The following is a 142,682-nucleotide window of genomic DNA, read 5'->3' on the forward strand; positions in this document are numbered from 1 at the left end:
CTCCCTCCGCCCCTGCCTCGTGTCTCAGCCCAGGTCCAGCCGCTGCAGGTTCGAGTGAGGCAGGTGGGAGGGGGAAGGGGGAAGGGAGCCCGGGAGGGGGAGGGGAACCTGAGGATGGAGAGGTTTGGGGGGGGGTGAGGATGGAGGAAGGTCCCCGCCCCTGCGCATTCGGAGCCGGGGAGCCTGAGCCCGCCTCCTCTTTGGACGAGCGCTCCGGCCCCGCCCCTGCAGCGTCGGGACCCCGCCCCCTGACGAGATTCAGCCAATGAGCGGCCTCGCCCGTAGCCCTTTAAGAGGCGCTCACTCCGGGCGCCGCAGCCTGGCTCTCGCCGGCCTTGCGCGCCAGAGGAGGTTTCCATGGAGACCGAGGCTGGGCCCGGGAGGCCTGCCGGCGTTGCCATGGAGACAGCTCCCGGGCTGGGGCTCTGCAGCCCCGGCGCGCGGTTGGTTCAGAGCCCCGGGGAGGCGCCGCGCGAGGCAGGGGTGGCGGCCGCACGCTGGGACCCGCAGAGGCACTCCTTGCTCATCGTGATCGGAGACATCGGCACCGAGAGCCAGCTTCGGGCCGTCCGGGTCCACCTGGAGCAAGGTGAGAAGCAGGGCCCCAGCGCTCCCGGGGCATCTTCCTCCGGGCGCCGTTTCTTTCCGGCCACATCCCCCGCAGCCCGTGCATCCCGGTCAGCGAGGGCAGCTGCCCTCTCCAGCCCATTCCATACTCTCCCCACTCCCCCCGTGCCCTAACACCCCCCACCCAGCTTCCCCTGCCCTCCCCGCACTCCCTACTGCTGTCCCGCAGTCCCCCGGGCTCCACCCCCCGGGGCCCGCAGTGTCTCAGGACCGCGAATCTCCCCAACCTGGGGAGATTTTAACCTGCCGCAGCTCCCAGATACCACATCAGCCCCTCGTCATGGCCCCTGGCAGGTTGGGGCTCTTCTCAGTTGCCCCAGACAGGTCTCTGAACCCCTGGGAGCTGAGGTGCCAGCTAGAGACCACGATAGGACTTCGGGGGCCTATGGCGCAGCACTGCAGAGACACCACCTGCGGGGGACTCCTCAGCCTGCTGTGGGGTGGAGAGGAGGGGGCAGAGAAGGAGAGTCTAGAATCTCAAAAAGCTAAAAGGTTTGAAGCAGGAATGACAGCAAAGTGGGTCCAGAGAACTGGTTTTTTGGCCTCTGTGGCATTAAGAAAACTTTATAGAAAATTCTTAGATAAAAACTCATTCTTTACAAAGTTTATACCACCCTGAAATAGCCTGAAGAAGGTGAAAGTGAGGACAGGCAGGAGAAATTTTTCCTAGCTTTGCAGCAGTGAAGCAGATCTCTTACCCCTTCTGCATGTCTTGAGGCTCTTTTTTCTTCCTGCACCTGCTCCTTCTCAAACCTTGACCGTTTTGACCCCGTTCCTCTCTCTCTTTTTGTCTCTCAGGGATTCTTTCATGGAACATTGACTTATCGGTCTGCAACCTGAATCAGCAGCTGAGACTCTTCATCACCCGGCACTTGGCCCACTTCTCCTCAGAGGTCAAAGGTCAGATCCATCTGCAATTGTCTATATATCCTTTGGGTGTGGGTTGGACAGATGGGCAGGACATGGGTCTGGCTACTGGGACTTCAGACTAGAAAAGACTGAGCCTTCTGGGAATTCCAGGATCCTTTAAACTGATGGGGAGATGCCCAGGGGTTTATAGGGTGGGGGAAGAAGGAGAGGACAATAGAGATTTGGCTCAGTCAGAAGACAGGGATAATTTGATGACTAACGTTAGAACGACATTCATTAGTCCTATATGTAGGAAGTGGCTACTTCTCCCATTAAAAAAAAAAAATGACCAAAAAGAACCTGCTCTTTACCTTCCTCTTCTTGTTTTCCCACCTTTCTTCTTCAGAGCTTGAATAATCTCTCCCCAGCCCTTTGCTCAGTACTGGTTACTCAAGGCCTACCTATTAGTCAGTCATCAATATGCATTTATTAAGCACCTACTATATACCAGTCACTGTGCTAAGCACTGGGGATACAAAGAAAGGCAAAAATGTTCCTGCCTTCAATCAATTTCCTTGGTCCTCCTGTTTGGACTTTGTTGGCTCAACTCCTGTCAGTGCTGTGTCCTAGGAACCAAAAAGTGAGGAAGATCTCACTGGTCTGGAGTGAATCAGAGGTTCTTAAGTCTGTTATGATAGAGCCAGTCAAATCCCGAGAGAAAAGTTAACCCGTAGAAAAAAAGTCAAAGGCTCCAAATTCCTGTTGGAGTGAGATTTAGAAACTGCAGAAAGGAACTCTGATCCTTAGGAATTCTGATTCTTGGTTGCAAAAGCATTTTCATATATTCCTTGGAGGCTCCTAGGTTTAGGCTCTGAGGAGACTGGGAAATAGTGTTGCAATTCCAATATAAAAGCACAAAGAGTCACTGCTCAAAAGAAGCATGGGTAGACACATTATTGGCAAATTATTGGCATATTGAATTCAAAAAGCTCTAGCTTCATAGGAATAAAACATTAGTTGCACAATCCCCTCATCTGATTATGTTCATACTCTGAATAGTCAGCTTCTAAATTATCTAGTGTGTAGATTATCCAAAATAACTCCCCCTCCCCTTCTTCCTTTTCCTATTCTTCCCCTCTATTACCTGCTCACTGACACCTCTAGAAATAGTGCTTTTTCCTCCCCCTCTTCTTTTTCCTAATCTTAACCTCCTACTACCTGTTCAGTGATACCTCCAGAGATGGTGCTGGAGAAGGAAGAAAAGAAGGTTAATATAGTCAATTCCTCATTATTTCCATATGGATTGTATATTTGGTAGATTATATGCAGTAATTTTTTTTTAATCCCAGACTGATGTCCCTTGGATACCAGCATACTTTTGGGCCACATATTCCCTGTGCTATCAGATGTTGCATGCTTGAGGAGTGTCAACTAATTTTAATATCAGGCTAAGTAAGTGTAACATAACTAGGTAAATTTGTCTTCTAAAATAAATACAACAAATATAACAATTCTAAAAATAAAAATAAAACAATGTATTATGAAATCAAATATAAATGGTTTTTGGACAACCCTCTGAGTTAAATTATCTACATCATCACTTCCTCCATTAGTATTGATAAGAAAAAGAAAGTGATTTACCACTTATTGCTACTGGATGTTCTGACAAACACTGGATGAATGGGAAGAAGAGTAAAACTAACACCTAAATTGAGATTTGGGGTTCTCTCTTCATCTCAATGATCCATGATAAACTATCGTTCTCTTATGATCATGGAACCACAATAACAATAATGTCATAATGATTTCTGTTAACTTTTTGCTTTGAATTTCATAGAGTGTTTCTTTTTAACTTTTCCACAGCCCAATGGAATAGGAGGCATTACAATCCCCATTTTACAAATGAGGAAACTTGAAATTCAGTTTCCTGATTTCTAGTTATCCAAGGTCACAAAACTAAGGATTAGAACTCTGGTCTTCTGAATCGATAGTAGGCTATGTTGTCGAAAGATAGCAAAAGAAATGCAAATCAGAATTTAAACCAAGCAACTGAATCATACTTTTGAGTCAGGGTAAAGAAGAACACAAAGAATATCATATAGTAACTCTCACATATTCTCAGGCAAAAATGCAGATACTCAGTCCAGCCCAGGTTTCTTCAATCACAGACCTTGTCATGGGAACTGGGCTCATATATCCTAGGATCAAAGCAGTTTCTCTCTCTCTTCCCCCTCATACAAACATATATATAATATATATATATATATATATATATATATATTATATATATATACACACACACACACACACAGACAGACACACAGACACTCACATAGACACACACAGAGTGCCAGTGTACTGGTCCTATTTTAGACATCAGCATTTGTTGGTGTCAGATCGATGTCCATGAGGATAGGGGTGGGGTGTCCTGGAGAATTTCCAGGAAAATAAAAGGCACTCGAAGACAGTCCCAGACTCACCCTGCTCTATTTCCCCTCCTCTCTCCTCTAAGCCAAACACTTTCAAATACCAAGAGAGATACATACTACATCCTTACCAGCTGTCTCAGAGATACCAGCCAGGCCAGAGCAGCTGTAAACACTTCTGGAATGTTTGTGGGAAAGCAAGGTACGGATAGTCATAGAAATAGAAGAAACCCTGTTAATCATCTAATCCAGTCTCCTTTTTTAGATAAGGAAAAGAGAGGTCTAGAATGGACCTTACGCTTACTCAAGGTCACACAGTGAGAGTTATTGGTCCAACACAATCTAATACCTTGACTTTTATGTGTTGCTTTAAGTTTACAAATCACTTTATATTATCTCATTTGAACCTCACAGTAAGCCCATGAGGTAGGTATTTTTTATTTATTTCATTGTTGAAGGAACTAAGACTCAGAGATGTTAAGGGATTGACCCAAGATGACACAGCTAAATGTGAAAGGAAAGGATTCACACCCAGATCTTCTTGAAACCAAGGCAAGATCTCTCCATGGCACCACGTGATCCTTCAACACTGCTGTGTGTGATTCTTTGTGCTTATCCCACAGACATCCTGGTTCTTTTCTCTGCCCTCCTCTCCCCACAAGGTCATGGCACAACCCTATTCCAAGAAGCTGCTGAAAAGGGAATAACACTGCCTCACCCCTACTACCCCTGAGAAGAGTGGTCTTCCCTAAAAAGGAAACAACCACTACCTGCCTAATACTAAATACTTAGTAGTCAGAGAATGTCATTGTTGTCTCAGAAGATAGGAATTGCTTTGCAGAACAATGAGCCATAAATGGCACCTGTGCTTTCCGAGCCTTGATGAATGATAGTTCATAAGATCATAGCTTTAGAACTGGAAGAGACCCTAGAGGTCATCCAGTCCAAGACCCTAATTTTATGGAAGAGAAAACAGAGACCCAGTGACTTTCCCAGGGTTACATAGGATAGCAAGACGAGGGTTCAAATCTTGATCTTTTGACCACAAATCCAAGCATCCTTTCCATTGCACAGCAATAGTTGTTTTTTTTTCTCTTATTCTTATTAACACAAGAATTGTGGGTTAGGATGACCCTTCTACTACTGAGAATTTGCAGAAGTTTGGGGGATACAGGGGTGTGAGGGGAAAGAATATAACTCCAAGCAAGGTTGATTATCTGCAATGAGGGTGCTGGTCTACTCATTTTAAAGGGCATAGAGATGGACCTTATAGCCTGAGAGGCCTAGGAAAGCTTCTAGAGTCTCTCCAGAAAGCCATTAGCAGACAGATTTATCTATTCTTCAGACACCACAACCAGGGGCCACAGGGTCTAAGCTGTTGTTGACAAAGTGGAGGGACAAACAGTACTGACCTGCCCCTTTGGAATCACAGTACTCTCACCACAGGCCTTTCTGGACCCCTCAGTAGTATTCTCTCCTTCCCTTTATAGGAAAGTAGAATAATGTGCTTTTTAAAAAGTGTGCTTAAAAAGGCATATGTCTTCATCAGTTTATGGGTTTTTGCTCTGCTCGCTTCAAAATGTCACTCCTCAAACAAGCCGGGGCTCAGTAGGTGGGTAAAACAGAGGGAGAACTATAGGAAAACTATTGTCAGAACTGAAACTGTGTCCCCAGAGTATCCCCCTCACTCATTTCTCAATACAAGGTCTCTAGAGATATGTATGAGTAGAGCAGAGAGTGGGTAGAAAATGCCTTTTAAACACCAATAGAGAACAGGAATAGAGGATTGGTGGAGAGGGTGTTTCTTGCTATTATTTCTTGGTGGTGGTAAAGAACCCAGTCTGGGCAGCTTTTTGCCTTACCTTACAATGTCTTACCTTCCTGACCCCACCCTTCCCCACCCTTTCTGGATCCTTCTCCTCCTCAGTACTCCTGGGGGGAAGGAGAGTATGCTTCACCTCACCTGGTACTATGGCTATTTTACATCCCTGGATCTGAACAGTCACCCCTCCTCCTTACTAGGGTACTCCATGACTCAGCTCCTCCTCTTACTGCATAGCTGAGAGGGGGATGGGAGATGCTGGCTGTCCAGGACCAGGGACCAATTTGCTTTCTCTGACCTTCTGGTGCTTGCTCTCTGAGGTCTGGGTGAGGAGATTTTTGGAATGAAATGACACAGTAGAGTGGAAGGCAGCAAAGAGGGTGGGGAATGATGTGGGGGAAATGGGTACAGTTACCGGAATAGACTGGGAAGGAGGAAGGATGGTCAGAAAGAAAGGAGGAAGAGCCTGAGGACTTTGCAAATGGAATGAAAGTATTAAAGTTCAATAGGCTTTCACCTTGCTTACTTAGAATGTTTCACTAAAGGTGAGAAAGAGAAAGTATCACAAAGATACAGAGACTTTAGGGAGAAAGACATCAAGAAGACAGAGACAGATCTAGAGGAAGAAAGATAGGGAGTGATCCACCCCCACCCCACCCCCCATTTCTTATTAACATGAGAAAACGCGTGTCATCTTTAAGTGGATGGAAAGAATACATCTTAATGCATAACTTCTATGAATCATCGACTTAAGGTAAAAGAAGCTTGAGAAGTGAGTGGGGGAGTGGGTAGAGAGCTGATTTGAAGTTAGCATGTCTTGGGGTCCAAGTCCCTCCTCTGGTGAGGTGCTGGGGCAAATCACCTGACTATTCAGTGCTCTCAGACAACTCTCTAAAACTGTTGTCGCAGATGAGTGCATTAGTGGAGAAAGTTTCCAGACTGGGCAAATTAAACTTCCTTGGGCCTCAGTTTCCCCATTTATAAAATGAGGGGATTTTTCTAGGTGGTCTTGAGATCCCTTCCAGCTCTAGGTCCTTAACCTTGTGATTAAATCCCAGGCCCAGGCCTCCAAAAAATTGAGTCTTGGGTTTGACTTCCCCAGGAATTCTCACAGGGGGTACAGATGGAAGATCAAAGGCTCCCTTCTTCACATTCAAAATAAAGGCCCTGGAGGAACTCTAGAACATTTCTAGAACTTGTCTGAGACTTCACAGAATGTCCTTATGCCCCATCAAATGACAAACCTTGAGCCCCTGTTTTAAGATGGGCCTTATTTCATTTCACCCTTTACTTAGTTCAGCTGCTAAACTTCATGAAGCTTTGCATATGGTTCCCCTCTGCACTGCCTCCGCACTCCCCAGTGTTCCCTTGCTTCTGTCTCTCTTCTTCCCCTCCAGCCTCTTACTCCTCCTGGGACATGGGGAATTCTGCCTTGAACCCACCAAGGTACAGCAGATGGTACTCGCCAGAATGGGGGAAGGGATGGTCATCTCCTGTATCCTCTTTGTATCCTATCCCCCACCCCTTCCATGTCTAATGGAAAGTCCTGGGCATATTAAAGTTCATTAAATCTGTCTTAATTGACAGCATTGAAGAGAAGCACATGCTGGGAGGGTTGGGGTGGGAGAAAAAAGATTGTATCTCCTAATTCTTTATGGCTCCTAGGCTTCCCGCCCCTCCCCACCTCCAGACTTCTTTCCCTCAGTTACTTCCCAAAGGACTCCCAAAGAGATGTGGAGATGGAAGAGTAGCTCTAAAAGAGTGGAATACAGTGAGGGTGAGGAAAGAGTTAAGACTCCAGTGCCTCGTCATGGATCCAGCCCCCCATCCCCGCCCTGATCCCGCCTACCTCCCCCCAACCAGCCGAACCCTCCCCCCCCCCCAAGTGCTGCAGACTCTTCCCCATCGCTGCGGGTTGGGGCCGAAGCCACCCGCCTCCATGAGGGCCCCCCTCCCACACCCCAGGGTAGGAGCTGGACTAAAGGAGGGGAGGGCTGGGGAAGTCTAAGGATGGGGGAATGGTGGGCACCGGAGGAAAGGCAAAAGAGGAACTGGGGAGTGGGCGAGGGGAGGATGAGGTGGGGGTTTATAATTTGGGACTCTGGAGCCTAGGGGTGGGGTAGAAGACAGGCCCAAGGATGGTCAGAAGAGGGAGGAATTCAAGGGTGGGAGGCAGGAGGACCAGGACCGGGACCCGGGAAGGAGCTCAGTTTGTGTCTGTGACAGTCCTGATACAGACGGGGTGGAGCTCTGAGGCTCCTAACACCTAAGCCAGGACCCTCACTCCCTGAGCCTCCCCTCCATCCCATCTCTTAGCAGACACGTAGGGCAGAATCTCTGGTCTAAAGGGAGGGGTGGGGGGCAAAGGCTGGTACAGGGAGTGTGCCTTAGTGGGAAGGTCCCTGAGCCTCAGCTGCCAGACTTCCCAGCTGCTTGGGGTGGGGGTGGGGATGGGGTGGGGGGCAAGGAGGGAGTGGAGATGGCCTTGTAATGTGCTTCTGCATGGGAGGGAATACTGTGGGGATATTGGGGGGGGGGACTGGGGAGGGGTCATTGAAACGTGGCAGGAATGTCCTCCAGGACTAGCTAGTTTGTAGCCGTTATCCTTTACTGTCAGTGAATGTCAGTTCCAGGCTTCTAGAGCCCCCTTTTAGTCGCGTCCCCCCCTTCCCGAGGCCTTGCCTTTGGACTGGCTGGAACCGTGGAGCCTCACCCTCCCCATCAGCCATCCTTACCCTCCCAGACTGAGTCCTTGAGGTTTCCAGACCAATCCTTTCCTACGATGTCCCTGCAGCCCCCTCCTCATCTTTGCTTTTCATTCCTAAAGTGAGGGTCCATGCTTTGAGGGGCACACTCTGTTCCTGCTTCTCCCACACACTCCTACCCCTCACCCCACCCCACCCCCTTGCAGAGACAGCCAAGAAAATGACTTGTCATGGTGTGGGGGGGAGGGAGGGAGGAGAGAGAGGAGGAGCTGGAGCTGAACACACACCACACACACACACACACACACACACACACACACACACACACACACACACACACAGACACTGCGGCACACTGCAGCTGCTGGAGCCATCCCCCACACGCACCCGGCCTTACTGCGGAGCCACCTGCCTCCTCCACTGCCCTGGCTCACACCCCACCCCCACTTCCCACCCAGGAAAAGGGCCCCTAGTTCCCTGAGGAAGGGAAGCTGTTAGGGAAGAGGAAGATTGGGGTAAGATCCTATACCCTAGGTTCCTCACTCTAGGGAAAAGAGTTAAGTGGAAAGGGGTCAGAGATCAGGATGCTGTAGGAGTATGGGGACAACGAGAGAGAAAAACCATGTGTTTAGTACTAACTGGTGCTTTGGGTGTGATGGGGATGGAATTGGGAGGAAGGGGATACAGAGGGCTGAACTGGACTCAGAAGACCATCCAGATAAAAGGGAGGGGTTCAAACTGATTTCTTAGGGCCAAATAGGAAGCCTTAAGTGTGATATCAATCAGACTATTCGGTTTTTACTTTTTTGGTTGAAATGTATGACCTTTGGGGTGTGGGGGGATGGGGGACCTCAGGCTCTTTGCTCCAAAATAACCTCATTCCACCCTTTTACTCCCCATTAGCTTAACAGATGCCTCCAAAGTCCCCTTTCTCCTTTTAGGATTCTTTATTCCTAAATCATATTTGGTTTTTTTACTCCTTCCATATCTCTGGATTCCCTACCCCTCCCTTCATTCAGTTTGGTCCTGATAGCTATTTCTCTTCCATATTCTTTCCAAATTATATTTTACAATTTTGAGTCAGGTGTATCTTTCTCAGAAATCCCCTTATTCCAAATCACCCTAGCTTGGGCAACTACATGGGGAGGGCAAGAGGGACTTAGAACTAAGAATTATCAGGCAGTGTTTAGAAATCCACCTTTATGTCCCCTCTCAACTAAGACCCATAATAACTCCTCTGCCACCTTGACATATATGATTCAAAGACTAAGGGTAAGTAAAGGGGTGCTGACTTTTTATTTGTTTGCCTAACTCACCACCTGATTTCTTGCTAAGATTCCAAGAAATGAGATAGGATGTGAATGTGGAAATGGGGATGGGAGGGAGGGTTTGGAGCATTTCCTTACTCTCAATATTTCCTCTTCAAACCCTCTGTGCATAATCTGCTTTCTGGGCCCAGACATGGGGAACATAGCTAAGGTCAGAGGTGGGAAAAGGGAATCACAGAATCATAGAATTTTGGAACTAAAAAAGTCTTTAGAGATCATCTAGTTCCTGTCCCCTCATTTTGCAGGTGAGTAGACTGCATCCAGAGGCTAAATGACTTTTCCAAGGTCACACTGCTCTTTAATGGCACAACAGCACTTTTCCTAATTCCTAGCCTGGAGAATGTTTATATTTACCACACTGTCTTTTTAGATTACTCCCTGTTAGGATTCTGAGAAAGATTTTTATTAAACTGGGACTCTTAGGGGCTTCAGAAAGCATTATGAGACAGGAAAGTTCAGAGCCTCTGCTTGGTGTTTAGGGGAACTGTTTGAATTGGAATTTGGGGTGTCTAGTAGGCCCACAGAATAGAGTAAGGGAGAGGAGTCATCTTTCTATTTCTGAACTATCAAACTTAGGAATATAGATACCATGGATTTTTCTGACTCTTTCTAGAAAGAATACTGTAAATGAAATGGAGGGTGGGGAGAGAGGAAGGAAGATGCTTAGCAGATACTGCTGTTCCATTCCTAGCCCCATTGAAGGAAGGAAAGTCCACAGGAGAGTGCAACTGACAGGAGGGAAGCTGAGCAAGGATCATAGTCTTGGGGGACCTCCCAGCTGGGCCCCCTTCCCCCAGGCAGCACCAGGAGCATAGGGCTCGAGTTGGACAAAGCCTCCTTGTCAACCAGGAAGGCAGAGGCAGAAGTCTCAGCAGACAAAGCATTGGGGTGGGAGGGGAAAGGGGGAGGACTGGGAATATGCCTGGGAGACTAGAGGAGAAAGCTGATAACCAGTTTGGAGGGGGGGAGCTGGAGGAGAGGGAGGGTAGCAATCTCTGAAAAGAATAAGAGTGAATGAATAATAATAATAATAATAATAGTGATCATGATGATAAAAATAGCTAGCATTTAAATAATACCTATCATGTGTTGAATAGCTCTGTAATGAATAGCTCCCTCAGTTTCTTCATCTGTAAAATGGGAATGATCACAGTACCTGCCTCCCAGGGTGGTTGTGGGGATCAAATGAGATAATAATTGTAAAACCCTTAACAAAGTGCCTGCAAGTAAGTATAGTAAGCTCTATATAAATGCTAAGTTGTTTTGTTTTTTTAATGTGTGTCAAATATGTTTAGCACTTTATAAATATTATCTCATTTAAGCCTCACAACAACCCTAGGAGATAGATGCTATTATTATCTTTAATTAACAGAGAAACTGAGTGAGTATTTAATAAATTTCTGAGGCTGGATTTTTTTTTTTTTTTTTGGTGCGGCAATAGGGTTAAGTGATTTGCCTAAGGTCACACAGCTAGTTAATATCAAGTGCTTGGCAAAGGACTCAGGTCTTCCTGACTCCAGACCTAGTGCTCCATCCACCACACACCTTGCTGCTTCTAGGAGAGGCTTCGAAGGGCTAGCTAGTTACAGAAGCCCAAAGCGCTCTACTCGTAACCTAATCAACCTCTTTTCCTCCCCAGATTCTCATGTTCCTATCCCACTTCTTCTAGCCCTACCCTCCCAACTTCCATCATGCTTCCATCAAATCAATTATCTTTTCACATAATCAGTCTTATATCACCTTTTTCCTCCTTACTCTGCCCTTCGCCATTTAAAAAAATTCTTTTTTTTTTTCCTATCACAGGCCAACGGACTCTCTGTCATCAAAGTGAGACCCTTGAGACAGTCATCTTGGTAAACCCCAATGCAGGGAGCATCAACTCTGAGGTGAGCCAGAGGCCTAGTGCTTTTTCTTCTTAATACAGAGACATCCTCTTCCCCCCGCCATCACATGGCTAAGAAACATGCATTTGATCCCCAATTCTCCCTTTCCCACCATCTCTGAGTCCTTCCCCCAGAGGTATGATGCCATTCCAAAATATATGTATATAAAGGCAACCAGGGACTCATCTCACAGGACTGAATAAGGAAAAGAGAAAAGTACAAGTTGTCTTTTTGTGCATTTCTTACCTCTTTCTAGGTTTATTCCCTCCTTACCAGCCCATCAGCTCACAAATTGCTAATCTTGAGTGGACAGAGTTCAGAGCCTGGTGGGGACCTCATTCTTCAGAGTGGCACCTACTCCTACCAAAATTTTGCCCAGGTCCTTCACAATCCAGAGGTGAGTTTCACTTTGGAGTTTTGAATAAAGGAAACTAAAAGCAGGTAATCACTAGGGAACTTGGGATTGAAAAGGAAGTAGGGCCATGGAAGACATTAAAAGGGTCTTAAGTTAGAGACCTCAACCTTGGGAAGGATGGGGATGGGGACCCTGGTCAGAGGTGGAACACAACACCAGGTGAGAGGGAGATCAAGTCCAATGACCTTGACTGGGTTCTTATCCCATTCCTTCAGGTTGCACAGCTGCTCAGCAACAGAGACCCCAGTATTCAGGCCTCCCTCACAGTGTCGTGCTTGGGTGAGGGTGATTGGAGCCACCTGGGCCAATATAGCTCCCAGGAAACCTTGCATCTTCGGCTAAACCCAGAGCCCACATTGCCCACCATGGATGGTGTGACTGAGTTTGCAGAATATGTCTCTGAGACTGTGGATGTGCCATCTCCCTTTGACCTGCTGGAGCCCCCCACTTCTGGAGGCTTCCTCAAGCTTTCTAAGCCCTGTTGCTATATCTTTCCTGGTGGACGAGGGGACTCCGCTCTTTTTGCAGTCAATGGTTTCAACATCCTAGTGGATGGTGGTTCGGACAGAAAGTCCTGCTTCTGGAAGCTGGTAAGGCACCTTGACCGCATTGACTCAGTCCTGCTCACTCACATAGGTGCAGATAACCTGCCAGGCATCAATGGGCTCCTGCAGCGCAAAGTGGCAGAGCAGGAGGAGGAGCAGTCCCAAGGTTCCAGCAGCTACAGTGACTGGGTTAAGAATCTCATCTCCCCTGAGCTTGGCGTGGTCTTCTTCAATGTTCCCGACAAGCTGCGCCTGCCTGATGCTGCCCGAAAAGCCAAGCGGAGCATAGAGGAGGCCTGCCTGACCCTGCAGCACCTGAATCGTTTGGGCATCCAAGCAGAGCCACTATATCGGGTGGTCAGCAACACCATCGAGCCACTGACCCTGTTCCATAAGATGGGTGTGGGCCGGCTGGATATGTATGTCCTCAATCCTGTCAAGGACAGCAAGGAAATGCAATTCCTCATGCAAAAGTGGGCAGGCAACAGCAAGGCCAAGACAGGTATTGTGCTGGCCAACGGGAAAGAGGGTGAGATTTCCGTGCCCTACCTCACTTCTATCACTGCCCTGGTGGTCTGGCTACCAGCCAGTCCCACTGAGAAGATTGTACGGGTGCTTTTCCCTGGGAATGCCCCCCAGAACAAGATCCTGGAGGGGCTGGAGAAGCTTCGTCACTTGGACTTCCTCCGCTATCCTGTGGCCACACAGAAAGACCTGGCTTCTGGGTCTGTGCCGGCTAACCTGAAACCCAGTAAGATCAAACAGAGGGCTGACAGCAAAGAGAGCCTCAAAGCATCTGCCAAGCCTGCTGTGGGTAAGCTGGCCAAACGGGAGGAAGTGCCTGAAGAAGGGGCAAAGGAGGCCCGGTCAGAGCTGGCCAAGGAGCTGGCCAAGAGTGAAAAGAGGGCAAAGGAACCCCCAGAGAAACCTCCAGAGAAAGCAGCCAAGACTGAGAGGGTACGAACTGAGTCTAGTGAAGCACTGAAGGCTGAGAAGAGGAAGCTGATCAAAGATAAGACTGGAAAGAAGCACCTGAAAGAGAAGGTATCAAAACTAGAAGAGAAAAAGGACAAGGAGAAGAAAGAGATCAAAAAGGAGAGGAAGGAAATCAAGAAGGAAGAGGGGAAGAGGGAAGAGAAAAAGGATGCTAAGAAGGAAGATAAGAAGAAAGATGTTAAACCAGAACCCAAGAAATTTTCTAAGCCAGACCTGAAACCCTTTACTCCTGAGGTACGAAAGACACTGTACAAAGCTAAGGTCCCAGGCAGGGTCAAGGCAGAAAAGAGTCGGGCAGTCCGTGAGAAGGAAGTCTCCCTTGAACCCCGGACTCCTCCAGCCCAGAAAGAGCTGGCACCACCTCCAGCAGTCACTGCGCCAAGAGAGCTGGTCTTATCCTCACCAGAAGACCTCACCCGGGACTTTGAGGAGATGAAGCGTGAAGAGAGAGTTTTGCTCGAGCAAAAGGACAGTGACCTGGAGGTGAGGACACATCCTCCTGAAACTAGGCAAGAAGCACTCCCCAGCACAGCTGGTTTGGATTCTATGCCTTCTGGCCCAGGCCTGGAGCAGGACGAGGTGGTGAAGAGAGAGAAAGAGGTTTCTCCAGAAACCCCCGAAGAACCCACCAGCAAAGTCAGGAGCCCTGGTTCTGATGCCAAAAAAGAGGAGGGAAAAGATGTGGGGGAGGTCCAAGATGGGAAGCAAAGGGAAGCTGAGAAGTTTCCAGAAGTAACAGAAGCCAGGGAAGAGAGTGAACCAGAGACAAAGGAAGATGTGATTGAAAAAGCTGAGCTGGAAGAGATGGAAGAAGTACATCCATCTGATGGAGAGGAGGAGGAAGAAGAGCAGACAAAGGCTGAGGGTTTCTACCCAAAGCACCACATGCAAGAATCACTTAGGGTCACCTCACAGGACAGAGAGGCCCTTGGGGGTCGGGAAGTGGGACCACAGGGCAAAGCCCCTGAGAAGGAGACATCATCATTCCTCAGCAGCCTAGCTACTCCTGCAGGAACCACAGAGCACGTCTCATATATACAGGATGAAACCATCCCTGGCTACTCAGAAACAGAACAGACCATCTCGGATGAAGAGATTCATGATGAGCCTGAGGAGCGCCCTGCCCCACCCAGGTTTCCTCCAAGTACCTATGACCTCTCAGGACCTGATGCTCCCAGCTCCTTTGAGACTAGCCAGCCCATTGACAGCACTGTACCCTCTACCCCTGCCAAGGGTTTTGGGGCCCCAGAGGCAGAACTGCTTACTTACCCTCCTAACATGGTGGCTGCCCCCTTGGCTGAGGAAGAACATGTGTCCTCAGCTACCTCTATCACTGAGTGTGACAAGCTGTCTTCCTTTGCCACATCGGTGGCTGAGGACCAGTCAGTAGCCTCCCTTACTGCTCCCCAAACTGAAGAGACTGGCAAGAGTTCCTTGTTGCTGGACACCGTCACCAGCATCCCTTCATCTCGCACTGAAGCTACTCAGGGTCTGGACTATGTACCATCTGCTGGTACCATATCTCCAACCTCCTCCCTGGAGGAAGACAAAGGCTTCAAGTCTCCACCATGTGAGGATTTCCCAGTGCCTGTTGAGACGGAGAGGAAAGCAGAGGTCCCAGGAAGAGGCCTCAGGGGAGAAGGAGCTGCAGAAGAGGAGGGGGGAGATGAGATTCCCAAGGTGGAACTATCAGGGAAACTGCAGGATCATTATGGGTCCCCATTCTTTGACACTTCAGGACCGACTCTCCATGCAGGGGAAGCAATCCCTGGGGAACCAGAGGAGCGCTGCTTCAGCCCTGATGACAGCACAGTCAAGATGGCATCACCACCCCCCTCAGGTCCACCAAGTGTTGCCCATACACCATTCCACCAGTCTCCAGTGGAGGACAAGTCTGAGCCTCAGGACTTTGATGAAGCAGTTTCTTGGGGAGAGACTGGACGGACACCAGGAGTTGGCAGGGAAGACAGTTCTAAGGAAAAGCCCAAATCAGAAACAGAGGAAAAAGAATCAGGAAAAGAGGAGGAGCACATACCAGTCCTCAAGAGCCCTCACACCCAAGAAACAGCTGTGAGTCAAATCTCAGAGATGCCAGAACAGAACAAAACTGCCGTCTTAGAAACTGTGTTGGCGCCAAAGAGTCCAGCCCTGATTCCTACTGCAGAGATCCTTCCTGAAGATCTGGGGGTTTCCCTCCAAAAGGAAGATAGGATCCAAAGAGATGAGCCACCCCAGATTTCTAGCAGGATCCCCTCACCAGAAGATGCTGAGCCCCTTTCAATTCACAAGGCAGTTTCCCCAGATTCTGCCAGCAAAGGACTTGTATCACCGTATCCCCAAGGCTTAGCAGAACATGACTTTGCTGAGCCCCTCTCAATACACAAGGCAGTTTCCCCAGATTCTGCCACCAAAGGACCTGTATCACAGTATCCCCAAGGCTTAGCAGAACATGACTTACCCAAGGGTCACTGGCCAGAAGTCTCCCCTGAGGATACCAGGTCACTTTCTCTCTCAGAAGAGAGTCCTAGCAAGGAGACCTCTCTAGATATCTCCTCTAAGCAACTGTCACCAGACAGTCTAGGTACTCTCCAGTTTGGGGATCTGGTTCAAGAAAAGGAAGAGAGAGTGCCTCAAGCCCTGGCTGAAGATGCTGCCCATCCCCTGATCCCTGCATCTGACCATCTAGCCAAAGGGCTTTCTCTCATGGAAACATCTCCTACACACATTGCTCAGACCCATGTCACAGACAGCAGCTCCTTTGGAGAGACATCTGCCAGTCACTCCTCTTACACTGAGCTACTGAGAGACTCAAAACTTTCTCCTGGAGTGACCCCAGGCATTGAGCAGGACAATAAGTCCCTCCAGCAGAAAGGAGAATCCTCAGATGGGGATGAGGCTCTGGAGCAGTATAAGGCCTTTGAAGAGAAGGGCAAGTTATTGGAGGAAAAGGATGGGACCCTGATAGGAAAGAGCAGGGACCTGGAGAAGGACAAGGTATTAGAGGAATGTAAGGTCCAGGAGAAGGACAAATCCCAGGCAGAGGCCCTGAAAGAGGATAGAGGGGAGGACAAAGTCTTGGAAGGGGACAGGAACTTAGAGCAAAAGATCCCAATGGGAGAGGATAAAGCCCTAAAAGAAAAGGACAAGGTCCTAGAAGACAAAGTCCTAAAGCAGGGGGATGAAGCCCTAGAGCAGGTCAAAACACAAGAAGAAAGTAGGGTCCAAGTAGAAAAAGACAAGGCCCTGGAGCAGAAAGAGAAGACCTCAGAAGACAAAACCCTAGACAAGAACAAGGTCTCCATCTGGGAGTATAAGTCCCAAGAGCAGGAAGAGAAATGCTGGAGGGAAGAGGAAGATGTGAGGAGAGAATGGCAAGATACAGCCCCAACCAGGGAAGCTCCAGCTGGAGAACCAAAAGAGACTGCTCCCAAGTGGGAAGACACAGCCCATGAGCAAGACAGGTACTGGCAAGACCCAGAGGACAGAGCAGCAGAAGAGGAGACATACTGGAGGGAATTGAGTTGTGAGAGAAAGGTCTGGTTCCCACATGAACTGGACAGGGCCCCAGGCCAAGGGGCCCGACCACGGTACAGCGAGGAACGGGAAAGCACCTTCCTAGATGAGGGACCAGATGATGACCAAGAAGTGCTCCCTCTGGATCATACTCCCAGGAGCCCCTGGATCCCAGATTATAAGAGTTTCCAGGAGACGTTACCACAGGGTGAACTGGAAATGGAACGTTGGCTCTCAGAGTCCCCTACTGGACTTCCACCAAAGGAGGAGAGGGTAACTCGTTCCCCCTTTGAGATCATTTCCCCTCCAGCTTCTCCACCTGAACTGGCTGGGCAGATGGGTTGCTCAGGTCTGGATCATGCTGCTGCTCCTTCAGTCCTACAAGAGACCCCCACCCCAGAACCTAAATCTATGCCAACTACTCAGAAAGAACCTACTACACCTTCATGGCTGGCTGAGATCCCCCCATGGGTCCCCAAAGACAGGCCACTCCCCCCAGCACCTCATTCCCCTGCTCCAGTACCCCCCACACCTGCTCCAGAGCCTCTCCCTCCAGCCTCTTTCTCTTGGGGAATGGCTGAATATGATAGTGTGGTGGCTGCAGTGCAGGAGGGAGCAGCTGAGTTGGAAGGAGGGCCATATTCACCCCTAGGAAAAGACTACCTGAAGGCCGAAGGAGAGAGAGAAAGTGGAAAGGAGGATGGGACTTTGGACAGAGGCCCTCAAAGTTCACAGGTCTCTGAGGCTAGGGAGTGCTCTCCAGTCAAGGAGCCTGAACAGACAGAGCCTGAGCAGAGGGAGCCCACACCGTACCCTGAGGAGAGGAGCTTTCAGTATGCAGATATCTATGAGCAGGTGCTTCTCTCTGGCTTCAGTTCTGCTTGTCCAACCAGGGAGCCCCCATTGGGTGCAGTGGGGGACTGGCCCCCTCGAATCTCAGCCAAGGAAGAGGCAGCTGGTCGGCACACCCCTGCAGAAAAGGAGCTGTCATCTCCAGTCTCCCCTAAGGACCGGAGTTCAGACATAGCCTTCCACTATGCAACGTTTCCTGGACAGGGTGCCCTGAGGCAGGAAACAGAGCAAGAACAGGGTCTGGAGTCCAGTCCCATCCCTCCAGCTGTGCCTCCTCGTGCTGCTGCTCCAAGCAAAGTCCTCAGTCCCCTTCCTGATGGAAACATCCTGAGCTGCAGACCAGAAGGGGCGACCCTATCCCCAAAGGAAGCAGGGAGTGGGCAGGCAGAATGCTGGGATGAACACACCAGTGACTCTGAACTGGAGAAGGGGGCTCGAGAGCCATCAGAGAAGGAAGCCCGGCCTCTAAGTCCCCCGTCCTCTCCCCTTGCTGGATCTTCATTCCCCAAGGCTGGCTCCGAAGTTCCTACTAGCACTTCTTCCTCTGGCTCCTCACCCTCTGCCCCGACTAGGCCTAGCCTGGACTTCCCCGCGTCAGCCTTTGGTTTCTCCTCACTGCAACCATCTGCCCCGCAGTTGCCCTCCCCGGCCGAGCCTCGATCTGCACCCTGTGGCTCCCTTGCCTTTTCTGGGGATCGTGCATTAGCTCTAACCCCAGGACCCCCAACAAGGGCCCGGCATGATGAGTATTTGGAGGTGACCAAGGCACCTAGTCTAGACTCCTCACTTCCCCAACTTCCATCCCCCACCTCTCCTGGGGCTCCTCTCCTGTCCAATCTGCCCCGGCCTGCCTCGCCGGCCATTTCAGAGGGCTCCTCATCTGAGGCTACCACTCCTGTCATCACCAGTGTGGCTGAGAACTTCCCTTTAAGCTTGGCAGCTGGGGAAATGGAAGCAGGAGCAGCAGCAGAACTAGAAGGAAGAAGCCTCTGGGACCTCACAGCACTTAGCCCGGCGCCTCCAGCCACCCTGAGCCCTGCCCCTGCCCCTGCCCCTAGCCTCCCTGGGGACCTGGATGAAGGCACCCTGCCCTGCCGCCTGGAGTGCTCTGGAGCAGTCTCCAAGGCACTGGAATCCTGCTCAAGCCCATCCAGGGATTGTGCAGCCAATGGCCCTACTGAGGCCAGCCCCAGTCCCCCTGGGCTCCCCACAACCAAAGACGCTGAAGAGAAAGCTGAGCTTCGCCCAGACTGGGAGTGTGGAGGCTGGCCTGAAGGAGCAGAGAAGTGCACTCGGCCGGCCACACTTTTATCTCCCGAGCGGCCCTTGTGTCCAGGAGGCTCCACGGGGATCGGGCCCGGCGGTACTTCCCCTGAGCCAGAACCTGGGCCTCAAGGATGTGCTGCTGAGTCCTGGTCCCGCTGTGGAGAGCTGTCACCATCTTTCCTCAACCCTTCCCTGCCCAGGTCCGTCGATGATAGTGATCTTTCCACAGAAGAGGCACGGTTAGTTGGGCGAGGGGGACGGCGTAGGGCGGGGGGCCCAGGAGGTGTTGGGGGACCAGGTCCCGTGGCTGATGAGACACCTCCCACTTCTGCTAGTGACTCGGGCTCCTCACAGTCAGACTCAGATGTCCCCCCCGAGACTGAGGAGTGTCCCTCCATCACAGCTGAGGCAGCACTGGACTCAGACGAAGATGGTGACTTCCTCCCCGTGGACAAGGCCGGGGGAGTCAGTGGGGCACACCATCCCCGGCCTGCCCATGACCCACCCCCAGTTCCCCAACCTGACCCCCGCCCACCCCCTCCACGCCCTGATGTGTGCATGGCTGACCCCGAGGGTCTAAGTACAGAGGCAGGGCGGGCTGAACGGCTTCGGGAAAAGGAGAAAGGGCGGAGTGGGCGAAGGGCCCTAGGCAAGGCCAAGCCAGCCTCACCTGCCAGGCGTCTGGATCTTCGGGGCAAGCGCTCTCCCACTCCTGGGAAGGGCCCTAGCGAACGTACCTCCCGAGTCCCACCCCGGCCCCGAGCTACCACAGGCCAAGTACCACCTTCTGAAGAAAAGGACGGACACAATATTCTGACCAGGGGACTGGCAAATGGACTCAAGACTGGTTCAAGTAAGTAGCAAAAAACAAAAGGAAGAGAATTTGATCTAGGATGGGATATGGAAGGCTGGTACCTGAAAGAAGGTGATGGTACAAGAGAAGCAGAGTTAGTGGGAAACAGGGAGAGGGAGGTCCTGTTTTTGCTCCTCTATCATAACCAGAAATTTTGACATTTCTGTAACTCTAGCTGCCCCAGGCCAGAAGGGTGGTTCTGGCCCTCCAGTGTATGTGGACCTTGCTTACATCCCAAATCACTGCAGTGGCAAAACTGCTGACCTCGACTTCTTTCGCCGTGTTCGGGCAGCCTATTATGTGGTCAGTGGTAATGACCCCGCCAATGGAGAGCCAAGCAGGGCCGTCCTGGATGCACTGCTAGAAGGCAAGGCACAGTGGGGAGAGAATCTACAGGTGAGTGGAAGCAGGAGCTGGCAAAGAGGGAGAAAGCTTCTTTGTGACCAACTGAAGCAGAGAGAGAACAAAATCTGATCTTTTAGAGGATTTGGGAGGAGATAAAGACCCCTAAGACTTGGAGCTTCCCTTATCCTTTCACCCTTCTCCATTCTTAGAAATGATCCTATCATACTCTTATTTCTCCTTGGCATGTTTCTCCCCAATCCCTAACCCATCTAGGTAACTCTGATCCCTACCCATGACACGGAAGTGACCCGTGAATGGTACCAGCAGACACATGAGCAGCAGCAACAGCTGAATGTCCTCGTTCTGGCCAGCAGCAGCACTGTGGTCATGCAGGATGAGTCCTTCCCGGCCTGCAAGATCGAATTCTGAAGGGACTACTTTCCCCTCCCTTTCATACCCCTTTCCCCAGCTTTCCCAGAGAATGGCTGAGGCTGAGTCCTTTGGGAGTGGGGGGAGCTGTGGAGGCTGAACGAGGCAAGATGTTTGGGTTCTGGGGCTGCGTTGAGTGGGAGGTATCATTCCTCTCCCCCTTTCCCAATACACATCTCCTTCCCCTTTATCCATAGGCCTGAGAGAGGTCTCAGAACCAAAGGATTTCCCCAGAACCAAAGGGGAGCAGGGAGGTGGGGTAGGCACAAAATGGAGACAGGGGAAGATGGCTTGCTGCCTGGGGACCTTGGAATAACTCACTTTCTTCCAGTACTGTCAAAAGCTGGAGTATGGGTGGGAATAAGTACAGGACCCAGGGGTTCTCATGGAGAGCTCTGTCTTCCAGCATGGAGGAAGATCCCTCCCCACTCTTGGGGGAAACACCCTTTCTCAAAAGTATTTATTTTGCACCCCAGGATTTCCAATTATAATTTATGATATGACCTGGGGACATGTCTATTAAATATCCTGAGCTACAACCCTGTCTCTACCCCCTCCTACCCTCCCAGTTCTGGCAGGAGTTGGGGGTGTCTTGCTGCTACCCTGCCCCCAGGATTCCTTCACATTTGAATGTCTCAATCCAAAACTTGAAGCTCCTTGGACCAATGGGCCGACCTGCGGAAGGAGGTTCTACTTTCCCCTATCAGCCTCTGCTCATCAGGAGTCAGAAAAGGCAGGGATCTTGCCTCTAATCCAAGTCATATGCCAGGGGCCTAATGCCCAGGCCAGGACTGTTGGGCAGCAGAGGGGATGAGGGAGGAACCAGACTAGCCCAGTCCCAGAGCTTTCCCAAGCCCCCAGACTCCATGGCATATTCCCTCCCATGCTACTGTCCAAACCTTTCCTGCTTGGCTTCTATGCATGTGGCCATCTATGCTGGCCTGGTGTGTAATGGGTGAAAATAAGCCACTACCTGAACCCTGACATTTGACACCCCAACATTGTGCAATACCCCCAACATTTCCAATGCCCTTCCATCCTGTAGCTGAGATGGGGATGCTACTTCCTCCCTAGCCCAGAGTTCTCAGAAATTAGAGCTAGGAAGTGGAAGCCATAGCAGAGAAAGAGTGGGATGGGGGAGGCAGGGAGTGCAGGGGAGGAGGTGGACCTAAACTACAACTCATCCCTGCAGATGAGCACCTTAGACAAGGGGACCTCCCCTCTTCCCCCAGAAAGTTCATGTGTTGCCCTGCCAGTCTGCTGCCGATTGTGAGGCCCAGACCCTGACAAGTTGGGCTCAGCTCCTATCCTGAAGGGAAGAAACCAAAATAAGTTATTTTCCTTGCTCTCTCCCCTTGCTGCTCTGCTCTTCATCCCTGCCCAAGCTTCCTCTCCTGGCCCCCCCCCCCCACACTCATCTTCCCACTGTTGTAAAGGAGCCACCTTGAACATTAACAATAAACCAACTTTGTGGCAGTTACCCCCGGACTGGCCAGGTTCTTGTTGACTTCGCATATTGCTTAGTTCATGGACCCCAGTTTCTCTCTGCTCCTCCTCCTCCATCTCATATGATTCATCATAGCTTCAAAGAAGGTAGCCAGAAGCCTCCAAAACATGTAACATGTATGTGTTAGTGGAGAAATGGGATATCCCTATGCCCCACTGTGCTAGTTTCTGAGGACAGGTAGAAAAGCTTAAATGCAGAAAAGAACTTGTGGTGGGAAAAACAAGTCAATGACAACTTGGGGAGGATACCTGAGCAAGGGATTTAGAGTCCAAGGAAGCAGGAACTTATGGTTAAAAATGAATTAGGATTATAGACTAATTGTAGGGTCCTTCACTGTCTACAAGATCCAGAATTTCCTCGGGTTCAGATCCCATCATGAAAATTCATGACTATAAAGCAGCCTACAGTTAAGTGGGGATTTGGGTAGGGTTTCTAGAAATGGTCAGGTTCCAAGGGGGTACAGAGAGAAGAGCTGCAACTATAAGAACTCTCACTATCCTGGTTATAGTTTCTACCCTTGGATTGAAGGAAGTGGCAAAAAATGAAGTGTCTCCCCAAAATGTTCTTCTAAGACTCACAATCAAGTTCAGTAATGGTGATCTAGAGTGGATTGACTCCACAAATCTCATAAGAAACTGTGTAAGAAAACCAGAGCTCTCATGACTCAGATGGCTACACCCTCCTTCCTTGACCCCAACCCCACTGCTTAAACTCCTCAAGGCTTCCCCAAGTCAGCTGGTCTACAGGAATCTCCTAGAATAACTTGGCCTCCATTTCCTTTCTATTGTATTTCTATGCAATAGCATTAGTTATCAACAACACAAATACCTATCACCCACCCAGATACACAGTCACATGCTCACACTTAGACCACCACTGAAGTCATTATTTTATATTTATTGAGCACTCACAATGTTCCTGCCCTCACCCAACCCAAATGACTGTATCTCCCTTCCCACCCTCCCTCCCCCCACCATCTTTGGGAAAAGCTTCACAATCACATCTGGCCCTAAGGACACAAGAGAAGCAAGGACAAACCTCACTGGGACCCTGGAGTGCTTGATTCCTTGGTGGGTCCAGCCCTGGCCTCACTACAGCAATACCCACTCATACATACATACATACACACACACACACACACACACACACACACACAAACACACACACACATATATATTAAATCTTTGCTCCTGTCTGTACAATAGTGATCTCTTCTAATTACTTAAAATAAAACCTAATTCTCTCTCCACTATAGACTCTCTCCCCACATTAAACCAAGATACCCCTCAGCAGTTGGCCAAGGGTCCCCTGAAGGCAAGATACCCCTAGAGCAGCTTTAAGTGATTACTCTTAATTCTTTAGAGCACTTTGATACCCATCCTATGCCAGCTCTGTAGTCCAGGTGGATAGGAGGGGGGGGCACTTGGGGATAATATGGGAATATCTATAGCCCAATTTCAGTATCAGTGGCCATCCAGGATGGTTAATTGGGGAATGGGATCCTCTCCCTCTCCCAATTTACTAGGTCATCCTAAATATGCCCAAAGAACACTGGATAGACCTCTTGAATGCCCATGGGGCCCAAGGGAGCTTGGGAGGTTACTCACCCTTTGCTAAGGCATTAGCCAGAATCCAGGGCCCTCACCTGGGATCCCATCTCTTATCTGTGCTGATCCTCAATTATCTTTAACAGCAAAAGAGCATTTCATTCAACTCCCAGTTACCTGGAACCCTCTGACCTATTCTGAGGAGTTGAGGACACTAATTCGGCAACTAGATACAAGGGACCCTTAGTAGAGGGCTCCATTCCAGCCCAGCTCTTGCCTCAATAATACATCTCTTCATGAGGGGAGAGGTTATTTCCTCAGAGCCCTCTGATTGGAGCCAAAGCCTGTAACTGACAGGTGAGGTGGCCAGCATAATTGCTGCTGGTTCAAATGACTGGTACAATATGACCACTAATGGTAGAGTCCTTAGTCATGTGGCGCTGGTGGGAAGGGAGGCTGCTGGTTGAAGGTCAGAGATTGGTCTAAAGGGTCTGGGTCACTAGACAGGTAGTGGTCTTGAAGAATATTCTTTCCAAATAGTTGATCAATCTCCTTAGTGTCTTCCTGAGTTGGCTGGTCAACCTCTTCAAGAATGCCTTGAGATGGCAAGTCAACTTTCTCAGGAGCCTCTTGGTACAGATGATCAACCTCCTTACTACCCTCTTGGGTTGGCTGGTCAACCTCCTCATCGGCTTCCTGGGTGTACTTGTCAGCCTCCTTACCAGCTGTGTGAGTTAACTGGTCAACCTCCTCACCAGCCTCCTGACTTGGCTGGTCAATCTCTTCAAGAATCTTCTGGGAATTGAAGTCAATTTCCGGGGCTTCCTTTGGAAGTGGGTCAATGTCCTCATTAACCTCTTGAGAGAGCTGATCAACTTCAGTAGGGCCCTCCTGAGCTAGCTGGTTGACCTCTGAGGTTCCCTGAGTCAGTTTCTCAACTTTCACCAGAATCTCTTGGGATGCCTGGTCTACCTCTTCAAGGGCTTCCTTTAACAGCTGGTCACGCTCAGGCATGTCCTGAGATGGCTGGATGATTGCAGAAGGCTCTTTTCCCATCTTTGTTGTCTCCTTGCCCCCATCCTCAGGGATCTCTTGAGGCTGCCCATGGCTTTGATGCTCCTCACTCACTTGAGAACTCAGGTTTGGATGATAAGTGAAGCCAAAATGGGAGCCACCATCTACTGAAGTAGGGGAAGAGGGGCCAGCACTAGACACAGTGCTGGAGGGACCACTGCTATCTGTAAAGCAAAGCAAAGGGACAGAGTTAGGACAGCAAGAGTACTATGTACCATCCTCTACATGCAGCTAGAATATACAGACTGGGATGGGCCAGAGCCAGTCTTGCTCTTGGGGAAGAATGGACCCTAAAGCTCAGGGATCTGATCTCTAACTTATCAGAGATAACATAGGGTACATAAAATCCTATTAAACTATAAACTTAGTGAGAGCAAGAACCATGTTTTATTCAAACTCTACAGCTCTCCTTAGGGCCTAGCATAGTGCACTCAACACAGCAGGCACCACAGAAATATCTTGATGAAGGAATGAAATGAGTCAGAGATGAGTTAAGAATATATAATTTTCAGCTTGGCACCATAGAAACTTTCAAAAAAATCTTCAAAGCAGGTATAATATCATCTTTTTTAAAAAAATCTATTTAAGGTAATGGCGTTAAGTGACTTGCCCAAGGTCACACAGCTAGGCAATTATTTAGTGTCTGAGGCTGAATCTGAACTCAGGTCTTCCTGACTCCAGGGCTGGTGCTCTATCCACCGCACCACCTAGCTGCCCCATAATATCATCTTGTTTGTATTGTTTTGTTTTTTAGGTTTTTGCAAGGCAGATGGGGTTAAGTGGTTTGCCCACGGCCACACAGCTAGGTAATTACTAAGTGTATGAGGCCGGATTTGAACCCAGGTACTCCTGACTCCAAGGCCAGTGCTTTATCCACTATGCCACCTAGCCGCCCCTCCATAATATCATCTTGAGACACCTTAAGGCATACAGCAAAGTGCCTTCAAATGAGATCATATTTGTAAAACCCTTAGCAAAGTGCACAGCACATAAGCCCTTCGTAAACGTTTGTTTCCTTTCTCCCCCTACCCCCAAACCTCCTCCCCAACCTTGGATGAATTTGCGAAACCCAGGGCAGCTGCAGAATGAAAATGTGCCATAAGTAAGGAATGGAAATGGGGACTAGCGGTCTCCATGCAGGCATAACAATGTGTATACATAAACACACATGTGTATACATAATTTAATCTAGAAATATTTACACAAAGGTACATGTGTTTATGATCATATATAACACATATATGAAATCATACATATCAGAGAGAAATAACAACTTAAGGTTAAAAAATACTTTCCTCACAACACTTGTAGAATAAAAAACATGTTTTAGGGGAGACTTCCCACTTTCCCAAACCTGGGAGCACTACCAACCCAAATCTGCTCTGAATTTGGATTCTAAGGAGTTTGTTCAAGCAGCCACTTTCTCATACCAGAATAAGGAGGAACTGAGCCTGGAAATCAGAAAGATGCTCCACCAGTCATGTCAATCTGTGATTAGATGTTATCATTCTGGGCTAAGAAATCTACATTCAGTTGAAAAGAAAGGGATTAAAAAAAAATAAAATTTGGGCCTGTGCAGTTTGAACTCATTTTTTTGAGATGATGGAAATACTGTAACTGTTTTGGATTCCTTTGAATTTCCCTTGATGAGAGGATGGGAAAGTTAGCTAAAGTAAAATACGTGAACTACAGTCTAATGTATCATCAGGAATCTTCCAGATTGACTGAGAATAAGACAGATGCCCCAAACTGGTCAAATAGTTTAACTAGTCAGGTCAAACTAATATCATTTCCATTTATTAGGGTTGTGAGTCAGGAGAATGCTAAAAATGGTATACCTGGATTTCAGCAAATTTTTTGAGAAAGCCATTTACTCTCCTTCTGGACAAGACTGAAAGATATGTACATAGGCAAATTCATAACTAGCTGAGTTATTAGTAGATAATGGCTTAGTATTAATTCATGTCCTAATGCCAACTTTGGAAGCTAATCTTAAGTGGAGTGTCCCATTACTCTACTCACAATTTTTTAACTGATGACTTGGATGAAGGCATGCTTTATCAGATTTATAGATAACACCAAGCTGGAGGTGGGAGGACAGTAAACACATTGAATGACTGAGCCTAGCTCCAAAAAAGATCATAACAGGCTAGAATATTTGGGCAAGATCTAAGAAGATGAAAAGTAACTGAGAGCACTCCATGTCAGCAGAATGGAGAAGTTGGTGGGCTTAGGAACTATTTGTCCCTTTACCAGTAGAACTGGATGACCTAGCCCATATCAAGGACTGGGATTGGAAGCCCATCTCCTAGAGGAATCTATTAGACAGCAACCTGTTACTCTATTCTGAGTCACTGCAACAATGAGAAAGTCTTCCATTAACATGAAGTCGGAGGGGAGCTGCTATGATTTAACTAAGCATAAAGGTCCTACTTGGGGTTGGATTTAGAGGCCTCTTCTCCTTCATGGCATTGAGGTCTTACAACAATACCTTGAGTCATTACAATACTAAGTTCTCCATTACCATCAAACACTCAGTCAAGGGGAGGCTAGGTGGCGCAGTGGATAAAGCACCGGCCCTGGAGTCAGGAGTACCTGGGTTCAAATCTGGTCTCAGACACTTAATAATTAACTAGCTGTGTGGCCTTGGGCAAGCTACTTAACCTCATTTGCCTTGCAACCCCCCCCCCAAAAAAAAACAGTCAAATCAGGGCTTCCATTAAAAAGAAAGTTTCTGCCCTAACCTCCATTCCTCCTTAAACTCTTTATTGTTGGATACCACAACACCCAGATTGGTTTGGGGGTCTTCTTGCCCTTGACCAAAGCCCCACTAGGAAGCTGACTCTACTGGATCATGTTTCATCTCAGCAAAACTACATCCCTTCATTCAGCATCAAGGGAGGTTGGAGTCTCCCATTAACAGCAAAACTTTGTTCTAACACTTACTCTTCCTTTCCCTATCAGTAATTCTGAGAGTATAAGGGTAGAATTCCTGTGCTTCTCAGGAATTGGAATTGGAAACCACCTCATTCCAGCATTTTGTGGAGGCTGTTGTCCTGTATCAACATAACCCTTATCAATATATGCCTAGAAAACAAAATCAACAATGCCTTTGTCCTATTTTCCCCCCTACAGTTCTCAATAACAACCAAGTCAAACTTGGTTGTTTGTCAGACCAGGATGAACTCCCTGAGAAGGCCATCTATAACAGGAGCCTCAAATTCCTCTCCTTTCATCTCTTTTTTTTTGTTTTGTTTTTGCAAGGCAATGGGGTTAAGTGACTTGCTCAAGGTCACACTACTAGGTAATTATTAAATGTCTGAGGCCTAATTTGAACTCAAATCCTGGACCCCAGAGCTGTTTCAGAAACCTGAATTCATATTTGATCTTACTTACTAGCTGTGTGACTCTAAGCAAGACACCTAATCTCTGTCTGCCTCAGTTTCCTGACCCACAAAGGAATAGCATTACCTTTGACCTCACCTGTAACTCATTATTACAGAACTTTGAAATTCCTTTCTTGGACCACAACTAATTCTTTTAGTTTCTCTTCTAGATGAAGTCTCTGGCCTCACCACAGACTGCAGTCCCATCAATCCCTCTTTGTTCTCTCAGAATATCACTCCTGCTCTGGCCTTCTTTACCTCCCTTTGCAGCTTTAATCCAGGAGTAAACCAGTTCAATTATATGCTGCCCCCTACCCTGCAATGCCTCACCCTTTTGTCCTGTCTCATGCCTTGCTAAGTCTTACACTCTATTTTCCACCATGTATTTGCCTTGTTCTTATTTGTGGCCCCTGGATGAAGTCACACAATTGTGCCAACTGTGTCTACCATAAATTTGTTACCTAATTTCAACTGAGACGCCACTCTTGGATTGTAATTCTTCTACTCTGTGTGTGTGGACACAGAAACATATGAAAAGCTTTGAATACCAGAGGATTTTGTGGGAGTTATTATGTGTTTGTGACACAGTTAGACCTTTATTTTAGTAAAACGACTTTGACAGTCCTTGCTCTTCAACCCCAGCCTCTCACTTGAGAATATTCTTATGTTTTACTGGAATAATTGAGGCCATTTGCTGATAGTTCCCTCTTTTCTTTTCTTCCTTACTTTACCTAGGTGCTTTTGCCTTCATACAATCTCATATGAAGAGGTGGCCTTTTTCCCTATATGCACAAGTGATCCCATTCCATCCCACTTTCTCCAACATTTTGCCCTCTCTACCATCACCACTCTCTCGCTCTCTTACCTTCAATCTTTGTCTATTGGCTATTTCCCTATTGCTTACAGACACAATCACATCGCCACATCCTCAAAAAACCCCTTGCTTGATCATTTCATCATAGATTGTTATTACCCTAGATCTCCTGCCTTTCATGGCCAAACTCCTTGAGAAGACATCTATAACAGGAGTCTCAACTTCCACTCATTTTTTTTTTGCTTTTTTCAAAGTTAAGTAACTTGCCCAAGGTCACACAGCTGGGTAATTATTAAGTGTCTAAGGTCGAATTTGTACTCAGGTCCTCCTGACTCCAGGGCCAGTGCTCTATCCACTTAGCCATCTAGCTGCCCCCATCACCTAGCTGCCCCTCCTTTCATTCTTCTTAATTTTCTACCATCTGGCTTTCAGTCTCATCATTTAACCAAAATTGCTCTCTCCAAAGTGACTAATCTTTTATTTTTTTTGTACTGAATATGGAGTCTTTCTTGATGGTACACAACAAAGAACTTTAGGCTTTTCCTAGGATGCTTCAGAACAAGGATGTGAATGGGACATGGGATCCCCAGTATAGGAACACGGGTTATGGAGTGATGGAACTTCTTTTTTGGTTGGGGATGAAGATCCATTCATTGCTTTCCACTTTACTCCTTGGAGGCCATGTAGACCACAAGAGGTCTATTACATGGTTTCTATAACTATACTCATCATCATAACAAGAAATGAGTTGGACAAAATGGTTATTGAAGGCAATACTAGCATCAACTTCAAATGTACAGGAGTGGATATTGCTATTAAAATTACAGGAAACAACCTGGTCCTCTATGTAGCCCAAGATGTCCCTTCAGGGACCCCTCTGCTGCTTGCTTCACCACTCTCTTGATATTTGATGGGTTTCTCCAGGTAGCAGGTCAGATACTTTGGGAGTAAGAACATGGAAGGTCATGCCTTTCCATTCAGCTCAGGTATGACCTTCTCTACAGCACCAATGGAAGCAGGCATGTTTTGGGCAGCTCATCACACCACAGCTTGTCAGTGGGAACTGTCTGCTGGGTAGCAGTAATGGCATGAACTGTAGTCATGAATCCTTCAAGTTATCATGAATGATCTTGGCCAAGGGAACTAACCAGTAGGTAGTGCAGGAGGCATTACTGAAAATCTTAAGGGAATTATCATATTTCTCATGTTCACTCCCATCACAAACACTGGAACATTAGCAGAAGGGGCAGATATAATGAACCACTTGGTTCCACCCTTCTTTTCCGTGGTGTTAAAATGCCAGTGGATATACAATATACTTGGCACCAACATCTCCCCATTTAACATTGACAGGATTCCACTCCTGGCTCTCCTACTGATCACCGGCTTTCCATTTTCAGCTTTGATAGTGCCCTTGAACTTATCATGGGGGGGAATCATTTTGAAACATAAAAACCACGTAATTGAGGTTAATGAAAAGGGTCACTGATGGCCACAATGTCCACTCCACCTGAGTTGAATGCAGCTCTGGTCACCAGGTGTCCATTACAGCCAAATTCATTGACTCAGACCTTCACCATCTTGTTCAGGAATGTGACTGACTGAAGCAGTGGATCCTGGTGGTGAGCTTGGGAGAAGAGTTAAGAGCCATGATCTCCTAATCTAATGACTTTTTTTCACTCATCCTTCTTGACCTCCCTGCAGCTTTTGAAACTGCTGATCAATCTCTTCTCAATACTCTATTTTTCCTCTAGATTTTGAGGGACATTATTCCCACCTGGTTCTCCTCTTAAAATATCTGAGAACTCCTTTTCAGTCTCCTTTGCTAGACTTTCATCCAGATCATGCCATTAACAATAGATGTCCCCACAGGACTCTATTCTGGTCTCTCTTCTCTCTCCCTTATACTGTTTCAACTGGCACTCTCATCATCTCCCATAGTTTAAATTTATCTCTATGCTAATGATCCTCAAATTAACTTATTCAGCTCTTAACTTCTCTGCTGATCTCCAGTTTTACATTTCCAATTGCCTACTGAACATCTCAAACTGGACGTCCTTAAGGTATCTTAACCTGAACATGTCCAAAACTGAAGTCAATCTTTTCACTAAAATCTTTCCCTCTTCCAAACTTCCCTTTTACTGTTTAGGGTACCACCATCCTCCCAGTACCCCAGGCTCACATCCTCAATTCTCTCTCAGCCCTCATAATCCATCTGTTGCCAAGGTCTATTGATTTTATCTGCATGATATCTCCTTTGCATGATCCCTTCTCTTCTTTGACACTACCACCATTCTGGTGCTGACCCTAATCACCTCATGCACAGACTATTGCAATCGTACGATGGTTGATCTCATTGTCACATGTCTCTCTCCATTTTAATTTATCCTTCATTCAGCTGTCAACATGACCTTCCTTAAAAGCAGGTCTAATCAGATCACTGCCTACCCCACTCAATAAATTCCAGGGTCTCTATTACCTCTAGGATCAAATATAAAATCCTCTATTTAGTGTTGAAAGCCCTCCTACTTTTCTAGTCTTCTTACATTTTATATCCCACCACATACTCTGTGATCCACTCATACTTCTGCTCCTCAAACAAAACATGCCATCTCCCTGTTGTAAGCATTTTCATTGGCTGTCCCCCATGGAACCTGGAATATTCTCTCCCTCATCTCTGCCTCTTGGCTTCTCTTTTTTTCTTCGAAGTTTCAGGTGAAATTTCCAAGAAGCCTTTCCTAATCCCTCTTCAATCTAGTGTCTTCTCTTTGTGGATGATTTCCACTTTATCCTATAGATATCTTGTCTGTACATAATTATCAGTACATAAAATTGTTGTAACCCCCATTAGACTGTGAGCTCCTGGAGGGACTGGCTTTTACCTTTCTTTGGATCTATAACACCTGGAACATAGTAGGGCTTACTAAATTTGTACTGAATATATGTCTATGTGTATATAGTTGATAGACATTTTAGCAGAGCAAATACCAAACTAACTTCAAGGTCAGGAAGACAAAGATTCAGATACTACCTTTGACACATGTTGTTTGTGTGATTTTAAGCAAATGTCACACAGTGACAAAATCACAGGTCTGGTCATATAGACAGGACATCCCAAAGCCTTAGGGTACTTTTAAACTACTAAGCTTAAAAGCTGCACTAGAACTTCTGGGATGCCCTTTCTGCATTTGCATATGGTATAGCAGTAATCCTCATTTCTTGATGGCTATAATAAGGAAGAACAAGCACCGACATGTTCTACTAAGATGGAAAGGCCTTGAATATGTGCCCCATGACATTCGGCCTACTTTTTTTATTTTTATCTTAGCTAAATAGGGAGAAGCTCATCATCACTAGACTGGCTGCTAGGTGAAGAATTTTCAGGCCATGGCAACCCAAGAAACAAAGAAAATACAAAATGGCTTTCAATCTTGAATGCCTCACCCCACCAGGCCCAACCTTAGATGCTTCTGCTTTGAGAGCAGCAAAATGGGAAAAGAATAGGAAAGAGGTGCTAGGAATAACACAAGTTTTAAACTGTTAACATTAACTTAGCTATTGATACACCAAATGTGAAATCCTTGTTCAATAGCCAAAGAATAGATTTTTACTTGAGGAAATGAACTATATAGAATAGAAGTTGACATTCTTTCTCTAAATAAAACCAGAAAATAGAAGAAAGCCACAGTGAACTAGAAGGAAAGAATAAGATTTCTTTGAAGAGACAAACAAAAGAGTTTGCAAATTTTACTTCATTCTGAGCCTAGAGACAATAAGATATTTGGTGAACATAAGCAAAGAAATTAACATAAAGATAATTACAGATTATGCATCAATATCTATTGCAGAGCATGGAGTAAAAAAAAAATTCTCTGAATAATTCAACAAGATCTTCCAAACCAAGTCAATATATGGATAGATGCTCTGTGACAACAATGCAAAAGCAGATATGGGAGAGAATGGCTAAAAATGCTAGAGAATATGATTCAGAAGAAAGAACAAAAGATGCCAAAGGCTTAACTACTCAGGAGCCTTTTGCCAATATCAATCTATCTATGCGTATATATAGATAGATATAGCTATATCGTAATCACATATATATTCAATATTTTCTTCTAGATGAGAATCAAATAGACAAGATGAGCCTGAGTGTTATTAATGCTTTTTCATTCCAGTCATGTCTGACTCTGTGACCCCATTACACTGGGGTTTTCTTGGCAAAGATACTGGAGTGGTTTATCACTTCCTTTCCAGCTCATTTTACAGAAAAGGAAATTGAGGCAAAGGGGGTGAAGTGACTTGCCCAAGGTTACAGATCTAGTAAGTGTTTGAGGCCAGATTTGAACTCAGGAAGATGAGTTTCTCTGACTATCCATTGTCCTTCCTAGATGTCTTAGAAGCTTGAATAACATCACAAAAATGAAACTACTGAATAACTGACACTTTATATAATGACTTTCTATTTTGCAAAATATTTTACATTATCACATTTAAGTCTTATAAAAATTCTCTATGATAGGTATATAGGTATTATTATCCTCATATTACAGATGAGAAAATTAAGGTTTAAAAAACTGATTTCCTTCTCTTAGCCACAGAGTCATTAAAAGAGGTGAGGTATACCTTGACATAAAATGACTGATTAGTGATGTTGGAAGTCAATTCTGGATGATGGGTCTGGATGCTGTCAGATAATCAACCAGTTGGATGAAAGATTAAAAACACCAAACTAAAATAGGATGACTCAGATGACACTGTAGTTAAATACAACTCCAACCTAACTTATTCAGACAAACTACTGATGTCACAAATTGGAAAATGGACAATTGAAAAACACTGATGATCATCATTTCCTAAAGAAGTTTAGTTGCTATAAAAAAATAAGGAAGTTAAAAGAACTTTGAAACAACCACAGTCATTAAACATAATCTCTGCCAAGTAAAGAGACACACAGAAGCTAGAAATAACACCAGTTTAGAATATAAAATCATTTGAAAATCAATACTGAGAAAGAAAGAATAGAGGAAGCTTAAAAATAGTTTTTAGTTTTGGGGGTTTTTCCTACAGCATTTCTTTCATAATAGAGCAAAAAGTAGTAGACAGGGTAATGGATCTGTAGAAGGTAGAAAATGAGTCTTTCAGAAAGCTTGGTCTAAGACCTATCTGAGACAGATCATCAAACAATGTTCATATATGAAATTAGGAAAACAACAAGTAAATGAAAAATGAAATCAGATTTACTTGTGTTTAAATCATGTATAACAGCTGGAACCACCACACTGGAACTAACTTCTCAACTTCTGATGGTCCACATTGCTCAGCAACCCATCTGTAACTTACAAAGTTTCTAACAGTCCCTAACAACTTAAGGAGTTGCCTAGTGCAATGAGGTGTAAAATGACCTGTCCAAGGTCACTCAGTATGAGTAAGAAGTAAACCTTAGAAACTCCTAATTTTAAAGACTGGCTCTCTTACAACACTGCTTCTTCATGTTGGGAAATTTTTTCTAAAAATCAGCTGTTCAACAGTGGAATGAGTTGCCTTAGGAGAGGCAGAGGCTGGATGATAAAATTAAAGCAGAGATTTCTTTCAACTTTGGACTGAACTGGAGGGCCACTAAGGTCACTTCCTATCTAGGATTTTAAAGATAAGCAATTCACAGGATTGGTACATCCACAACACTCATATAAGGACTGTAAATGGAACATTAGATGGGTCAGAAATGGCAAAGAAGGGAGCAACCTGCATTGTATTTTGGATATTACACAATTGTTTGTCTCCTCAACAGGTGGGGTGGGGCTGGAGGGAGAAAATATGAAGTTCAAATGTTTAAAAAAGGAATGTTAAAAATTAAAGAGATATTGCACAGATGTTGCTTTTAATGATCCCAAGCTTCAACCAGCCATAAAATCCAACTTTATACCAAAAATATATCCTCAGTATCAAAATAAATATTCTTTTAAAAATTCTGTGTGGCCATAAATTGAAAAACACCATCATCATTGAAGAATCAAAGCCAGGAGTAACCTGGAGAGTTGTGTTGTAACATAATACCAACAATGAATTGTACCCAAAAAATGGAATAAAAGTAATCATCCAGGAAATGTATTATCAAAAAAGCAGATAGGCAAGTTGCTAATATGACAAAAAAGAAAAATGTGGAATGTTGGAGATGTGGGAAAATTGAGACACTAATTTTTTGGTAGTTATAAACTGATTCAACCATTTTGCAGAGCAATCTGAAACTATGCCCAAAGGGTTATAAAATTCTGCAAACCCTTTGATCCAGTAATACCACTGCTAGGTCTATAATCCCAAAGACATCCAAAAAAAGGGGGGAAAGGACCTATTTGTAAAAAATATTTATAGCAGCTCTTTTATGATGGTTAAGAATCGGGAAATCAGGGGCAACTAGGTGGTGCAGTGGATAGAGCACCGGCCCTGGAGTCAGGAGTAGCTGAGTTCAAATCCAGCCTCAGACACTTAATAATTACCTAGCTGTGTGGCCGTGGGCAAGCCACTTAACCCCCATGTGCCTTGAAAAAAACCTAAAAAAAAACCCAACGAATCGGGAAATCAAAGAGATATCCATCAATTAGGAAATGACTAAACAAGCTATAGGTAAGATTGAAATGGAATACTACTGTACTCTAAGAAATGACTAGAAAAACTTAGAACAGATACATAGTAAAGTGAACAGAACCAGGGAATGTTGTACATGGTAACAGCAATGTTACAGTTCGATGAAGTATTATGAAAAACTATATATATATAACTTAGCTTTTCTCAACAATACAGTGACAATCGCAAAGGATTAATGATGAAGTATACTATCCACCTCTAGAGAAAGAATTGATATTGACTGATAAAGACTGCTATTTTCACTTTCTTTCTCTCATTTTTCCCTTTTATTCAAATCTTTTTGTATAAAATGACTAATATGGAAATGTTTCATATAAATACACATATATAATCTATATATGATTGCTTGCTGTTTCAGAGAGGGGAGAGGAGGATGATAGAATTTGGAACTCAAAACTTCCATAAAAAATGTTAAAATAAATTTTAAAAAGCAGTTATGCTAGTCATGTGACAAGAGTAGAGGATAAGAAAAAGAATGACTAGATGCAGCACTAGTACCTCTTGAATGCTAAAAAAATCTAGTGGAACAACCCATCCTCTATAGAGGATATAAGAGAAGACACAGGCAAGAATCAAACAGAGTGAGAAGATATGAATGAATTACAACCTATTTATCACTGGAGGGAATATCTATAAGCAAGAAGATCATGAGCTTCTTGCAATATTAAATTGAGAATAAGAGTCAATACACTGGATGACAGAATCAAGATCCAAAAAGATGCTGACAGGCTGTAACAATGAGCTAATCTAATAGGATGAAACTTATGAGTTATAAAGTTTTACATTTAATTAAAAAAAACAACTGTAGGTTTAGAATGAGGAAAGCATGACTAGACAATAGTTTGTATTGAAGAGATCTGGGGGTTTTAGTAAACATTAAGTTCAATATAAGTCAATAATAATAAATCATATCTATTGAGTGCTTTCAAGTTAAAAGATTTTTCTGACAACTATTTCAGTTTAATAGGTAGAAAACTTCCTATTAGAACTATCTGAAAATTGAATAAGCTACCTTGAAGGTAGTGAGTCCCCCATCAAAGGACACATTCAAGCAAAGTCTGGATTATCACTTCTGGGTCATGTTGTAGAAGAGTTATGTGTTTAGGTACTGGTTGAACTAGATGATCTTTAAGATCACACTAAAGCCTAACCTCATCATTTCATATGGGAAGTACTGCTCCACAACCCTGGTCACTATAAAACCTGAATCTCTCCCTCAATTCTACCTCTAATGTAATCCAAGCAAAATAATAAAAGCAAGTCACATCTGATTTCAACTGTTAGACAAAAGATAAGTATTCAGAGGAAGGTCTCTCTAATATCATTATCTACAATCCAAAATCTTTCTACCCAGTGTCATTCCTCCCTCTCTCACTGCCATGACAAAAGAACATCTTGTGACCTACACACAAGGAAACAAATGCTGAGACAATCAAGATGACCTACATACTATTTCCAAAGACTGAAAGTGGGATAAGGAATTGGGATAGGCAGGGTGTTTCCTCTTCTTCCCCATATCCTTCAAGTTCCCTGAAGAACTGGTACTACTTGAGCCAAGAAAGCTGGACATGGATCAATCAGTAGTAGGCTTTGATATACTATTCCTGTCTGATCTCCTTCCTAGACATATGTTACTAGAAGGAGATAAATAGTCTAACTAAAGATATAAAGGGAATCAGGTTTCTATTCTTTTCTCCTCAGAGTGCTCTTCTCCCTCTACAACCTCTGATTTGGTGGCCTTCCTCCTCATTTTCTCCAAGGCTCACCTCTGGTAAGGAGGAATGATAAGGCAAATGGGCCAGGAAGACAGAAGTGAAGAGGGAGCAGCCATCTTCCCCACATTCCAACTTTGTAGTCTCAATTATAGTGGATGGGGATACTTCACCCTATAAGATACCTATTTTTCTCTTTCTAGTTCTATCTTTTATCCACCTACTTCTCATCCCACAACCCTCCTGCTCCCTTCCCCATACATCTATTTGCCCATCCCTTTATCCCCTACCCCTTATGCCCCTATTCCCTCCCCCCAAGAGCACTCACACCATGGGGGCTTCTCAGAGCGCTGCCGGAGCTGCAAAGGGGGTGAGTGAAGGGTCTGGGGTGGAGCAAATGGGCCCCCAGGAGCCTGGTTGCTGTGCATGGAATCAAACAGAGCTGGAGAGGGAAGAAAGAATACATGTGAGTGGGAGTCTGAGTGTGGAGGGGGAGGGTCCAAGGCCATTCCTCAAAGGTATCAGCTACTGTACCCCTTCTCAGCCCTCTCATATTGAAAAATTGGGAAGGAACCATTTCCAGAGGTGCTAGGAGTCAGCAAATGTCTATGTGTGGTCAGATGTTCCTTCCTAGCCTTGCCCAGCCCTATTCTGACATAGTCCTTCATTTGAGACAATACCTTGGAGAAAGAGAGGGAAGAGTCTGAGGGAATATCCATACCTGCAGAAACCTGGGCATCTGTGTGTCGTTGGCAGACTGAACTCAGGAATTCATTCACTTGGCGAAGAGAGAGAGCGTTGTGCAGAGTCTCCAGTGGGTAGATGGTGGGCACCATGGAACAACCTTCAAACCCTGCCAGGGTTAAGATTTTAATTGAACAAAGTAAATAAAAATTCCAGCAACAGACACCTGATCAGTCCTAAAGGAAGCTGGGAAAGTGAGTTTCTAAGGCACTAGGACAATGAGCTATTTCTCAAAAGCTAGTACCACTGAGCCCTTGGAAAAGTGAGATTTCCAGAATTACTAGGAGAGGAAATTCTGCATATCCTCTGTTTACGCTTACCTTTCTTTTCTTCAGTCTCTATGGACAGCCAAGTCTCCCAAAAAACTTGCCTCTAAAGACTCACATTGTCCTACTCAGGAAACCCTAATCTACAAATGCCTAATTTAGAAGGTTATTGTAATTCTACTGGCATCAAACCCTAAAGTCTTCTGGAAGAAAAAAAATGTGAATGTAGAGTAAAATATAGTATCTGACATGAGGTGAGGCAACAGGATTGAAAGGAAGTAGAGGATTTTAGAATAAAAAGGCAATGGGACCATATGGAGGGTAATATTCAGGGTCTTTAATAGCAGATGAAGTTGGAGGTGGGAGGATAGGTGGAACATGCAGATTCAGGAAGTGGGTAGAGGAGGTGGAATCTTTAGAAGTTGCAAGAACATGCAGTACACACAGGGTTCAGTCCAGCAAAACCACATGCATGAACAGGCTGGAGGGTGAGAGTTCTTCCTTGGTTAATTTTTTTTTAAAAGGCAAGCTCTCCTTGGGGGGGGGGGGGGCGCTCAACACCTATGGACAGCAGTTTGTCAATCAGAAGAAAGGATCAGGTTCCTCCAAAGAAAACCACTTTCTTCCCAATAATAATGTCAGTCTTCCCACCCACTTCTCAGGGTAGTGACAAGACCAAAGCTAGATTCATTTTTGACTTTAACATCAAGGGCTATTGAGGGACAAAATCTCCCTCTTGGAATATTAGATATCCCCCTTGAAAAACTATTTAATATAGTCCTTCTCATATGTCCTCTATATATCCCTGAGGTATTGGAGGGAGAGTAGGACTGAAAGGCTCTCACAACTCCAACTCCCATTCCATAAATTGGACCAACTCAGGTCCTTTTCCTGCAACTCCACTTTACCTTCTCCCTGCCTCTAGCTTTGCTCTTACCCCAGGCTAAGGGAAACAAGGAAGGCACTTTGCAACAACTCAGGGCCTCCCTATTTTTTCCCTACCATGCAACAGTAATGATGTAGTCTCTTTGACCTTGGGTAATGTGCTTTGGCTTCTCAGATAAAGGGAACAAGTAGCCAAAGGGAATTTTCTTTTTTCAATGAGGAGTCAGAGAGAGGACAGTTTCTATCCTTTCTAGCATAGAGGATGGTAATAGGGGGAGAAGGAATTTATGGTAACACAGGAAAAGAAATTCCCCTATGCTGAATAGATTTGGGTACCTGGGAAACAATGGCCTGAAGATCAGTTCTAAGGAGTAAGGACTGTAAGAAGACAGAAAAGGAGGCAGGAAGAAGCAGCAGGGTTAAGGGAAGGGGGAAAAAGAGCAGCCAATGCTACAGTTACCAGACAGCCTGGCCCCAGCACCATCTAAGCTGCTCACTGAACCATCACAGTCTCAGGAAAGGAATAGGTAAATAGGAAGCCTCTCCTGCTAGAATAGCAACAAGCAAAGCAGCCAGCTGGGTGGAGAGGGTACCGTAGAGGCACTCGGGATCATCCTGGCCTGAGCGTAGCCAGTTCCGGAAGAGGCGAAGGTGGTAGGAGCACTGGTGCAGGTGATGCGCCAGCGTGGCATCCAGAGAGATTGGCCAGCCCCCTGGGCAGTCGGAGGAGAAACTGCGCAGTAGCTGGACCACAGGGTGCTGGTCATCCAGCAGCTCTGCAGGAGGACAGTGCCGTAAAGGAAAGCAGAGACAGAAACAAGAGGGAAAATGAGGGGGGCACTGGCTAACAGAAGTATAAGAAGGAGGTTGTGACCCCAATGTATGGAGGCTACCTAGCTCCAAATATGGGCTAAAAGAGAAGAAAAGATGGAGGTCACAAAATATCTCCATCAAGAAAGAAAAGAAGTGGAGAGAAACACAAAATGAAGCCTGAGGGGAAAGTGAAGACTTGAGCCCCTGCCACACGAGCCTTCCTTAGTCCAGCTCTGTGAAATTTTTTAAAGATATCTGCAGACTTTGCTCTCAGCAGAGATGAGCAGGCATTCTGGCTGAACACCTCTGCCCTTGATCTCTTGATCTATACTGGACAGCACAGACTGCTACCAAGATCAGGGGTTTCTTGAGAATAAGATGGGAGGTCATGAGAACCAAGGGCATACAGAGACAAGAATGGGATAGAGAGGAGCATCATCAAGACTGAAGCTGAAGTTTGAATTGTTTCCAAGGGTTCATGACTGGCCTCTTAGAGCCACACTCTAGGAGTACCATAGCTAGGTCCAGAAGATTAGGCAAAAGGCCAGATTCAATACATACAAATATCAGTATCAACTGGTTTTGCTGTTATATGACATGATAACCACAAAACTCTCTATTTGCCAACCCCGATACCAGTAAGAGAAATTGAAAAGCAGTTCTGCAGAATCCCAGGAGCACTGCAGAGAAAGGGAGTCAGTCAGCCCTGAAGTCATTACATGGGCCAGACTTTGGACTATTTTTCATTTTTTTTCACTATGGCTATTAAGTCTGAGTGCATTTTCTTTAGCTAGTGGGTGGATGTTTCAATTTAATTCCATTCATTTACTGGTTGAATATTGATTCTTTTTTTGATGAATTGCTCCTTGCGGTTTGCTGATCTCTGGAAATGAAGCTGCAAAGAACGGCAGTTATGAAAAGGCCCAGAAGGTGCAGGGCAGAAGAAGGGACAGATTCTTAAAGAAGATCATAGGTTTAAAGGGTCTGACCCAAGGGATGGGCAAAGATGGTTGGGTGGAGGCTGAGCATAGGGCCAGAAAGCAAAGCAAATGTGTGAGTTAAGCATGTGTGCTTACATAACTTTGAGAATTTATATAGACAGGATATGTGCACTACTAGTACTCATACTCATGATTCTCAGACTTGGTCTTGCTCCGGAGACCTCCTCAGTTCCTCCTCAGGAACTTTTCAGCATATCTTGACCACAATTTATGTCCATTTCACACAGTATTGGTTTCTTCTCTCATGATACCTTGGTTTCTTCAAACTGGTTCAGTTTGGTGTCTGATAACTGATCACATGCATTGTCAGATTTACTTCAATCCTGTGATGTATTCACATGATGTGACTGTCCCCACAAAGGACAAAGAATTCAGGACTAAAATCTTCAGGGGCAGAGCTGGATCATATACTAGTCTCATAGCTTAGGGAGGAAAGAAAGTAGTTCTGCCTTTCCTTCAAATCTAAGTTTTCCAGACATTATTTTGAAGCCAGAAATTTTGATAAGATGATGTATGGTGCCAGACACACACATACATGTTGAATGTGATGCCATGAGCAACCCAAAGACATGTCACTTCTGTGGCCATGCTATCAGTCATACAAAGTCTTGACCTTACCAGAGCCTCAGGGACATCCTGAAGGTCAGAAGTGGAAACTAGACTGTCTATTCCAACATGGCAACTCCTAGCTTCCCTTAGGAGGTATCCTCCCTGTTACCTAGGAAATACCACATTCTAAAGCTTCTCAGCCAGTACAACTCCCAAGCTCAAAGGTGGGAAGGTGCCATAACAGCTCTGAGGAGTCAGGCAAAATGGAACATGACAGCAGTCCTTTTCTGTTCATCTCTTGAACTCTCCAACCTGACCTTCTTTTCAGATACTGAAACATTAGATACTAGATTTCATTTTCTGGATTTGGAGGATTGTTTTGTTTACAACTTCTAAGCTCCATACTCTGAAATTAATACCCCAAGAATGTGGGTTCTAGGCTTTGCTCTAGAAATGACCATGATTCATTAAATCTGGGAAAGCTTAGAATCAGCTCTCTTCAGTCACAAATGCTGGCCTGTCTTCCACTTTCACACTGAATGAGAGAACTTCTGTCACAAATTCTCAGGGAGGCTGGAGCAGTTTATGACTAGGAAAATAGGGTTTCTCAAGCCCAGAGAAGACAACAAGTCCTACTGCAGTCAGGATAGAGAACAGAAAGTTCCAGCACAAAGGTCTGATTATGCCTGGGTCAAAATGGCAGATGGAGTGGGATTAGATTGGCAGCAAGGTTTCAGAATCAAGAGATCACTCCAGGTAGCTAGGCTTGATCCTGATTCCTTTGGAGGAACTTAGCCCTTGGAAAGAAAGAGGTTGTAGCTAGAAAACTTAATTTACCTTAAACATAGATCCAGAGGATAAAAATAAGCATACAAAGAATTGAATAAACTCCACTGTGGAGATGCCACTCCTTTCCCAACCTCCCCTCCCCATCCAGGATCCCACAAAGAACTCACAGTTCGACCGTCCTTGGATTGGTCCCCCAAAGCCCTTCAGTTCTGGTACCTGCAGTCCTAGCTCTGCAACTCCCTTGGATATTCTGACTTAGTCCCTTTACTTCCATATTTTTGAGACAAGTATGCCCCAGGTAAGCTTAGGTTCTACAGAAAGGATGCTGATAAATGAGGGCTTAATATGGCTCTCAGTCTGACACTGAAATTGATTCTCTTCCTTCCCCCGCCTCTACCACAGTCACCCCTCACAAACCACTTTGGGTTTCCTGCCTTCCAGGCCCAGATGCCAGGTTAGTAGCAACATGAAGCATATGGCAAGAGCACAGAACCACATAGCACATCACAATGGTAGGGAGTAAGAAGATGAGAAGGAAACTCTGTATCCCATGATGGTGAGGAGAATGGGAATGAGCCAGGAGGGGTGGGGTGGGGAGGGGTTCCCACAGTCTTCAAACAGGAAGGAATTAGTCTTTTCTTCTATACACAAAAGGTAGGGAGAACATTAAAAGATTCAAGTTACATGAGTTTCAGAGGAGAAGGAGAAGGGTGAGAGTATTTAGGCAATAAACAGTATTCTCCCTGAGGATGGGAATCATTTTTCATATTCATACAAGGAACCAAATTGGGAATGTTGTGAAAAGAACTTAATCAGAGTTTTAATGATGACAGTGACAAAGATGGCAATGATGGTGATGGAAGACTGAGACAAGTCAAGATAGGACCAATGTAGGGTATATACAGCCAAAGTGGTCATGGTCAAAACAAGAGAATATTCAAGCAAGGTGTCAACACATAGGAAAAGAGGAGAGAGGTCAGTGCCAGGGGTCAGATGTAAGTATCTGAGTCATTAAAGGTGAAATAATGAGGTATGACATCAAGTCAGAAGCAAACGTACCGTTAGTCGGATGCTTTGCAAACGACACAGAAAATCGCTTTACAGCCGGGACAGACAAGAACTCTGAGGAGAGAAGACATCGTGGGGATTATAGCTACAACTGTCCCTTCCCCCTACACTAGACTCTACCTGCAATATACTCTTTGTACTCTACATCCAAACCTGACTTTTTCCCAACTATCATAAAACACTTCTCTGATGGTTACATAAATCTTTCTCTCTGTATAACGTCTCTGAGAAATCACATCCCATTGCTATTCTAAGCCTACTCCATATATCCTTCTCTTCACCACTTCCTGGGTTTGTTCTTATCTGAAAATCAAGTTCCAGGACGACCTCTGGTCCCTATCCCAGGTGCTACCTCAGCTGGAACTCATGGAGCTCTAGATATAACCCTCCCTACTACTTGTTATCCACCCATATTGCCTAGAGTGCAGGAAAGAAAGGGTACAAGGTAGAAGTCGAATGACTGTAATGCACTTGGATAGCTAAATGGAGTGACATGTACCAAAAATTAGCAGAGGAGTACTTCTCTTGCTACTTCTGCTGCAGTGTCATCTCAGAAGGGAGATGAAGGGGCTCTGGGGTGGGTAAGGAAAGGGACTACTGTCCCCAACCCACATACCATCTCGGTGCATCAGGCTGGCAGGTGGGAGTTTTTTGCCATGGCTGCGAGCGTAGTCCTGAAGATTCGGGGCACTGGATGAGCCCCCCAGCACTGTGGTGCTGAACAGCCCTGTACACTGCGAGCCTGCAAAGCCGGAAGCATGTTAGCAGCCAAACAAAGCTGCAACTACATCACACATAACAAAAAAAACCACACAAGGCAAGGCCATTCCTAGCTGCCACACCACCACACAGAGCCTTCACTGCCACTTGCTATTGGACTTGGCAAGTTAATGAAGGAGAGGGGCCTTGTACACAGGCCCATGGCAAGGGGGAAAGTTTCTGTTCCATGCAGTTTAGTCATTTTAGGGGAGTCAAAGCTGCTTGGAGAGAGAAGTTCTACTTTGTCCTCCTCCAGTTGATTCTTTAAAAGGCCAGGGAAGAGAGCTTCTCCTGGAGTCTCCATACCTATTTGATGTTCCCCCATCCTGAGAACAGAGCTTGAGGCACCCAGGCCCTTAGGGGCAGAGAGAAGAAGAACTTTGGGTGAAGCCAGAGACCAGATCCTGGGAATTTAATGGCTTACTTCCACTTTCCTCATGGACTTTCACTTCCTCTCCCTCCCCAACCAAGTATTAAGGGCCTTAAGTTTTCTTCAAGAAAGGAATAGTAGAACTCAAATCATTTCAGAGCTGTAAGGAACATTGGAGATCAACATACACAGTACCTACACAGTACCTTTCTGATATAAAAGAGAAAACTAAAACCCTGAAAACTTACAGGTCTCCTGACAGTTCAATTCTACCAATCAGCAAAGAGAAAGTTCACTCCTTGAAATAGTGTAGTGTCCTCTGCTTAAACTGGTACATTCCTCTCACCCCCACCCCACCCCACACTAAAAAGAGAAGGGCACTCCAAAGTCAGTGAACATGATATTAAATACCAACTATGTGAACAATAATACTTTCTAGACATGAGATACACAGGAATACATAGGATATACAGGAAAAGATAATGAAAATAAAATTTACAATTATTGACAAAAAAAGGGCTTACTATAAATCAGTACATCTTTACTAAAGCGCAATATTGAAAGTGAGATATCCAACAGTAGGGACACACATAACCTAAAAATAATGATTTTAAAGTTGAAGAGATCTTTAGACAGCAACCATGCCAACCATTTCATTTTATAAATGAGAATTCTGAAGGCCAAAGAGGCAAAATTAATTCCCCAAGATTAGAGAGCAAAAGTGGTAAATATGGCAGAGGCCAAGGTCTCAGATTCTAAACTCATGGATCTTTCCTTTACAATATTTTTCTTCTAAGGGAAAACTTAAGGGGTGGGCTCTTCAGAATCATAATGCCAAACCAGAGGAAAGAGCTCGATGAGGTCCATCATGTACAGGACCCCCAAAGGAAAGAAAAGACAAGAAGGATTGGTACTCCTAAGATCTTTCTGACCCACAATGGAAACAAGATAGATCCAGATAGACCTAGATAGAACAAGATAGCCCAAGACAGACCTGCCTTCTGCTCTGAATGGCTTTTTTGCCCTGTAAATAACCTGAGTGAGAGAATGAATTCAAGTTGCTGCCTCAGCATTCTGTGACTAGCAGCTCCCACTATTATACTTTGTCAAGACTGAACTTGTATTTACAGAAGAGATTATTTTATTTTATTATTTTTAGGTTTTTGCAAGGCAAATGGGGTTAAGTGGCTTGCCCAAGGCCACACAGCTAGGTAATTATTAAGTGTCTGAGACCAGACCTGAACCCAGGCACTCCTGACTCCAGGGCCGGTGCCCTATCCACTGCGCCACCTAGCTGCCCTACAGGAGAGATTATAACAGATCCATTGAGGAGTCCTTGAGTTTCTCTTGAGTCTGTAGGGAGGGGACCAGGATCACAGGGGTAAAGGGTCTAGCTAGATCAAGGAATAAAAGAAAGTAGTTCAGATGATAGATTCTGTTCTCATCATCAGAACCAAATGAAGAATTTTTAATCATCATTATATTCCTGCTATAGTCCGTTCACATTCCTAAAATAGGCTTTAAGATAAAGGCTCTAGGGGCGGCTAGGTGGCGTAGTGGATAAAGCACCGGCCCTGGAGTCAGGAGTACCTGGGTTCAAATCTTAATAATTCAAAACTTAATAATTACCTAGCTGTGTGGCCTTGGGCAAGCCACTTAACCCCATTTGCCTTGCAAAAAACCTAAAAAAAAAAAAAAAAAAAGATAAAGGCTCTAAAGAGAAATGGATCTGCTCTTTCTCAAAAAAATTAACTCTATTTCCAGGCCTCAATGCTCTGTTCTCCCATTAGTCAGACCCACCCTATTGGTAGTAAAGACTATAATCCTTTTCTGCTCAGCCTTGAAATAGTAACCTCTGGCAAGTTTTTTCTGGGTGCCACAATTTCTATCAAAATCTTGTTTCCCTTTTCCTATTTATTTGGTGCTATTATCACCATTTAGCAGGTATTCCCATCTACTATTCTGGGACAGTAGTCCCAGAAAAGTACCCAAACCCCAGATCTACACCCCACCTTTAAGGGATTTTAGAGGCATTCTTCTCAGCAAAGGATGATAGAGGAGTGAACAAATGGTGTTCTAATCAAATTCTAACTTGTTTGGGGGCCAGGACAGATTCCATGGAAAAAGACGTGAGACCACAGGAAAAGCTAGGTAAATAAGACTAAGCAGGGGTCAGAAGAACCAGTTTAGAAATCACAATTATATGTTCCTGGTCCCAATTTCAAGCCACTTATCTGATATAGAGATACTGAGATAAAGGTGATAGTCCATGGATAGACATCTCCTTTCTACTAATACTCCTTCCTCCTCATCTCCCAAACACTAAGATTCTTTCTAAGTATCCTTTGGTCTAAGGTATCTTTAAGAAACATTCAATGTTTCTTCCTCACTCCCTTCTTCCCTGCAACACAAACTCGAGATATCTGTATCAAAGAAGTTCCACCCCCTTGCAATTTTATCGAGGCTTCGTCCTCTACTTTTAAAAAGAAGAAAGGAATAGGGGAGAGGACAGAGGAAAAAGGCATGGGAGTTGGGAAAGAAAAAACAAGATTAGGATTAAGAAAGATGGCCTGAGCTCTCCAAAAAATGTATGGGATAGCTCTAGGGTTCCGGGTGTTCTTGCTCAGAGTTCTATCTCTGCTGACTGTGGTGGCTGCAGAGTCTCCTAGTTCCCTTAAGGTCCAGATTGGACTGGAAGGACTGAGGAAACCTAGAGAAAGAGACTGATGCAAAGAATCAAGGAAATGATCTTTCACAGAAAGAAACCAGTCACCTAAGATCAAAGCACACATCCTCCCACTTCCATTCCCAAGTGGTAACAAAAAAACTTAGGTATACACAATTCCCAGGATTGGGGATGGCCGCAATAATAGAGCAGACCTCCCTATCCAACACTGAAGAACAAAGGTTGGAAAACCATACCCAGGCCACTTTGTTTCATTTCTGTAGGACGTGAAGACTGGAATAGACGGTAACTAGCAGGTCGTGAGGATGAAGTCTCAGACAACACCTGTGGAAAAAGGATCATATGTTACCATCTCCCTACAGAAAACCAAAACTCAGGTCCTGAATCCTTGGTTCCCTGTGAAGTCAAGCAGCCAATAACAAAAAATGAAGGGCAAAAGGGCTCTTAAGGGGAGATGTGAGGGAAAGACAAGTACTTAGAGAAGAGCTACCCAGGCTTTCTTCCATAATGGAGGTCATTTTGTTCCCTTTCCACATAGCCCCTTCTATTTTTAGCTGAGGAACAATCATTCCTCCCACTCCATAGTCACAGTAGAAGAGTTCCCTATATTCCTTCCTAGGATTCGGAAGGTTTACAAAAGCTCAGTCATCATAAAAAGTGATACCATAAGCCAATAAGGAAAACAAGAAATAGTTTATCTGTCAGATCTATGGAGAGGGGAGGAGTTTATGATCAAGGAAGAGATAGAGAACATTACAGAATGCAAAATGGATAATTTTGATCACATTAAAAAAATTTTGCATAAATAAAACTACTGCAACCAAAATTAGAAGGAATGCAAAAAGCTGGGAAACAATTTTCACAGCTAATATTTCTGATAAAGGACTCGTTTCTAAAATATATAGAAAACTAAATCAAATTTACAAAAATTCAAGTCATTATCCAATTGATATGGTAAAAGAAATTAAAGTCATCTAGTCATATGAAAAAATGCTCTAAATCATTACTGATTAGAAAAATGCACATTAAAACAACCATGATGTACCACCTAACACCTATCATTTGGCTAAAAATGGAAAAAAAAAAAAGAAAAATGATCAATGTTGGAGGGGATGTGGGAAAATTGGGGCACTAATGCACTATCGTGGAAGGTCATTTTGGAGAGCAATTTGAATCTATGCCCAAAGGGCAATAAAACTCTGCAGACACAGGGTGGCTAGGTGGCACAGTGGATAGAGAGCATTGGCCCTGGAGTCAGGAGTATCTGAGTTCAAATTGGACCTGACACTTAATAATTACCTAGCTGTGTGGCCTTGGGCAAGCCACTTAACCCCAATTTGCCTTGCAAAAACTAAAAAAACAAAAAACAAAAAACAACTCTGCAGACCCTTTGGTCTAGCAATACTTATTACTAGATCTGCATCCCAAAGAAGTCATTAAAAAAAAAGGGTAAAAGTCCCACCTATACAAAAATATTTTAGCAGCTCTTTTTGTAGTGGCAAAGAACTGGAAATTGAGAGAATGTGCATCAATTGGGGACTGATTGAATAAATTATGGTATATGACAATAATAGAGTACGATTGTTCTGTAAGTAATCATGAGCAGGCTGACTTCAGAAAAGCCTGGAAAGACTTGCATGAACTCATGCTGAGTGAAGTGAGCAGAACCAGGAGAACATTGTACACATTAACAGCAACACTGTGGGATGAACAACTGTGACGGAATTAGCTCCTCTTAGTAGTTCAGTGAACAAGGATAATTCTAAAAGTCTTGTGATGGAAAATCCCATCCACATCCAGAGAAAAAATTATGGAATCTGAATGCAAACCAAAGTATAACTATTTTCACTTTTAAATTTATTTTGTTTTTTTCTTTTTCTCATGTTTTTCCCTTTAGTTCAGATTCTTCTTACACAACATGACTAATATGTTAAACACAATTATTCAGATATAACCTACTCAAATTATTTGCTGTCACCAAGAGTGGGGAGGGAAAGATAGGAGGGAAACAGAAAAATGTGGATCTCAAATGCTTACAAAAAGATGCATGTTGAAAACTATCTTTGCATGTAATTGAAAAAATAAAATAAAGTAACATTCAAATAAAATAGAATTTTTTACAAAAAGCAGCAATAGCTCAATCATAAACAGAAAACAGTCTGGATGACCCCTCCTCCCAACTTTGTGTTAATGACTACTTTCTCCCATCTCTACTTGCAGTCATCCTAAGCAGCATCCCTCTTTTCCACCTTGTCTAAACTCCATCCAACTCATTGTCTTATACCTAGAAATTAAAATTGGATTTTCAAGTATACCACACACCAACCACCATGGCCTACCAAGAAGTTGTGCTAAAGTTCCTGGGTTACAAACATCAGAGGCAGAAAGTGGGAAAAGGAAAGGAGATAGGGAGGGGGGCAGGATACCACAAAGATGGTGAACACAGCCCTGGTTTTAGGCCAATAGCAAAGAAAGGCCAGAAGAGGTTTCTTGACCTCCACTGGCCAGCCCCAAAAGGTTACTTAATCAGCTTTTCTGTGCACTGCATATTTCTAACCTGCAAGCAGACCAGATAATGAGTCAGTCACAGAGCTACAGACATTTCTCTAATCTCCAGCCCCTAAACCTAGTTAGAGTTGAAGAGACATACCCAGGATACATATACTAGCAGAATCACTTATTCCATATCCTAATGTAGACATGAATATAGAGAAAAGGTAGAATGTAAGTAGAAGAATGAGACAGGCTTGATTAAATGACAAGGTTATATAATCAGAGAACAAAAAAAAACAGGTTTCCTATAAAGTTATAGAACACACCAGGTAAGCCAGGAAGAGATCAGTCCTTCCTAGACAGAAGGCTAGACAGGGGTAAGGGAAGAAGGATCCCTACAAGCTCATAATAAGGAAGTTAAATGATCAATTACCAAACTCTTTAATGATAAAAAAACAAAACAATTCCAAGATCAGCCTTCACCTATCAAATTGGCAAGAAACAGTTAAATATAATAAAATTAAATGGAAAAGTATAGAGTCAACTTTTACAAGAACACAAGTCATTAGCCAATTGATAAATGGTCAAAGGGAATGAACAGGCAGTGTTCAAATGAAGAAATTAAAGCTTTCTATAGAAATTTGAAAAAAATGTTCTAAATCATTATCAGAGAAATGCACATTAAAATAGCCTTTAAGTACTTACTCCTATAGAAAAATAGGCATGTTTTTACTGTTTCATGACTGGTGGAGCTATTAATTGGTTCAATTCTCTTATTAAGTAATGAAGTAATATATGAGAAGTAGTATGGTACAAAAGACAGAAAGCAGGCCTTGGAGTGAAGAACATATGAGCTCAAATGCCTCTGACACTTACTACCTGTAGAATTATGGATCATTCTCAAACCTATATCATAAATCTGTTACTGACAGGATTAAAAAAAAAGACATGGGGCGGCTAGGTGGCGCAGTGGATAGAGCACCAGCCCTGGAGTCAGGAGTACCTAGTTCAAATCCAGCCTCAGACACTTAATAATTACCTAGCTGTATGATCTTGGGCAAACCACTTAATCCTATTGCCTTGCAAAAAAAAAAAAAAAAAACAACCTTAAAAAAAATTCCTGTACAAAAATATTCCAAGCAATAATATTTGTAATACATAAAAATTAGGAGGGGAAATCATATCTAATTAGAGAATGGCTAAACAAACTGCAGCATAAGACTATAAATTCAGATAACATAAAAATAACAATTATAATGATGACCAAGAATTCAGAGAAACAAAAAAATCTTATATGTACTTAAAAGAAGTAGAACCCAGAAAACAATACACATCATGTCCACAATGTAAATAAAAAGAACAACAATACAACAAAAATCTCTGCTATAAAATTTAAATATTATAATGGCATTCAAGAGTTTAGAAAATATACTTCTCAGGGCAACTAGGTGGCACAGTGGATAGAGCACTGGCCCTGGAGTCAGAAGTATCTGAGTTCAAATCCGGCCTCAGACACTTAATAATTACCTAGCTGTGTGGCCTTGGGCAAGCCACTTAACCCCATAGACTTGCAAAAGAACCTAAAAAAAAAAAGAAGAAAAGAAAATATACTTCTCTCCCTACATTGAAGAAAGTACAAAATTATGCATATTACCCTGTCAGTCATGGTTGACATATTGTTCAGTTTTTTCTGGACTGATTTTTTTTTCTCTTTATTTTTTAAATCTTTGCTACCAGTAATGACTAACTGGTGGTACAGTGACAGTGCCGGGCCTGGAGTCAGTAGGACCTGAGTTCAAATCTGATTTCATACTCTTACTAGCTATGTGACCCTGGGCAAATCCCTTAACCTCTATTTGCTTCAGTTTTCTCAACTATAAAATAGGGATGATAATAACAACTATCTCACAGGGCTGTTGTGAAGATCAAGGGAGATAACATATGTAAAAAAGTGCTTAGTACAGTGGCTGGGAAACAGAAAACATGATATAAATTTCCCCTTAAAGAGAAAAGAAGAGGGGCATTTTTGGAAATGTGTAAAAATAAAACTCATCAAAAAAATTAAAAAATTCTAAACAAAATATAGAAAGATATGAAGCATCTTTTACATAAAGAATGAAGAGTGAAGAAAGCAGGTCCAAAAAAAGCAATATTCACATTGATTTGAACTTTGGAGATAGAAACAGAAACACAAACAAAATCTGGATAAAAACAAATAAATAAAGAAGTTTAGATAGGCACATGAAAACTAATAGGAAAATTGTGTCACCACTTTGTTAAAGTTAAAATGTATAAAAAACAAGTTATAAATAACAAGTTTACATTTTCATGTTTAAACAGATACAATCTTTTGTTCCTGTATGTTTTCATATTTGTGTTTATCTATGGATATTAAGAGTACATTTTTTTAAAAAGCTAGTGTCCTGAAGTAGAAAAACCAAAGACCAGAAGTTCTCATCAGTCCTGTGTCACCTGCCTGAACAATCTCTAAAAGATATCTCATACCAGAGGGATGGTAGAAACTCTGGTCAGCTAAATAGTAAACATATTCTCATAATAGAGATGGTACCCTTCTGTTTATGTACAGCTTTCATTTCATATGTATTTGTGGGGACTTCAGCAGGTACTAAGTTATAACTATGCAGAAAAAAACATAGCACTTGCTTTACTTTGCCTGAAGAAGTTTACTTTATGTATGCAGCTTTAAACTCTTGTTAAAATAAGTGTAAAGTGTTGAGATGTTTCATATAAAAGTTTATACAAAGAGAAGGAGAGAATGAATAATACTTGAACAACATTCTCATCCAAACTGGTCAAAGGAGGAAAGAATACTCAAATTCACACAAATACACACAGTGGATTCAGAAATACATTTCAATTAACACAAGAAAAAGAGAGGGAACTGGAGAGCAAATTAAGGGAAGCATTAGTCCTAAGCAAAATAAACTCCAAGGATGTACAAAAATATTTGGAGCATATTTTGAGAAGGCAGACCTTGGAATCTAGGGGGGGTGGCTATAAAAGTTATGGAAATGAAGATAATGAAATACTAATATAAGAAATGATGAAAGGGATGGTTTAAAAAAAAAACCCTAGGCAATCATATAAATTGATACAGAGTGGAGTGAACAGATTCAGGAGGATAGCAATATTGTAAAGATAAATGATTTTGAAAGACTTAGAAATTTTGGTCAGCATGACCAACTATGACTCCAAAGGAGTAAATATGAAACATAATACTCACCTTCTGATAGACATGAGACTCAAAAGTGCAGAATGAGATAGAAATAGGTATGTGTGTATGTGTGTATTCATATAAATGTATGTGTATGCATATATGTTATGTATATTTGTGTGTATTTTTTTCTTTTTGGACATGACTAGTAAGTAAATTTACTTTGATTGATAACACATTTGTAGCAAACATCTTGTTTTCCTCTCATTCTCAGTGGGGAGATGGGAGTATGTGGGACAGAAGGGAGAGAAGGCAGATTTTTGATAATTGAAAAAAAATTTTTTTTACCTAAAAAAAGATAACAAAGAAACAAGGAATGATTCCAAGGAAAAAGTAGTATCTATATTGGTTCTCTAGGCATTTCTTTAGTCAAACTTTTAAATCACAGACTGACTAGGACAGTCAGTTTCAAATTATTCTGAAAGATCTTCTTAGGGTCCTGAGGACCAAGAAAGAAAAAAAGATGCCTCAAAATATAAAACTGAACAAAGAATAAAATATCCCATTGCATAATAAAGGTCCAAGTATGAAAAAGCCTCAGATATCAAGATTAATCACATGGCCAAAAAGATTGTCTCTCCAAGACAAAAAAATGGGTTCACACAGCTCAATGAAGATAACCCTTCTTTTCTAGGACAGAGAACCAAAGAGTCTTTGACATCTAGACAAAGATTTTTGTGAAGTCACATAGGAATGCAAAGTGCCCAGCTTTAGCCTCCTAATTTTTAAGAAGTTGCCTTTCTTCATATTGCCCAGGTATCTTCTCAGTCCCATATCTCAATACTCCTAACCTCTGCATCACTGCTCTTGTTTCTCCATCAATGGGATTTCTCTAGTTTCAAACTAGTTGATCTGGAAGAGCTCTAGAGACAAAGGAGCATCCTGTGGAATCAGGAGGCTAAGATCATTCTGTTAACAGCGAATAAGAGGTTGATGCTACTTTAGAGCTCCCAAAATCACTGAGGGGCATTGATTAGGTCCAATGTGTCTGCTCCCCATTCTTTCCTCCCTCCTCTCCCCATTACCTCCATAGAGCCAGCTTTACGGTTGCGGATGAGTGGTGATCTTCTTGGGAGACCAGGGATCTCAGGAGGTTGGGGTGAAGTTTGCAACATCCGATCTGGCTCATCTTGACCCTTATTCCGGCTCAGGTCTTCCATACTGCCCTTGTCTGCCTGCAGCTCCTCATTCTGCATCATGTTTAAGAGAAGAAGGGGTAACATCCTTCTCTAGGCCCAGTCCCTTCATTCCCTGTCACCAACTCTCTGGATTCCTGTATCTCAGGTTCTGAGATTCAGATTCCAGACCCCTTTCCTACCTCAGATGAAGCTGGGCGGAAGCCACAGCCAGTGGGAGCACTGCCATCTTCCTCAACACCTTTCACTCCAGGGCTGAAGTGCAGCTCTACATGGAATCGTTTCTCTGATGAGGGATCCTAAGGGATAACACCAGATGTGAGGAAGTCAGAGGATGGGATGATAAAAAACAGGGTGATGATAAAATGAAATTCTATGAAAAAAAGATACCTAATTCTCAGCTTTTTTGTCCTACCTCCTTCTCTAGTACCATATTGCTGTAAATCTCTTCTAGTATAATCTCTATGGTCAAAGAATTCTCATTTCCCTAACCCTGTGGTCCCTTGTTCATGTGACTTGACTAAATAAATTACTTCTCTACCTCCCACAGAAATTGGTCATTACAAAATCCACTTAAATAAACACCTATGAAGTTTAGAGAGAAAGGTGACTTCTCTAGATCTTGCTCTCCTCTCACCCTAGTCCTAGGTCCAGTGGCTGGGTTCCACATTGTTCCTTCTGGCACTTCTTATTTCCAGAATTGGTTCTGTTTATCAGGAAGCTCCTAACTATCCTGGCTTCATGCAGTAATCTGTAAACCAAATGATCTCCTACATTGTAGTCTACAGATCATGGGGATGGCAAGGACTTTCTTCTCTGAGCAATGGCTGGGGTAAGACAGGGTAGATCTTTTCCTGGTCCTACCCTGACATCTCCTCACCTGGGTGTTGTCTTCGTATAGCATGATGACAATCTGAGTCATGTAGTTGAGCTCTGAGATGGCACTGAGATAAGCCAGAGCTCTCTGCCACTGCACATCCTGAGATTCCTACCAAATAAGAGAAAGGGTTGCAATAAGAGAGGACAGAGAAGGAAAGGGGTAGTAGGCCTGAGGCTGGGGAAGGTCAGGAAATATAAAGAAAGACTTGCTTAAAGATCAAGAACTAAAGAAAGGAATTTCCCAGGATGTCAGGCAGATAGAGACAGAAGTTCCTTACATCAAGAAGTCCCCCATAACGGAAGACACTGAGCAGGGAATGGACATGGCTCTCACTGGTGAAGTAGAGACGTGTGCGGACATGGCGGCCTGGGGAAAGCACCCCTCTGGAGTACCTGAGAAAGTTGACTCATCATTCATAAGTATATAGTCATAACACCACTCCTCCACCATCTTTCTCTTATTCAATGTGCTCCTGTGCCAAAGCCTCTTTAACTATTCCAGCTTTAACCTCCCCCAAGTGCCCAACCCCCTTAACCCTCCCTCACAGGGGGTGCAGCTTGTTGACAGACTCATCTTCATGGGTTCGCTGTAGGTCAAGCTGAATCTTCTTTAGCAAAGGGAGACAAAAGCCCACAGCAATCTCCAGTTTCTCCTCCCGGCTGATCCCATACTCCTAGAGAACCAGAGACTATTGTAAGTATTCAAGGGAGCCTGTGTTCCTCTTATCACTGCCTACTCCCACTCTCCCTCTAAACCTGATGCCATCCTCATTTTTTTTTTTTTTTTAGGTTTTTGCAAGGCAAATGGGGTTAAGTGGCTTGCCCAAGGCCACAGAGCTAGGTAATTATTAAGTGTTCTAGACTGGATTTGAACCCAGGTACTCTTGACTCCAGAGCCAGTGATTTATCCACTGTGCCACCTAGCCACCCCATCCTCATGTTTTTCTATCATTCCTGGGTCTCCCTCAACTCACTATTATACCTACTCCATGTGTTACCAGGATTCTCTACATAGGTCAGAGTCCTTTACTCTTACTCATAGTTCAAGGACACTTATCAAGTGTCATCAGAAGAGGGTTGGAAAAAAAAAAAGAAGAGGTCTGGAGCAATTCAACTAATCCCATTCTGTTTCTATGCTTCCTCTCTACTGCCTTTCCAGACTCCAGCCATGAATCATTTCCAGAACCAACCTGAGGAATGACCACATCAGCAAGAGCCTTGGAGAGTCGCAATAGTTCTGCTGTGCCCTGGAGTCCCAGGCTCCCATTGTGCTGCACATCATACTTGACACAATCATAGATGTCAGGGATTTTACTGATATCAAAGCGTCCACTTTTCTGCCGAAAGTCACGTTCCAGCTTACTCCAGCGCTGCAGCATCAACTCCAGAGTCTCACTGTGATACAACTGCAGATCTGAAGGTAACAGGGAAAAGTCATATTAGGCAAAGAACCTTAACATGAGATAAGAAACAGTCCTGGACAGCAAACATATTCCAAATATGCAGGGTCCTAGAGGGAAGATAAGGATCCCCCAGGTACTCTGAGGAAGAGATAACAAAACCTTAAAAATATCCTGAGGGAAGAGATGGCACCTATTTACCCACCTGCTGATTTGGGATCCTGAAGTCGTTCACGTATTTGGTGTGTGAGGTTCTCAATTAGGGCAAATACCTTGTTACAGATTTCCACGGGATTCTGAATTATGGCCATTGAGTTGAGCAAGGAGAGGCTACCAGTAGGGGCCAGCTGGAAAAAACATAGAGAAAGAGTATCATGAGCTCAGGGCTATCCATGGATCTGGATAATCACAAAGCAAATGCATGCTAGCTTCGTGATGGACTTTTTTTTGGTGCAGATCTATATTTATATTTATTGTCTATAGATATATAGTATCAAGAGATACTAGCCTGAGTTCTCTATCCCTGAGACAATTATGTTCAGTAAAGGGGGCAGGTGGTAGACTGAAAGTCTTGAGGTCAGCATAACTGAAAGATTTATTAGTGATGGAAACTGTTCTTGGTCACATAAATGAGCCTTAAGACGATACGGAGACAATTCACAAAACCTAAAATCTTCCATGTCCAACTTAGAGTAGAGTGTAGGATGGAAAAAGGGATAAAGGGTCAACCCCATCCAACTGGATACTTAGCAAGGTGAAGAGAAATAGGTGGGGTCTTATTATATCCTAGTCAAGAGAACAGGAAGTAGAGTCATTTACTCCTCCTTACATCAATCCAGAAAAAAAGTATCTATTATGTGGTCCATTCAAGTTCCCCAAAGAATAACAAAAACAGGAATAGTAAGAGAAAATGGAGAGGTATTGTTCACTTCAAAATGGCAAATGGTCTCCTTACCAAGATCTATGCTAACTCTGAAAATCAGTGACTAAATTAGGCTGGAGTTAGAAAAGTTCCTTAAATGCAAAGTGGAGACAAAGCAAGGAACCTGCCTTGGTTCCAATCAATAATACAAAGGTGATCTGAGTTCACCAGAATGAGTTCCCATTTCAAGACCCTGAGGCATCCACAGTCATGAAGAGGGCCAGAGGAAAAGGGGAGGCAGTGTCTTAAGGGATCCCTAGGACTCTACAAATACCAGAAGATAAGGAAAAGATACTTAACCATCTAAATTACTGGGTGATTAGCAGAAAGGGCTACGAATAGTATCATTTATGAGATCCAGAATGATATTTTTGGAAGTTAGAACACAGGGAGCTCGGACCTGCTCATAGTCTTCAGGGCCAAAGGGTGTATCCTGCTGCAGAATGTGATGCAGTCGTGCCTTCACACGATGCTGGCAGCTGCTCAAAGAGTCACCATCACTGTCCAAAAGTCCATTCATGTTGGCACTCTTCACCATTTGCACTAGGATAGGTGTCAGCTCCCCCTCCAGTGCCAGTAATCCCTATAATAGGAGCCATGGAGAGTGGGGGCATTATTTACCCCCCCTCTGAGCCAGCATCCCTGGTAGTGGAGGAGTAGAATGGACCTAAGGGGCTATGGAGAAGACACAGAGCTGGCTTGGTGGGGGTAGGAGTGCCCCTACCTCCCTCCTATTCCCAGAAGAGCAGAAAGGGGTCATCCAGCCACCAACCTATCCTTCTGAGATGAACACCCAAAATCCCTGTTCTGCATTAACCCTCCATCTATATTAGCAGCTTTTTCAACTGCCAATGTCCATGACTTGGGGTTAGGGTGGACACCTTGGCAAAGGCTGCAGCCGTCATCTGTACACGACCCTCATCTGAAGCATAGATCTTGAGGTCATGGCGATAAGTGCTATGGAGCCGTAGAAGCCCACAACCAGGGAAGCCAGCATAGTCCCCTGGGAGTGAAGAGGACCATAAACAGACATCTGTCAGGATCCTAGGGCAGGGAAGAAGGAATTTATTCCTCCCCCCTTCAATGTTTCCTTGCCACAGTGATTTTTTTTCTTTATTTCCCCCCCTCACCCATATTTATTTTGTTCCAAACCCACCATACGTTTATTCCTCAATGTACTCACCCTGGCCCCCTGGGTACATGCAGCGAAAAGCTCGTCCTAGTTCCTCAGCCTGGACCCGGCCAGCAGGAGTCAGCTCTCCACCCCACTTCAATACCAGCAGCAGTGATGGTGCCAGGGTCTCCTGCTGTTGATCTTAGGGTAGGAGAAAGCAGGGAATTGGACTAAGGTAACCTTCTAGGAACATCTAAATACAGAGTGGAGGTGTGGATGTTAGCTTCAACAATTCTGAGAAGAAAGAGTTTGGGGATGAAACAAGAAAAGCAGGAAGGAGGTATGGCAAAGAATGGGTGTACTATATATATATATATACATATTAATCAAAGACCTAGAGTGCATTACAAATCTCACCTTGCTCCTCATTAGAGACCCTGGTTCCATGGGGGTAGTAAGTCAGCTGTACCTTTCTATTGATGCCTGAGAAGTGACCATACCTGCCAAGAACAGAGGCCACTGTCTAACCCCAGGTCACAGACTCCATAGCTGGCAGTCCATACCAGGCTCCCTTAATCTCACCCCACTCCTTACATCTCTAACACAGTCTTCAATTGTTCCAGCTTTCCTGTCTTCTCCTCAATCTCGCCACCAGAGTCCTTCTCCAGCTCTCCCAACAACAGCCGAGTGATGTCCAGCACCTCCTGAGAAAAGGGGAATAACAGGAGGTTTGCCACAATTTTTGGTCTCTCTATATTAGGATCACTTTATATTTCCCTCAGTCAAATTTCCCAAACTCATGTCCTTTCCTTCTAGAGTGACTGCCCTCTTCAATCAGGTTACTCACCTGCAGCTGCTCTGGCCTTTTCAGTTTCAATTTCCCAGTTTTGTAGCCACCATGTTTCTCAAACAGTGCAAAGAACCTGGGAATGGGTGGGTAAAGGAAAATATAAATGGTAGAATCAAGAACTTTTGGAACAATATACTGTCTGCCTTCCCCTTTCTTCATTCAGTATATGGCCCCTCCCCCTTACCTGGGATGTGTAACTTCCATCTTCATTTTCTGTTTGGGAGTTCGATCCCCATGACGAATGATGGCAATGACACAACGTAGTTCCATCCTGGGAAGAAGGCATATGTTAAAGCAACTTCAGTCAGCAAACCTCTTTAGGAGGGGGAAAGAGTACTATTGACAATAAAGAAAGGAGGTATAGCTAATAAAATTGCCTGCAAGGGATTCCCCTTGTCAGTCTAGAGAAAAGGTGGTAGGTGCTTATCAGTCAGTCCTAGGAATCCAAGCCCCAGATATCTCTATGGGTAAATACAGTTTCTCCCTCACTTACATGGTACCAGATGTGGTGGGAACAATGGGAATGTCTTCAGCCTCTGTGGGAATGGACCATGGAATCTGAAACTGGGGGGCAAGTTCCCGCATTATGGTATTCCTAGAAGAAGACACCAAAGGATATGATCTGGCAATTTTCAAACAAAGAAATTAGAGCCCCAAATGAAATAAAAACAATCCAAATCACTGATTAGAGAAATGCAAATTAAAACAACAATGAGGTACTACCTCACACCTATCAGACTGGTTATGACAAAAAAGAGAAAACAATCAATGCTGGAGAGGTTATGGAAGGACTGGGACATTAATGCATTGTTGGTGGAGTTGTGAACTAATTCAACCATTCTGGAGAGCAATATGGAACTATGTCCAAAGAGCAATAAAACTGACCATACCCTTGGACCCAGCAATACCAATACTAGACTTATATCCAGGAAAAAAAGCATAAAAAAAATGGGAAAAATCTCATATTTCCAAAATATTCATAGCAGTTCAGAGAGCTTGGACAACCCTGGGAGACTTGTTAAGGACAATGCCATCTACATCCAGAAGAAAAAAAAAAACAAAACCAAAAACCAAAAAAAACCCCACAGACTCTGAAGGAACACTATGTTCACTTTTTAAAAATTTCTCTTATGTTTTTTCTTTCCTATCTCATGGTTTTCTTTCTTGTCCCTTAGTCCTAATCACTTGTATACAAAATGACTAATATGTAAACATGTACATGTACAATGTTGACTAGACTGCTGGCTGCTGAGGGGAGGGAATAGGAAGGAAGGGTGGAAGAAGACTGTGTAACTATAAATATGCAAGTGGATGAATGTTGAAAAACTTTCATAATATGTAATTGGAAAAATAAAATAGGGGTGGCTAGGTGGCACAGTGGATAGAGAGCACCGGCCCTGGAGTCAGGAGTACCTGAGTTCAAATCTGGTCTCAGACACTTAATAATTACCTAGCTGTGTGGCCTTGGGCAGGCCACTTAACCCCATTTGCCTTGCAAAAAAAAAAAAAACCTAAAAAAAAAGGAAAAATAAAATAAACTATCAATCAAAAAAAAAAAGGAAGACAGAAAAATAATGGGACCTTCTTCATCATGGTTAAAAAAAAACTTCAAAAGAGATAATCTCTGTTAAACAGGAAAAAAAAAATGATAACCCCCACTCCTAGACTGGCTTCTCCTCACCCAAACCAATATCTCCCATTCCATACCCTAAGATCTTGGCACAGTCATCATAGTATTTCATTGAATTCTTGACAAAGCTGAAGCCATTGACATCACAGACAAAGGAATGACCATTGGCACGGAGAAGGTCAAACCCACAGACTGTTTGCTGTGGGAGAGTAAGGTAAAGGATAAAACCAGGATGGAGCAATAATTTCTTCCCAAATTACTCACATCTTTTCCTCTTCCCCTCCATCCCATTTACCCTATAATTCCCCTCACCACCAATACCATACCACCACCTTGTATCTTCCTCTACCTTGAAAGCAACACAGACTTTCCTGGCCACTAGTTTCTCCATGGCAGTCAGCATGACTGGGTATCGAATCTCCTTCCCTTCACTGTCCCTTTCCACTTTTCCATCTAATGCTGGAGACTTTCGGGCTTCAGCATGGGCATAATCTGGCCCCACTGTGTATACCTACAAAAAATATAACATTCCTGAGAGAATACATGTCCCACAGTTCCCTCAGGCCTAGTATGACATATATACTTGAAGAGATTATGGGAAATAAATCATTTTAAAAGGAGGGACTTTGAGCATTATGTTGAGTCTACAAAAATCAACAATCGTTAAACAAAGGCTTTAGAGGCATAATTATAAGGACTGCTCCACCAATACCCCAATATTATGCTCTATTTTCTATTTTTAAAAATCTCTACTGCAATATATCAAATGCCTTCACAGTCCTATTTTACAAATGTCACAAATGCCTCAAACCCATCATCTCCATTCCTTCCCATATAATTTCAGTACATTCCCAAATTCACACTCAATTTTTATCTCATACTTCCAACTTTCCCCCTTCTCCTCCAACTTCAAAACTTCCCCTTATACTTCCAAGTCCCTCAACCCCCACAATAACATCTTAACTGTGTAGTTTTGGGTAAATTCTCATTTTCCTCATCTATAAAGGGAAGGAAATGAATCTTTAAAATGAGAGTACTGAACTACATGGCCTTTGAAGTCCCTTCTGCCTCCCAAATGGTAGGATTTGTGTACATAACCACACCCCCTTCCCTCCCCTGCAACCTTGACATCAGTGCCATCTGTGGGCATGAATTCCTCATAGATGTAAGATCCAGTTTTTCGGACATTGCTTTCAGGGGAGTACACACTGCTTCGACTGCCAATCTATGAAAAGGAAAGGGATGAAGAAGCATGTGAGTCTATCCAACCTCAACATTTTGTTCCTGAATCCTTCAGCTTTTATCCCAGAACACCATCCCTATCCTTCCATCTCTCTGCCCCTCCCCATATCCCTGACTGCCCCCACACCTTACGAAAGAGGCGCTGGCTTCCCCCACCAGCTGTGCTGGGATAGTAGATGTAGACGTTGTGATCCTCAGCACTCACTGGCTTCTCCACAAATGGTTTGGGAAATACAGCTCCATTCACCTCCACCTGGTCCTCACCCTCTATCAGGTTGCACTCTGAGAGGTAGAATATGGTCAGTCCTGAAGGGCATACTTCTTCTACCACTGAAATACCCCAGAGTCTTAATCTCTGCAACCTTGAAATCCACAAGCCCTGCATTCTAGGAACCACCCCAGAGCCCCAAAACCCCTTACTGTCTCATCTAAACAACAAGCAAAACCCTACTTAGCTGTTAACTGCAGAAAAATCTTAAGGACACCAAGCTAGGTTGAAGCCCAGGGAATTGGGCAAAGGATGGGGCTGGATACTCACCCTCTGGCCGGGCAGGATCACGATTAAGCACAGCATATCGAGGCAGATCAATACCCTCCTCTTGTAGGATTCGATAAACTTCCCGCCTGCAACCCCAAAACTATTAGCTAGAGGAAGCACTAGGATGGGGTGGGGTGAGGAAGTAGAGCTGGGGGTCTTAAGAGTACAGAGTGAAAGAGAAGCAAGTTCCTGGTTTTGCCCTCCCCCAAACACTGGAGGCTGAGGTTGTGGGCAACAATGAAGGAAAACCCAATCCCACACACATATATGAGAGGTCAAAAGGAAGTCATACCTGTCCTGGATATAATACTGCATAGTCAGATCATTTATGAGGAAGGGATTTCGAAGCTTTGCATAAGCAACAGCTTTGTCCAGGGGAAAGCCTAGTAGAAAGGCAGAATCCAAGACACAAACATTGTAAAATGAGAATTATCGATTTTGCCTGAACCTTCTATATACTAACCCCACCACTACCCCTGACTCATTTCTCAAAGATACAAAAGCTCCTTTGGAATTATTTTCAGGAGTTCAAACCATCTGATGGTTCTAAAAGTTGTGGAACTATCCTAAGATCTAAGTGTGTAACCCACCCAACACAAAGAATTTTTTTCAAACCTGTCAGAGGGAAAATGCACTCCTATTCACTGTCATGCTCCCAATCAATTCTAAACTCCTAAACCCCACAATTCCCAATTCCATTCTACTCTCTTTTCTCCTTGAGGTCCTCACCTTTAGAGTGGAAAGAGATGAGGCAGTGGCAAGGTGGCCAGTTCTCCACAGGCTCATTGAGGATAACATCCTCACCCAGAATAATCACAGTTAGGTAGTCAAAACGGCATAGTCGTTCTAGGATCTGGGTCATTGGCTTGGACTTGGATTTCTTGGTCATGGCACAAATGCCAACAATAATCTGCCGCTCAAGGGGCTATAATAGGGAAGAAGTTATCAGAAACCCTCCATAAGAGATGTCAGGACTTCCTAGAGATACAAAGTTTCCCTTTTACCAGAACACTGGATCCCCCCCCCCCATATAAAAACTACAGGATACAGTCAAAACCAAGTGAGCAACGCTACTATGCAGAGGTACCTTGCCTTCTCCTACAAATTAAGTACTCCTGTTGTCCAAAGAATAATTAATGCCTTCTCCACAGGAGCACAGCAGGGTATTTTTTGTGACCAGGTATCAGGTTACCCGGATACCCAGCAATCCCTTGGATTTTAACAAATGCACTAGAGTAAAGGTTCTACAAATGAAGTAGCTTGTTTTTATTACTTTGTCATCTCTTAAATCAGGAAAGAGCCAGATGTCAATAAAAGACAAGTAGATCAGGTTTTTTTTAAAGGTTGAAGAAGTGGTCACAACTGAACGCTGCCCTTAATAAAAGTGGCTCCACCATTACTTTTTTTACTCTTCACGTACTTACCACTTCATCTTCCTCATCTTCAAGGAGCTCACTCTCACTCTCTTCCATACTCATGCTTGCTCCCCGGGTGCCCAGCCCCTCATCCCCAGCTCCAACGAAGAAGCGGGGCGTGGCACTCTCGATCTCACTGGCCGTCAGCGACCACATTCCCACCAGGAGACCCACTCATCCCGATCTGCAGGAAACAGCACTCCATCAGGCCCCACGGTAGATAGAGGACAGGAATTTTGGAAAGGGGACGGTTGCCAGATGATAAGAAGTAGGGAAGAAGAAGTCAGGTGAAAGAAATCTGAGATAAATAAAGGTCAGAAGGGTAGACCAAAGGGGATAGCCAAAGGTTATCCCAGGAATGAAATTATTACCAGTCAGGGAATTAACCCTTATGGTGCTGACATTTCTTCAGTTCTTCCAGTGGAAAAGAATCTTCAGCAACAAGTAGGAGAAGCAGTTCCTAATACTGCTGCTGGGGGAGGCAGGGGGGAGTGGTCTTTGTTGAAAGAGAGGGCTGGCAGTGACATTCTAGACTTAGAACTCAAATTGGAACTTTCTTAGTCCTTCTATCTCACTCTCCAGTGCTAAGCTTAGGGACCTTAACAAAAGTTGAATGAAGGCAGTTGACATTGCCTGAGACCATTATCCCCAATTCAACCCCAAAGACCACTGCAACATCAACTGCCCCAAAGCCTTTCACATCCTATCCATAAGTTTTTCCAACTCAAAGAAATATACAAAAGACTAGATGTCAAAACAAAGGCTATAAAACTATTAGGGAGATTGAACTACAGGCAGTCACAATTTTACCAATATACTATCAGACTGAGAGCTGAGTGCTCCACTCACATTTCTTTCATCAGGGTTCCTAAGCTTTAGGTATCACAGAACAGGGTTCTGCCCTGGACAACAGCCAGCAAAAAAAAAAAAAAAAAAAAAAATATGGAAAGAATATGAAACTCAGGATTAGAAGATCTAGGTTCAAAATCCAGGCTCTGCCACTTTCTAAAGTGACTCTAAACAATTCCCTTAATTTATCTGAGACTCAGTTTCTTTTTTTTTTTTTAGGTTTTTTGCAAGGCAAATGGGGTTAAGTTGGCTTGCCCAAGGCCACACAGCTAGGTAATTATTAAGTGTCTGAGACCAGATTTGAACCCAGATACTCCTGACTCCAGGGCCGGTGCTTTATCCACTACGCCACCTAGCCACCCTGACTCAGTTTCTTAAGTTGCAAAATGAGAATGCTCCTATTTGTATTCCCTATCCTACAAGGTTGACACAAATAAAAAACTTTGGGAAATACTATATAAATGTTTACTTTAGCTTAGGAAGAATGTTATATATTTAAATTCATCTAACCTTTTAAAATAAATTTCAATCTTCAGTAATTTTTGTTTTGATTTTATACATTCCCACTACAGGGAATGTTTTCTCTAATTATGTAATCATAACTGATTTGGTCCTACAGAGTATCTACTTCCTTTTCCTCTTCTGAAAGCTTTATTCAAGTAACTGCATTTCCCTCAGTCCCTTCATAGGCAATGAAATTATTTTCCTATTTTCTTTTGTATGTCTTGTGAATGCCTCTGTACCCATATCATTTTGTTATTACTCTGGACTCAGTGACCTGGCCTGATTTTCATTCCTTATAAGTCTTCCCAAGTCTCTGTATAGTTCTGAGTTTAAGCAGCTTAGATTTTTTTTTCTGTCCTTCCTGTTCTTTCTCTGCAGCAGAATTTCCTCTCATGTTTAGGATTCTTCTGATCCTGTGCACTTCCAGCACTTCCACTCATGGAGTGACTCCCTTCTGGTTTTGCTCTAAATTCACAACAGTTGTCTTCCTGACTTCACATTTCACCCCCATGATAGATCCACTGGTGTTGGGTTAAAGTATTCAAGCTAAGAAGCTCCACAAACATCAATGAGGCTAGGCTTGCTATTAATAAGGCTTGTGTGAAGGAATAAGCATACATTTGATTATGTCAGGGTTTACATAACAAATGAGAAAAGTTTTTTTTTATAATTATGGTTAATGAAGAGCTGATGAGTCTTAAATTTCAAACTAGAGAATTTTAAATTTCAGACTAGAGAAGGTTAAGGAAAAACAGAAAAGGGGCAGCTAGGTGGCACAGTGGACAGAACACCAGCCCTGGAGTCAGGAGGACCTGTGTTCAAATCCAGCCTTAGACACTTCATAATTTACCTAGCTGGGTGTTGGGCAAGTCAATTAACCCCATTGTCTTGCAAAAAAAAAAACCACCTTAAAAAAAAGAAAAACAGACAAAAAAGAGGATCCCTTACATTCCAAAGATGTCTATAAAGAGCAAGCTGCCCATATTTAGGGTTTAGTAAAAGGGTAAACAAGGTAACAAAACCAGGTTAATGACAAGTGGAGTTATTATTATTAATTAAGGGAAATGACTTCTTGAGATCAAGAAAGAACTACCATAGGCTAATGCTCTGATCTTAGAAAAAAATATTTTTAATCTGAAGGCTATGGATAGATTTTAGGATGTATAAATTTGGATGGAAAAAATATCTTAATATTCACTATTGTCTAACTGAAGTTTAGCCTTTATGAATGCAAGCAAACTTTATTCTGAGGAGTTCATAGGGTTCACTAGACTGTCAAAAGGGGGCCATGAGGGGCGGCTAAGTGGTGCAGTGGATAAAGCACTGGCCCTAGAGTCAGGAGTACCTTCGCCTTCGTTCAAATCTGGTCTCAGACGCTTAATAATTACCTAGCTGCGTGGCCTTGGGCAAGCCACTTAACTCCTTTGCCTTACAAAAAAAAGAAAAACCTAAAAAAAAAAAGGTCCATGACACAAATAAAGGTTGCCTTAGAGAACATTAAGAAGGGGAGAACAGAAAGTGTTTACAACAATGATAAGCCTGGGCTTGCTATGCAGGAGGCCTGAGTGAAAGAACAGGCATAAACTTTGATTACAGTAAAATTTACTTCTTTGTATCTTTTCAAGAAGCTGGGGTCTGTATATCCCTGCCAAGGCCCTCCCACTACCTTTCTGCTCTCTCTCTCTCTCTCTCTCTCTCTCTCTCTCTCTCTCTCTCTCTCTCTCTCTCTCCTCCTCCTCCTCCTCCTCCTCCCCCAATATATGATGGTAACAAACAATAGCACCTCAGACTGATCAAAGCTAAAGGGCAGCCTCACTCACTTGGAATCAACAGAGAAAAAAGGAAAGCAGTCTCCTCTATCTCTCTAGGAGCTTCTGCTTTGGATCAGGAATGGGGGGGAGAGAGAAAAAACCTTGAGATGAAGGTAAAACTGGAACTAGAGGTAGTCAAGTTAGAAATACATTAAGAACCACAAAGAAGGGTACTTCTAATGTTGATTTTTAAAAATGCACTTTTTTTGAGTCAGAAAATTCCACTCTCCACGGCACATAAGTATTTATTTTGTGATAAGATGTATTGCTACAGTGAAGGTTCAAAGCCTCCCATAGAAAGTGGGAGGAAGAGGAAAGAGTTTAGGAAGGGACAGGGAGTACGGGGGTAGGGGAGAGTGATAGGAGGCAGCACTGCCTGGGGGCGCCCAAATGCCCTCTCCGGCATTTCGGGGGTCCTCCGCATTAGAACCGGGGGCCGCGTGCAGCAGCTCCTCAGCTAAAACACTTCAGGGAGATTTTCGCGGTTGCAAAGCGCCGGCGCTCGGGGTCCCCGCAGAAGTGCCCCCGCGCCTGGCAGCCCTCCTTCGGGGTCTCCCCCGCCCCCCATCCCGGCCGCTCCCCGCACTCACCCCACTTCCCGCCCGGTCCCCGGAGCTCCGGGGGACAAGCCGCGGTGTGCTCCGGGGGGGCTCCGCGCCGACCCCCGGGCCCGCCCCGCCCCCTCGGGCCTCCCCTCCCCCGCCGCCCCGCCCGGGTCACCCGGCCGACGCGGCCGCCCCGCGGCCCGTTCCGACCCCGCAGCCCGCGCCCGCGGGCCGCGACCCCAGCCCCGCGCCGCCGGGGCTCGCGACCCCCCCGCGGACGCCGGCCCCCGGCCCCGACCCCCGGCCACTCCCCCGCGGCCCCGGCCCGCGCTCACCCGCCTCTCTCCGCCGGCGCAGCCGAACCTGCCGGCAGCGGGCACCTGACGGGGACCCAATCAGAGCGCGACTTCCCCTCCCCCGGGCGGCCAATCGGAGGCGGGCGCGCTCGGGCCCGGCGTCAGGCTGCGTTGGCCGGTGCTCCGGAGGAAGCGCGTCCCCTGGCGTTCGCCCGCGGGCAAGCGCAGCCTCGCCGCCGGCCCCCTCTCCCCGCACCCCCGGGATTAGACGGAGAGCCGGACCCGGAGAGTGTGACCGGCGCAGCGGCGCAGCCGCGTGTGAAGCCATGTATCCCCTCCAGGGCAGAGGCCCGGCCGCCCGCCGCCTGCGGACTGCCGAGGGCGCGCGCTGAAGTGCCGCAGGGCACAAGCGCATGCAGAAGCGCGACTGAGAATGTTGGCAAACAGAGGCAGCCTCAGGGGCAGGGAGGACAGAGAGCACAGACAGAGCACAATGAAGCCCAGGCAGAGATAGGACCCGAAGGTAGGCGCCAGCCTCTGCTGCACGGCCAGCTGTCCCAGGCCAGGCGGGCACCCCAACCTAGCCGACTTCCCCATTCGGCCCCTAAGCATCCGTGGCCACAAGGAAACAACGCAGGCTTTGTCTTTGTGGAAAGAAAGCGGCCACCGACCTGAGCTTGGAAAGGAAGCTAGGGATCCTAAGAAGCAGGAGAGCTTCGTGATGGCAGATGGAACGTTGTTGCGTGATGAACCACCATGAGCTCACTTGAACTAGCATGAAGACAGCGTAAGGGTGCTAGGTTGTGATGGCTTTTAAATCTCAAACAGAGGAGCTCACATTCTGTCCTAGAGATAATAAAGAACCCCTGGAGTTTATTAGTTAAGAGAAACTTTGCTTTAAGGAAATCATAGCATATTGGTTTGGGGAAAGATTGGAGTCTTAGGAAACCGATGAGCTTGTTGTTGTTCAGTTTTCTCAATTTTCAGGACCCTATTTGGGATTTTTTTTTTTTTGGCAAAAAATACTAGAGTTATTTGCCATTTTCTTCTGCAACTTGTTATACAGATGAGGAAACTGAGGCAGAGTTAAGTGAATAATCCATGGTCACACAGCTAGTAAGGGTCTGAGTTGGTGTTTAAAATGAGGAAAAATTGCTGACTACAGGCTGAGTGTTCTTATCTATTGTGAAGTATAGGTAAGAGGTAATGAGGACCTGACTCCATGAGTAGAAAGGAGAGTACAGAAGCAAGCTAGCTCATGGTTAAATGTTCAGCATGAGCGTTTATCCTTCAGAAATCTTTCCATTTCTGCACATCAAAAGTTGTTTAATTTTTTTTGACTGTTTAGATTTTCTAAACATCTAAAAAAAGTGTTTCTAATGCAGATTGAACTTAAAAGTATGTGAACACATTATTTCTGGCCCTCTCCCAGCCCAGTTGTCAAATATTTACCAACACAATTCTGTATTGCTCTATAAATATTGCTTGAGCTCAGTTGAAGTCTCAGAGAATGAAGTCATGATCAGACTAGAGGCCTGATGACTATAGGCTTAATAATAATAATAATAACAATACTTATTATTATTATTATTATGAATATTATCATTATGGTGCTTTAAGGTTTGCAAAATGCTTTCCATCTATTATCTCACTTGAGGCCTCACAACACCCCAGAATGAATGCAAGAGATGTCCTGGAGGTAAATTTCACAAGACTTGACAGCTAATTCATAATTTAGAGTATGGAAGAACAACAAATAGAGGGTAATTCCAAGATTGTGAAACTGGATAACTGGAAAGATGATGAGTCTCTTGACAGAAAAAAAGAAAAGTTTAGAAGAGGGGTAAATTTGAAGAAAACATAATTTCAGCTTTGGACATGTTCATTTTGATATGACCATGGAACATACAGGTAGAAATGTCCAGCAAGCAGCTGTTCATTCAAGACTGGAGCTCAGGGGAGAGACTAGAACTGCATATATGCAAGTCAGGGACACTACGAGAAAATTAATTCATGTTGAAGGCCAGAGAGGTGGAAAGATATCTAGATGGAAAGGTTTTTAGAAAGAAAAATGCCAACTTTCCCCTTACTTCACTCATCCTGATCCCTACCAACCCATTCTCAATTGGATGTCTTTTTTTTTTGTCAAGGCAGTGGGGTTAAATGGCTTGCCCAAGGCCACACAGCTAGGTAATTATTAAGTTTCTGAGGCCGGATTTGAACTCAGGTACTCCTGACTCCAGGGCTGGTATAGCCCAAGTTAATCTCTTTCTCAGAAGTTGTTGTATTCCAGATATTTTACTATACCATTTATTTATTTGTATTTTTCCAATAGTATGCAAAGATAGTTTTCTGCATTCATCCTTTTGCAAACTTTTGAGTTCCTCATTTTCTACCACCTTCCCTTTTCTCCCCCTCCCAACCATGGCAGTGAGCACTTTGATATAGATTGTACATGTACAATCATGTTTAACATTTCCATATTAATCATGTTGTGAAAGAAGAATTAGAACTAAGGTGGGGGGACTTTAGAAAGAAAAAACAAAGTTTTTAAAAAGTACTACATTATTTTTTACCAGATTCAATATTATGCTTACCTAAAAACATAAAGAAAGATGGCAAGGACTCCAAGGACTGACCCTATAGATATTCTAGGCCCTTTCCCCTACAATCTCTTCATGGGATGTAAAAACCTCTCTGACTGCATATCGTACCCTCATCCTTATAATTATATCTCCTTGACCGTGTATTTTCCAAATGGGATAATTATTCTAATTTGAGTAACTATCCTGTTAATCTAGGTAATTTCTTGGCATCCTAGGTAAATCCCTAACCTCCCACACAGGAGGTACTTCCAATCTTTACTTTTACCCCCTAATTCTCATAACTACCCACACTCTGACGTAAAACTCTCTTCCTACACCTGATTAATTCTTCCCTCCCTTACCTGAGCAATTATATTCACTTCCAGTGATCTTCATCCCTCTCCATTTTTATCTACATTACAATCCCACCAGTACAAGTGATATTCATCCTCTTCAGAGGAATAAATTTATCTACATTTTAGCAATTACTCCACCTCGAGGATTGTAAAATCACTGGAGCCAGAGGGAGACATTTGTCTGGTGGCATCTCAAGGTTTCTATCTCACTTTGAGGGAATTTTCTCCCTGTATGAAGAGGAAGACAATAGGATCCTGAAGAGAATGAAAGTGGTAAGATCTTAGCACAAGGAAAGAAAGAAAGTTATTATGGAGTGGGGAATACCTCTTTCTCCATTCATTCTCCCCAAAGATTTCCATATAGACAGGCAAATATGGCATGTCTGGTAAGGAAAAGAAATCTTTTCCCTTTCTCTACACTCCTCCCTTTTGGTTTCTCTCCCTCTTTCCAGAAACAACCCCTCTGGTTTGAAGGTCAAGACACACCTGGAGCCACACCTATAACTAGTGGGGCCGAGCCAGCTATTCATTCAATGTCACTCAAGGGAAAAGGGAGGAGGAAAGAGGGAATTTGGATAATGGTATATTGAAGGAGGACTAGATCCCCTGTTGACCCCATGCCCTTGAGCCTGAGTAGACCTTAAAAGCTGGATTAATCAGCATTAAAGATCCAAGAGAGGAAAAGATTATGTGGGGTTGAAATGCCAAGAGCTCTGTGTTTGCCAGTCCTATTCCCATATACCCAATCTCCTAACCACACCCCTACTCTTTACTCCACCCTTCATTCACTCCCCACCAGCCCAGAGACTGGAGAAAAGGAAGAGCCGAGAGAGGAAGAGAATTTCCTTGCAAGTCAACTTCTTCGCTCCACAAAGTCAGACAGAGAAGCCGATCAGAAGCCTGTGACTTCAGCCAAGTGATCAGGTCCAGGGTTGAGAAAAGGAAAATGGGAGGCAGTAGGGTGGAGGGGAAAGATGGGCTGAGGAGTGGGGACTGAGGGATTCTGGGAGACCAGGGTTTCAGCTTTGGACCAGAGGGCTGATGCTTGGGTGCAAAGTGTAAGTGGAGGCAGGAATTGAATTCCCCTTTTCTATGGGGTGAAAAAAAAAAGACCTTCTGAATTTCCCCTAAAATTGTGAAAAACGAGCCCAGGGCCGGTAGCCAGACACCTGAATTTTCTTCCCGTTTCTAAGGAAAGGGTGACCTTGAACAAGTGGATGCCTCGCCCAGTCTCCACTTGCCTCTTTCGGTCTGTCTGTGTATCTAAGTGACTGTTTGTTTGCATGAGGCTCTGGGGACCTCAGTCTCCGATCCTTGGCTTCTCTCCCTTTGGCGTCTGGGTGGGTTTCCCCCTTTTCTCTCGGTTTCTAAGGCGCCGCCTCTCCTAAGAAGGAGATGGTGGTAGGACAGGTTCAGTAAAGACGGAAAGTCGGGGGTGTCAGGCAATGTCACCCTTTCACACCCACGTCTTCGACTTCTCCGATTACAAATTGAACTGGGCGTTCCAGGGGCTGGCTGGGGCTGGCAGGTATCCGGGTACCGCACCTCCCGTGAGCGCTGTCCGCTGTTTGGTGCTGAAATTTGGAAGAAGAGAGCCCCAGGATTGCTGGGGGCGTTCCTTAAGACCTAGGGGCCCCTCCTTCTTCCCTCTCGATTGCCTGCTCCTAGATGACACAATACCCCCAGTCATACACTCCCTTACAGAGGGGGGTAGGGTGGAAGGCGGGGCCTCCATGAATCCCTCCCCCAAGGACTGCGGCTCCGGTCTCTCCCCCCTCCCCATCCTTTCGGTCCCGCATCCCCCCCCCCCCAGCTCACTGCGCTTCTCCAACGCAGCTCCTGTGCCAGCCCCGGCTCTGGCTCGAATTTCTCCCGGGTGTCCCACCACTTCGCCCTTCTACTCAGCATCGGTTCTGGCCCAGCTCCGGACCCTTGCCGGCACCAGATCTAGCTTTCGGCCATTGGTTTGCTTTGGGCCCCTGCTCCAGCTCTAACTCCCAGATCCAGGACCCGGCCCCCACGCCATGGCTAGCTCCTTCTCCCGATTGCTCTCTGCCCGCCCAGGACTCGGGCTTCTTGCTGTGGCCGGTGCAGGGTCTCTGGCCGCTGGGTACCTGCTCCGCCCCGACCCCCTACGAGCCGCAGGCGAGCGAAGAAGGCTGTACCCACCCAGGTACCAGCGCCTGAGGAATGGGGTACCCAGGGCGGTGATGGGAAGACAAGGATGGAAATTGGGAACCAGGGTTCGAATTGGGATTATATTAATCTTACCAATAGAGCTGGGAGGCTGTCACTGGAGGGTCAGGGATGGAAATGCTAGCTGGAGCCCTGGGACACATTGGGGAGACCTGTTAAATGCCCCGCCCCCAAAGCCTCATACTGGTCCTCAGAGTTCTGGTCTCTGGATCTGCTCCTGCAGGTTGGGGGCTGAATGCTCTGTTGTTGCCATTTGTTATCCTTTTGCCAAGCATCCTCTGCCATCTCGTTAAGATTCCTCTCTTCCTTGAGTCCTACTTTTGTATTCCTGGGAGAATAACACTGAGTAGGTTTGGGGAAATGGAGCTGTCTAGAATGTGTGGCTAGGGCTTGTACATGACTGAGTTAGAAAAGCACAAGCTATAAGGATCCCTAAAGTGATTACTACAGCAACTCCCTCTCTCTAATCCCTCTTCTCCATACTGCACATCTTCCCTTTGTGGGGGGGGGGGGGTCATAGGAGGCCACAGCTTAAACTTCTGGGCAGGTTATGTTTGTCCTACTGTCCCCTACTTTCCTATGATCACTCCTGAACCCCCTCCTCAGCGCAGAGTACCCTGACCTTCGAAAACATAACAACTGCATGGCTAGTCACCTGACTCCAGCTGTTTATGCCCGTCTCTGCGACAAGACCACGCCCACGGGATGGACACTAGACCAGTGTATCCAGACTGGGGTGGACAATCCTGGTCATCCTTTCATCAAGACTGTGGGCATGGTGGCTGGAGATGAAGAGACCTATGAGGTGGGTGGACCCCTGAGCTTCACCCAATGACCCTGACTCCTCTTACTCAGTCATGTCCAACTTTTCCTCACAGTACCCTAGCTCCATCTTTCTAGTGACCTCAAATTTTCTCCTCTGACCCTGTGTTTACCTGTTCTCTAGTTTTCTGCTTTAATGAAATCAGTCTAAGACTTAGTTCTTAGACAAAAACATTAGAAAATTTACATTTTTCTGTTGGTCATTCTTCCCCCTATAATTCCCACAGGTATTTGCTGAACTTTTTGACCCTGTGATCCAAGAAAGACATAATGGCTATAATCCTCGAACAATGAAGCATACCACAGACTTGGATGCCAGTAAGGTGAATTGAATACCCAAACTCAGATTCTAAGCCATTTAAATTGTGTCATTCCCATTTTATGATCCCCTGAATTCTTAGTGTTCCATTCCTGGTTCCATTTCTTGATTTCCATGATCTCATATGAGAATCCATATGAGCATTTTAAAGGAAAGCAAGTACAGGAAGAACAAGATAGTTCTTATGATAGAGTAACCATGCCACATTTTGAAAGAATTTCTATATTTGGGGAAATGACTTATGGGGTATCCTATATGCATCTTATTTCTTCATGCTTATGCAGAACAGAACAGTTAGGATGCCCCTAATCCCTAGACTTTCTGCCCCCCAGACACAGGATCTCCTAGGTTGGCCTATCATACCATACTTTGGTGTCCTAAACTAATCTTCTAAATCCTCTAGATTCGGGCTGGCCACTTTGATGAGAGGTATGTATTATCCTCAAGAGTCCGGACTGGTCGAAGCATCAGGGGACTCAGTCTACCCCCTGCCTGCACAAGGGCTGAACGACGGGAGGTAGAACGAGTTGTAGTGGATGCACTGAGTGGCCTGAGAGGTGACTTGGCTGGACGATATTACCGACTCAGTGAGATGACTGATGCTGAGCAACAGCAGCTTATTGATGTGAGGGGCCCTTTGAAAGAGTCCTGGGAGTGGGTGGGATGAGAAACAAGAGTTGGGACAGGCAAAATGAGATGTGACTGATGGAGCAGGAATAGGTCTAGAATTGAAAGTGGAGGATCTGCAAAAATGTTTATACTATGCCCCTTAATTCCCCAGGACCATTTCCTATTTGACAAGCCTGTATCTCCCTTGCTGACAGCAGCAGGAATGGCCCGAGACTGGCCAGATGCTCGAGGAATCTGGTATGCAATGTGTATCTTATCTTCTTCAATCCTTTGCCCTCTAGTCCTACATTTTTCCATGACCCTTCACTCAACCCTCACCCTATTCCTGCCTCTTGATCCTATACCTCCACTTCCTCAGGCACAACAATGAAAAAAGCTTCTTGATCTGGGTGAATGAGGAGGATCACACACGGGTCATCTCAATGGAAAAGGGTGGCAACATGAAAAGAGTGTTTGAGAGATTCTGCCGGGGACTCAAGGAGGTTGGAGGGGAGTGGGCCAAGGAATTGGTTGGGAGGGTACATGGGAAACAGAAGACAAAAGATATGGAGGGTGGCCTTAGGAGATCTGTGGTGGGAAGGAGCAAATGATCAGTTAGAATGATGAAGCCTTGGAGGGAGGGAATGAATGAGAATGGGAAACCCCATGGTTCTATCCTGGAAAAGGGGAGGAATGTGTTCATGATTATAGTAGAAAATACCCCATCTTCCCAGTTCTAACACAAAATTAGATTAGTTTCTGGACCCTTTTATTTTTTATTATGATTCTATGACTTTAGCCAATGAAGTTCCAGCTGGCTAAGTAACCAATGGAATCATTTAAGGGTATAGGAAAAATCTTCAAAATCCTAGGGAAGGAAGAAATCAAGTTCCCATGCTAAGTTCTAACTTAATATCCCCCTCATTCCAAATCCTATGTGCATGTTTCCATTACATCTAATTCCAGCTAAGAATTTCAGAAGGGAATTTCTTTGTTCCATTTTCTAGCTGAACAATTTACACAGCTTCCAGCAAGTTTGAGGGAGCACGCTCAAGGCAAAGGGAAAACAGTTCCTTAGTTCTGAAGGTTTTGCTGTGTCTCTAGTTCTGCTTGGTGATCACTCTCGTCAATGAGTTTAGGACCCTGTCTCTCTATTTCTAATTGAAGGAAATAGTTCTATTACACTAAGTGAGGGACCTCCTCTATCCTAGATTCTAGGTTCTAGTCCTTGAAATATCTTTGTCTTTAAGGTTTTAGTTAGAGAAAGTATTCCTTTTTTCCGAATCCTGAGATTCCTGAGTCCCTATCATTCTGCCCAAAAGAGGTTTCATATGCCCATGATTTTAGCTAAGGAAGGTCCATGTGTCTCAGGTGGAACGTCTAATCCAAGAACGTGGCTGGGAGTTCATGTGGAATGAGCGTTTGGGTTACATCCTAACTTGTCCTTCTAATTTGGGAACCGGACTTCGAGCAGGCGTACATGTCAAACTACCCCTGTTAAGCAAGGTGAAAGAACTGAGGGAGGGGAAGAGTGAAATATTGATGGGGGTAGGCACATGTTGGTGCCAGAGGGAAAATGGTGGGGGGAGATAATGGGAGAATTCTGAGTAAGGGGAAGAGTTCTAACAGAACATTCAGCTCCAGGCCCCAGAGGATGGGCTGCCCTCTCTCCTGACTCTTGTTTCCCCATGCTGTTTTCCCCTCTAGGACAACCGATTCCCCAAGATCTTAGAGAACCTAAGGCTACAAAAACGTGGGACTGGTGGGGTGGACACAGCAGCCACAGGAAGCACTTTTGACATTTCCAACTTGGATCGGCTAGGCAAATCAGAGGTGAGAACAAGTAGGAGGGTTTTATCATAGGATATCATAGGATATAAAATATCAAAAAAAACCAGAAGGTTAAGAGTGGTGGATCCTAGGAAGGATAAAAGTCCAAATAAAATTCAAGAAGATAGTGCAAGTCTGAGATGAAACTTGGGGTAGGGGAAGTCTTTGGGAATGAAAATGTTGGGGTCTGGTTAGTAGAAGGGAGGTGAAAAGCAGGAAAGAAGTTTCAGGAATATGGAAGAAAAGACCTGAGACTCTCCCCAGAGTGCATGTTAGAAGAGTCAAAACCAGTCAATGCCTTCCAGGTGGAGCTGGTGCAGCTTGTCATTGATGGGGTCAACTACCTGATTGACTGTGAACGGCGACTAGAAAGAGGACAGGACATTCGTGTGCCTGCACCCATTGTCAACACCAAGAATTAGCTTTCCAACTACCCACAGACTTTCCCAAGCTCTTCACCAATTGCTCAGTCAATACCATCTCTTGCCAACTCTGAATCTGACCCTTGACCCAGTAAAACCCACTTATTATGCTCTAGTTGTCTGTAATTTCTGGTGCTATACAGTGTCAGGAAACCAATCCCAGGAAAAGAAAAGGGGAAAAGATCTGAAAGAGGTTGTAAGTTGGTGGAGGTAGATACAAGCTCTTGGGGGGCAGGCCATGCTAAACCTGAAGTAGATGAGAAGTAGCAACATTTTCCTTTTATATCCTTTGTTACATACTACGAATATAAATAATAACTAGGTACACTTCTATTTTTACTTTACTAAATGTGACCATAGGCCCTTCTTCCATCAGCCTCCCTTCTTGGCTACCCAGACCCACACCTTCAAGGTAAGCAGCCAAGTAGGAAGGTAATCAGTGTGAGGGTCCAGAAAGAAAGTGTCTGTTCCTGGATGCCCCAAGCTGTGTTTCGCCCTGCAGAGGGATAGGGAAAAAAAGGGGAAAAAATTGATTCCTACTTCTAAGTGATCTACTTGGAATCCAGCTCCTCTGTCTATGGACCCCTTCATCCCAGGACTATCTAGACCAGTGGGGGTCAGATTCTGGTAGTCAAGAGCAGACTGGGGAAAGGGGGAATTGTGAAACTGGTCACTCACCCAACTGTTCTAGGCTCTCCTTTCCTTCATGCTGAGCCCAGATGACTGCTTGGCGTTGCTCAGAGCTCAGGAAGGCCATTTGCTCAGGTGTAATTGCCAGAGCCTGAGCACTGGTAAAGCCAGACAGCTGGACAGCGCTGAATACCACCTGGAGTGGGGGGTATACAGTGAATCCACATCATTCTGCCCCAGTCCCAAATCTCTCCAGCCTCTATTTCCCAGGAACTAATCCCACTGTTGGTACTCACAGCAAACTTGGGTGCTGGCATGACAGCAATGGCTAATGGAGTGAGGCCTCTGATCTGTCCCCGAAGCAATGCGGAGAGCACCAGGTCCGGGAGCCCAGCTAGAGAACCAACTGTAGTGAGGCACTTAGGACCGCCTCTGGACTGTACCCATTAATCCTTTATTCACAGACTTTCCCCCAAATCATCCCGAAATCTTTCAGCTTAGATCCCTTCCTCCATTTCTTCACATTGAGAATCCCATCAATCCCTTATGAAAGTATTCCCCACCACCACCACTCAAACTAGAAACCTTTTACCCATTGCTTTAGCCCTCCCCCATCTCTAGTACATCCCTTCTTCCTACCTGCTACTGAGCCAATCTCAGTAAAGATCTCAGGCCCCCAATTACTGACTAGCCCAAAACCTCCAGGCAACACAAGCAGGTGAGCCAGGGCCTCTAGCTGTTCCTCAGAGCACTTGAGGGGCAGGGAGCCCAGAAAGAGAACGGCCTTGCTGTGAACAATTGAAACCAAAGTCATAATCATAGACAGGAGGTACTTTGGCAATTGAAACCTAGTCTCTGAACTGGAATTTTCTTTCTTTGCCCATTCATTCCTAGGGACTCTTTTATTTTTTTTATTTTTGGGGGGGGGGGGTTGCAAGGCAAATGGGGTTAAGTGGCCTGCCCAAGGCCACACAGCTAGGTAATTATTAAGTGTCTGAGACCGGATTTGAACCCAGGTACTCCTGACCCCAGGGTGGGTGCTTTCTCCACTGCACCACCTAGCCGCCCCTAGGGACTCTTTTTTTAATGACCTTTGTCAATGAACCCACTTTTCCCTCATTGTTCACGCCACAAAGGACCTGAACTCCCGACTGTTGACAAGCTGTATCTCATCTGGCCGAAGGCCACAGATTGCATGGCCAAGAGCAGTCAAGTGAATAAAATCCAGGTTCCTCACATGTCGGCCACTCTGATGTAAGAAGCTGGAAACAATGACTTGGAGCTGGAGGACAGAAGAAGATGTGGGAACCACAGAGGAGATAATAGATGGGAAAGTAATGGTCATAGAAATTTAATACTGAATAAATCTTTAAAAAATTATCTAGTTTTTAGAAGATCAGTAGGTGCCATATAAGTACTTCTTTGAATAGATACTGAGGCTTCAAGGCCTATAGGGATTTCTCCAGGGTTTGAGGATATATAAGAAATTGAAGGGAATATAAGAAGTAGTCAAAGGAAACTCCATAACAGAGAACATGGCATCACCAGCTTATGGGAATGATGGGGGAATTCAAAACAGAAAATATAGGGTGGTTGGGAAACAAAAGTACCAAAGGAAAGATCTAAGAGCTTGGACACACCTAGGGGGTCTGATCCTTGAGTCGCTTAGAAGTAATCACCTGATTTTTGCTCCAGCCTTCCAACTGTCCCAAGGCTCCCAGCACTGCCCAGTCAACCAGAGTCAATTCCTGGAGCTCACGCTCTCCTAGACCTATTAATAGTCGACCCAGCTGGAGGATCTGCTCAGGATGAAGTCCTTGAGGGGGACCATACAACTAGGAGGAAAGGAGTTTGAGACTCAGATTCCCCCTGGGGAACATAGCAAACTCTATTCCTTTTGCCCACCTGTTTAAGAAGGGGTTCTGTCTGGTCTCTTTTTCCCTGTTTCCATTCCCCTTTCCCTCCTCTTTCTCAAATATACTTGTTTTCACATTCACATTCCTGTATTGATCACCCTCATTGGCTTCTATATACACCCAGCCCCCTGATTGACCTCTTTTGCCTTGCCCATTGCTGCTTGTAATTCCTCAGGCCCAAGACCAGGGTCTTTTGCAAATAACCCCAGGCAGTCCTCAAAGTCAGGGAGCCCCATTTCTGCAATCTGTGCTGCTGACCAAGCTGACGGGAAGGTCCCCCGAATATCTGCACAGGTAGGCACAGGATCTGAGGGACAGAGAGAGGCAATGCAGAACTAAAACCCTTGCCCCAGTGGGGTTCCTCTGAAAGCAATAATCCCTACATTTTTAATGTAGGGTAATGTAGAGAGGAGCATCACATTTTGATGGTTGCCATCAGAGTCAGTGATGCAGTAATTCATTGGGGAGAGGGAAGGTGGGGCAGAAGTTATTGGGGAGATGATATGGAAAGTTGAGCCAAGATAGTCCAGGGAAGTAGCAGAAAGGAGGTGAAAAGTTATGGAAACACAGGATGATAAGATCTGGAGAGGACTATAAATCTCCTATTTAAAAGTTCCCAAAAGATGAAGTTACTTGTTCAGTAATAAAGCAAATTAGTGGTTAGAATTAGAACTTGTCTACTCCCTGTAGACTCCCTGTATGTCCTTTTTTATTGCAAAATGCTGGAGGGTTCTCACCTGGCTCATCTTCAGATTCTGCCTGGACAATCCCAGTCACCAATGCTGCTTTTCTGCGTCCTAACTCTGGAACCCCACACAGTTGTCCAGCCCTGCTCCGCTCCCAGCTCTGTTGCCTCTCTAGAAGTCGCTCCAAGGTCTCTGGCCCCAAGGCCTCCTGGTCACAGAAATTGAAAGACATGGAGACAGCCAAAGTCAGACATCTGAGACATCATTGCCCCTTCCAGGACTTTGCATTTGCCCCCTCTGGGACTCTCCTCATACATTCCTAATTCTTTCCTTTCTTCTCCCCTCCTTCTATGAGTCTTCATGTCCCACTAATTTATGGATCAATTACCTCCTTTTTATTGGATGGAATTCCGTGCCCTCCCCACCTGTTCCCCCTTTCCCCACCTCACCCTGGGTAGTAGGAGAATGGCCTGAGAGGATAGGGTCAACACCAGGCGTCCAGCCTGCTCCACTTCATCTCGGCTCCAGAGTTCTGGCCGTCTGAGGGATTGTGATAAAGTCAGTATCAACACTAGGTTGACTAAGAAAAGTGCAGAAGAGGGGATTTAGATTAAGAGGAGAACTAGAAACCTTGGGGAAGGAAAACTGGAGAAGACTAGGGGGTAAGAAGTAGAATTATAAGTGAGGACTTAGAAGTTGGGTAGAATTAGGGTTCAAGAATTCTGAGTAGAGAAATGGAGTTCTGGACTCCTGAAGATCCATACCCAAATGCAGATTCATGCAGCAGCAAACATCCCAACTCTGTGGCAAAAGGATCTCCCAGGCAAAAGTTTTGCAATCGACTGAGGTGAGCCAGCAGAGTCTGGGGGGGAATTCGGCCTACGCTCTCTGTTCCCAGGGATCCAACCAGGGGGCCCAAAGCCTCCAGGACCTCCACTGAGAGTGGGATGTCCTGTGGAGCCTGAAGGAAACAGCAGACCCGGGGCACTTTGACCTCTGCTTCAGAGACCCCAAATTACTGTTCCAAAACCTTTGGCCTCCCCTAACCCTGTGATTCTGTGATCCTCCATTCCACTCTGGTCCTCAAGATTTCCTTGAATAAGGAATCCAGCTAAGAAGGGTTAGGAAGACTGAAAGGTGTTTCTGGATATTCATCTGTATCTAAGGTCAAAAGGTAGACTCTGGAGGGACAGAACCTGTAGGGGGTCAGTGAGATCCAGGATATGTGGGTAGGTCTAGGGATCTGAGATCCTGAAGGATAAGGAACACTCAAGTAGTTCAAAAGAGTAAGATCTTTCAAGGGCTATGAAGAGGAAGACCATTACCAGACTCCGTAGTGCCCTCTCTGCCAGGGCTTCTCGTCGGAGTGGGGGAAGTACCAGGAATTGCTCAGGGTCACCCCGTACTAGTTCCAGTGCCAAGAGAATGGAATCATTGGACAGTCTGTCAATCAGCTGCATTCTACAAGAGTTAAATAACAGGGACACCTTACTAACTAAGTCCAGTCAGAAAGAAATCCATTAACCCCATAATCCCAAGGCAGAGCAAAATATTCCTAAATAGACAGTGAAATCAGATAGGCCACAGCCACAGTATGATTAACTTTATCCCTATTCCTGAACAATAAAATTAAATATCCCTGCCTTTATTCCCCCTGTGATGAAGTGAGAGAGAATGAAAATAGGATGGTTTCAGGTGCAAAAAGGAAATGGCTTAGAGTCACCCCTCTAATTCAATCTACTTGATGCTAGCCCCAAAAGTCAGTGACATAATAGAATGTTGGGACATACGAAGGGGCAATAATGGAAACTATCATTTTTACGACACTTAGCAATTTTCAAGGTACTTTCATATCCATTATCTAATTTGGTCTTCATGACAATACTCTGAGGTAAGCAATAGCCCCATTTTAAAAATTACAAAACTGGAGCCCAGTGAAGCTGTCCAAAGTCATAGCATATAAAGGAAAAGACAAAGGTAGGGATGAAGTCTTCTGACATTTTCCCATCCTACCAAGAAATTGGTGGGAGACACAGTGGGGGTGGGGGGCAGGTAGAATGGGGGAAGGGCACAGTCTCTCAGACAAGAAATGACATCATAGATCCCACAACTGCTTGCATGAAAATGACATTGGAAGCAGTCCTATTTCTCTGATACCTAGGAAATAATGTCGAAGAGAATCAAAGATGATAACTTTGAAATTGGGCAGGCAAGGGATACAGGTAGTGAGTGCAGTGGATAGAGTACTGGCCTAGGAGTCAAGAGGATTGGAATTCAAATCCAGCCTCAGCCACTTGGCATTTACTAGCTGTGTGACCCTGGATAAGTCACTCAACCCCAACTGCTTTGCCAAGGAAAGGGAAGGGAAGGGAAGGGAAGGGAAGGGAAGGGAAGGGAAGGGAAGGGAAGGGAAGGGAAGGGAAGGGAAGGGAAGGGAAGGGAAGGGAAGGGAAGGGAAGGGAAGGGAAGGGAAGGGAAGGGAAGGGAAGGGGAAATTGGGCATACAGAACACAGTGGAGGGGCTAAAGTCTTTGGAGAAGTTGGGAAAGGTTCAGGAATATGACATTAGAATTTACTTTCTTTTTTACTACTGCTTCATTCCTAGGAAGATGAGATCATCTTCATTCACTTCCCTCATATCTCTAGCTACACAATTCAGATACATGTTCCAATGGAAATAAAGCATAGAGAAAAGAATAAAGGCAATGGGATCCTTTACTCCTCCCACTCTGGAAATGCATTTCTGATTTGTCAACCAAGAGAAATTGGAATTTTAACCAACATCTTTACCTACTTATCCAGAAGTAATTTGAATGACCTAACCCAATCTAATTCAACCCAACCTGTCCAATAAACACTTAATTAAACACTATGAAAGGCACTATAATCCAAGGCAGAAAATAGCCACTTTTGACAGTATCTCCTAAGGACAAAATTCCCATCTTCCCCACACCAGGCCTCCTGGAACTCTGGGCTTTAACCCTCACCCCATGACATTGGATCCCAGGGCTTACGGTAATTGGAAAAGTAGTTCTTGCTCCAGACCATTCAGGTCTGGTCCTAGGCCTCCTAGCTCCATCTCTGACATTTCCATTCTCCTCTGTAGTTCCTCCCAAATACAGGCCCTCTGTAGAAGTAGGTAAGGAAGTGTTTTCAGGAGCCTAACTTGGAAATCTGATACCAAGGTTGTTCCCTCCTCCCCTCTTTTTCTACTATCCATATTTTCCCAATAATTCATGTAGTAAATTCTCTCACCAGGCTCCCTCGGATCCCACCAGGCAGCTGATAGAGCAAGACCACAACTTTAAGGAAATCTGTCCTCCAACTGAACTGCAGCAACCACTCACAGGGCATGCCTCCTGCCAAGGTGCCCAGAGACCTGAAGGGAAAAAACTTGGGAGAAGCAATTAAGCCAGACAACAACTTGCCAACTTCTCCCACACTCCCAGGTTGACACCTGTAGTGTTGTCAAAATTGTGTGTGTAGTTAAATGCATGTCTAGTATTTTTGCCAAGAAAACCCCAGGTGGAGTCACAAAGAGCTGGATATGACTGACACAATTCAACAATATAAATGTTTATACATACATATATATATATATATACATATATATATATATATATGTATGTATGTATGTATGTAGGGAGAGGTCCTCTATCAGTCTTAGATGACTTTGGCTAGGATCCCTAGAGATAACTCAACTAGACCACATATGAGAGAATCCCCAAGCCTATATAAATGTCTCTTTAGCACTGCAGAGGCCAGGGTGGAAATGTGATTTATTGTTTAAAGGGAACAAAAGGAGGAAGGTTGCCTCAACTGGGGCAGAAGAAACAGAAGAGAAACCTCCTGCTTCTGACATAAGACACTCACTGCAAGTTTCTTAGGGTCAGGTTGGTGGTCAATGACATCTTCTTCCAGAGAAATTGGGCCTGCAAAGGAAAGGAAACAAGAGGGGCCTCGGACCATTAGGGCTCTGACTAAAGATTCAATTCACAAAGAGCCCATTTTATCACCTAAGAGCCAGAACCAGACATGGCCAGTTCCCATCTTTCCAAAGTTTCAACCTTTTCCCACATGCTTTCTCCCCAGGGAAAGGGAAATGAATTAGAGAAGCAATAAGTTAAAAAGCTAGTATGGGAAGGATTATAGGTATCAAATTAGACTGGATGTTGAAGTGTTAGAGGGAAAAGGAAAGGGCCAAGCAGGGAATGTTACCTGCTGTTCAGACCAGGGCAGCTCCCGATAGGGACTGAGATTGGCCAGAAGAACTGGGGTGTCCAATTGTAGCAGCTTTAGGGGCAGCAAGGGAAGTAAACACTCTGGCCAGATAAGAGAGCCTGGCTGGTGGGGTTGGGGCAGAATTGAGAGGGGTAATGTTTAGCCCTTAGAAAAGAAAAAGGAACCACGGAAATTGAGGGAAAGGGAAAACAAGGAGGACCCACTGTATGGTCCATTTGTGCAGGGGTGAGGATAAAATTATTTCCCTACCATTTCAGGATCGCTCATTGTTGGACCATTCCACTCCATTCTGTAGCTCATAAGAGAGACCTTGGGAATCCTTAGGTTCCTATATAACCAGGTACTCAGAAACATGAGGCAGCTCATGAGAACACCTGGACCTCACTTCTTGAACTTGGACTAGCTCCAGGATTCCAGAACCCCTCCCAAGGGATGAATAAATCTGTGGCAGGTTAGGGCAGGGAATAGAACAGGTCTGACTTCTTAGGGACCATTGGAGTAGGGAAAGCCTTCCAAGTCAGCTCCAGAGAAATGAAAATGCCCTGAGACCTGTGGAGCTGAGGTGGAGTGAAGAAACTTCAGACATACCTGGTCAGCAGGACACACAGTTGGATCTGCACCAATTGGTCCTGTGATTTGAACTCCATCTTTCACCTGAATGAAAATTGCTGGCACTGTTTTTTGTATCTCCATCATTTTGGGGTACCCAGTTCACAAGAAGACCAGAGGATAGAGCCAGATTCATCAGCTACCCTCCCAATCAACATTATTATTTATTCCCACTTCCTCCTTCCACCCACTTACATACCCGAAAAGCCTGCAATAATGCTGCTCTCTGAGCTGATGAAAGCCTAGACAGTGTGGGCGACAAGCAGGGACAGGCTGCAGCCAGGACCTCTGTCGGGATGACTTTGAGGGACTTTGGGCTAAGACCTAGCAGCAGAGGATGGAGAGCACAGAGCTCCTCCACTGAGAGCTGAGGAGAAATCAGTACATGAGGCCTGAGAAAGAGGAGAGGCTGAAGGGTTAGGTGTGATGAGTGTGGTGGTAGGGAAGAAGGTCAGTGATCCACTAAGGAGACATTTGGAAAGAGGATCTGCCACTTACATCTTCTTGTGGAAGGAGACGGTCAAGCAGCAGGGTAGCCTGAAATGAGGAAGAAGAAAAGGAAAGGAAAGAAGTACCAGCTCAGACCCAAGATCCTAAAACAAAGGCTCTTAATGATATATGTGAACTTGGGTATATGTGTGTGTGTGTATTCATATATATATATATATATATATATATATATATATATATACATATATATATATATATAATTTATACTATATATATACATATATATTTTATATAAATATATTAGATTGTAATTCAGTATAATTGGGTTTCTTAGTAATCCTGGGTATTTCAAAAAAACATTAATCTGATGAGTCCATAGAGTTCATTAGATTGATCCATGTCATACAAAAAGATTAAGAACCCCTCTCCTGGAGAGAGCCCTAGTTCTGGAGTCAGGAGACCTGAATTCAAATCCTACCTCAGACATTTAATAATTACCTACTTGTGTGACCTTAGACAAGTCACTTAACCCCATTGCCTTAAATTTTAAAAAAAGAACCCCTCTCCTAAAAGCTCCTGGCCTTACCCTTAGACTCCCCCTACTCAGTGATCATTATCTCTGTCAGTCTGACTCACAGCCTACTCAGATCACAAGGTAAGGCATGGTGCCAACAGGAAAAGATTTTTATGGGGAACAGGAGCAAAGAAAGCTTCTTAAGGGATAAGGGATTTTCTTACCTGGCCCAGTGTGAGTTCAGTTCTTTGCAAGGCAGGGAGAATAGTTTTGAGTTGGAGCTCTGATAGCTCCTCCAAGAAGCTGAGTCCAAGCTGAGAGAGGAGGGGGCCCCAAGCCTGCAGCTCCTGTGGACTCAACTCTGTCCCCCCAGTTGAACGAAGAACCCGTAGCAGCTCATGAGCCACCTGTGTAACATAAGGATTGTAAGCAGGAAATGGGAGACAAGCTCCTAGATACCAGTCTCTTAACTTCACCTTCAGTCATTTGGGGGTGGTTTATACACTGACCTGGGACCAAAATGTGAATGGGTGAAGGAGAAGAAAGAAGAAGAGGAGGAGGAAAAATGATGTGGGCCAAGGTAGAATGAAGTGGTGCTTGTGGTAGTAAAAATATCAGAGACTAGGGGAACATTACTAAGTAGTAATGAGGGCAGTATATGGGGTCATGTAGGAAGGAGGGGTCTTGTACCCCTCCACAAAAACCTAGCTGGGTCAGATGAGCAAAATTTATCGAGATGGGCAAAGCAAGGGAGCCCTGGATTTAGGGTTCTTCTGTCAAGGGGCTCACCCGTCCTTCAGGGCTGAGGGTTCCATTGGCTACACATTCTAGAAGTCCTCGCTCTACTGACCCCATGGGGTCACTCAAGGGCACAAGACTCTGAAGTTCCTCAGTACTTAGGAAGCAGGCAAGAGACCCTAGCCTGAGAAATCACAGAGCCAGTTTCTGTGTGGGTCCTAACATGGACTTGAAGGGAAGAATCTTATAGATACTAAGCAGATGAGTGAAGAGAGCAGAACCAAAAGAACATTGTACATATAAACAACAACGTTGTGAGATGATCAACCCTGATGAATGCAGGTCCTCTCAGGAGTTCAGAGAGCTAAGACAACCCTATTACGCTGGCTATGGACAATACTATCCCCATCCAGAGGAAGAAAAACAAAACATAAAAAAAAACTCTTCACAATCTGATGGACATCACATTCACTTTTTAAAAAAATATCTCATGTATTTCTTTCCCTTAATCTATATTCCTCATACTGAAAATGACTAATGTGTAAACATGTTTAACACAAATGTGTATGTTCAATATTAACCCAACTGTTCGCAGCTGAGAGGAGGAGGTAGCAAGAGAGAGTGGAAGGAAATTTTGTAACTTAAAAATGTCCATATGCATATGGATGAATGCTGAAAAATTTTCCTAACATGTATTTGGAAAAAACAAAATATCAATAAAAAAATAGATACTATTACAGACACAGAAATATCATGTAGGTATTGTATGGTACCAAGCCTGACCTTGTATGAGCATCATTTGACCTTTATGTTACTTGTGGGCACTCTGTTCTCTTTTTTTCCTTCCTCCCCAGATTCCTACAATTTCATTTTAGCCCTTTTTTGCTGTTCTGGCTCTGCCAGTGGCTAGTCCTGTTTTTCCTTTTCTGGAAATTAAATCTTTTATTAGAAACTTAGCATTAAACATTAGTACAAACAACTAAACTTGCTTAGTAGCTATTTACATTTAAATCGATTTATTTCAACACCTAAAGTTCTTTTTTAGATTTTAAAAATCCATTTATTTGTCAATCTTAATGAATTCATCATAATAGGTATCAAGCACTCCCCTGTGGTTGTAAGGTTACTTTCAATTTTTGTGGATTTTTTCTAATTATATGTAATGCTGCTCTGAAAATCTTTGAATGATTCTTTGTTATTGATTGGAACTTTCAGAGAATATTCCTAACAATTGAATTATTTGTGCATCTTTTATTGTGTTTTACCAGATTGCTCCCCAAAAAGGTTTTTACAAATTTGAAATTCCAGTTGGTACTATCCATATCTAACTCTGCCTACTTGAACCTTATCTCTTAACTCTACAACCACTCACCTTCGCACCTGTTCTTCACCATCTGGGACACTTTGATTCACCAAACTGCGTAGAACATGCCGGGCCTGTCCTGGTCCCAGCCCTGCTGCTGGCCAGCTGTCCTCCAGAGCCTGGATCTAAGATGGAGGGATTAGAGTCATTGTTTGGTCAAATGAGTCTTGGGGAGAATTACTGTAGAGGTCACATTTGGGCCCAACATTTTTCTAACATTGCCAGATAGTCCTCTTTCAATATAAAGGTGATGATTCTTGGGGAGGGAAGGGAAAAGGAAATAGAAACCATAGATCTAACTAATCCCAACCTCTAGTTCCCATTTCATTCAACAGGGACAAGGCAAAGACAGATCAAGGATCAAGGTTAAGAGAAGAAACCTTTCACATTCAGAGGAAGAACTGTCAGTCAGTACCTGGTGGGGACTAAGTTGCAGGAAGTGTTCCAAAGGAAGATGAGGCAGCAAGGGTAATGCAGCCCACAGTAGCTCCTGAGACCAGGCTGGTACTTCCCCAAACAGCTCAGGTGCCAGCAGCAGCTGTGCCAAGGCTTCCTTTTGCTCAGGTCTCATGGCTGGACTACGATCACGAATGGCAGCCAGCCTTAGGAAGGGAGATAAGTATTACCCCCTAGCCCTGCTCTCGACCCCCCCCAGTTTTGACATGAGTACTCAACTGAATAAGACCCCCCCAGGATTTATCTTGGCATGCTTGATCATGTGGCATAGTGAAAAGTGTGCTGGGTTAGGAGTGAAAGGACCCATGTTCAAATTTTGGCTCTACTACTCTCTATGATCATGGACAAATTACTACCTCTCTCAATCTCAGTTCCTTATTTGTAAAATGAGGGGGCTGGAGTCAAAGTTCTCTAAGGTCTCTTCCAGCTCTAAATCTGTGATCCTATGAATGAATAATAGGCTGAGACCCCAGAACTGGTGGGAAACAAGCAGGGAAGTAGGCATAGCAGAAAAGGATGAGAATAGGGAATTAATATGGAGTGAAGTCATGATGGGATAGGGTTAGGTCCAGGGCAAGGGTAGTGGTAGGGAAAGGAAAATGCTCATGGCAAAAGCAAGTATCTCACACGCTCTCATTGGCCAGCAGGGAGGGTGGGAAGCGAAGTAGATCATTTACAGCCAGGAAGGGGATGAGTGGTGACAGATCAATAAAGAGCTGAGGCGTGAGTCGAGGGTATCGCTGTAGCAAGAGAGCTGTCAATCGGCCCAAAGCCCGTTCCTCTGATGGGGGCACCTGACAGAATGATAATATTGATCAGTGACTTCATCCTGACCACCCCTACTTAGTAACACTCCCTTTATTTATATTTCCTCTTCCCAATGATTAAGCCCCTTCCCAAGACATCCATGCATAAATCCCTGTGCATGGATCCTTTACCCAAAGCATCCCTTGCTTCTATTCTCCAGGTTCCTCCCTATGTCTCAATCTGGACCAATGACTCCCTTGGCTTCCCACCTTCAACTGGGCCCATGAGTGATGGATGAGTGCCAAGAAACCCTGGGCAGCCTCACTCTCTGCTGATAACACTAGCTGCTGGAGATTCTCAGGGGGCATGCGCAGGTACTCCTGGAGGACAGCAGAGGGAGGAGAAGATAGCCAAGTAAGAAAAATGGGTGGTGACATTGCATTGTGCAAACTATCAAAGCCTCCACCCACATTTAAGAGTCCACTGACTTGTGAAAGTCTTCTGGGTCATAGTTTCCCATTCTTGCTCTGTCCCTCCCTTACCTGAACAAGAATCTGTAGGACCCAAGCACTCTTCTCCCTCTGGAGCAATTCCCATAGTAAAGGCTACCATTGAGAAAAAGAACATATCAAAGAGAGGCAATCCTCTTCACCAGCCAGTATCACAGATTCCTCTACTTTGAAATGGGCCTAAATTTCATACTACTTCATGCTCTTATTTATTATTGTTTGTAATCTCCTCAACTACTCTGTTTTATATGATAAACCCCTTATGGGCAGGAACCATCCCTTGAATCTCCTTGATCAATGAGCATAATACTGGCTAGATGTAATTAACATTCAATAAATATTGATTATAATAGTTATGTATTCTAATTATAACTGATTTATAATTATAAATAATTCACTGTTGTCAATGAAACCACCTCTACTTGCCATCACTTGGGGTTCATTAATGCAAATCATAAAATTTTGAAAAGGAGGGGATTTTTGAGATCATCCAGTATAATGCCTTCATTTTATAGTTGAGAAAACCAGGCTGAATAAAGTGGCATGTCTAAGGTCCTCCTGACTCCAGAGCCAGTACTCTATCCACTGCACCTCCTAGCTGCCCCCTTGGCATGTCCAAGGTCAGAAAAATGATTATTGTCAAAATTGGACCTAGAACAAAAGTTTCTTGGCTAATTCTAGATGGTCTATTTTGAGGTTGGCTTTATTCATTAACTCATTTAATGACTTGTTAAATGCCCAAGAAGCGAAAAGCATGGCATTAGGCTCTGTAAATAAGATAAATAAGATATGATCCCTGTCCTCAGAAGCTTATACTCTAATAAGAGATAAAACATTATATATATATATATACATATATATATATATAGTTATGGCATAAAATAAGATAAATACAAAGGAAAGATGCAAAGTGCTATGAAAGGTCACAGATCACTTCTGTCACTTTTAACTTGATGTTAAGGAAGGCTTCATAGAGAAAACGGCATTTCACATTTGGATATCCAGAAGTCATTTAGGAGAATAAATAAACTGATGGTTTCAATGAAATACAGATATTTCTAGTGAGGAATTTCCCTTTACCAATAGAGGTATGTATTGTCTCTGTAAATTAATAGTCTTAAACAATTACCTAGAACACTAAGAGGTGAATGTTGTTAGTATGAGAAGGTAAGAATTATTTAGAATGCTTAAATGCTTTGTCTGTAGTCAGATAGCCAATGGGTGTTCAGCTCTTTCTGGTTTAAAGACCAGAAATCATTAAACTATTAGATATTCTCACTTCAATCACTACCTTAATTCCACAGACCTTTCTAGTCCCCAGTTCCTTCCACTTTCAGTCCCAAAAATAAAACCCATTTCTCCACCCTGCCTTATGAAAAAAAGAAAAGTGTAAGGGGAAGGGGGAGGGTAGCAATGTCAAAAAGAAACCTCTTTCAAAAGAGATTAATGAACTGAGCATGTAATTAAAAAAAGTTAGAGAAAGAACAAATTAAAAAATTCCCAATTAAATATCGAATTGGAAATTCTGAAAATTAAAGGTGAAATCAATAAAACTGAAAGCAAGAAAACTATTGAACTAATTACATAAAGCCAGTTGGTTTTATGAAAAAACTAATAAAATAGATAAATCTTTGGTTAATTTGATTAAAAAAAAGAAACCTCTTCCAGTCCCCCAACCCATTTTCAACTCTTCTGACAAGCCAGAGTACTCACACTGTAGCAAGCCAGTAGCTCCGTCTTGCCAGGATCCTGGATGGGGCCATCAGGGGGACCAGGACCAGGTGGGGTCAGCTGCTGCTCCTGCTTCAGATATTCACCCACTGATCGGAGCATGCTGCTCCGGCCCCAAGGGTTGAAGGAGTCCCAGAAGGAGCAGTTGTCAGGAAGACTGGAGAGTAGCAGAGCCTGGCCCAGCAGCCTCTGGGCTTCTATACCCCCAGCCCCTGGGCCCAGGAGGAATGCCAGGAGGCGAAGAAAGTAGTGTAGACGGGTAGGGTGGGGAAGGGCGGGCACAGCGGCCTGACATCTTGGCAGCTGGGACAACATGCCCAGCAGGAAGGGACCTGGAGTTAGGCAGAGGGGTGAGGGTCCCAGTGGAGGCAATGGAGGCAGCAGAGGACCCAGCAGTCCTTCCAGGAAGCAGGTATCATTACCCCCGCGGCTAATTCTACATTGACCCTCTAGCCAGGGCCAGAAGGGTATGAGGGAATCATAAAGGGTATCATTGACACATACCATCTCCAGGAAACTGCCCCCATTTGGGCAACGCTCCCCACAGGGCCCAACATGACAGGGAGGGAAGGCTGTGGCATCCAGGGTGGGACCCTGGCATACATGGTGCACCCATGCCTGGTTCTGTGGGGGCACAGCCTCCAGGCCCTCCTCCACACACATTCGCTCCTCCCACAGCGTCTGATTCTCCAGGAAACAACCCCAGAAGAGCTCTGGGGTAAGGGGAATGGGTGGCAGGCCCTCTGGGCAGTTGGTGGGTGGGGGGAGGAGGCCAGCACAGAGCCGCCTCACTAGGCCCCTGTTGGGTCTGGGCAGTGACAGGAGGGAGAAATTACTGCAGATGACCTCCAGGAACTGCTCCGGATATTGATCATGGCAGGCCTGCAACCAAAACTGGGCGCTCACCTCTAGAGAGGTCACATACCATGCGGCCGTCTCACAGGTCACTGCCATGCTGGAAGGTGGGCGCGGGGTAGAGGGCTTGGCATGCTGACAGTAAAGGTGGATGGAGAAATTGGAGATGCTGAAGGGTATGTCAGATTCTGAATCAGAGTCACAGATTGCATCCATGGAGAAGGAGCGAGGCTCTGGAGAGTGGTCATGGGTGGAATGCTGGGAGGACCTGGGCAGTGGTACCCCTGTGCTCAAGCAATGGAGGAGGGCTGGGGGTGGGGGTGGTGTCCCAGACAAGAATCCCAGTGCCTGGGCATCCCAGGATACATTGTGCAGTATTCCCCTGAGTACAGAAGGAGACGTAAGATAGGTCCAGTCACTCATAGCATTCTTCTAAATTTGTCTAGTCATGTACTGGGTGAGGGGTGGGGGAGGTAAATATGGACTTTGCCATAAGATAGGTCCTCTGGGAGTCTAAGTATTACTGAGAAAGATCCATAGGAGCTAGGATAGAGATGGGGCACAGAACTAAAAAAAAAAAAATCCTACCACAACCTGAAGAAAATTGAGGCACATCCCTCTCTGGATGCTTCCTACTTACCTAGACTAGATTCTAGATAACTCAAAGACTGCCCAGGGAAGGGCTCATATGGCATATAATCAGCCTTTTAATGGGTGATATCAAATATTTGGCATGGGGAGAAGGGAAGGAGAAATCTAGTTTAACCATTGCCAGGACCATTGCTGCACCTTCTCTCTACACTAGAATCCCCAAGGTCTGGCTCCCCCAGCTTGTCTCCTTTGACTAGCATGGTTCAATCTCTCTCAGATCTGGTCTTTGGTTACTCACCATAGGAGTAGCTGTCTCAAGTTACCTAGGATGGAGAAAGAAAAAGAGATGACCCCACCATTGCACAACCCAACCCCCCCCTCTTTTCCCACTACTGCCAATTCCTTAAACAGGCACTGCTTACCTCCCATGCACTGCCCACTGGCATCAAGTTCTGGTTGCCCCAGCATGGCAAAAACCTCATCCTTCAGGGAGTGAGTGACACGCAGCAACCCTCCCTGGAAGGCAGCATAGAGGGGAGCCCCCACTGTACGAAGTAGGCCCACCCAAAGGGCTCCTTCAACCCCTGGCTCTTCAGGTGGTGGTATCATGCCCAAGAGGCCCTGCAAAAGGCGGGGTGGTGGCTCCCCCCAGCCAGGGTCTGTGAAGTTGGTGTCAGCCTCAGGAATCATCTGTAACAATGCCTGCCAACGAGTACCCTCCAGCAACAGTAGAAGTGAAGGTAACCAATCAGCAGCTAGATCACAATCAGGGGGTCCATCCCGAGTACAGGGGGGCCGGGGAGGCACTGTGGTCTCCTCAGGTAGTAGGACATTCAATAGCACCTCTGCCAGCCCACTTAGGGTGCCTGCCTGGTGCCCCAGAAAGTCCCGAGGTGTCTGCTCATGTCCTAGCAGTGCCAGGGTGTCCCCTAATAACTTGATCAGAGGTTCCCAGTCCCGGCTGCCCCTCAAGGACACCAGGAAATCATGAAGCCGTAGTGCAGGGGGTCTGAGGGTTGGGGGTTCCTCTCCCCCCATATCTCTAGGCTCTAAGCCTTCCAGGGTAGAAGAAATGTTGTCTAGGAAGGTAGAGAACTGTGAACGACTGAAGAAACTTGGTGGGACCACATCCAGGGCCCCTAAAATTGACCCCAGGAGAGAAATTACAGGGTCTGGGTCCTGGGACTCCACAGGGGCCAGGGTCACTGTGGAGGAAGAAGTCAAAGGTCATTGTCACAGAAATGACTGGAGCCCAAGCTTAGGAGCAGCTCCAGTTGTCTCTAGTCTCTACTCAGAAAGATAAGTAGGGAAAGTGGGGAAATTATATTCTATCACTGGCCCATGATCAGAGCTGATCTGACTTCTGATCCTTCATCTTCTCCCATAGATTGGATCCTCTCTCCCTTAACCTTGGTCTATCTATTCCTCTCCCCTTTCACCTTCAGCCCTTTGATTCAATTCAACAAATATGTATTAGGTTCTAGCAATAGTCCCACCCTATAGACATTCCAACCTATTCCCACCCTATCCTCTGCCCCTCCCTCACCTGCATGGGGAAGGAGCAGCAGCAGCAGGAACAGCAAGGACCAGAGGCTCAGAGCCATGTTTCAAGGTGAGCATTAAGATGTTAAGGAGGTAAATACTGAGCTGTTTTTCCTAGGGGGAGCTGAATAGGGGCAGGACACAGTAGCCATGGACTCCAGCTATCACACCACTCAGGCCTGAAGGAAAGAAGATCTGTAACCTAACAGATGGGTAACCTAACATGGTGTTGTCACCTGAGCCTCTGAACACCTGATCCTGTAGTCATAAGGAAAGGTGGGAAAGGAGAGGTAGGCTGAGTGATAGGGAAGTCCGGAGAATCTTAGGAAGGGGTTGGAGAAAGAGCTAAAAGGGAGAGGGTCAGAGAGGTAGAAGGTTAAAAAAAAAGAGAGAGAGGGAGGTAGTTACGAAGGAGTGATATAGTGAGAGGTAGCCCTAAGTGGAAAGGAAGGAGTGAGATGAGAAGGAGAGAAGCTTGGAAATTTTAGGGAAAGTGTGAAGGAGCCATAGGAGATTCAAGATAAGAAGCCAGGGAGTGAAGACAAGGAAAATAGGGTTATGGAAGAAAGAGAAGTGCCTGCAGAGAATATAAGCAGGGAGCCTCCTAATGAATCAATCAATAAACTCGTATAGAGTGCCTATTATTTACCTTTCATTCTGAGAAGCAAAGGGGGAAACAAAACAGGCAAAAGACAGTCCTGGCCCTCAAGGAACTTATGACCTGATGAGGAGACAACATACAAACAAAAGAATCTATATAAAGGATAAATAGAAAGTTGACAATGGGGTATTCCAGGAAATTAAGAACAATATGGCAAAAGCTCAAATAGTACTGACCAAGAAATGTGCAAGAAATTGTAAGATCTGGGAGGCTACTCTTTCACTTCTTGGTGTTTTGTTTCTGACTCACAGCCAGGATTAGAAGTAGATAATGTAGGCAGTCACTTAGGATTCAGCAAGGTGAGGGGCAGGAACTGGAAAAGCGAGGCAAATTATACATAGTAGAACTTTAAAAATTCGTGTTGATTGATCAAAGGGATATATCATTTTATTTTTTGTTTTTCCAATTATATGTAAAGATAGTTTTCAATATTCATTTTTGTTAAGTTTCCTCCCACCTTTCCCTCCCCCTACCCTAAGATTGCAAGTAATCTGATATAGGTTATACAAGTATAATCATGTTATGCCTATTTCCATATTAGTCATACTGTGAAAAAAAAATCAGAACAAAAGAGAAAAAAGATGAGAAAGAAAAACAAATTTAAAAAAGTGAAAATGGTATACATTCAGTCTCCATAGTTCTTTCTCTGGAGGTGGATGACATTTTCCATCACAAGTCCTTTTTAGAACTGTCTTTGATTACTGTCTTGCTGAGAAGAGCTAAATCTATTACAGTTGATCATCACACAAGGTTGTTGTTAAAGTGTACAGTGTTCTGGCTCTGCTCATTTCACTCAGCATCAGTTCATATAAATCCAGGTTTTTTCAATCATTTCTTATAGAATAATATTCCATTTCATTCATGTACCACAATTTATTCAGTCATTCCCCAATAGTTAGGCATCCCCTCAATTTCCAATTCTTGGCCACCACAAAAAGAACTGTTTAAAATATTTTTGTACAAATAAGTCTTTTTTTGGGGGGGGTATCTCTGGGATATAGAACTTTTCATCCACTATCTAGTCTGGGAATCAAATCAAGATGGAACTCTTTTAGTGGTCATCTGTAAGAAGTCCTACCACATTTAATCCTACCCCAAAGACTGACAGTGCTTCTAGTACAGCAACTGAAGCCAGGACCATCTAGGACTTGAGGTCCTATCATTAAATGCTAGGAATCAGCAGTTCAAGAGGTGGTGAATGTTTGCAGCATTTGACACTATTTATCATTTGATATTTTTTAAATTAAATTTTTTTACAATTAGCTAAAATCTGCCCTTTCTCCTCCCTTGTCTCACTTCTTATGCCTAATTTTAAAATGAAAGAAAAAGAAAGTCTTACTAACACAAATAATCAATCAAAAAAATTCTAACATAAGAAATGTAAATATATATGTTTGATATACACATACATACACACTGTGTATGTGTGAAGGAGTATATGTATATATGTATATATATGTATATATATATATGTATACGTATACATATATATATATATATATATATGTGTGTGTGTGTGTATGTATAAATGTATATGTGTTAAGGAGAGCTCTGGGCTTGAAGTTGAGATTTGATTTTATTTTTGTCCTCAGATATTTACTAGCTATGTGATCCTGGACAAGATATTTTACCTTTCTTTGCCTCAGTGATCTCAACTATAAATTGGGAATAATTATTGAAACTTCTTCCCATGGTGTGAGGAACAAAAGGAGTAGTACAGAGTAGTAGTAGTACAGAGCATATGTAGTACAGAGCATAAAGCATAGTGGGTTTTTAAATAAATGTTTGTTTCCTTCTTTCCTTCCTTTCTTCCTTCTTTACTTCCTTTCTTCACCACTATGCAAGCAGTTCTTTTTTTTAAATTTAATAGTTCTCTTTTCCTTTTCCTTTTTTTAAAGTAGTTCTCTTAACTCCTATGTTTGAACTTCAACATTTCTACTCAGCTCTAGACTTCTATCAGGAATGTTTCTTGTTTCAGTCATATCTGACTCTTCGTGACCCCATTTGTTGTTAGCTTGGCAAAGATCCTGGAGTGGTTTGGCATTTCCTTCTCTAGCTCATTTTACAGATAAGGAAACTGAAGCAAATAGGGGTAAGTGACTTGCCCAAGGTCACTCAGTAATTGTCTGAGGCCAGATTTGAACTCATGAAGATGAGTCCTGACATCAGAGCCAGCACTCTATGCCCTCTGGCTTCACCTTGCTGCTGCAGGAATGCTTAAACACTCTTTATTTTAGTAAAACTTCATTGTTTCCCTCTGGTTTGTCTGAGTAAGTTATTCCTTTTTTGTTTGTTTGTTTTTTTAGGTTTTTGCAAGGCAAATGGGGTTAAGTGGCTTACCCAAGACCACACAGCTAGGTAATTATTAAGTGTCTGAAACCAGATTTGAACCCAGGTACTTCTGACTCCAAGGCCAGTGCTTTATCCACTACACCACCTAGCCGCCCCTGAGTAAGTTATTCTTGACTGTAAGGCTATATGCTTTGCCTTCTGTAATATAGTCTAAGCCCTCCACTCCTTTAGTGTGGTGATTGCTAAATTATATTTGATTCTGACTGTGATTCCTTGGTACTTATTATTTCCTAATGTTGGCAGTATTTTTTCTTTGACCTGGAAACCTAGATTTTGACTGTAATGTTTTTGGGAGTTTTTATTTTGGAGTTACTTTCAGGAACTTACTTGAGGATACTTCTTCCTATTTCTACTTTTGCCTTCTGATTTCAAGAGACATCTTCTAAGATTTTTTGAAATATGATGTTTAGGCTCTTTTTTGATCTATTTTTTTTTTTTTTTTTTTTTTTTTTTTTTTTAGTCCTGGCTTTCAGATAATCCAAAGATTCTTAATTTTTCTTCCTCAATATGTTTTGCAAGTCAATTGTTTTGGCTATGAGAAATTTCTGTTTTTCAAATCTTTTTACATAAGTGATTAGGCAACAATTTCTTATTTCATAGAATCATTGGCACAGTGCATAAAGCATTGAGCCTGGAGAAAGATAGAACTGAATTTAAATCTGTGACCCTAGGCAAGACATTTCACCTGTTTTCCTCAACTTCCTCAACTTTGCAATGGGGATAATAATAATAATAGTATCTATTTCACATGGTTATATCACCTGAAATTATATTTATAAATCATTCAGCATAATTCCTGGTACATAGCTCTATAAATGTTAGTTGTTGTTTGATCCATTCTAATTTTCAGGAAATTTATTGCTTGGACGAGATTTTGTATTTATGCCAAAATTTCAAAAATTCCATTTCAAAAATGCCCAGAATTCCCTTTCAACTTCTCTCTTTCACAGCTCCCTTTTCTTTTCCATTTTTTCTTCTAGCATTCTCATGATATTTATAAAAAAAATTCTTTTAAACTTTTTTAAACTCTTGCTTCATCTCATCCAGGAATTCTAGTTGAAACTGTGCCCAATCTATGCTTTTATTTGAGACTTTGCTTGTAGATATTTTGAAAACAATGTCTTCTTTTAGGTTTGTGTCTTGAATGCTCCTGGGATATAGAACTTTTCATCCAATAGCGGATATCTGTGAGAAGTCCTACCACAATTAATCCTGCCCCAAAGACTGACAGTGCTTCTAGCACAGCAACTGAAACCAAGACCACCTGGGACTTGAGGTCCTATCATTGGGATTTTCTATTTTTTTGTTTGTTTACTCATCTTCCAGCCTACTTCCTAACTTTGGATTTAATGTTAGGACCAAATTGCACTTGTGGAGACAAGGTCTTTTGCTGCTTTCTTGGAAGATGTTAAAACTGTTTTATTCTAAACTCTCAGGGACAGTTCATGACAGGAACTTGAAAGCTTTCAGCATTCCTTAAGTAGTCTGATCTAGGGCAAAGTCTAATTGCTTCCCTCTACCCCTTCATCTGAGTTCTGCAGTTTGTCAACTTTGGTTTGGGTCTGAACAAAATAGATTGTTTTTTGGATCTAGTCACTGTCAGCCAACTGGAAAGTTAGGCTGGTTCAGTTACAGGATTAGGATTGTGAGTTTCCTTTTGATTTGGGATTTCTACCTTGGTTATTTTTCTGCAGATTTTAGACTGACTAGAAGCTGTTAACTAAGATCCCATTTCACTCTTGAGGTCAGGCACACTACTACTACTACTACTACTTATTTCTGAATTTTCTCAATATCTAAGACACAGGACAGAGTCTGCAACTATTTCTCACCCCTAGACATGGGTCTCTTCCTCAATCCACCCTGGATCTGTGACTTGGAATTAGGTAGTACTTGACCAAGATGTTGCTTGGCACAGCACTTATTCCCAAACCTTGCACATGGACCTGGGACTTTTTCTTGCCCTGGTGCATAGTTCCTAGCCACTGGAGTACTCAAATGGTGTGAGCATGGACCCCATCCCTAATATCTACAGACCTCTTTGTCAGGTCCTTATGCTGACTGAAAAAAGTGACTCACTATGATAACATTTTCTGATCAAGATTCTGTCTTGATGCATTTTCTAGATCTATTTGGAGGAGTTTGCAGAGGGGGCTCACTGTACTTCTTTCTGTTACTCCACCATCTTTCCATTTGATGTTCTCTTGATAGCGTAACACTTTCTTATTTAAGTAAATTATTCTTACAACAGTAAGAAGGACCCATGACAAATTGCAGCTGGCTTAAAGGGGGAGAATTCAGTGGAGAGGGATTTAAGTCTTCTTGGGGGAATAGTTTAAAACCCTAAACTAAGAATAAATCCAGGGCATCATTTAGGGATCTGGATATAACCATAGAATATGCCATCTGCATCCATGTTAATTTTCAATGCCAATAAAGCATAATGAATTCATGGAATGCCATGATTCATCTCCAGCAGATTGCATACAACTTGGCACCAATATCATTATGTGAAATCGAGTTCCATTTGCAAAATCTCAGAATTTTAAAACCAAGAACTCCAATTTGTATTTTGGATAGGAAATCTAACACTATGACCTCTACCCTTCTTATTTAAAACTATTCCTAAAAATCTTTAGGCTAATGTCAGCATGCAATACAAAGAGCTTGGTTGGGTGTGCTTAAGTCAATATTTGTCTTTGTGAGAAACAAGTCCTTAAAAGTTTGTTCCTCACAGCCCAGATCCAGGAACAGAAGCAGGCTGAGCTAGTAGGCAGGAGCCCCCAGGGCATGAGCCCTTTTGAACCTAGCGAGGGGAGTGAAGAGAGACTGCTGAGCTCTGCCCCTGGAACAGGACTCTGGGGTTCTGACCACATTCAGAACAGCAGGGACCCCCCCACCTCAGCCCCACAGCAGAGGGGGGCACATATGGTCATTCACAGACCAGGAGGGAGGACAGAGCCTCACATATTGAGACCCTTGTGGGAATGTCCCAAAAGCTCACAAAGCACCCCAAAAACAGGCTTAGGCTGGGAAAATGAGCAAGCAGAGAAACATGAGGAAGACCATTGAGAAATAGTTTGCAAATGAGCTCAAGAAGGATTGAAATACTCAGTCTGAAGATGAGGAAGCACAAGCTCCTGCATCTAAAGACTCCAAGAAAAACAGAAATTGGGCTCAGACTATGACAGAGCTCAAAAAAGACTTTGAAAATCAAATGAGGGAGTTAGAAGAAAAATTGGGAAAAGAAATAAGAGAGACAGGAAAAACATGAAAATGAAGTCAGCAGCCTAGTCAAGGAAATCCAAAAAACTGCTGAAGAAAATAGCATGCTAAAAACCAGCTTAGGTCAAATGGATAAAACAGTTCAAAAAGTTATCGAGGAGAAGAAGGCTTTAAAAAGCAAAATTTGCCAGATGGAAAAAGAGATAAGAAAACTCTCTGAGGAGAACAAATCCTTCAGACAAAGAACAGAATTCAGGGAGATTGATGAATTTACCAGAAATCAGGAATCAATACTTCAAAACCAAAAAAATGAAAAATTAGAAGAAAATGTGAAATATCTCATTGAAAAAACAACTGATATGGAAAACAGACTTAGAAAAGATAATTTAAAAATTATTGGAATACCTGAAAGTCATGATCAGGAAAAGCCTTGACATCATTTTCAAAGAATTACTACAGGAAAATTGCCCTGATATCCTAGATGCAGAGGGCAAAATAGAAATGGAGAGAATTCACCAATCCCCCCAGGAAAGAGATCCCAAAAAACCAACCCCTAGGAATATAATAGCCAAGTTCCAGAACTCCCAAGTCAAAGAGAAAATATTACAAGCAGCCAGAAGGACACAGTTCAAATATCATGGAGCTGCAGTCAGGATCACACAGGACTTAGCAGCAACTACATTAAAAGCTCGTAGGGCTTGGAATATAATATACCGGAAGGCAAAAGAGTTTAGAATGCAACCAAGAATCAACTACCCAGCAAAACTGAATGTCCTCTTCTGGGGAAAAAAGATGGACTTTCAATGAACCAGGGGAATTTCAAATGTTCCTGTTGGAATGGCCAGAGCTGAGCAGAAGGTTTGATCTTCAGATACAGGACTCAGGTGAAGCATAGAGATTGGAGGAGAAGGGGAAAATATGAGGGACTTAATGATGATGAACTGAATGTATTCCTGTATAGAAAAATGACCTTAATAATACTCATATGAACCTTCTCAGTTAATAGAGCAGGTAGAGGGAGCTTTTATAGTTGAAGCACAGGAGAAAGCTGAAAATGAAGATAAAATATGGTGTAAAAATGGAGTCAATAGAAAAAAAGGGAAATGTAATGGGAGAAAGAAAAAGGAGAGGGGGAATAGGCCAAGATATTTCATACAATAAAATTTTTCTTTATTACAATGAGCTATTGCAATGCTATGGAAGGGAGAAGGCAAGGGGGAATGAGGGAAACTTTGCTCTCATCAGAGGTGGTTAGGAGAGGAAACAGCATATATACACAATGGGGTATAGACATCTGGAGTAAGAAGGAGAGAGAGGGGATGGGGGAAGGGTGGGGGATGTGAGTCATGGAGGAGAGGATGGACCATGGGGGGAAAGCGGTCAGATGTAACACATTTTCCTTTTTACTTCTTGCAAAGGGCTGGGATTGGATGGCCTGTCCAGGACCATAGGGCCAGGTGGATGCTGGGCCTAAAGAGTGGTAGGGGGGCTTGGGGGCCCCAGAGCCAGGGATCTGGATCTGTCTGCTGCACCACTCAGCTACCCTACAGCAGAGTCAAAGTGAAAGGAGAGAGAAAATATAGTACGTGGTAGTGGAGAAATACGAAAGGAGGGAGTTGTGATCAGCAATGGCAATGGTGGAAAAATATGGAAGTAACTTTTGCCATGGACTTATCATAAAGAATGTGATCCACCCGCGACAGAGTTGTTGGTGTTGGAACAAAGACTCAAGCTTATTATTATTATTATTTTGGGGGGGTGCAGGGCAAATGGAGCTGGGTGGCCTGCCTGGGGACGCATAGTAGGGTGATCGTTGGGTGTCTGGGGATGGATTTGGACCCAGGTGCTCCTGGCTCAAGGGCCAATGTTCTGTCCGCCACCCAGCCACCCCTACTATTATTAATATTTTATTTTATTTTGGGTCTTTTTTTCTTTTTTTTTCTTTTTCTTTTTGGTTTTTGCAGGGCAGGGGGGTTCGGGTGGCTTGCATGTCTCATGGATGGGTGATTGTTAGGTGTACGGGGCTTGGATGTGGGCTTGGGTGCTTGTAGCTCCCATCCACTGTGCCACCTGGCCATACCTACAATTATTACTATTATTTTTTTTATTTTAATTTTTTTCTCTCCCCTTTACTTTATCACTCAAGCAAGTCCATATTTATGGGGGGGAGGGGTATTTCATTTACTCTTAAACAAGAATATTTTATTAATGTAAAAAAACATTATTTGTATAAAAATGAGAATAAATATTAAATTAAAAAAAGGAAAAAAAAAGTTTGTTCATGTTCCTTGTCCCAAATATCAACTCATGGTGTCAGAAAGTTCAGACCAGGTTGTCTCTTTTGCCCATCTGTAGTCATGAATGAGATCTTTGAGGTTTAAAGATGTCATAATTCTTCACTAATTTTCATAAAACTTTTGAAAACTTTATAGAGGAACTTAGGTAACAGGCACTTCTATCTTCTTGGGGTCACTATTCATTTCCTGCTGATATGCCTTATAACCCATATCACATTTTTGTGGAACTGATATTTGTCAACTGACAACTTTAAATCAGCATCTTCCGGTTGAGATAATAATTATTAGCTCATTCAGAAGATGTTGATTTAAAGCTATTCATTTTTCTCATGTTTCAAGTCTTAAACAAATAGAATTGAAACATCCAGATATACCAATGTCTCCAGGTAATTTGGATGTCATTTTTTAACAGGAACCATTGCAAAATACTTCTGAAATTTTCCTTATGGTAGAAGCCCAAGCTGGCAGACTTCAACTGGATAACCAAGACTGGTTTTTTTCCTTGTCTTTGTCTATAAGGGTAAGCTGATAGCCCAGACCCAACAGCAACAACCTTAGAAATGGTCCAGGAAAACTTGAACTTGTGACCTCATGTGTTAATCCACTTTGGTTCCATTGCTCAAAAGAGGAGAATATTTATATGTTCAGATCTTCATTAACACAGCTATCAGTAAGGTTTATGGACTATAGGATCTCAGATGGTGATGGTGTTTTGTTTTTTAATGGTTTCCTCAGGGGGTTTCTTAGGCCCTCCACGAAGACAGGAAAATTCTCCCAGACTATTTTCTAGAAAATTAAAAGTGGATGAAGTAGATTTTCCATGTTTTTCCATGGCACCAATTGCACACATAGCAAACCCCATTCATAGAGGGAGAACAAGCCATTCCTTCCATTGAGTTTCTGTCTCACAGTATATGTTCCTCAGGAACTAGAGAGTCATTAAAATAGAATTTCTTTGGATTTACCTTTGAGGTTGTGAAAGGATTTGTGATTCTCATATTAATCGATGTGATATGTGTGACGAATACACTAATAATTTAGATTTCTTCGTGCTCCCACTTTATCAGCAGATTCTGGCTTGGGAGTCAATAGACTCACAATGCAGGTGATTGATCATTCTGACAAAGGCTACATTCTTGCATTGTACTGTGCTTTTGCATGTTAAGAGAAGCAATTAAAAAATTGTAGAACCTGTTTCTTTCATGGAATTCTGCTTCTATGCCCTGGGGGGGGGGGGGTCATGATCTCCAAAACTTGGAACAATCAAAGAATTGTATTTTCCTCCATATCTGGGCATATCCTGAGAAACTGCTGAAGCCCTGAAAATGATTGTTTTGTAATCCACTTTCCCCCTACCTTTCCACTTGTGATTTATATATATAATTTCTGCCTTTACAAGGGCCAGTAAGGTCACCTTCTCAGGACAGCTTTTGGTTTGCAAACTGCATTCCTCACTCTGAAACTAATTAAACCGCTACTTGATTTTGCCAGTCTACCTCTGACCTACTTTATTTTAGTCTCTGGTGACTCACACGTGAGAGACCAGTCTTGTCCAGACTACCTTTAAAATTTTGTTAACAAGATGAACCATTTAGATGCTTCTTTGATACTTTCTGTAATCACTGTTCTCTAGTTTTCATAAACTTCAGCATCGGAAAGGGAAGGAAAGTATTTAGATGTTTTCATGATCCCCATTTTACAACCAAGACAAACACCGGTTAAATGACTCGATCATACAACTAATGTACACTGGGTTGGTTTTAGAAAATGTAGATGGGATCATGATGGATGGGCTTTGACTTAGTGAACATCTTGGGATAATGTAAGCATTGATTGGGACTGATTTGTTCAAAGAACTAGATGAGTATAACCAGTCCAATGTACATTAGCTTCTGCAAAATCAAATCACCCTTTGCTTCTAGAGTGTATCCAGTATTGTGTGTCCAGCATCAGTAAAATATAGTTCTGCCTCTACAGCTATACTCTGCTGGTGCCATTGCTGCTCTCCTCGGATTGGAGGAGTCAGAACTTCCCAGTTAACTCCTCATTTTCCACCAGCTGCTCTGCTTGGTCTCAGTTCCACACATCACCACTTTTCTTCACACCCTCATCCAGAACCTCTAGCCACCTCCCCCACTTTTCAGTTTCTTTCCTTTTGTGAAATATTTTTTAGATTAAAAGCACCTTGAAGACAGGGACTATCTTTCTTTTCTGAATCCCTAGTACTTAATACTTTTTCATTTTTCATTTCTTCATTCCAATATATGTTTATACAAGAATTGCCTTTACAGAAAGGAAAAGCAACACTTTCCAGTACAGAGAGCTCTCTGTGAAGATAGTACAGCCTAATAAGTCAACTAGGATGCTAAATATTAAATGTCTGCCTTGACCAGCTACTAAAAAAACTTTAATATGAACAATGCAAACCAGGTATAATCAAGATACAAAATACAGTATTAATAAAGATGTCACATGTATGCAAAAAACCTTTATATCAATGGTTTCACAGTGATTCAATAGTAATACTTGAAGAATATAAAATGTAGATCAACTGTCTAAACAAAAAGAGTCTGGGACATAGCAAGGTTTATTGATTAAGACTATTGTTGAAGTGGGAAGCCTTGACTTCCAATCACTGCTCCTCCATAGCTAGCTCTAGGAAGAGTGGTTTCAAATGATTACCCTACTCTTCCCAGCAGATTTGGTTCAAATTTATGCAGTGTAATATGGGTAATCCCAATAACTTCTCATTTTGCTTCTATGAACCATATTTAATATGTCATGGAGTCAGATGAAACTGGTTTAGCATGTCACTCACTTCTTTCTAACTGCCCTCATCACTTTGAAGCTCTTCACCAACTTATACTAGCCCTACATATTCAGGAAACTCTTTTCTAGGATTGACAGATGCCCTCTGGTGTTGGCATCCTTCACCAACCTACTGGATACCCAAGCTTGATTGATATTGTTTATAAGATCTTTAATTTCTTTGACTGCTGGCCTCAGTCATAATATAGTCAGAAGCTTTCTCTCATTTAATAAGGTATTGAGAACATGAACCAGACTTTACTTACACACTCTGTCACACCAAATTGTACATCTAACCTCCTCAAGCTCTGTGACTTCTTTAGCAGTCTAGTGAAGCCTAAAGATCCTTTTTGAGCCTAATAGTTTTAAATAGATATAATTAAACACATAGGCTTAAAAAGCAAATCGATTATATTGAAATTCAGATTACAAAATATTTTTTAAAAAGACATTCACTAAATCTAGGACAAGAAACTGCTTCAGAAAGTACCTTAGGAAGAAAGACATCTGCCTGAATTGTCATGTAAAATTTTTTCAATCACTTTGTCACAGTGGTTAATAGGCATACACCTCAGATCTACTCACTATTGCACAACAGTTTTTCAGTGACTAGACAACCATAGGCCTATTATAGTTTAATCTCAAATGCAATGTAACAACAATACTGCAGTGATCAGTGAAACAATCCTGAGACTCTATATAAAATAACAGGCACAACTGGTCTGGTCAGAAATGGCTAAAAGAAGAGAAAACATTTAAAAAATATTTTTATTTGTTAAATATTTCCCAAATACATGTTTTTAATTTATTTTTAAATTTTTGAAATTAATTTATTTTTCCAATTATATGTGAAGATAGTTTTCAACATTCCTTATTGTAAAGTTTTCTCTCTCCCACCCTTCTTAAGATAGCAAATTATCTGATATAGATTATACACTCACATTTGTGTTACAAATATTTCCATATTAGTCATACTGTGAAAGAAGAATCAGAACAAAAGGGAAAAAATGATGAGAAAGAAAAAGCAAATTTTAAAAACTGAAAATAGTTTGATCTGCATAGTTCTTTGGATGTGGATCACAAGTCTTTTAGAATTGTAATTTGATCACTGCATTGCTGAGAAGAGCTAAGTCTATCATGGCTGATTATCACACAATGTTACTGCTACTGTGCACAATGTTCTGGTTTTGTTCACTTCATTCAGCATCAGTTCATGTAAGTCTTTCCAGGTTTTTCCTGAAATCTGCCTCTCAGCATTTCTTATAGAACAATATTCCATTATATTCATTTATCACAATTTGTTCAGCCTTTAGGGGGGAAAATATTTTGTCAATTATAACTGAGAGGAAAAAAAATGAATGAATAAAAATCTTCAGGGGTTACTAGCTATACTGGAACCTCACCTTGAAAAATCCAAAAAATTTCAAAATAATAAAATATATCCTAGAAAAGCTACCCCTCTTGTGTAACAGGATCTCAAATAGTTACTACTTCTGGCCATTGTTTGATTCTGAAGAGGTAAACCCCAAATGTGGTGACTGGAAGCAATGCCTCCCAGAAAAAATTTCAGCAGCCAATTCTAGGAGGCCATTTGAGACCAATGCAGTAATATACAATAGTACCACACCCACTTATCCCCAAGACACCATTGGAGCAATGCCCAGGTGAAACTGTGTGGGCACCAATTGCTGGCAGATATTACCTGGCAGCAAGCAGATTTGTTAAAAACAGTGCGCTTATGATGGATTTAGCACTTCTCAGAATTTCAGTGATCAAGGACAATTATAAAAGTATTGTGATGGAAAATGCCATCCACATCCAGAGAAAAAACTATGGAGTTTGAATATAGACCAAAGCATATTATTACTTTCACTTTTTAAAACGTGTGTCTTTCTTTTTTCTCATGGGTTTTTCCTCTTTATTTTGATTGTTTTTTCACAATATGAATAATAAGGAAATATGTTAAATATGATTTTATATATATATATATAAAACCTATATCAAATTACTCTCAATGGAAAAGCTTACAAAAAGGTGAATGTTGAAAACTATCTTTGCATGTAGTTGAAAAACAAAATTAAAATAATAAAAAAGAAAAACCAAATGAAATTACTTCTCCAGAAGATACCTGTGGTTGGGCTCACAAATGTTCCCCTATATGCCTCCTCTGCATGCATATTCTCCCCTCTGGTGGTATGTGTGCTTATGGCAGAATTTGCTCTAGTTTTATAGGAGGAGGATATTCTATTGCAACTTCTCTTGGTATACTGTTTCACTAAATGCCTTTGCTTTAAACTAATTGTGTCTGTCTTCAGGCTATGTAGAAAAATGAATACACAGGTGGGGTCTTTTGAATTACAATTTTGAGTGGATCGAGTAAATTGGATCTGGAGTCGCTTTTCTAGGGGCCCCAAGTGTGAGAAAAGAATATTCAATAAATGTCCATTGGGTGAAGATTGAATAGAAGTATATGCCTAGGTTCCCTCTGTGGGTCAACCTAGGTCTCTTTAAAAAGTCAGTATAGGGTGGTGCACTGGCCCTGGAGTCAGCAGTACCTGAGTTCAAATCTGACCTCAGACACTTAATAATTAGCTAGCTGTGTGGCCTTGGGCAAACCACTTAACCCCATTTCCCTTGCAAAAACCTAAAAAAAAAACAACCAAAAAAAACCCAACAGTATAAAGAGTTCTATTCAAGAGGAACTGAACTTTAGAAGAACCCAGCTCTGGAGAAAATGCTGAAAGGTCCCTATAGAGATCAATGGGGGAAGGAGCAAAAAGTAATGAATAAAGCAGTTAAGCCAGATAAAGATAGTCACAAATCAACAAGATTTCTAGAGAAAATCTTTCACATTAGAATCATTTTCCTTACTCTGCTCACAAAGATTTCCTCCTAGTTAGGAACCCTCCCAAAGCTTTTCCTGGTAGATTACAGTACTCTACCACTATCATCCCAATCAAATCAATCACCAGAAATCATTTATGTCCAAAGAGTTTGTGTTTAAAATGACTAATATGAAAATATGTTTTACATGGTTGAACACATAAAACCTGTATCAAATTTCTTATTGTCTCAGAAGGTGGGGGAGGAAAGGAAGGCTGCTGAAGGAAGGAGAGAAAAAATTTCAAATTCAAAATTTTTAAAAATTATTTTAAAAATTGTTACAGGGCAGCTAGGTGATGCAGTGGATAGAGCACTGGCCCTGGAGTCAGGAGGACCTGAGTTCAAACACGGCCTCAGACACTTAATATTTACTTAGCTGTGTGACCTTGGGCAAGTCACTTAACCCCATTGCCTTTCAAAATAAAAAAAAATTGTCCTTACATGTAAGGGGGGGATAAAATACTATTAAAAATATTATGTTTATAAGATGACTATTTGAATAGCAAAACATTTTTCTAAAACTAACAATTTAGATTCACAGGTCAGCTAATAATAGACTATTTAATTCCTAATATACTTGAAACATAGCAAAAAATATTAATAGTTGACATCCATGGTTTACAGGAGAGAAAAGTGAAGCTCTAAGAATTTAAGCAACTAATCCATGGTCATACGTAGTATCTACTGATGGGAGTTCCTAATTAATGAGCCCCCTTCCAAGTATTCAGATCTGTATTCGTCCTGAGTCCTGACTAAAATTGGGAATTTTAGCTATGACAATTACTCTGCTATCCATACCTCAGCCCTAGGCCCCTCAGCTGCCTCTGCCTTTACCCAAAGACTTTCTATCTTCTGGCTACCCCTTATCAGTGTCCATTGCTCTGGATCTACTTGAAGTTATCCTTGTCCTTTAAGAGAGGATCTAGATCTACCTAGGGGCTTAATTACTTGATCAATGATGATGTTTGCTCTTGTTTCTTGAAGACCATGACATCAGGGAGGCCATGACATGTTGCCATGACAAGCCATGAATTGGATCTGAGTGAGGGGGTACAGTGTAAAGTCACTAGCTCCTCCAAGAGCCATCTGGATCCAGTAATAAAATATGGATCAGGAACTGGAGATGACTTTGGATGTGAGGCAATCAGGGTTAAATGACTTGCGAAAGGTCACAAAATGTCTGAGACTGGATTTGAACTCAAGTCCTCCTGACTTCAGAGCTCCTCTATTGTCTGGTTATCCTCTTTTTCACATATTAGCACCAAAAACCTCCTTAACAAGCACATTTACAACTTAAGTTATATCCCTCGTTGAGGCCAATTTCTGATATCCAGAGTTCACCCTGACAGATTTATTTCCTGAGAACATTTTTTCCTCTCTTCTTCCTTCTACTCCTATATAAATGTCAGATCCCTCTTTGCTAGAGAACCTCTCTTCTCTAGTCCATTGTATCTTTCAGTGAATAAAAACCTTCTTTGTCTACCACATGGGTGGGGAACTTTTTTCTGCCAAGGGCCATTTGGATATTTACATCATTACATCATTTGCCTGCTATAACTGGTCAAACATTTTAATTAATCCATCTCTAAAAAGATTTATTGAATTTCAAGTCTTGCCTGTGTTTACTGTGGCAGCACCAGACCAATTGACTATGAGGGCACTATTATGGTCCCACACCTGGGCTAGAATGTAGCCTCTGTTTTTTCATGAATTCTTAGACTTCCTACAACTAATGCCAAAGCTAAGATTTAAAACCAAGCCTTCCAATACTTTCAAGAAATCAAGGGTTCTTCCCAGTGCACATTTATCTCTAATTAGTCCCATACTGATAAGCTTAAATGTTTTCTTGTGTAGTATGTCCTGAGTATGTGCTTCCCATGTTGCTTATATATTTGCACATGGATTATATAAAATAGCAGTTCCAGGGAGGAATTGATATCTCTGGAATCTTGCCTATCCCTCTTCAAAGAAAAATTTGAAGTCTGTCTAGAAGGGAGAAAGATAAGAAGTCAAGAAGTTAACCGTTTTTTCAGAGAAAGGGATGCTAGACTAGTGATATCTATTTCTACCCCACCCACCTGGCAATGTGTGTGTGTGTGTGTGTGTGTGTGTGTGTGTGTGTGTGTGTACATATCTGTAAGACACACACACACATTAGATAGATTGATTTTGGTTTTTGGATTTTTTGATTCAAGTTGCTTTTCTGGTTTAAAGGCACCTTCCCATTAAATGCTAGTTATACAAAAGACAAAGGTCAATAAGGTTTAAACCCATTTATTCAAGCACACAACATACCAGATAGATGCCTTCCACAGATTAGAAAAAAGTAGAAAAAAACAGATCAGATGAGCACACAGACTGGGAGTGAGATATCTCAGCTGAATGAAGAGAGTGGCCTCTAGGGGTGGCTAGGTGGCACAGTGAATAGAGCACCAGCCCTGGAGTCAGGAGTACCTGAGTTCAAATGTGACCTCAAACACTTAATAATTACCTAGCTGTGTGGCCTTGGGCAAGCCACTTAACCCCACTGCCTTGCAAAAAACTAAAAAAAAAAAAAAAAAAACCCAAAAAAGAGAGAGAGAGAGAGAGAGAGAGAGAGAGAGAGAGAGAGAGAGAGAGAGAGAGTAGCCTCTATCTCACCCCAGGGAATATTTCCTGAAATCTCCAGGGAGGCAAGATGGAAATAGGGATATTTTGAGTACCTGGCTCCCCTACCTCTCTACTATTTCTCAGTCTGTTTTTTCCTCTTTTAACAGGTCTTTACTCAGAGAGTGTTTGGAACCACATTTGTCTCTGTCAAGGAAGGACTGAAGAAGTTAATTCTTCTCCAAAGTTCTGGTAACAACTTTGCCCCTCATACAAGTATTCTCTCCATCAATATTAAATCACCTGGGGGGCAGCTAGGTGTCTCAATGGATAGAGCACTGGCCCTGGAGTCAGGAGTACCTGAGTTCAAATATGGCCTCAGACACTTAATAGCTGTGTGGTCTTTTTTTTTTTTAGGTTTTTGCAAGGCAAATGGGGTTAGGTGGCTTGCCCACCAAGGCCACAGAACTAGGTAATTTTAAGTGTCTGAGACAGGATTTGAACCCAGATACTCCTGACTCCAAGGCCAGTGCTTTATCCACTACGCCACCTAGCCGCCCCAGCTGTGTGGTCTTGGGCAAGGCACTTAACCCCATTGACTTGCAAAAAAAAACCTTAAAAAAATATTGAATTACCTGGTGCAGGGAGGTGTGTAAGGGGACAGCAGGTGAGGCAATGCTGAGCTTCACCTCTGATTAGGAAGAGTTGGGTGCAATAAATTAAGGAGAGGGTTCAAAATTCAGGTTACACACACACACACACTTATATACATATATACATACATACATATATATATGTATGTATATATATAGTACTATAAGCCCTAAGTACTGTGCAGAACAATGTTTCCAAGGGAAAATGCTTTTTTAAAAAAAAGTTTTAATTTGGGATTCCAGCAATACATTTTCTGTCCTGAATCCTGACCAACTGCTCCAACTGGAGAATACTCACTACAACCCCTCCTCACACTGGAGCAAGGACTCCTCCAATTCAAATTGGTATGAAATAAATATTGAATTAATGAATGCACTCTTTACCACAAAGTAACGAATGAAAAAGCTTTGCCATTTTTTCCCCATTTCCAAGGCAGGTAGAACAGAGGAAATCTGGATTATAGTTTGGAAGACCTGAGTTCAAATTCAGCTTCAGACATTAATACCAATGTGACCCTGGGAAAGTCACTTAACCCTCTCAAGCCTCAGTTTCCACATCTGCAAAATGGGAATAGTACCTACCTCACATGGTTGTTGTGAGAATCAAATACTATAAAGTACTTTGCAAACACTCTGCTGATACAAACACAAGCAAGCAAATCAGCTTTAGGTTTCAAAGAGTTTACATTCTGTCAAAGGAAGACAACAAAGATAGGTAAACATACAAGCAGCATGCTGTGAAGATGATCTAGAGGAGAAGGATAGGGCTGGCTCAGGGCTCAATTTTGCTAATAGTCACCCATCAGAAGCCCAGACTCACATTACAGACCTTCTACCAGGTTGGTAGAAGAAAGAGGATAATGGCAGGGAAAAGAGGAAGAGAAGTAACAAATGAGCCTCTATGACTTAGTTGAGATTGGAAAAAAATAACCACTGTGGAGATGGCTCTCAGTTACCTTACAAAGATTTTACAGTGGGCTCACCTCAACCACCTGAACCCGTGTCTCTTTTCCCACTTGCACCCTCAAAAGTATAAAAGGCCTAAGAACTTTATTCACAATGATAAATTTGACTTTTAAGTCATAGCCTTAAGTCATCTGACTAGATGAATATAGGGATACTTTTATTAACTCTAAATTATATAAATTAGATTTTATATATACATCACATCATATCATCAGGTCATGTTTATTGGTTGGTTCTTGTCTTCCTGTTATCAAAGTGTTAAGGTCTGAGAAAAGTCCCCAATTACGAACAGAGGCACTGACATGATAGAGATGCAATAGCAAGGATTTATTAGACTAGCTTGAGCTAGGGTTCTGTCCTAGGACAGGGCTAGGATCCTGGAACCCCGAGTAAAGTAAGGAGAGACCTTATATATGGTTCAGTAGAGGAGTTTCAAGCATCTGCCTGCTGATTGTCTTGAGATGGTGCAGCATGTTCTTATTGGATGCAGGTCCTCGGGGAAGTCCCCCCCCGCCAGTTGCATGGTCCAAGAGCTGACGAGACAGAAACTCCAGGAGCTGACCAGGCAGAAACTCAGAAAGCTGACCAGGCAGAGACTTAGGATCAGAATTTAGGCAAAAGTTCATAGGTTTCGACTTTCAGGGTCTTACAGGCATTCAGGCTAAAGTTCACAAGTTTTGATACTCAGGGTCTTACATTCCCTCCTCTTCTTGTTCGATCCAGGAGCACTCATGCTCCTAAAAGGGATGCACAGAACCCCCAGGGAGACTGTTGTAAGACTGCCTGAGTACCATTAGTTGGATAGTGTTAAACCTGTTCCTAACGAAAGCAAGCACTCGGTTTAATATGCAGGGCCAAAGGTTAGGAGGAGTAAAAGCAGTATCAAGGGGCCAATCAGGGTAGAGATCAATGTGGTGAGCCACGGGAATTGGTTGAACCATGAGATGAACTGGTCCAGCGTCTCTGCTCTCTCCTCTCCTGGAGACCTTCGATGTCCTTTTGCATCTTCTGAATCTGTTCCAAAAAGTCCAGCTCAGGTGACTAGTTGAAACTTTGTCTTCCGGTAAAGAATCTGCTTAACATTTTACTTAGATCAAAACACATGTTTTCTTCACAAGACAATGAGATTTTGGGGCTTATTGCAATTTACATTTTTGCCTTATTGCCATATTGATGCACATACTTAATTTTAACACAATAAACTTTTACTATATGAGCAAACTCTCAATGAGAATTGTCATACTGTCTTAAGCTTGTAACATACATTCAACAATCATCTTAGTTCAGAGTACTCAGCATAAAAAATAAAACAATCTTAGCCTTTGCTCTTATTACAATAATGTCTCAAACATCCTCAGCCAAAAATGAAATTTTTCAAAATATTCTCAAATATACCATTGCTTTTCCTTTTCCTGATATACTTATCTGATTCACATTCCTTTCCTTAAGCTAGACCTTAGAACTATAATTATCCTAAGAATTTCCCATTCTTCTTCTTACCTAAATATCCCTTCTAAAAATTAAAGAAACTTAATTCCTATCATAACATGTAGCTGTTAGCAGGTGTCAGAGCCACACACCTAACCTATCTCTGGCTATTAGATCCAATTCACCTAAAATTTCTTTTTCTAGTTTGTTTAGTAATTAACCATAAAGATCCAGGACATTAAAGGAAAATTCCTTTATAGATATAAGTACTGAATGTCAGTGTCCAGGCAGAGGTCACGTGGGTAAGTCAAATGTCTTAGGCCAGATTTATTCTTCCAGGTGAGATATTATCCAAATGTCATTTTGGGGAAATCAAGTCAAAGGGGGCCAACCTCAGCCATACTGAGAAGTCATCCCTTTGGCTGCCCATCCCAATCACCTGATATCTTGGCTTCCTTGGCTGCAAGAACATGACATTTACCCAGTGGCATTTCCTTTTTGTTGACCATCCTGGTATCTGACATAAGAGAAAATCAATTAAAAGTCCCATGATCTAAAATGGTTGTTTTACCTAGTTAGAACTTCAGTGAATACAATTCACTAAATTCCAATTATAATCTTAATGGAGTCCCAATTAATGAAACCCCCTACCCTAAAGCTTGGATTATCCTTCCTGGGCCTTTGTCTAAAATCTGGTATTCTATGACTGGCCCTACAGGCCTGTCTCCTACCTCTTACATTCAGACATCCCTTTGTCTGAAATCATGCAAGGCAATTGGGGTTAAGTGACCTGCCCAAGGTTGCACAGCTAGACAATCACCAAGTATCTGAGGCCTGACCTGAACCCAGGTCTCCTGACTCCAGGGCCAGAGCTCTAAACACTGTGCCACCTAGCCACCCCTAATATACAAACCACTCTTCAGAATTCTTTAAAACCATCAAAACATCTTAGGTAGCTTTAAATTTCCAACATGCATTATTGATTTCTGTGAGTAACAGAGTAACACACACATTACTAGATTGTACAAAGTAATTTCTCCATTATCACATTATTTATGAACCCACAGATGTATCCCAGAAAGTGTCATAATTTTTCATATTTTCCTTATTGCTCTTCAAAGCAATCACATTAATCCCAGGCTTTAACAATACAGTATTTAAAAAAAAAGTTTTCACAAGAGATAGCTAAATATCGCAAATATTATCTCTTTGCAGTTACAAAAGAACATCACATAACTGATAAAAACATCTTATTCATCAATAAGTTACCTTACAATCGGGCCCACAATTGCAATTTGTTCAGAGCCCCCCATCAGCTGTCTGCAGTTACCAAGAGAGAAGTCCACATTCCTGACTTCTTTAAACATACATTGTTAATATACATTAAACATTAAGATTCTTAAACATCTCATTTCCCTTAGAACAAAAGCAAAATGAACATCCCATGTTCTTTACATTTTTGTCTCTACCCAAATTCTCAGAATCCAATCTCATACATATGACACATTTAAAACCCCAATGTAATTACAATTCAACTAACTTTCCAACAGCTTAGTTTGATAAAAACTTTAGAGTACCTTATACAGAGAATCCAGCACTCACATTCCAAAAGCTCTATCCAAAATAAAAATACTGTTAGCATTATTAAACTTAACATTAAAACCAATTAGAGTGTTTCCCCCAAAAGACATCAGTAAACATCCCTGATAACCTAGGTGTTTCTCTTCTTAGTAACCCAATACCACTTTTCTTTAACCCAAAGGTGTTACAATAAAGTTTAAAATCCCAAACCACATAACTCCTTGCAAAAGTTACAATAGTGTTGAAATAGTTTAATCCCAAACTAATTTAACAATCTAGGTTATTTAATTCCTCCCATTCTGTGCAAATTTTGTCAGAATATTACAACACTAGTATTCTTCTTTTAGAACCCTCAGAATGCTTTCCAAAACTCTAGTTCACAAACTTTAGAAAGAATGAGAGTCATCACTCAGGCCACATGGCCAGCATATAGTCATTAAACGTGATTTCCTTTCAATAAAGGAGTCTCTTAACTCCTGGATTTTAGATAATTTTTTTTTTCCAATCACACATCCCCCCTGTGGAGGGTTCTTTCCCTTTAAGGCTTAAGTAGGTAAGGATTTTTCGAGTTCCCCACCATCCTCCTGCTACCCTTTTCCCCCTTTTTATTCAGTGAAGGAATCTTCTGAGAGGGGAGTAGATTGCTTCAGGGGGAAGAGGAGCCAGGTCTAGGAATTTTCATTACCTTCCCTGCTATTGCATTCCCCCCTTTTTATCTAGTGAAGGAATCTTCCAAGGGGGAACAGAAGGGACCTGGTGATGGGTGGGGGGGATGGGGTGTGGAAATTCAGGGGCTGAGGGTTATAAATTTAACAATACAGTAATATGTATAATTTCCTCTTTAACAGATAATAAACAACACTGATCTCACATATCAATATTTCCTTTCATAAATATGAGGTGAAAAGCAAAGCCTTTCACAAATTTTCTGGGCCAAAAGGACCTTGAGAACTATAACCCATTGGCAAAGTATTCTCTAGTTGTTTTTTGTTTCATAACAAAATCTTTACAAATGTGATAGGTGAAACTTCAATTCATTTGTTATTACAAAACAATTTTAAAATCTCAAAAAGTATAGTTTAAATTGTTCTTATACAAAGCTTACTAATTGTACACAGCATATTTCAATTGCATGTATGTTCTCTTTACTCCCTAAACCTTTAAAATACAAAGAATTCTTAAGACTAATTGTTGCTAAAAAATCCCTTCTTATGACTACAAGATTTTCTTCATGTTTCTCTTAAATTCCAAAAGTTACATTCAAATTAGTTTTAAATCATTTTCTTTCCAAAAGCCTAAAAAGTTTGCAAATTCTTCTTATCTTCAGCAGTGCAATTCTAACTTCTCAATGCTCTCACTTATAAGAACTTTCGATCTTCACTGACCAACATTTCTTAATATTAGAACATTCTATGTTCTGGGGATGAGAGATTCCCCACAATTTGAGATATCAAAGTGATATGTACTAATTCTTTACCTTTACTGTTTATCATTACTTACTCCATATTCTTCCCAAATACATGACCCACATTCCAACCAATGTGAAATATTAACTTCCTCTTGTTTAGTTATTCTAAAGCTAACTCACAAGTCTGTCCTGACTCCTATGACTCTGGAGGGGCCATAAAACATCAGAATCCAAACTCAAACATATTCTTTACAAACCCCTTAAGTCAATTTACAGGTATCTTTAGATTAGCACATTATAGGATCAATAATAACATTAATAAAATTAACATTTACCTAGCAATTGCTTTCATATCAAACTTTTCACTTTATGGGGCTTATTACTTTTCTTATCAATTTATTGCCAAACATTGCAAAAAGTACCAATTTAATGCAATTTTAAATCACCCCAATCTCAGATAAACACATATCTCCCTATAGACTTACAGTTCTATACTTTCTTCTTTTCTCATAATGATTTGTACACCTTTTTCCAGAGTTCCCAAAATCCATCTTTGGTGTACAGTCAACCCTGCTCAAACCTTCTCTCTACATACTTTTACCACTTTCCTTACTCAACAAATGGTTCAAAAGAAACCCCAATTGTCTCTAAGTCTGGATTTCCTTTCCCAGTACTTTCAGAATCTCTTACTCAAACTTACTCACATTTTCCACCATTCCTTTTCATTAGCTCCCCCTGACCTCAAGTCACACCATTCTGAACTAGAGTCACATAGTTCATACTACAGATATGATTCCACTCTTCACAAGGCACCTTCCATTCCAAGGTTTTAATATGTAACATTTCTTGAATACAACTGCTAAAATTCTGGAGAAGGCAGTCATTCAAAAAAATCCATTAGCCTAATTAGAATATTCCCTGCCCCCCTTCTTCAAATAGAGTAAACTGAATAACTTTTAGAGAGAGAGAGAGGCCATCCTAGATTCTTTCTGGGGTGGGGGTCGGTCTTCTATTCTTTAACCCTTACATGTCCCATAATTTTCTGTAATAACTAACAATATCTGAATCTATATTGATAAACTCCTAAAGCTCTAATGATGCCATATCATTCTGGAAAAAAGACTATTTAGTTTCCCCTATACAGGCATCTTGGTAACCACATTATACACTTTAGGATTAACCTGACTCTCTTGTCTTTCTGAAATTTATTTTCCCTATTTTCAAATTAAAATAGTATTTCTTTCTATGATTTCTTTGTTTAATATATTTGGTAATATTTGCTGTTTCTTTAACTTCAAAGTAAGGTCCCTTTTAATACTTACTTTACTAATTCTTCCTGAAGTAGCTCTGTCTCCTGTAAGGGGGAGGGAGGGGGAAACACTCTGGCAGTCCAGAATCAAGGAGGACGGTCCCTTGACCTCCTTAGGTCTAGGAGTAGGCTCAGAGGAGTGGTCTGGGTCTGTCCCATCCCAGCTCGAATTTTGATTAAATGATTAAGAGTGATAAGCAAAGCAGAAGCAAAGCAAAAGAAGCAAAGGTGATAGATAACCAGTCAGCATCTGTCCCTTCCAGTGGGACTAAGTGTTGCTAGCCAGGTCCTAAAAGAAAAAACAGGTTAACCTTGTTTCCTTATCTCATTCCTATACCTCAGTCACTCCTGACCTGCAGAAGGGTTCCCTTATCTCATTTCCAAACGTGAGTCCTTCTAATACTGACCTCCCGAAGGGTTGGGGAACATCTTCCACCACAACCTGCTTGTGACCCTAGCAGTGAGTCCACCCTAGGTCCTTTGCCAGCTTAGTCCAAATACAGAGCCACAGACTTGGTTACTTTAGATACCCCTCCAAGTACGTCTTGTGGCCTCTGCTGGGGATCCTGGGAGAGTCCCCAAATGTTAAGGTCCAAGAAAAGTCCCCAATTACAGAACAGAGGCACTCGACACGATGGAGATGCAATAGCAAGGGTTTATTAGACTAGCTTGAACTAGGGTTCCGTCCTAGGACAGGGCTAGGATCCCGGAACCCTGAGTAAAGTAAGGAGAGACCTTATGTATGGTTCAGTAGGGGAGTTTCAAGCATCTGCCTGCTGATTGTCTTGAGATGGTGCGGCGTGTAGGTCCTCAGGGAAGCCCCCACCACCACCACCGTTGCATGGTCCAAGAGCTGACCAGACAGAAACTCCAGGACCTGACCAGCCAGAAACTCAGAAAGCTGACCAGACAGAGACTTAGGAGAATTTAGGCAAAAGTTCATAGGTTTCGACACTCAGGGTCTTACAAAAGAAGAGGAAAACAATATCACTATGTTATAGACAAGTTAGAGTATGTCAGACTGTGACTGATCAAACTAATATAAGCTGGGGTGGCTAGGTGGCACAGTGAATAGAGCACCGGCCCTGGAGTCAGGAGTACCTGAGTTCAAATTCGACCTCAGACACTTAATAATTACCTAGCTGTGTGGCCTTGGGCAGCCACTTAATCCCATTTGCCTTGCAAAATCCTAAAAACAGACAAACAAAAAAACCCCAAACTAATATGAGCTTAGAATGTTCTGTCACAGATTGGGCACAAATAGTCCAGGTGAACAGTTGGGGTTGATTCTCCAAGCCTATATTATCTCATATTTTCCTTGAACCACTTCAACTCTGCCTTTCTGATGAGGGCATATCATGCTGGGTAGTCTTGTGCCAGCATCCATGTTGCACAATCAATTCCAAAGTTATTTTTTTGGGGGGCGGCTAGGTGGCATAGTAGATAAAGCACTGGCCTTGGAGTCAGGAGTACCTGGGTTCAAATCTGGTCTCAGACACTTAATAATTACCTAGCTGTGTGGCCTTGGGCAAGCCACTTAACCCCATTTGCCTTGCAAAAACCTAAAAACAAAACAAAAAAATTCTTTTTTTTTAATTTATTTTTCTTAAAGATATTGAGTTTTATAATTTTCCTCCAATCTTGCTTCCCACCCCCCCCCCCACAGAAAGCACTCTGTCAGTCTTTACTTTGTTTCCATGTTGTACCTTGATCCAAATTGGGTGTGATGAGAGAGAAATCATATCCTTAAAGAAGAGAAGTTTAAGAGGTGACAAGATCAGACAATAAGATATGTTTTTTTTTTTCTAAATTAAAGGGAATAGTCCTTGCACTTTATTCAAACTCCACAGCTCCTTATCTGGATACTCTCCTTTGCAGACAGCCTAAAATTGTTCCTGATTGTTGCACTGATGGAATGAGCAAGTCCTTCAAGGCTGAACATCACTCCCATGTTGCTGTTAGGGTGTACAGTGTTTTTCTGGTTCTGCTCATCTCACTCAGCATCAGTTCATGCAAATCCCTCCAGGCTTCCCTGAAATCCCAGCCCTCCTGGTTTCTAATAGAACAATAGTGTTCCATGACATACATATACCAGTTTGCTAAATCATTCCCCAATTGAAGGACATTTACTTGATTTCCAATTCTTTGCCACCACAAACAGGGCTGCTATAAATATTTTTGTACAAGTAATGTTTTTTACCCTTTTTCATCATCTCTTCAGGGTATAGACCCAGTAGTGGTATTGCTGGGTCAAAGGGTATGCACATTTTGTTGCCCTTTGGGCATAGTTCCAAATAGCTCTCCAGAAGGGTTGGATGAGTTCACAGCTCCACCAACAGTGTAATAGTGTCTCAGATTTTCCACAACCCTTCCAACAATGATCATTATCCTTCCTGGTCATATTGGCCAATCTGAGAGGTGTGAGGTGGTACCTCAAAGAAGCTTTAATTTGCATTTCTCTAATAATTAATGATTTAGAGCATTTTTTCATATGGCTATGGATTGCTTTAATCTCATCTGTAAATTGCCTTTGCATATCCTTTGACCATTTGTCAATTGGGGAATGGCTTTTTGTTTTAAAAATATAACTCAGTTCTCTGTATATTTTAGAAATGAGCCCTTTGTTGGAATCATTAGTTGTAAAGATTGTTTCCCAATTTACTACATTTCTTTTGATCTTGATTACAGTGGTTTTATCTGTTCAAAAGTTTTTTTACTTTAATGTAATTGAAATCATCTAATTGGTTTCTGGTGATGTTCTCCAACTCTTCCTTAGTCATAAACTGCTCCCCTTTGCATAGATCTGACAGGTAGACTAGTCCTTGATCTTCTAATTTGCTTATAGTATTGTTTTTTATGTCTAAGTCCTGTAACCATTTGGATCTTATCTTGGTAAAGGGTGTGAGGTGTTGGTCTAATCTAAGTTTCTTCCATACTAACTTCCAATTCTCCCAGCAGTTTTTATCAAAGAGGGAGTTTTTATCCCAGTGGCCGGACTCTGGGTTTATTGAACAGCAGATTACTATAATCATCTCCTGCTTTTACACCTAGTCTATTCCACTGGTCCACCACTCTATTTCTTAGCCAATACCAAACAGTTTTGATGACTGATGCTTTATAATAATAATTTTAGATCAGGTAGGGCTAAGCCACCTTCTTTTGCACTTTTTTTCATTAAGCTCCTGGCAATTCTTGACTTTTTATTGACTTATAATTTTTTCAAACTCATTAAAAAGTAATTTTTTGGAATTTTGATTGGTAGGGCACTAAACGGATAGTTTAGTTTTGGTAGAATTGTCATTTTTATTACATTAGCTCTACCTATCCATGAGCAGTTGATATTTGCCCAGTTATTTAAATCTGATTTAATTTGTGTGAGAAGTGTTTTATAATTGTTTTCAAAAAGATTCTGAGTCTGTCTTAGCAAATAGACTCCCAAATATTTTATATTGTCTGAGGTTGCTTTGAATGGGATTTCTCTTTCTAGCTCTTCCTGCTGTATCTTGCTAGACATATATAGAAAAGTTGAGGATTTATGAGGGTTTATTTGATAACCTGCAACTTTGCTAAAATTGCTAATTGTTTCCAGTAGTTTTTTGGATGATTTCTTGGGATTCTCTAGGTAGACCATCATGTCATCTGCAAAGAGTGAGAGTTTTGTCTCTTCCTTCCCAATTCTAATTCCTTCAATTTCTTTCTCTTGGGATTCTCTAGGTAGACCATCATGTCATCTGCAAAGAGTGAGAGTTTTGTCTCTTCCTTCCCAATTCTAATTCCTTCAATTTCTTTTTCTTCTCTAATTTCTAATACAATATTGAATAGTAGTGGTGATAATGGGCACCCTTGTTTGACCCCTGATCTTATTGGGAATGCCTCTAGCCTCTCCCCATTGAATATAATGCTTGTTGATGGTTTCAAATAGATACTGCTAATTATTTTAAGGAACAGTCCATTTATTCTTACACTCTCTAGTGTTTTTAATAGGAATGGATGCTGTATTTTGTCAAAAGCTTTTTCAACATCTATTGATATGATCATATGATTTCTGATAGGTTTGTTGTTGATATAATTCAGTATACTAACAGTTTTCCTAATATTGAACCAACCCTGCATTCCTGGAATAAATCCTACTTGATCATAATGTATTATCCTAGTGATGACTTGTAATCATTTTGCTAAGATTTTATTTAGGATTTTTGCATCTATATTCATAAGGGAAATAGGTCTATAATTTTCTTTCTCTGTTTTAACTCTTCCTGGTTTAGGTAACAGTAGACAGAGTTAGGCAGAGTTCCGTCTTTCCCTATTTTTCCAAAGAGTTTATATAGGATTGTAACCAATTGTTCCTTAAATGTTTGGTAGAATTCACTTGTGAATCCATCAGGCCCTGGAGATTTTTTTTAGGGAGTTCAATAATGGCTGGTTGAATTTCTTTTTTCTGAGATAGGGCTGTTTAGGTATTTAATCTCTTCTTCATTTAACCTGGGCAACTTATATTTTTGTAAATATTCATCCATTTCACTTAGATTATCAAATTTATTGGCATAGAGTTGGGCAAAATAATTTCAAATTATTACTTTAATTTCATCCTCATTAGTGGTGAGTTCACCTTTTTCATTTATGATACTAGCAATTTGGTTTTCTTCTTTCTTTTTTTTACTCAAATTGACCAGAGGTTTATCAATTTTACTGGTTTTTTCATAATACCAACTTTTGGTTTTGTTTATTAATTCAATAGTTTTTTTGCTTTCAATTTTATTAATTTCTCCTTTAATTTCTAGAATTTCAAATTTGGTATTTAATTGGGGATTTTTGATTTGTTCTTTCTCTAATATTTTTAGTTGCATGTTTAGTTCATTGATTTCCTCTTTCTCCAATTTATTCATGTAAGCATTTAGAGCTATAATATATCCCCTGAGAGTCACTTTGAATGAATCCCATAGGTTTTGGTATGTTGTTTCATTATTATCATTATCTAGGATAAAATGGTTAATTCTTTCTATAATTTGTTTTTTGGTCCACTCATTTTTTAAAATGAGGTTATTCAGTTTCCAATTCGTTCTGGGTCTATATCTCCTTGGCCCAGTATTGCATATGACTTTTATTGCATTGTGATCTGAGAAAGATGTTTTCACTATTTCTGCCTTTCTGCAGTTGATCATTAGGTTTTTATGTCCTAGTACATGGTCAATTTTTGTATAAGTTCCATGTACTGCAGAGAAAAAGGTATATTCCTTTCTATCCCCATTCAGTTTCCTCCATAAGTCTACCATATCTAATTTTTCTAACAATCTATTTACCTCCTTAACTTCCTTCTTGTTTATTTTATGATTCGATTTATCTAGATCTGATAGTGGGAGGTTGAGGTCTCCCACTAGTAGAGTTTTGCTGTCTATGTCTTCCTGTAGTTCTTTCAGCTTCTCCTCTAAGAATTTGGGTGCTGTCCCACTGGGTGCATATATATTCACTATTGAAATGACTTTATTGTCTATGGTACCTTTTAGGAGGATAATGTTTCCTTATCTCTATTAATGCTATTTTTGCTGCTGCTTTGTCTGAGATAAGGATTACTACCCCTGCTTTTTTTACTTCAGCTGAAGCAAAATATATTTTGCTCCAACCTTTTACCTTTACTCTATATGTATCTCTCTGCTTCAAATGAATTTCTTGTAAGCAGCATATTGTAGGATTCTGGTTTTTAATCCACTCTGCTATTTGCTTACGTTTTAAGGGAGTATTCATCCCATTCACATTCAAGGTTACGATTACTAATTCTTTATTGCCCTCCATGCTATCTTCACTCTGTTTGTATTTTCCCCCTTCCCCCCCCTTATCCATATTCCCCAGTATTTTGTTCCTGAATATCACCCCCTTCAGTGTGTTTGCCCTCCTATATCACACTCTCCCCTTTCTTTCTCCCTTTCCCTTCCCTTCCTTTTATTTCCCCTTTTTCCCCCCTCCCCTTTTAATACTTGCAAGGTTAGATGTTTTATAAGTTAATTGAGTATGTGTAGGTTGACTTTAAGCCAAGTCTGATGAGAAGAAGATTCAGGTGTTTCTCCTCTGCTCCCTTCTTCCCCTCTATTACCATAGGTTTTTTGTACCTTTTAGTGTAATGAGATTTACCCCCATTCAGTCCCCTCCCTCCTCCAGTCTCTTTCCTGTCCCCCTTTTTAGTAATTATTAAGTGTCTGAGACCGGATTTGAACCCAGGTACTCCTGACTGCAAGGCCGGTGCTTTATCCACTACGCCACCTAGCCACCCCAGGAGGTACTGTTTTTTAGATCATTCTAAGTCATAGAAAATTCTGATTGTCTGTCCCTTCTAGTTCAGTATATTCTATAGACAAATCCCAAGGTAGATGTTCTTTCTTCTAGCTTTTCTTTCTGGGTTTTGTGGGTTGGATTTCTTTTAAGAGGTTTGTTTCATGTGATAGATGGGAAAGAGATCAGGAGACTTTAGAACTGTGCCTGTCTTCTCTCTGCCATCTTGGCCGGAAGTCCAATTCCAAAATTCTTAAGAGAAACCTTCAGGGTGTCCTGGTATTGTTTCTTCCAACCCCATTATAAACGCTTGTCCTGGTAGAGTTCTCCATTAAATAAGTCTTTTGGCAAGCACGTGTTTGGCATTCAAACAGTGTGCCAGTCCATAGAAGTTGCACTCTCTGTAGTAATCTTTGAATGCTTTATATTTATTATATTATATTAAAGTGACAGTTTTTGAGCCTTAAAAAATCTTCAAGTAGCAAACCTGGGAGAAACAGTTAACACACTGGACAGAGTTAGCATCCAAAAAAAAAAAATGGGGGGGAGCCTTTAGTCAATCAGTCAATGACTATTAAGTTGCCTACTATGTGCCAGATACTTTGCTACCAACAGGGTTGCAATGAGAAGCAAAAGACAGCCTCTGCTCTCAATGAATTTACAATCTAAAGGGGTAGAAAGTAGGCAAACAACTGTGTGTGTGTGTGTGTGTGTATAACTTCTATATATACAAGATATATAGAAGATAAGGTCTAGCATTACTAGACCACAGTTAGGGGAAGTGAATGTAAGTCACAAGACTACTGGAAAGGTAGGAAGGGATCAAGGCAATGGAGGTTTATATAAACCAAGCAAAGGATGATATATTTGATCCTAAAGTCAATAGGGTACTACTGTGCTTGATTAAACATGGGGAGTAGTATCATAGTCAGCCTTGTGTTTTAAGAAAATCAGATTGAGAACTAAATGAATATTGGATCATCGGGGAGAAGAGATTCGAGGCAAGGAGAATGAATAGCAGACTATTGCAATGGTTCAGGTATAAGTTGATAAAATCCTGGTCCAAGATGGTAGTAGCATCAGAGGAGAAAAAGGTCAAGGAGCTTGTGATGATGATGTTTGGCTTTTATTCTTGAAGACTACTATGATATCAGGGAGATGATGACATGATAAGCATTTGAATTAGATTTGAGTGAGGGAGTGCTAGGCTAAGTCATCAGCCTCACTTTCTTCCAGAGCCATCTGGGTCTAGTGGCCAGATATAAATCAGTATGATTGGATATGGTTCTGGATGTGAGACAGTCAGGGTTAAGTGACTTGCCCAAGGTCACACAGCTAGTAAGTGTCAAGTGTGTGAGGCTAGATTCGAACTCCCATTCTCCTGACTCCACTGAGCCTCCGACAATGTAAAATACAAATAACTATTTTCCTATAATGAAAGGTAATTAGACAATTTCAGAGGGAAGACCCTGAAAATGGGGGTAAGGGTAAAGGGCAGAAAAGGGGTATTTTAAAAAAAAGGAAGGAGAGGTATTGATGTTTGCACTGTTTTTTCTGTTTGTTTTAGTTTTTGCAAGGCAATGGGCTTAAGTGGCTTGCCCAAGGCCACACAGCTAGGTAATTATTAAGTGTCTGAGGCTAGATTTGAACTCAGGTACTCCTGACTCCAGGGCTGGTGCTCTATCCACTATGCCACCTAGCTGCCCCCTTGCACTGTTTTTTAAGGAAATAAAGGTATGATTGTTAGTGTCTTGAGGCTGCCCCCTAAGATGAATTTTTAGAATGGATTCGTCAGGGAGAAGTCATTCCTTTTTTCTGGGGAATCAAGACTACTGAGAGACTTTTAGCCCCTTTTGTATTTTTCTTTTTTCCCACTTTTAGAGAGATTCCATATTTTTTTTAACAAGGCAATGGGGTTAAGTGACTTGTCCAAGGTAAAACAGTCACGTACTAAGTATCTGAGGTTGAATTTCAACTGAGGTCCTCCTGACTCCAGGGTTGGTGCTCTACTCACTATGTCATCTAGCTGCCCCCCCCATGTATTTTAAGAACCATTAATGGAAACTTTAGAGGAGGTACATGATCAAACACATGGCCTGCAAAAATTTGTCCCAAGTCTCAGCTTTCTGTGGAAACTCATTTCATTTCTAGCAGGTCCAGTTTACAGAATCCTAGAATTATAGTCTAGCAGTAAGGTATCCTGAGCAGCTTGATCCCAGTTTCCTTGTCATGATTGTTTTTTAGACAACACCAGCCTCAGGGATTGGCTTTTGAGCTGATTTGATCTGAGTCTTCTGAATTTCCTTCCATACTGTCTTGAAAGAAAAGATTGCTGATATGGCCCTCTGTGCTGAAGAGAATTTGATTTTAGACTTCATCATTACTTATTTGGATAGTATGGGTCTGGAGGGCAAGTTGCCTCTCCAGCATGAGTTTTCTTTCTGCAGATTCCAAGAACTCAAATTGATTCCTTAAGGTTGGGTTATCCGTGGGGTACTTATCAAACATTTAGGTTCAAAACCCTTTTGAGTGGATCCCAAGCCAGAGGATGACACTGAGTCTAAAGGAAAACTGGAACCCATGAGAGGGAGAAGATTATGAGTTGTGAATCCTTCATGTCTTTTTCATATTATGGTTGCCAGTCTTATCTTCTGCACTTTCTGCAGGATTAAATTCTGTACTGAACCCAATAAATGCCTTAGTTTTATGCTTATATAGATGCTGGGGACACCTTTATGTCCCTTGTGGAATCCTAGACATGTGTTGAGATTTTCTTAATAGGTGAGGTATATAATGTTTCAAAGACTTAGATGCTATACAAAAGTTCCAGGATCAAACCTAATCTTTGTAATTTCTGACCTTGGAAGCCCCTGACCTCCTATCATCAACATTTAGCTTGGTAACCATTGTCCTAGACTTTAACTTGGGCAATATCTAGTATTTCTTTCCCTTCAGCCAGATATTTTCTTTGCCCATGGACACATACACATACTGAGTCAATATTATATATACATTGGCCACCAGAATGTTTTGACACCTAATTATATGACATTTCATTATTTAACTGTTTCATATGTGTATACGTTGTTTCCTCAACAAGACCCTAAACTCTTTGGACAGGTATCTTTTGTGTATTTCCCTTAAATTCTCTTCTTTCCCCTTTTACTCAAGCATCTATTTAAAATTAAATGAAAATTTCTAACATCTAGGATTGCCTAAAAATAGAGGTAGTGATCTCATGAGCTGATTCACAAGAAGTATTCAAGGAGAGGTTGTGGATCATCTGCCAGAATTTCTGTATTGGTTAGGAGACTGAAATAAATGTCTAAAGGTCCTTTTCAAAAGATCCTTTTCAATTTTATCATATATTTGTTGAATAAATTTCCGGAATCCTTTTATAAGCTTTGGCCACTACTCTAAAAATATATGGGAAGGCAGAAAATAGGGACACTTCTGAGTAATAGTTACAGATGCTCATACTACAGATTGACACTACATAAAGGTGATGACCCAGGCATGGTATTTGCCATCTTTATTCCAAAATTACATATCCCAGAAGCCTATAAGGAGTTTAGCAGCTTTTGATGCTCCCACTTTAGAAGGCTACAAGAATCTGAAGAGAAACAAGAAATGAGCTGGGAGACTCTGGGACAAGAGAGTCAAAGCTCAAGACAGGAAATGACAATGGTTGAGATTTGACCCTGATATCCTGTTCAAGGTTGCTGTACAGGGAAATAATAACACTCCATATATTGTAAAATATATCTTTTTCTGGCACTCTGTCCTGCTGTGAGTGCCCTAGCCAATAGTACTCTACAGAGAAATCTAGAACACCAATGCTGCAGTTTCCAATGCTACATTCACATCTTATTGTGAATGGATATGGACTAGATGACTCAGTGGATAAAGCACCAGAGCACTCCTGTAATCAGAAGGACCCAAGTTCAAATCCGACCTCAGACACTTAGTAATTACCTAGTTGTGGGGTCTTGGTCAAGTCACTTAGCCCAATTACCTTGCAAAAAAAAACCAAAAATGAATGGATATATGCAGATCCTGTTCTATTGCAGAGGTGACAGATTAAACCCAGAATAGCCAATGATCCTTCCCAGGGAGAGGAGTGACACTGTGAAAAAGTGGAGTGCTGCTTAATTATTTGCTATGCATTTAACTAAGTAAATGCTGTTTGCCTTACTATATCACATGATTTATTGTGACAGCAGAAATGAGAACTTCTGAGCAATGGATTGAAATTGATAATTTCCCTTTGAGTACTATGGAACTAGTAGTAGTTAACATTGGAGAGTGTGAGCTACGTGAAGTTTTGGAATAGGGCTAGAGTTTAAGAACAAATTAATGTTCAAAGAATACAAATTAGGAGCATTGTCTCACATTCCTTTTCCAGCTTTCAGGACTTTATAGTAGCAACAGGCACAATCTCCTCAGCTAAGGTATGTTCCCTTAAGGCAGTGGGGAAGAGCCTTGGAAAAGGGTTCCCCTATTTTGGTAGGGACAGGAATTTGGGAACTGGTCTTCAGCAGAACAGGGAGGGTATAGTGAGAAGAGAAAGGTAGGACTGAGTTGAGTCATGGGACTAGTATCAAAAATTCAAAGGCAGTTGATTCCTCTGATGTCCATACTAAATTCTTCAACTGAGTTTGTGCCTTTTGGTGACACCTTTGAGACACAAAGGAACAGGAAAACTTTTGAATACATTTATTCAAACATCTTTTGTCTGGTGCCTTTCCCTTCCAACTAATTCTTTCTCCATCTTTCTCCTGGTCTATGACATTGTTGCAGCTATCAGTGATTTTCTTTCAGCGATCCGTCAAGTTTATCAATGCCTTAACTGCAAAAGAATAGATTATGAGAATGGAGTTCTCTAGTCATTCTGAATAGCATAAACCCTTAGTGAAAACTGAATTTGTTGGGTTTGGAGTCCCTATATCAAAGTTACCTTTAAGTTGTGTGTGTGTGTGTGTGGGGGGGTCCCTTTCAGTGAGACTATATTTTTCACCACAACCAAAGATAATCCTAGATCTCTCTTTTGAAGTCCACTTCGAGTAGGACTAAAGAGGCCAGTATGCTATCTTCTCTTCACCAATCTACCCAAGTTTCTTAGAAGAAGATAAAAGAACTGCAAGAGCTGTGAAAGGATGGAGACAAAATGGTATGCAAAGTTTTGAAGAAGTTAAAAATCTGGCAGCCTCTCACTGGCTTCTTTTGCTTATTCCTGGTGGACCTAGTGTTCTTATACAGTCTCTGGTTGTATGATCTACTCCTCTAGTGCCTCAACTTATTTTCCAGGTTCCCTTATTCTCCTCTGAATTGCACAGAATTGGATTGTATGGTTTTCCTTTGGTTCGCCTACCCTATTGTGGTCCAGATTCTCTATTCTATTCCAATATAGGCATTTTCCCCTCTGAGGTACTCCCATCTTGACTCAGTAGTATTATACTTTTCATATTCTCAAATCCTCTTATTCTCTTCCCTAATCCTGCTCTGTTCTCAGCCCTGACTTGAGGTTTGCTTCTTGGTTGCTGGGATGGGATCTAAAAAAACCTAACTGCCGGGGTGGCTAGGTGGCACAGTGGATAAAGCACTGGCCTTGGAGTCAGGAATACCTGGGTTCAAATCTGATCTCAGACACTTAATAATTTCCTAGCTGTGTGGCCTTGGGCAAGCCACTTAACCCCATTTGCCTTGCAAAAAAACTAAAAAAAACAAAACAAAACCTAACTGCCAGAAGAGAGCCATTTTGTAAGCTACCAACTGAACTGAGTTAATTTATATTCTTAGCCTTTGTATTGATTTCTGTGTGGAAATCATCTGTTTTGAACTTAAAAAAATTTTTTTGAGGGAACAGTGATCCCTCAAACCAGTATCTTAAGCAGCTCTTGGTCAGGTAATTATTCCTGATCTTCAAGATGCTTCTTACCTGCAAAATCTTGTAGATGTTTACGTTCTTCTATGTTGTATTGAAGCTTTTCTAGCAATTCAAAGTATCGGAAGAGTGAATCTCGGGGCCAAACCACCTGCTCATCCTTGTCCATTTCCATCAGTCCAGGGAGATTCTGGTGAACATGGGTCTCCCAGTCCACTGAGCTTAGGGTCTCAGGGACTACTGTGGGCAAGAACTATTTTTGAGAAGCATGTCTGAAATCAGGGGTAGGTTAAGTAGAAGAGATGACCAAGAGATGTTAAGAGAATGGGTGAATGTAGAGATAAAAGGGCATAAGACTAAAGTATCAGCACCTTGATGAGAAAATTTCAGAAAGTGCTAGAATGTTTGAGTCTGAATGGAAGATAGTTCAGCTCACATGGGCTTTCTTGAGGAGCTGTGGTGTTATCTTTTGAGTCAGCTGTCTTGTTTTCAATAGGAGGTGCATCACTTTCTTCTATTTGTGGAGACGCCTTGCTTATGGTCTGGGAAGAACTATGGAGAAAGGTTACTTTTATTGCTTTAGTTATATCTACAGAGTATGACTTTTGGTAAATTTCTACTTTCTTGAGTTTAGTTCTTTTTTAGGCCATGGGTAAGGTAGGATCCAAAATGTTCACAGAATCTAGGCCTGAGCACTTAGAATTTTAGTCTGTCAACATCAGATATCCGAAATTCATAGTCATATCCTTGTTCCTAACACAGTGTCTGTCTTCCAAACCCATATTCATCATCACATCTATCATTCTCATACATGTTCACAAGTCCTGCTCTCCCATCTCCATAGTCCTATTGTTCCTCAATATCCCCACAAACACACTTTTCTCTCCTAAGTTCAATTTCTATGTATTCCCCAATCTTATTCCCTCTGTTCTGGTACATAGCTTTGGTTGTCTATTTCCCCAACATTCTTTACTAGCCCTTCATCTCTGCCCTCCCTCATTAATGCACACTCCATACCCAGTAATTTTGGACTTGGTTTTTCCTCCTTCTTTCTGGCTAAGTCTCCTGTTGATCAGAGAACAGAGAGTGAAGGGAATTGTACTGCAGTCTATCTATTAGAAAAGAGGCCAGAAAGAAAAAGGAGAGGAATAGAGAATAAAAATAAGGTCAGCAGAAAAACATTGTACATCCTAACAGCAACATGGGGTCAGTGATGATCAACCTTGATGGACTTGCAACAATCAGGGACAATTTGGGACTGTCTGCAATGGAGAATACCATCTGTATCCAGAGAAAGAACTGTGGAGTTTGAACAAAGACCAAGGACTATTACCTTTAAATTAGGAAAAAAAAATTATCTTATTGTTTGATCTTGCTATCTCTTATGCTTTATGTTTCTTCCTTAAGGATATGATTCTCTCTCATCACATTCAATTTGGATCAATGTATACCATGTAAATAATGTAAAGACTGGAAAACTGCCTTCTGGGGTGGGGTAGGGGGAGGGAAGTAAGATTAGGGAGAAAATTGTAAAACTCAAAATAAATAAAATATTAAAAAAAAATGGGGAGGGAAAGTTAAGGAACCTTTTGATGATTTGGCGCTTGAATGCATCAGCTTTGTGCTGCACTTCCAAATATGCTGCTTCCTCAATGAGCTCATTCCTGATTGCCTGGAAATTAGTAACTGCCACAAAGAATCATGAAAGAATTGGTTGGGTGAATGCTGAAACAGACTAAGAAAAGCTGGGGGAGGCTCAGCTACTTCCTTCCACATATTCCTACCCTTAATCACATACCACTGATCTTTTCCCTCTCTTACTCCCCAAGCTTCTCTGATCTCATAGGTCTCACCCACCCCACTCTAGAACCTTACTCACCCATCATAGCTACTATGATGTTACGGAAGATGATGGAGCCAAGCAACAGCCAGAGGATAACGTATATACTACTGAATGCTTTACTCAGGCCAGGAACTCTCCAGGCATCCTGAAGCAGTGCATACCAGTGATCCAGGGTGAAGAGGATGAACACTGTCACCAAAGAGTTGGGCATATCCCTACAGAGAAAAAAAAATGAGAAATAGGAAAGAATAGAATGGGGAGTAAAGAAGCTAGACTTCTTAAGAAAGCCGGGTCCCCAGAGTTATGTTTACTTTTGAAACATTTCTGACTTTTACATGTGGCTAACGCTGATCCTTGCCTCCTTTTCTGCCATATTCTAATAAAATCATTTAATCATTCTTCAGTTTGTATTTGGACAGGTACATTTTCTTATCTAAGTGAATAATTCAGTTTTCAACCTATTTAAATTCATCTTATTCCTCTCATTTGCCAAATTGACTTTTAATTGTAGTCTTACTCTCCACTGGTGGTGGTAGTTGTTTTTTGGTCATTTCAGCTGTGTCCAATTCTTTGTGACCCCATTTTGGGAATTTCTTGGCTGAACTACTGGAGTAGATTGCCATTTCCTTCTCCAACTCATTTAACAAATGAAGAAGTCAAGTTAAGTGACTTGCTCAGGGTCTAAGTAGTATCTAAGGCCAAATTTGAACTCAGGAAAATGAGTCTTCCTGATTCCAGGTCTAGTGTCCTTGTGCCACCTAGTTGCCCATTCTCTACTGAGGACCCCATCTAATAGATCTCCTACAAATTTAAAAAATCTGTTCTCTCTTTATCTTCTCAGTGTATGAGTAGACATGTGTTTAATGATACTGAATCCTAATGATAACAATACCTGATTCCAGTATAATGCTTTTTAAAGGTTGCATTTTGCTTTATATAATATTATGATTATTAATAATCAATAACTATATTTAAAGTTATTAATAACTTATAGGTGGGAAACTGGTGATGAAATAGAGTGCCATGCCTATAATCAGGAAGATCTGAGTTCAAATGTGGCCTCAGACTTATTTGCTATGTGACCCTAGGGAAGTCACTTAACCCTGTTTGACTGGGTTTCTTTATCTGCAAAATGAGCTGGAAAAGGAAATGGTAAACTACTCCAACATCTTTGCCAAGAAAACCCCAAATGGGGTCATGAACCCCCATTTAGTCATGACACAACCAAAACATGATTGAACAACAACTTAGAAGTGATCACTAGGGACACTAAAAAGAACCCTACTACTGAGAATACTGGGTCAAATTATGAATACTTTCTGGTAAGTTTAATGCCTTCTATATGGTATTTTTTTTTTTTTAGGTTTTTGCAAGGCAAATGGGGTTAAGTGGCTTGCCCAAGGCCACACAGCTAAGTAATTATTAAGTGTCTGAGACTGGATTTGAACCCAGGTACTCCTGACTCCAAGGCCGGTGCTTTATCCACTACGCTACCTAGCCGCCCCTTTCTATATGATATTGCAAATAAAGTCAAGATAACTTTCCCCAGGTTTAAATGAACCATCTATTGGCAATCAGAGAACATCCAAGCTCCTTCACAGGGGAAAACTGAATATAACTGAAGATATTAAGAATTTTGCTTGGTGTGTTCTATGATAGGTAACCCTATACCTTCAGAGTGACAGGAATGATAGAATTGTTTTTCTCTAGAAGCCTAGAAGTGGATCTTGTGACAATATTTGATTGTTATGGATGTCTAAGAAAGGTATACATGTATGTCTTAGCATTCTAGACTTTACCTGAATTGAATATTGTTCCCTAACCTATAGAGAGGTTTATCTGTTCTCAAGATCACAATACAATTTATTCTCCACTCCTATTATGTTCTCTACCTTATTATGTTCTTTATGCTATTATAACTGTGATCCCAGACTTCACCTCAATATTTGTTTTAGTTCTGCTCCCTAGTCCCACCCCAAGTTCCCTTTACCTCCCCCCAAGTTTGTCCCAGTTCTGCCTACGAGAAGTACATCTGGTATTCCAAGTCCTGGATGGTTGAACGAGTATAATAATCAAAGAAGTAGACACCAGCCAGAGCGAAAATGTAGAAGAAAATAAGCAACAGTGCCAGGAGGGAGGTCATGGTCTGGAGGTCACAATCAAAAAAATAGTTGAATTAGGCCAGACTGCTCTCTCTCAAACAACCCAACCCAATCCAGCCCAGACATCTGAAATTATGACCTTCACTCCCAGTTGTGGATCCATGCAACCCCAAATTGCTACAACTCAATCACCAATCTAATCCACTCCCATACAATAAACTATTGACCATATGGCCCATTCATCTCCTACACTTTCCTCTGCTTCATATTTGACTACAGTTTCCCACCATACCCCTTACTTGATTTCTGCAGTCACCTTAAGAGCCCTGACAAGGGCCAGGATGATGACTCGAATTTGGCGGAACCGCACAAACAGTTTGAGAGACCTCAACACCCGGCAGATACGTAACAACTGCAGCCACATTGATGTACCCGAGACCCCTACCAGCACAATGATCTCAGGAACCAAAGACTGTGGGCATCACACAAGTTTTGAACAAGTATTGTATTAGACAGGTTTTTTTTTGTTTTTTTGTTTTTTAGGTTTTTGCAAGGCAAATCGGATTAAGTGGCTTGCCCAAGACCACACAGCTAGGTAATTATTAAGTGTCTGAGACCGGATTTGAACCCAGGTACTCCTGACTGAAAGGCCGGTGCTTTATCCACTACGCCACCTAGTCGCCCCGGTATTATTCTTCCCCAAATATTACCTTTCAGACTGTTTCCTCATCCTCATCCTCCCCCTCCCCCCCAATCATTGAGCACCATTTCTAGATTAAGCCTTGGCCATCTCTCAGTTTTCAGAGAAACAGTAAAGTTGAAAGCAGCAGCAAAGCTTCCAAGTTTTTCTTTGTATGACCTCATATAATTTGCCCCAAATCATCACCTGTTCTAGATTCTTGTAGGCTGCTTCTTTTATTAAATCCTAGGCCCTTTTAATCTTACCATTACGGTGACAAAGAAGTCAAAGAGATTCCAGACACTTTTCCAGAAGACGACAAAATTGAACAACCACATGAGGATAATCTCCAGCATGAAGATAAACAAGATGAACCAAGATGCTACTTCTAGAGCCAGCATTACTGGTAACATTTTGACATCTCTAGAATTCACTAATTCTATATGAAAGAGGCAAGAAGCAAGAGTCAGGGATTTGCCAAATGACTTAATACAAAGATATTATATAAACCAAACTTGTCAATGTTGTTCCATTTTCCTTAAGCAACTAGGGTGATACTATGGATATAGTACAGCTTGGTGTATATAGTATATAACCTATCTCTGTTCTCTTAACTAGCTCAGACACTTACTAGTATTGACCTTAGGAAGTTACTCTTAGCTTCAGGTTGCTCATCTTCATTAGTTCCTACCTCAAAAGACTGTAGCAAGGATCAAATGAGATCATTGTAAAAAACATATTATAGGGGCAGCAGTGGGTAGAGTACCAGCCCTGGAGTCAGGAGGACCTGAGTTCAAATGTGACCTCAGACACTTAATAATTACCTAGCTATGTGAACTTAGGCAAGCCACTTAACCCCATTTGCCTTCAAAAACACCTTAAAAAAAAAAAGGAAGCCTGGGAATCAGGAAGCAGAGCTGTGGAGGGAGAACATTCCACCCAAGGTTAGGTGTAATAAGGTAAGCTGGTTTGTTTGAGGAACAGCAAGGAGGCCAGTGTACCTAGACTGAAGATTATGAGTTGCGATAAAAAGTGTAAGATGACTGAAAGGGGCAGGGTACTAGAGAGCTTTGAAAGCTCTTTGAACAAGAGAATTTTATATATGATCTGAGGTGATAGGGAACTCGTTTGCAATGTGGAGAGATCATAGCACATGAGTATTTATAGATATAAGTTCTAATAATTCACAGTAATACTCTATATGATTTTTTTAAGGTTTATAAAGTTGGAGAATTTTTGTTTTTAATCACAACAGCCTTGGGAGGTAAATATCTGCATTTTTTTAGATGATGAAACTGAAGCTCAAAGAGGTTTTTGGAGACAGCATTTAAACTCAGGTTTTGATTAAAATCATTCTTCCCCCTATACCATAAAATACAATTTGCATTTTCACTTATTAAAATCCTTTACATTTTGATGGTTATTGGATTAACACAATACTGCAAAGCTTCCTGACTAGTAAAATTCATAAGAATGTAAGGAATTCTATTACTGATCTGATCAGCAGTATAACTCATTCAGTATTTTCTGATAGTGACATCAAGAGAAATTTCTTGTGGAGGGTACTCTTTATGCTATCACCAAATACTGTTTTTTTTGAAAGGCAATGGGGTTGTGACTTGCCCAAGGTCACACAGAGAGGTAATTATTAAAGTGTCTGAGGCCAGCTTTGAACTCAGGTCCTCCGGACTCCAGGGCCAATGCTCTATCCACTGTGCCATCCAGCTGCCCCTGAAATACTGTTTTTATAATTCATTACATATCTATCATACATTGATTTATCTAAATTCATCTTGAACCCAAGGTCAGCCTGCATCACATCTTATTAGAAAAGTTACTTAAGTTTATTTCTGGATTCAGTGACCATGTCTAGGTTCATCCTATTTATAATCTTCATGATTTTAAAGCCCTACTATTCTGAGGCCTTGTGGCATGGAGATCTTGGTCCTCAAAGGTTTTATCTGCAGGCCACAGTTTCTACCATGTACATGTTGTTTCCCCATATAAGTGAGTCCTTTGAAGCTAAGGACCGTTTTCTTTTTGTTTCTCTAGCCTCAGAGCCTGTCACAGAGTAAGAATACTGAATATGGGGAAGGTAAATACAGTTTAGGCAACCAAATATAGTCACCTTAAAAGTACCAGTCTAATTATGTATAGCTACATTCAGTATCTGCTGATGAATTATTTCATGTCAGTGAAAATTTATTAAGCACCAAAATGCTGGATACTCAAAAAAGAGGTAAAAGATAGTCCTTGTCTTCAAGGAGTTCACAATAGAATGGCATCACATGAAACAAAGGAAAATATAAAATATCCCTCAGTCTTGTGGTCCACTTGATGGTCTACTTTTGCTTCTGCAGTGACAGAAATCACAGTTTTTTAGACTAAGACATTAATGTAACTGTTGGTAATTTACATGTTGGATTCTTGTCCAGTGACCAATGAATGAGTGGACATATATTACTGGAGAACAGAATCATGTCCATCTTGTCAATCTTATTATAAACTAAAACAAAAAATGAGAGGAAATTGAAGTTAAATGGAAGATTTACTCATATATCCAACCTAAAGAGTCTAATAAATTAAGTGAGTTGATTTTATTGTACATCCAAAGACAAGAAACATTTCATGGGACATTTAGTCATCTCATATTGAAGTATACATGATGAGCATTTGCAAAAAGACTACCATTAAAAATAACTATAGGGCAAATATCAACTGCTCATGGATAGGTAGAGCTAATGTAATAAAAATGACAATTCTACCCAAACTAAACTATCTGTTTAGTGCCCTACCAATCAAAATTCCAAAAAATTACTTTTAATGAGTTTGAAAAAATTATAAGTCAATAAAAAGTCAAGAATTGCCAGGAGCTTAATGAAAAAAAGTGCAAAAGAAGGTGGCTTAGCCCTACCTGATCTAAAATTATTATTATAAAGCATTAGTCATCAAAACTGTTTGGTATTGGTTAAGAAATAGTGGTGGACCAGTGGAATAGACTAGGTGTAAAAGCAGGAGATGATTATAGTAATCTGCTGTTCAATAAACCCAGAGTCCGGCCACTGGGATAAAAACTCCCTCTTTGATAAAAACTGCTGGGAGAATTGGAAGTTAGTATGGAAGAAACTTAGATTAGACCAACACCTCACACCCTTTACCAAGATAAGATCCAAATGGTTACAGGACTTAGACATAAAAAACAATACTATAAGCAAATTAGAAGATCAAGGACTAGTCTACCTGTCAGATCTATGCAAAGGGGAGCAGTTTATGACTAAGGAAGAGTTGGAGAACATCACCAGAAACCAATTAGATGATTTCGATTACATTAAAGTAAAAAAGCTTTTGAACAGATAAAACCACTGTAACCAAGATCAAAAGAAATGTAGTAAATTGGGAAACAATCTTTACAACTAATGATTCCAACAAAGGGCTCATTTCTAAAATATACAGAGAACTGAGTCATATTTTTAAAACAAAAAGCCATTCCCCAATTGACAAATGGTCAAAGGATATGCAAAGGCAATTTACAGATGAAGTGATCAAAGCAATCCATAGCTATATGAAAAAATGCTCTAAATCATTATTAGAGAAATGCAAATTAAAGCTTCTTTGAGGTACCACCTCACACCTCTCAGATTGGCCAATATGACCAGGAAGGATAATGATCATTGTTGGAAGGGTTGTGGGAAATCTGGGACACTATTACACTGTTGGTGGAGCTGTGAACTCATCCAACCCTTCTGGAGAGCTATTTGGAACTATGCCCAAAGGGCAACAAAAATGTGCATACCCTTTGACCCAGCAATACCACTACTGGGTCTATATCCTGAAGAGATGATTAAAAAGGGTAAAAACATTACTTGTACAAAAATATTTATAGCAGCCCTGTTTGTGGTGGCAAAGAATTGGAAATCAACTAAATGTCCTTCAATTGGGGAATGGCTTAGCAAACTGTGGTATATGTATGTCATGGAACACTATTGCTCTATTAGAAACCAGGAAGGCTGGGATTTCAGGGAAGCCTGGAGGGATTTGCATGAACTGATGCTGAGTGAGATGAGCAGAACCAGGAAAAACACTGTATACCCTAACAGCAACATGGGAATGATGATCAACCTTGAAGGACTCGCTCATTCCATCAGTGCAACAATAGGGAGCAATTTTAGGCTGTCTGCAAAGGAGAGTGCCATCTGTATCCAGTTAAGGATCTGTGGAGTTTGAACAAAGTTAAAGGACTATTTCCTTTAATTTAGAAAAAAAAAAACAGATATCTTATTGTCTGATCTTGTTACCTCTTAGAATTCTTGTCTCTTCTCTAAGGATATGATTTCTCTCTCATGACACTCAATTTGGATCAAGGTTCAACATGGAAACAAAGTAAAGACTGATAGATTGCTTTCCATGGGGGGTGGGAAATAAGATGGGGGAAAATTGTAAAACTCAATATCTTTAATAAAAATTAATAAAAAATAACTATAGTTTATGCATCAATTTCTATTACTGAGGTAGAGAAATTCTACAAAGAATTGATAAGATTTAAAAATCAACTCAATTCTTATTAATTTCTATTTAAAAGCAAGCTCAGGAGAAGATAGTGAAAAATATGTTGGAAAATATGATTCGGAAGCAAGACAAGGGTAGATGGTATAGTGGCCAGAGCACTGTTCCTGGAGTCAGGAGAATAGTGGCCAGAGCACTGTTCCTGGAGTCTGGAGAACCTAAGTTCAAATCCAGCCTCAGACACTTAATATTTAGCTGTCACCTTGGGCAAGTCACTTAACCTCATTGCTTTGCCAAAAAAAAAAAGCCAAAGACTTATTATATATCCTACAGAAGTCTCATATTTACCTATTTAAAAAAAAAAATCCAATAAAACTTTGACAAGAGAATCAGGAGGTACTGGATATGGTAAGTAGCAAACACATCACAAAAAAATGAAAGTGATTATGTTTTAACTGAAATTTAAAAACTGGTTATTGCTGTGGGAATATTCTGAATTTATGTAGTCAGACAAATGATGTGTTATAGTAAATACCAAAAACTAGATTAATAAAAATCAGAGGATAACATGACCTTCAATTGAGGCAGTTGCAACCTGATGTATTTAAGCAACCTGTTGATGCTGAAAGACAGGGAATGGTTAAAAAAATAGTGACAGACTTCTATCATTGTCTAAGGAAGTTTAACTGATAAAATCACCTTTTACAATGAGGTCAATTTTAGAAACCACATTAGCCAGCAAACACTTGAACTCTTTGCCAAGCAAAGAGATGTCAGTTAAGTTAAATGCCAGTTTAGAATACAAATCTGCTTACAAAATCTTACAGAGGATAGTAGAGGATTAAAAGCTATATTGCTCCACAAAACAAGAAAAAACAGTGGTTGGAAAAACAAGCTTACAAAAAGTTTGGTGAGAGATTCAACTAATTAAAATTATCTTGATATTTAATGATGAAACTTTAAGGACAAAAATTGAAGATACATTTAAGGATATGCTAGAGTAAGCTTGCATCGAATTTTCAGACCTGATTGTTAAATTTCAGTGGAAGCATTTCTGCCTCAGAAATCAACAAATGCTACAAATCAGAACTTGCTTGTTTTGTGATTGTCTTAGGTGGTGGAGAAAATAGAAATAATGAAGATTAAACTTGAACTATCCTTTTATTTTTCCTAGAGAGCCAATTTAAACATTTACCAATACCATAATTTTTTTCACTATGAATGATAGCAGAGGTACCATTTTTGGACTCTGAGAAACATTAGTCCCAAATACATTCAATAAGGAAGTAGAAATTACACAGAAGGAAACAAAGATGAGAATAGATGGACTGCCTGAATGTATACAGGAGAAATCTATGCTGGAAACAAACTATTAAATTTAAAATATCCTCTCCACTATCATCAAGGACCTATTTGCTAAATCAGAAAGCTTCCCCCTGCCCCCTCCCCCCAGTCTTTTAACTTCTGACACTACTCAACCACCCTTTCTTCCTGGGATACTTTTCTCCTCCCTTGTCTTCCAAGAAATCCTCCCCTTTGGTTCTCCTCTTGTCTGACCTCCTGAATCATATTCATATCTCAGTCAATAAGAACCTTATCTTTCTCTTTGTCAAAAGTCATTTCAGTTCAGATGACTGCCAAATCTATGTATCTAGGCCTAATTTCTCTCCTGACCCAGTCCTACATCCTGGATCCCATCATCATCATCTCAAATTTTATATGTTCAAAAAGTTTCTTCTAAAAAATGCACCGCTCCTCCTTCCCTGTTTCTTGAGAGCAACATTATCTTTCTAGTCACTACAGACCACTTGTCCTCCTTGACTCTTTCCTTGTCCCTGACAACCAGTTATCTAGCTTACCAATTTTACCTTTTGTATTTTGCCCCCCCTTTCTCCTTTCACAACCATTACTTCTTTAGTCTCCTTGCCCCAAGTCTCCCCTTTCTCTAAACCATTCTATGTACAGAAGCCTAGGTCTGACTACATCATGACTCCCTGGTCAAAAGTCTTCAGGGACTTCTTGTTTGCTTCTAGAATACATTACAAACTCTTCAGTATGGCATTTAAACTTTTCACCATTTGACTCCCATTCACAAGCTGGCTACCTTCCTAGGCTGGGTTTTGTTATTTCCCCTTTTATATACTCTATGATTCCAATTAGCAGGTTGGTTGTCTCCTATGTTTGGAATGCCTAACTTCACCTATACC

General features: G+C 42.5%; 5 protein-coding genes across 16 annotated transcripts in view; 2 read left to right on the forward strand and 3 right to left on the reverse strand.

Annotated features, from left to right (window-relative positions):
* The first annotated feature begins 357 nt into the window (after positions 1-357).
* On the forward strand, positions 358-23,661 carry MAP1A (microtubule associated protein 1A). Of its 3 annotated transcripts, XM_074235251.1 has the most exons (8): positions 358-589; positions 1,426-1,527; positions 11,561-11,643; positions 11,897-12,037; positions 12,271-19,466; positions 19,563-20,080; positions 20,256-20,476; positions 20,699-23,661. In XM_074235251.1, the coding sequence occupies exons 1-8, from the start codon at positions 358-360 to the stop codon at positions 20,852-20,854; spliced, it is 8,649 nt and encodes a 2,882-aa protein (XP_074091352.1). In that variant the 3' UTR covers positions 20,855-23,661. The 3 variants fall into 3 exon arrangements, with proteins under 3 accessions (XP_074091352.1, XP_074091351.1, XP_074091353.1); XM_074235250.1 differs by having other exon boundaries at positions 12,271-20,080; XM_074235252.1 differs by lacking the exons at positions 358-589; positions 1,426-1,527 and adding an exon at positions 7,606-7,690 and having other exon boundaries at positions 12,271-20,080.
* Positions 23,309-68,449, reverse strand: PPIP5K1 (diphosphoinositol pentakisphosphate kinase 1). Of its 9 annotated transcripts, none has more exons than XM_074235260.1 (31): positions 64,692-65,082; positions 64,330-64,504; positions 63,635-63,830; positions 63,198-63,288; positions 62,906-62,991; positions 62,495-62,649; positions 62,249-62,350; positions 61,475-61,636; positions 61,203-61,324; positions 59,989-60,090; positions 59,680-59,766; positions 59,493-59,568; positions 59,240-59,349; positions 59,063-59,145; positions 58,715-58,846; positions 58,413-58,534; positions 57,932-58,114; positions 56,815-56,956; positions 56,400-56,623; positions 55,756-55,883; positions 55,488-55,602; positions 55,211-55,318; positions 54,513-54,629; positions 54,220-54,384; positions 47,703-47,790; positions 44,268-44,393; positions 43,643-43,705; positions 40,025-40,207; positions 38,258-38,389; positions 37,865-37,978; positions 23,309-25,146 (listed from the first exon to the last, which is right to left on the reverse strand). In XM_074235260.1, the coding sequence occupies exons 2-31, from the start codon at positions 64,474-64,476 to the stop codon at positions 24,335-24,337; spliced, it is 4,473 nt and encodes a 1,490-aa protein (XP_074091361.1). In that variant the 5' UTR covers positions 64,477-64,504; positions 64,692-65,082; the 3' UTR covers positions 23,309-24,334. The 9 variants fall into 9 exon arrangements, 8 of the variants coding, with proteins under 8 accessions (XP_074091361.1, XP_074091354.1, XP_074091355.1 ...); XR_012478132.1 differs by lacking the exons at positions 40,025-40,207; positions 64,692-65,082 and adding exons at positions 30,693-30,809; positions 68,365-68,449 and having other exon boundaries at positions 25,065-25,146; XM_074235253.1 differs by lacking the exons at positions 40,025-40,207; positions 64,692-65,082 and adding an exon at positions 68,365-68,449.
* A 3,622-nt stretch (positions 68,450-72,071) lies between these two features.
* CKMT1A (creatine kinase, mitochondrial 1A) lies at positions 72,072-77,596 on the forward strand. Its single transcript, XM_074232046.1, has 10 exons — positions 72,072-72,190; positions 73,103-73,439; positions 74,069-74,267; positions 74,512-74,607; positions 75,007-75,228; positions 75,385-75,470; positions 75,592-75,715; positions 76,584-76,718; positions 76,920-77,045; positions 77,348-77,596. The coding sequence occupies exons 2-10, from the start codon at positions 73,291-73,293 to the stop codon at positions 77,462-77,464; spliced, it is 1,254 nt and encodes a 417-aa protein (XP_074088147.1). The 5' UTR covers positions 72,072-72,190; positions 73,103-73,290; the 3' UTR covers positions 77,465-77,596.
* A 275-nt stretch (positions 77,597-77,871) lies between these two features.
* Positions 77,872-95,105, reverse strand: STRC (stereocilin). Its single transcript, XM_074236267.1, has 29 exons — positions 95,048-95,105; positions 93,924-94,706; positions 93,800-93,824; positions 92,038-93,292; positions 90,358-90,420; positions 90,085-90,195; positions 89,696-89,862; positions 89,028-89,214; positions 88,622-88,737; positions 87,301-87,433; positions 86,736-86,918; positions 86,046-86,084; positions 85,747-85,914; positions 85,527-85,592; positions 84,915-85,040; positions 84,570-84,628; positions 83,952-84,075; positions 83,711-83,823; positions 82,022-82,157; positions 81,461-81,657; positions 81,146-81,236; positions 80,748-80,904; positions 80,148-80,317; positions 79,774-79,929; positions 79,234-79,376; positions 78,734-78,882; positions 78,391-78,488; positions 78,143-78,290; positions 77,872-77,960 (listed from the first exon to the last, which is right to left on the reverse strand). Exons 1-29 carry the CDS (start codon positions 95,103-95,105, stop codon positions 77,872-77,874), a joined length of 5,310 nt encoding a protein of 1,769 aa, XP_074092368.1.
* A 35,060-nt stretch (positions 95,106-130,165) lies between these two features.
* LOC141522122 (cation channel sperm-associated protein 2-like) overlaps positions 130,166-142,682 on the reverse strand; it is a 15,580-nt gene continuing 3,063 nt past the window's right edge. The window contains exons 3-11 of one of the 2 annotated variants that reach the window (XM_074235262.1): positions 136,239-136,411; positions 135,610-135,765; positions 135,213-135,337; positions 133,228-133,406; positions 132,935-133,034; positions 132,366-132,413; positions 131,785-131,900; positions 131,403-131,585; positions 130,166-130,313 (exon numbers count right to left, since the gene is read on the reverse strand). In XM_074235262.1, coding sequence (XP_074091363.1) covers positions 130,282-130,313; positions 131,403-131,585; positions 131,785-131,900; positions 132,366-132,413; positions 132,935-133,034; positions 133,228-133,406; positions 135,213-135,337; positions 135,610-135,765; positions 136,239-136,411 — 1,112 coding nt within the window. In that variant the 3' untranslated portion in view covers positions 130,166-130,281. Of the gene's footprint in view, positions 130,314-131,402; positions 131,589-131,784; positions 131,901-132,365; positions 132,414-132,934; positions 133,035-133,227; positions 133,407-135,212; positions 135,338-135,609; positions 135,766-136,238; positions 136,412-142,682 lie in introns of both variants that reach the window. The other variant, XM_074235261.1, reaches the window with a different exon arrangement.

Source organism: Macrotis lagotis, chromosome 4, assembly GCF_037893015.1.
Source record: "Macrotis lagotis isolate mMagLag1 chromosome 4, bilby.v1.9.chrom.fasta, whole genome shotgun sequence".
NCBI classification, from domain to species: domain Eukaryota; kingdom Metazoa; phylum Chordata; class Mammalia; order Peramelemorphia; family Peramelidae; genus Macrotis; species Macrotis lagotis.

Bases quoted from the DNA above. Each gene is read 5' to 3' on its own strand.
- PPIP5K1 (XM_074235260.1), bottom strand. From the start codon at position 64,476: ATGTGGTCGCTGACGGCCAGTGAGATCGAGAGTGCCACGCCCCGCTTC. The intron at 56,957-57,931 runs GTCCGAGCTCCC...TGTTTTTTCCAG, and splicing joins GCCCTGAAGACTATGAGCAG to CTGGCCCCTACTGGTAGCCT. The intron at 43,706-44,267 runs GTATGTGGGTTG...TTCTCTCCTCAG, and splicing joins CAGCCTGATGCACCGAGATG to AGTTCTTGTCTGTCCCGGCT.
- CKMT1A (XM_074232046.1), top strand. From the start codon at position 73,291: ATGGCTAGCTCCTTCTCCCGATTGCTCTCTGCCCGCCCAGGACTCGGG. The intron at 75,471-75,591 runs GTATGCAATGTG...CCACTTCCTCAG, and splicing joins CCAGATGCTCGAGGAATCTG to GCACAACAATGAAAAAAGCT. The intron at 77,046-77,347 runs GTGAGAACAAGT...AATGCCTTCCAG, and splicing joins ATCGGCTAGGCAAATCAGAG to GTGGAGCTGGTGCAGCTTGT.
- MAP1A (XM_074235250.1), top strand. From the start codon at position 358: ATGGAGACCGAGGCTGGGCCCGGGAGGCCTGCCGGCGTTGCCATGGAG. The intron at 20,081-20,255 runs GTAAGTAGCAAA...CTGTAACTCTAG, and splicing joins TGGACTCAAGACTGGTTCAA to CTGCCCCAGGCCAGAAGGGT. The intron at 20,477-20,698 runs GTGAGTGGAAGC...TAACCCATCTAG, and splicing joins AGTGGGGAGAGAATCTACAG to GTAACTCTGATCCCTACCCA.
- STRC (XM_074236267.1), bottom strand. From the start codon at position 95,105: ATGGCTCTGAGCCTCTGGTCCTTGCTGTTCCTGCTGCTGCTGCTCCTT. The intron at 94,707-95,047 runs GTGAGGGAGGGG...CTTCCTCCACAG, and splicing joins GCTGCTCCTTCCCCATGCAG to TGACCCTGGCCCCTGTGGAG. The intron at 77,961-78,142 runs GTGAGTGACCAG...ATCCCTCTGCAG, and splicing joins GGAGAGCCTAGAACAGTTGG to GGCGAAACACAGCTTGGGGC.